Source organism: Schistocerca nitens, chromosome 4, assembly GCF_023898315.1.
Source record: "Schistocerca nitens isolate TAMUIC-IGC-003100 chromosome 4, iqSchNite1.1, whole genome shotgun sequence".
In the NCBI taxonomy this organism is placed as follows: Eukaryota; Metazoa; Arthropoda; class Insecta; order Orthoptera; family Acrididae; genus Schistocerca; species Schistocerca nitens.
This window is the reverse complement of record NC_064617.1, coordinates 454,702,301-454,846,479: the sequence shown is the minus strand read 5'-3', so window position 1 is coordinate 454,846,479 and position 144,179 is coordinate 454,702,301.

The window sequence follows — 144,179 nt, the reverse complement described above, 5'->3', positions numbered from 1 at the left end:
AGCTTGCCTGTCACATTCGGAGTTCTGACATTCCTCGGTGCTACCCATAGGATGTTACTCTTTCGTTGGTTTTTCAAACTCTTCCTCACAGTCTCCTCCCTTGGAGATCCGAATGGGAACCAAACTGGAGTCTTTTATTGTTTATTTATATTTAATTATTTATTGATTTTTGTTGTACTTAAACTGATGAACTTGCTTGTGCTAAATATGTGTCTTTATCGTTTCAGAATGAACAGTTTGAAGTGCTTGTAAACTCATAAAATGATTAGCAAATTGAGTCCCTCTCAAAATATTAACTACAGCCTTAAACTATTGTAGCTTTTAAAGGTGGTGAATATTGTCAAATTTTGACGGTTACGTTGGAGCTTGGTGCACTATTAAAGCATTTCAAGCCACCTGACGTCCCTGTTAGAGCATGTCAGTGTTAATGACCCTTCAACGTCCGATATACCCTGATGCACGAGAACGTTATGATCACTGCCCACTGTGACACTGTTTGCCCGTTGGTGGCGTTGCGGATACACTGGTCTGCAAAAGTTAAGGACGAAAGTAACTTTCGCATGATGTCTCACTGCCAAGGAACATAGCTCGGTAAAACTTGGACTGTAAATACGCAGAAAGAAGTGCTACAGTATTGTACAGTAGGCAATGGGAAGAAATACGCAATAAGAAGAACAAAAATGACACTTTTATTCAGAGACAGTAATTGCGCTGTTTACGGAGGTCTTTTGGGCATCGCAAAAATGCGGGACTTGGTTCTTAAAAGTGTGTGTGATCGCCACGGAGAGCAGTGAATACTCTGCAGCGCGCCCACAAGGTTCGTAATACGTTCTTGTGGTAGGGCTCTCCATTCCTCCACCATTCCGGTTGACAACTGCTAGATGGTAGTTGGTGCATGTGATGCGCTGCAACACATCTTCACAACGCATCCCACAAAGTCGGGGTAACGGGCAGGACAGTCCATTCGCTAGCCTCGCGTAGTCGCCGTGCGGTTTGAGGCGCCATGCACGGATTGCGCGGCCCCTCCCTCCGGATGTTCGAGTCCTCCCTCGGGCATGGATGTGTGTGTTGTTGTTAGCATAAGTTGGTTTAAGTAGTGTGTAAGTCTAGGGACCGATGACCTCAGCATTTTTGGTCCCTTAGGAATTCACACACATTTGAACATTTCCATTCGCTAAAAATCATCTAGTTCCAACATCACCTCCCCATGCGGTTTCGATGTGGTTGCTCGAGGTCATCTACAAAAATGAAATTAGAGTCGAATGTACCCCTGAAAAGGCGCACTGTGTCACAATAACGTTGACGCTGAGTCCACAATATTCGAAGATTTCGTAGTCAGTATCCCAACGCAACTTTATGTCTCCCCACACCATGACACCTGGACCACCAAAACATTTTGACAATGAAACTTCCTGGCAGATTAAAACTGTGTGCCCGACCGAGACTCGAACTCGGGACCTTTGCCTTTCGCGGGCAAGTGGTCTACCAACTGAGCCACCGAAGCACGACTCACGCCCGGTACTCACAGCTTTACTTCTGCCAGTAGAGCACTTGCCCGCGAAAGGGAAAGGTCCCGAGTTCGAGTCTCGGTCGGGCACACAGTTTTAATCTGCCAGGAAGTTTCATATCAGCGCACACTCCGCTGCAGAGTGAAAATCTCATTCTGGAAACATTTTGACAATGTTCCTGGTTGCATTACTTGCTCCCACCTCTCGTCACATAAGGGTACGTCCACATTCTCCAATATGATCATTTTGGTGGTCCAGATGTTATGGTGTGGCGAGGCGTAACGTTGTGTGGATGCACTGACCTCCAAATCTTTGGAAACGGCGCTTTTACTAATCACTGTTATTATGACACTGTACTCCTTCTCGATGTGCATATTTTAAGGTGCATTCAGCCGTAATTTCTTTTTTTATTGATGACAAAGCGCGACCGCATCGAATAACGCAGTTGAAGCAGCTCTTGGAACGAGATAATATTCGGCGAATGAGCTGCCCTATACTTTCCACCGACCTACATACCATCGAACACATGTGGGATGGTTTGGGGAGATGTATTGCAGCACGTCTCACATGTAACAACCACTATCCAGTGGTTTTCAACCACGCTAATGGGGCGATGGAACGCAGTACCACAAGAACTCCTTACCAGTCTTGTGACCAGCGTGACCACTGCTGTTCTTGGTGGTCAGACAGCCCAATAAGAAAGATATCCCGCCGTTTGCAGTGGCCAACGGAACATCATGAGTCGTGGTGACTTCAGTGTAATTATTGTCTTTGAATAAAAGTGTCACTTCTAATCATCTCATTGTGTCTTTCAGTTACCTGATGTACTATATGTAGCAGTTCTTTCTATTTATGGTAAAAGTTTCTTCGAGCTGCATTACTTGACAGTGAGACTTAAAGCGAAAGTTACTTTCGTCCTTACGTTTTGTACACCAGTGTATGTAAGCTGAGAGACGTATAGGTAATCCTCCCAGCCACGATATGGGTCGAAACTGGAGAAATCCACCGATAAACGTGACTTTGACAGAAGGCAGCTTGTTGTAGCCTTGCACCTGGGAAACAGGAAAAAGGAAAATTAGTGCTTAATATCCCGTCGACAATGACGTCTTCAGAGAATGAGCACAAGCTCGGATTAAGGAAACATGGAAATAGGCGTGCCCTTGCGGCGGGGCGGGTTTTTGAAGTTTGCTCGTTCGTCGTACTGTTCACTGCAAAAGTTCCACCTACTCCGGCATATCACCAGCCCGTTTCTCTGCATACGTAACAGCAGCATTGAAGAAAACGCCGTCAATACCTACGTTGCAAGGCCTGCGTAAAGTCTGGTAGCAAGTTACCCTGTAAATTCTTATAATACTTTTCGGGTGGAAGGTGGTTGCTTCGTTCTCTCAGTAAAATGTCAAAATTCTGAAACGAGTCTTTTACTCCATTTCAGTTTAAAAAAAATACCTGCCATCAGCGCACATGTAATTAGCGAACAACATCACTCTCCTCAGTTCACAGTTCATGCAGCCCAGTACACACGCAAGGCAGCCAGAAATGTACAACCTGAAAAATTACCCGATTTCACAGTCAATACTCCGCTACTATATCTGAGTTTCACATTCAGTCCTTTTCAGTCGATTTCTATTAAAGAAATTGCTCACCATATATTCCATATACGGATACAAAATATGCCACGCGGAATTTTACAAAGGCCGACAGTTCACGCGCGTTTATCTTTCCAACAATACAATTCTAGAACTTTCAAACTTCACAAAACTGTCCGTAAATGAAACTGCTTCTACTGCAACACAATCTGGACGCGAAATTCCAATAACTTCTTCATTTTACGCATTATGCAGACGGATACGTTCAACATGACCTGCACGTTCAATAGCTACCCAGTGACTATTCAGTGCTGCTCCTTCCACAGCCTATAACTACCTGGCAGAGCACGGGAACTGCTAAACTCTGATTGGTTGATCAAAATGACCAGCCAATCAGAATAATCGTTCGAGATCATTCTCGAGCCAAAACTGTCCTACGCCAATCACTATTCACAGTTGCATTCACATAATTTCAATATGCAAATATTAATATAATGTTTAACAAAACCAAACGGAAGGAAAACTAATCTGGGAATTTATTTAGAAAACTATTACTCTGAAAACGGCTATTCCGGCTGTCTTCGTACAAAAGCAAATACACTTAGACATACGTCATCAGCGAAGTGGGCACAAACCTCTTTCCCACGCTATGAATACGTAATGTATTACAAATTAATCTTGAAATTTAACGTATGTCCCACATACACACACACACTCACTCTCATTTACTCCCACAACAATATTAGACACAAATAATAATTTTGTCTGATTTTTATATTACGAAAATGTAAAGTAGTTAAAGTTTTTTAATTAGTCAGTTTTTGACTTTTTAAGTAATTTTCTCTAACTCCAAAACTATCATAGTAACAACATTGAATTTTTATACAATCTTCTCCTGAATAACAAAAACTAGTGTACCGATTTTGAAAGTGATTGAATAATATTTAATATAGTTTATTTAGATTCATAGGTTTCATGAGAATATGCTCCTGTTAAGTGACACGCTGCCGCGTTCACACGCTGCAGTAGCAACAGGTGCACATGACTCATTGCTAGGACACAGCTTGCTGTCTCCTTCATAGTCTCCGGCTCCAATACCGCAGGTTGTACTGCAATGAAGCTTACTGCAATAACTGTTATCATACATTAACTCGCAACGTCACACTCTTTCAAAGGGACCATCCCGGTTTTTTCCGTCGCCTGGAAAAGAGCGTCAAGGAAATGATGAAGCTGGTCCGCTACTGTCGTGAGCATCTATGGAAAATAATTGAACAGCGGTGAACGACGGGTAGGCGGGAAGGTGTAGGACGTCTACGTCTCATTACAGAATATAGAGGACGCAGACTTGTCTAATCTACGAGACATAATAGACGGCAGTCTATGGCAGTCTGACGACAGAGTGCAATGCTGGATAATGTACAAGTGTTTCGGAGAACAGCGTTCAGCGAACGTTGTTGAATATTGTGCTCCGCAGGAGACGACCCATAGGTGTTCCCATGTTGACCCAACTACACAATCAGTTACAATTTTCGGGGGCACAATTTCAATGGGAACGTGTCCATTGATCGCATGAATCACGTTTCCTGTAACACAACGTCGATGGTAGTGTCAAGATATGCCGTCATCCAGACGAACGACTACTCGAATCGTGAATTACACTGCGGACTGAGGCCAGTGGCGACAGTACTATGCTATGATGGGACATGTGTTAGTAATCGAAAGCACGGTGACAGCCGTGTACTATGTGAACATTACTGAAGACGACCTACATCCATTCATGTCCGATACCTGGCGGTATAGCATCTTCCATCAGGATAACTGCCCATTTCACAAGGCCAGAACGCACAATTGTGAACTCACGTTCACGTCTTGGTAATCAGATTCGCCTAAACTTAACCGGATGGAAAACGTCTCCGGATCTGTCCCCCATTTAGCATGTTTGGGACTGGATGAAGCGTCGTCTCACGCGGTCTGCACGTCCAGCACGAACGCTGGTCCAACTGAGGCGCCAGGTGGAAATGGCATGGCAAGCCGTTCCACAGGACTACATCCAGCATCTCTACGATCGTCTCCATGGGAGAATAGCAGCCTGCATTGCTGCGAAAGGTGGATATACACTGTACTAGTGCCGACATTGTGCATGCTCTGTTGCCTGTGTCTATGTGCCTGTGGTTCTGTCAGTGTGATCATGTGATGTATCTGACCCCAGGAATGTGTCAATAAAGTTTCCCCTTCCTGGGACAATGAATTCACGGTGTTCTTATTTCAATTTCCAGGAGTGTATTCGAGCTCCGACGCCGGAAGCAGAAGGAGGACTTGACTTATCCATGCCATGCAGAATCACTGTTGTATTTTGCCTTACAAAGGCCAGCAAAGTAACAATGATCTGTTGCGCGCGTCGGAGCTCGAATACACTCCTGGAAATTGAAATAAGAACACCGTGAATTCATTGTCCCAGGAAGGGGAAACTTTATTGACACATTCCTGGGGTCAGATACATCACATGATCACACTGACAGAACCACAGGCACATAGACACAGGCAACAGAGCATGCACAATGTCGGCACTAGTACAGTGTATATCCACCTTTCGCAGCAATGCAGGCTGCTATTCTCCCATGGAGACGATCGTAGAGATGCTGGATGTAGTCCTGTGGAACGGCTTGCCATGCCATTTCCACCTGGCGCCTCAGTTGGACCAGCGTTCGTGCTGGACGTGCAGACCGCGTGAGACGACGCTTCATCCAGTCCCAAACATGCTCATTGGGGGACAGATCCGGAGATCTTGCTGGCCAGGGTAGTTGACTTACACCTTCTAGAGCACGTTGGGTGGCACGGGATACATGCGGACGTGTATTGTCCTGTTGGAACAGCAAGTTCCCTTGCCGGTCTAGGAATGGTAGAACGATGGGTTCGATGACGGTTTGGATGTACCGTGCACTATTCAGTATCCCCTCGACGATCACCAGTGGTGTACGGCCAGTGTAGGAGATCGCTCCCCACACAATGATGCCGGGTGTTGGCCCTGTGTGCCTCGGTCGTATGCAGTCCTGATTGTGGCGCTCACCTGCACGGCGCCAAACACGCATACGACCATCATTGGCACCAAGGCAGAAGCGACTCTCATCGCTGACGACGACACGTCTCCATTCGTCCCTCCATTCACGCCTGTCGCGACGCCACTGGAGGCGGGCTGCACGATGTTGGGGCGTGAGCGGATGACGGCCTAACGGTGTGCGGGACTGTAGCCCAGCTTCATGGAGACGGTTGCGAATGGTCCTCGCCGATACCCCAGGAGCAACAGTGTCCCTAATTTGCTGGGAAGTGGCGGTGCGGTCCCCTACGGCACTGCGTAGGATCCTACGGTCTTGGCGTGCATCCGTGCGTCGCTGCGGTCCGGTCCCAGGTCGACGGGCACGTGCACCTTCCGCCGACCACTGGCGACAACATCGATGTACTGTGGAGACCTCACGCCCCACGTGTTGAGCAATTCGGCGGTACGTCCACCCGGCCTCCCGCATGCCCACTATACGCCCTCACTCAAAGTCCGTCAACTGCACATACGGTTCACGTCCACGCTGTCGCGGCATGCTACCAGTGTTAAAGACTGCGATGGAGCTCCGTATGCCACGGCAAACTGGCTGACACTGACGGCGGCGGTGCACAAATGCTGCGCAGCTAGCGCCATTCGACGGCCAACACCGCGGTTCCTGGTGTGTCCGCTGTGCCGTGCGTGTAATCATTGCTTGTACAGCCCTCTCGCAGTGTCCGGAGCAAGTATGGTGGGTCTGACACACCGGTGTCAATGTGTTCTTTTTTCCATTTCCAGGAGTGTATATAGCAGCTGGAACAATGGGAAAAAAAAAACAACATAAAATTCTGCCAGAAATTATGCAAAACCACTACCGAAAAGTTTCAAATGATGAATCAATTTTACGATGATGGTGTAATGAATCGCGTAGTTGAGCTTAGATAGCACCAATTTTTTCGCAAGAGAGATACAGTTCGGAGGATGATGTGCGTACCGGTTGGCCACAAACGGTTCGAACTGAACACAAGACTGAAGAGGTTGCAATGTTGGTGCCTACAAATCGCTCCCAGATGGTAAACGATCAGCCCTGACAAGTGCATCAAAATTCTGACTGATGACCTGAACATGTCAAGCTGGCCGGAGTGACCAAGCGGTTCTAGGAGCTACAGTCTGGAACCGCGCGACCGCTACGGTCACAGGTTTGAATCCTGCCTCGGGCATGGATGTGTGTGATGTCCTTAGTTACGTTTAAGTAGTTCTAAATTCTAGGGGACTGATGACCTCAGAAGTTAAGTCCAATAGTGGTCAGAGCCATTTGATCCATTTTTTTCATCTCTCATTAGCACTGTTCCAAAATTTTCCTTGTATGTCGGCTGCCACTTACCCCTAGCTTGCCATTACCATTGAGGGGAAATTTATAAACAGAACACTAATTTTCAGCGTCGAGCATCATCTCAAGAGGTGACACAGCTATCGTTTCCACTGCGTGTGTAAAGTCTAATGGTCATACTCTTTTCTCTCTCTCTCTCTCTCTCTCTCTCTCTCTCTCTCTCTCTCAAACAAAAATGGTCTAGTGGCAAAGCGCGCGTTTCGTGATCCAGAGAGCACAGGATCAAACCCCATTCAGACAACAACTTTTTCACTATGATTTTTAACCAAGCAGTCACTTCTCACAGATGTTGGAGTAGCCATGAAAGATATGTGGTTCGGATCCACGTTAAACTGCAGGTCTCCATTTTCTGATTAAGTTACTGGGGAAGGTTAGGGACACGTAAGTAACTGCAGTGGCGTCCAGTTGAAAGATATGCAAGAGGCCTACCGGTACACCAGATAGAATTCTCTTTTGCTAGTGCTTGTTAGCTTGTTTGCTCCGGTGAAAACCCTGCTTAAACTACACAAACGTCTTTTTGAATAACTTCATATCGACAGTTCAGTTCTTGCACATGTAATTCCGATAAAAGTGGCTAGCAGAGAAAATAAAATCATGGCAGTGTTTGATGTCACGGACGACTTGCGTCAACGATGAGTTGTAATTTGTTGAAATGAAATGTGTCTTGCAGTACTACATTTTATAACGATTTCTATAGGCTATTCCTTATAATAATGTTTGAATTCTGTACATTTGACTATCAGTGAAACAATTCTTTGTTTATTCCCTGTAGTCGCTACAAAAATGCGAAGTGTCTATTGAATGACAAAAACAAGCATTATTCTTACATCAGGCACATTGGACAAAGGAAACATTAATGCAGTCAGGCACTTCGCAGTAACCACTTGTTTTATTTAGACAGAACTGAGATGGAGTCAGAAATGGTCCTGGCCGTTGTTCTGCTTATTGCGCTGCATACCAGGCATACTTGATCAAATTTGTTAATCGCGTCGAAGAAAACGGATAATTCACAAATGACTGGAGCTTAAGAATACTGTTGATAAACCTGAAATAAACCTGAAATGAGAGAGAGGTATTGGAAATTACGTTGTTTGTTAATTTCCTGAAAAATGCTTTCCATCGTCGAAAAAATTCTTTATCGAGAGGTTGGATCGCACTAGTAGTTCCAGGCGGAATCCACGTTTTATCCACAGATTTTTCGTTGTCCTTCACAAAAACAGAGGCGTCTTTACGTCCAGACCACGAATCCAACAAAAACAATGAATCAGTTTTGCAGCTGGTAGGAAAACGTTTCGAACGAAATGTTGAAAATTATTCTTTCCCATTTTTCCATATTTAGATGCGTCGATTACAGGATTTTTGCCAATAAACAGTCCATCTTTTTATTTTTGGTCCTAATTTGCCTTGCGGTTCTTGAAGACAGATATACAGCTGCGGAAACCGTAAACCACTCTTACTTATCACTGGCATTATCGTATGTGAATGTGTCATTGAATTCATTGATTGGGCAACCGACTCCGTCTTTTTTTCACCCCGAAATAATAAAGTGCGGTGTGCATGACGTTCTTTCACGAAACCTTACTGATCAATTTATAAACAGCAGTTGCGGGGATAACGGCAAGTTTCGTCTTCACGTCAGTTATGAATTTCTCTATAGCATTGTGTATCACTGGCAGCTGCTCTACGTTTACATGACGCAAACTTGGTAATTTGGCGACTTCCTATTTTGTACGATTTCTTGAACCTGCGTAGCCAGTTCGACGAAGCCTGGAAATTAGCAATGTTCATGTCAGATGCAATTCGGAGGGCCCACTCTCGTAAATCTCCGTCGGTAACGCTGCAAATCCTCTCACCAGCAGTTCTAAATCTTTTCAATTGTTTTTCATTCAAACAGTTTCGGGTTTCCGTTTTGCGCATATTTCTTACTTCATGTAATTCAGTCTTCCATTTGTTCAGTTCAAGCTCCGATTTTACGAAACGAAAACGCCTTTGCACTCTGCGTAACTTTAAACGTTTAACAAATATTTCACTGCCTTTTTTTTGTTCCTGAAAGCCGTTGCAGTAGGTGTTTTTTTAATTTTTTTTTAATGCTTGGAAGGTAATCTTCTTCAGAACTGTTACTGACACAACTGACGTCGTCCGAACCACAATTCATGGAATTGTCACAGTTATTTCCTGTTCCTTCTAACGTATCTACAATTTCAAGCGAAATGTCAATATCATTCGAATTAATGGCAAGGAAATCAACTAAGAAATGACACATATGTACGTCACCAGGGGAAGTAGTTGATTTCGGGCGGAAACCACCTTCTTCATATTTCATCATTGCGAAATTGAGAACGTTACTTGGCTTCCACATTAGTGTGAAACTTGAAGAAAAGAAAAATTAGTATTGTAACCTCCCAGCAAAGAATGTTAAATAAAAATGAAAATGGAGCCAAGTGTAACCTCGCCACAAAAAATAATAATTAAATGAAGTTTTTAATATTGTAACATCTGAACAAAATTGGCTCCCATTTATAGTCTGTGAGCAGAAATGCATTCATATTTAATGTTACCACAAAAATTCTATTCTCATTTAATGTCAAATTCGAAACAGAAAAATTCCTAAACACCAAAATAATAAAAAATTTTGTAACCTGATTAATTTTATGAGGACAGCAGCGCTGCCCTTCGGCCCTGTATTCTGAATAAAAAAGGCAAAAATTCTTACCTCAATAAAACTGCAATTACATCTGCTCTTAATTAGTCATTTTTCGACACAGCTTCGTGCAATGCAGGCCTATATATATATATATATATATATATATATATATATATATTATTCTTGGAAGCAATGATAATGCATTGGAAATTGAAATGAATGCTTTTCTTTAGAAGAGTTACTTTATATTATAAAAATTATTATTTGGGCATTTTTCTGAACAAATTAAATTACAATTACCATACATTATTAAATATGCGCAAGGCTGCTTCTTTACCTTCTAAAACAATACTCAGCCTCCAGAGTCCTGACCAGAGTCGCGAGCAGAGCACACAGCCGACGCATGCCGACTCATGCAGACTACACCAGACTACTACTGTCCACTCGCGCAGACAGGCGCAGACTAGCGACAAGCAACAACTAACGACAAACTACTCTCTGGTCAGAGATTCTGTCATTCCTCGCCCATCGCAGGCAAAGCATACGTCTTACAGTATTAGCGGGCATGCCTTACGAAAGTACAATAAATATTAACTCAGCTAGCAACTGATAATTTCTAATATATGTTACTTGAGTGGCTAATTCGAGAGAATAGTAATAGTGTACTGTAGTGTCAGAGAACCTGTCAACGAACGATAACCTGAAACGTCCCTCACAGATTACGATCGGGTTGTGTCATGTTTCCTGTTTACAAATGTACCGCCGAAATAGGCTGCTTGAGTGCCTCGTTGCACATGCAATTTTCAGCTTTTTTTTTTACCTACTTGCACTTCCTCTTAGGAGCTAAAATTTTGACAGTGCATTCCTTTCGTTGTCTCCAAAAAAAAAAAAAAAAAAAATGGTTCAAATGGCTCTGACCACTATGGGACTTAACTTCTGAGGTCATCAGTCCTCTAGAACTTAGAACTACTTTCGATATGTCTTATTGCACCATTCCCTTGTGAGTCAGTCCTTCCGACAATCATTTCTTTTCCATGTATTCTCATTTTTCATATAGCCACTTCAGCTCAGCTTCCCTGCGTTTCCTATTTATTTCATTCCTAAATCAGTTGTATTTATGAACGACACTGAAATGGAGGGGTGTTAGGGAGGTGATATGAGCGACGGAGGTTCTGGATTGGACCCTTGTGAAGTTTTGAGGACGCCCAAACGGAAGACGAAATAAACAAACAAGCGAGACAAACTTGGATACAAGGAAGCTGAAGTTGGTAATACGTGCCGGCCGAAGTGGCCGTGCGGTTAAAGGCGCTGCAGTCTGGAACCGCAAGACCGCTACGGTCGCAGGTTCGAATCCTGCCTCGGGCATGGTTGTTTTTGATGTCCTTAGGTTAGTTAGGTTTAACTAGTTCTAAGTTCTAGGGGACTAATGACCTCAGCAGTTGAGTCCCATAGTGCTCAGAGCCATTTTTTTGGTAATACGTGGAGAAGTGTGCCGGCATTTTATGATAAATGGTTGGTGACTTTTTCAAAAGATGCAGCGTAAACGGCACGTAATCAGCTCTGTGTCGTCAAGGGCAGTTAACGCAGGTATTGCTGTAGTTAACTGTATTGAACAGGCCCCACATCCGTAGGAGCCGGCGGCCGCAGCACGTATGAATTATGTGGGAGCCGCGGACGGCGCGGCCCGCCGCTGGTAGCTTGCCAACACGCCGCTGACAGCCATTAGGGACAAACAGTTGGCGAGCGCTCCGGACTTGTTGCGTCTCTCCGACCGCACAACCTGTGTCGCTGACCCCGCAGCCGTCTAGTAATCTGCGCTAAGCGCGTGTACACAAACACTCATTGCGATCGTCAAACTGTTCCGTTACTCCTGCACCCCCTGACTTAAAGAATACATGTTGCTATGTATAAAAGCAAAAATTAGCACATTTATATGCTTACTGAGCTACTACTCTTCTTCTAGTGCTGCGAGTTGTGCTACTATGCGTACTCGCCGCTTCTCACCAGATAGTAGAGTAACGGTTTTTCTTTTCGTCTCGTTGTTACGGAACCGGTGATCCACACTTCATTTTCATGTGCTTTGTGGGAAATCTCTTTATTGTCAGACTTCCTCGGAGTGACTAATGGTGTTCTTCCGTGTGTTCTGGCGAGTTACTGCTTCTATTGTTCGCAAAGTGTTTCGACGATCGACCCAGCCTTCTTCTTCAGGTGCTGCGACTTTCACTGTCATGCGTATGCGCTGCCTCGAGTGCAAACGAGAACCTAGTCTGCATCAAAGGGCTTATTGGGTGCGATGGGCGTCGAAAGTCTAACTACACTGTAAATAGCGGAGCGAGACCAATATTAAACTGAGGTAACAAAACTCATGGTATACCTCCTAATATTACGTCGGACCTCCGTTTTCCCGGCGTACTACGGCAGCTCGCGTAGCATGAACTCAAAAAGTCATCGGAGCTTTCGTGCAGAAATATTGAGCCATGCTGCCTCTATAGAGGTCCATAAATACGAAAGTGTTGCGGCGTAGGATGCTGTGCACGAACTGACTCTCCATTATGCCCATAAATGTTCGATGGGCTTCACATCTCTCCAATTGTCCAGAATGTTCTTCAAACTATTAGCGAACAACCGTGGTCCATGACATAGCGCGTTGTCATCCATAAAAATTCCATTTGGTAACATGAAGCCCATTAATGGCTACAGGTGGCTACCATTTTCAGTCAATGATCGGTTCATTTGGTCCAAAGGACCCAGTCTGCTCTATGTAAACACAGCCCTACCATTATGGAGCCACCACCAGTTTGTACAGTGCCTTGTGGACATCTTGGGTCCATGGCTTCGTAGCGTCTGCGCCACACTCGAAACCTAGCATCACCTTTTACCAATTGAAATCTGGACTCATCTGATCAGGCCACTGTTTTCCAGTCGTCTAGGATCCAACTGATATGGTCACGAGCCCAAGAGATGCACTGCGTCAAAGGCACATGCGTCGATCGTTTCGTGCCATAGCCCATTGACGCCAAGTTTAGCCGCGCTATCCTGATAGGTACCCTTCGTCGTACGTCCCACATTAATTTCTGCGGTCGTTTTATTCAGTGTTGCTTGTCTGTTAGCACTGACAATACGCAAACGCCCCTGCTCTCGGTCGTTAAGTGAAGGCCACTAACTTGTCCATGGTGGGAGGTAATACCTGAAATTTGATACTCTCAGCATACTGTGGATCTCGGAATATTGAATTCCCTAATGGTTTCCGAAATGTAATGTCCCATGCATCCAGCTCCAACTACTATTCCGTGCTCAAAGTCTGTTAATTCCCGTCGAGCGACCATAATCACGTCGGATACCTTTTCACGTGAATTACCTCAGTACAGATGACAGCTCCGAAAATGCATTGCACTTTCATATCTTCTGTAAGCGATACTACCACCGTTTGTATATCTACATATCGCTATACCATGATTTTTGTAGTTCACATTCTGGTTACAGTCCAGGTAGCGAGTACACAACAGCGAAACTCGAAGCACCTGAAGAAGACTTTTAGGTCGATCGTTGAAATATTGTGTATGCAACACAAACACTAACTCAGTAGGACATCTGCAAGCACATTATTTACCTATTTATTGTTACACTTTACAGACAGACGTGGAGAGCCTTGGAGTTCCGTAAATCCCTCTGTGCGTGTTGTTCAACCTTTTTCATTATTGTTGAAAACGTGGGATCTCGGAAAGGAATCTGGCCTATTGTTTCTGCCGAGTAGTCAAATCGTTGAATGCCTCTTCGTTCGTCTGCGGTTGTCGATGTCGGTTTTCTTTCCATCTCATATGTTCGTGGCGTCCTGTATTGTATACCGTTCGCAGTAGTATAGCTGATGGCTTTTTGTTGCTCTGCGTCTTGTAGGGTCGCGAATACCACAACCAGCACTATTATTTTTGTCAGTCTGGCCAATGCTGCCCACGTCTTCTACTTTTCGACCATTTTGTTCCTTATGTTCACGTTTTATTGCTATGTCAAAATTATTGTAAATTCTGATATTGCTCCTTCTCTCACCTTTCCCATTACTGTATTTCTCAAAGTTTTCTGTTACCTGCTCTGTTATCCGATAGGACCGAAACGAAATACCTCTTTCCCTGTGTTGTCATTCGGCCTGGTCGGACGTTGGTTGTAGGTTGAGACTGATTATTGCTTTTGGAAGTCCCTCATTGCGACTGTACTCTCAAGTTTTCCTGTCGTGACTTCGGTTCTATGTGACCACCTCTTCTCTTAGTTATTGTCTGCAGGTGATCTAAAGTTTTTATTGCTTTTTGGAACTAACTACCTCCCTTCCAATATACCGAATGTTTTTGTTCACAATCTACGTATTTTGCTGGAGAGACCCTTGGTAGCTGTCATTTTGAAGTTTGCTGCACGTCACCACATTTCAGCCAACGTTCGGAAATGAAACGTGCGTATGACATTTTTGGCCGGGAATCCCCTTCCAGGGAGTTCCGCCGCCTGTTGCAAGTCGTTTTATTGGACGCTCCTTCGGCGACCTGCGCATCGATAATGATGAAATGATGATGAGGACAACACACACCTAGCCCCAAGCTGTGAAAATCCCCGACCCGGCCGACAGTCTATGCTGGGTCCGCATGATCGAGAGTCAGCAATGCTAGCCACAAGGCCAAGAGATGCTGACGAGCCAATGTGCTGTTGTCAGTCGGCAGTGTCCCTTTTTCTGAGCTCCTCCGTTGAAATTGACGGCTCTCTCTGCGCTTTGATCTCTCTATGTTAGATCTCCGTTACTGTTTTCTACAAGAACAGCAGGTGATACTTATTTGATGATAACCGATCCATCCCTTATCTATGCATTCTAGGATGTATGTACTGATATCTGCTGGTCGTGGCAGCGTCTGAACTCTTTGTGCTAGCCATTCATTGAATGTGCGTAATATTTGATGATTTCTCCGGTGTAGGCTGCTCGTAGGCTATCTGAGATCACGCTTTTCAACTCAGTGTACGGCATGACGTGGTTGGTTCAGCGATAAACAACTATTGATAGGATATTGGCTTCAGTTTTACTGGTTTCACGGCGAGTTAGACATCCATCACCATCTACACCCTTTCATGTTCAGTTATTTTTCAGACCCCATACTGTTATTACGTGAATCGCACATTCTCTCAGCATTTCCCAGCTCAGATTGATTTGATGACCAGCGAGATCTTAATGAATGGAGTGTCAAACCCCAAAACCTGTTTATATTCAAACTTCCGTTACAGCTATTATGTGTTACAAGAATCTATTACTCTCGTTCCAACCCTGTCTGATTAGATTCCTTTGGTCAGTTTTTGTCAATACCTTTATTGGCTGAAGTGATGTGATACCCAAGGTTCGCTCAGCGTACTTGGTTGATTGTAATTCGGCAAATTGTTTTATATCCTCAGTCTCGACTTCCCTTTACAATTTTTTCATCTAAGGTAACTCACACTACCAAGGAAGTAATTTTATAATATGTTAGCTTATATAATATCCTGTTACTTTATCTAGCTAGTACGTTTCATGTATTCCTTTCCTTCTCGATTCGGCAAAAAACTTCATTTCTTCAGTCCACATGGTTTTCAACTTTGTTCTGTTACACCACATTTTGACTTTCCTGTTTACAACATCAGTTCGTATAATTATCAGTTTCGGTCAGGAGCAGGCAACATTAAAATTTTTAATCCCTCAGGTTACATGTGATACCTCACTAACGGCCTAAACATTTTCGCTCAAGCCGGCAGTAAGAACTACAGCTACACGTTACAGCTCTGTAGATAGCTGCACTTTGCCTAAACTAGAATTCACCTGACAAACAGTGATTTACTAGGAGACATCTAATAAATTTGATTGCGTGTGACAGAGTTTGCATCCCAGCTGATTCCATTTTTGCAACATGGCTGCAGCCAAAGGTAGTAACTACCGTTCGCAACACCTACGAAACATCGTTTTCACATAAACCTATGCATATCCCAACTGAATTCACGTCTCATCAAGAATCACACTAAATTTACTTTGTAGACTGTCAGTGACGTTCGTCAGTCAACGTCAAAGCAGGAAACAGTGTCTCTGTCGATCAGAAATTAGTTTATGAACCAACCTACCCAACCCCAATTCCCTTTGGTGCCGAACAAATGATACTGATTTCTGTGATCTTTAATCATACCTCTACTTTCGTGCGGCCGCTGGATACAAATATCAATCTGATTAGATGATCCAGTATGTGATAGTAGGATAACGATGCACGGAAATGCATAATATCATGCAAAACGCATTGCAGCATAGCACACACAATTCCTTGCTTGTGATTTATAGAATTCTGAGATGAACTACGGCAACAAGTATTACTGTTATTCGTTGCGACAGTGATACGTGATATATAGATTAGGGTCTGAATCCTGACGTGGTCTCAGATCCCCAAAGACTGCAAGAACTGCCCAGAACCACAGCCACCAAGGCCTCTTGCTGGGCCACCTGTTCTACGGATTCTCCTCAGCATCAGCAGCAAACATTCTGTTGAGGGCATCAGAACCCTCTGACCTCAAACTTAAACGCTGATACCCTGACGGAACTCGTAGGTGGAATATCTGGCGTCAGCACTAGTAGCGCCACATGATGCATAAGCCACAGGACGTGTCTGACCGTCCTGCTCTTGCAGCAACGCGGCTGCAACCCCAGAGTTCGATGCGTCAGTTTGAAGGATGAAAAATGTTCAAATGTGTGTGAAATCGTATGGGACTTAACTGCTAAGGTCATCAGTCCCTAAGCGTACACAATACTTAACCTTAATTATCCTAAGGACAAACACACACACCCATGCCCGAGTGAGGACTCGAACCTCCGCCGGGACCAGCCACACAGTTCATGACTACAGCACCCTAGACCGCTCGGCTAATCCTGGGCGCTTTTGAAGGACGAAGAGAAAGTCAAAATTAGGGACCGCTAAAACCGGAGCGTTGCTCAAGGCAAGCTTAAGGGAGTCAAAGGCCGCCTTTTGGGTATCAGTCCACGTAAATTCCTGATTTTTCCTAAGCAGCGCGTGCAGAGTGGCCGCTATGTCGGAAAATTTGGAAGTACATTTCCCAAGAAAGTTAATCATTCCCACAAACCGGACTATCGCCTTCTGAATCTTTGGAGGTCGGAAATTCAAAATGGCTTGCGTGCGGAAGTGATCTATTCGTACCCTGTCTTCTTCTTCTTCTTTCGATTTCGGCCATCTTTGGACCACGTTCAACAATTCACTTGCCCGGCTTTTTGATCTTTTTTCTCTCTTCCCAATATTTCCTCATCATTTTCGAATGGTTCCTCCTCCGCTCTTCCGACCATTTCCTGTTATTATTCTTTAGTTTCGTTTCTTCTGGAAAACACTTAATTTCGTTCACTATTTGTCTAAACTTTTTCCTGTCCCTGATTGACTCACGGGTGACATTAAAATAGGCCAAATCCTTTTTCACCATCTGTATCCATTTATTGTTGGTTTTTTCGTTCCTGTTACTATGTTCAAACACTTTTCTTGTTAGTCTGTTTCCATCCATCCTCGACAGGTGACCATAAAACGTTAGTCTGCGTTTACGCATTGCATCACTCACTTTCTCAATAGTTTTGTATATTTCCTTATTACTCTTTAGCTTGTACTCTTCTCCAATCTTTCTCGGTCCTAATATTTTTCTCAAAATTTTCCTTTCTTTCCTTTCCATGTTTTCTATTTCCCCCTTTTTGTTAAGAGTTAGGCACTCCGATGCATACAGGCATTCTGGTCTAATGACAGTTTTATAATGTCTTAATTTAGCTTGAATCGAAATGTTTTTTTTGTTATATATGTCTTTGGTTTTTTGAAAAGCAAATTCCATTTTCCTTGCTCTCGCCTGGTTTGCACTCTTGTCTAAACCATTCACTTGAATTATTTCACCTAAATACTTAAATTTTTCTACTCTCTTAATATTGCCGTATTTAGTAATAAGATTTTTCTTGTTATTTCTATGATTAGACATATACACGGTTTTTTCAAATGAAATCTGCAGTCCAGCTCTGGCCGAAACTTCTAGTAGTTTCTCCAAGTAATTCTGAGCTATTTCTTCGTTTTCTGTAATTATTGCCAGATCGTCTGCAAAAGCTAAACAGTCCACTTCTATTTTTTCTTTTTTTGTTCCAATTCTGATGTCATTCTTGGTGCCTTTGAGTTCTTCTTTCCATATTCTCAATATCTTTTCCAGTACGCAGTTGAAGAGGATTGGGGATAAACCATCACCTTGTCTAACACCTGTTTTAATTCCGAACTTCCTTGAAATTTCACCCATAAATTTAACTTTGGCCTTACTGTTTGTTAGCGTCTGTTTGATAATTTGAATTGTTTTCTTATCGACCCCAAATTCTTCCAATACTTTCAGTAATGTTTCTCTATCTACCGAGTCGTATGCTTTTTTGAAATCTACAAATACTATTGCAAATCTCTGGCCTCTTGAGATTCTGTAACGAATTAGTGTTTTCAGGTTAAATATTTGTTCAACACAGGATCTACCTTGTCTAAAACCTGCTTGATATTCACCTATTTTTTTATCCAGAACTGGCTCCACGATTTGAAGTAATTTCCTTGACAAAATTTTGTATCCTACTGGTAGTAGCGAGATCCCTCTATAATTATTAACATTCATCTTATCCCCCTTTTTGTGTAGTGGGTGTATCAGGGCACACTGCCAGTCTTCAGGAATTCTTTCTTCGTCCCAGATCTTCTTAAACATATGTTCCAAAACTTGTGGGAGGTTGGTATCCATTATTTTTAGGATTTCTGGTACTATGGAGTCTTCACCTGGGGCTTTATTGTTTTTTAGACTGTGTATTATGTGTTTTATTTCTTCAGCGTCTGGAGGTTTTGACTCGGTATTAGTATACTGATACTGATACTGATACAAAATGTAATTTTTGAGAACATATCTCTCTGGAGTACAGCGGTTTATTTATTACTTAAAAATGAATATGAACAGTCACAACTGCAATAAACTTTTTTATGTAAGCGTTCGTGGAGGTGTAGCGCCGGCTCCTTTCACCATCATGGTGTAGGTCTAACAGACCGAAACCGGTAACCTTACATAAAAAATCTTGTTGCGGTTGTGACCATTTCATTTTTTGATATCTGTACAGACCAAATCGACCTTGGATGGCTTCATGGTTAAACGTGCCTGCTCCAACCCTGCCAAAACCTGACCCAGGTGATCCAGATGTCAGGTGGTCGGAGAAAGTCTTGCTGTATACGTCGACATCATCTAAATAACTGTATACGAACTGGAATTTTATGTCACCCAGGAAGGAATTTGTGGTATCTATAGTTCCGATGCCGAAGCGTACGTACACGCTCGTAGGTTAGCACTACGAGAGCGGACGAACTACGCCGACCAGAGCGCCCTCTAGCCGACGCTGTGGAGCCCAACGAGCGCCGCTCTGCTTTCTGCCCATTTTCATAAAGAGCAGACGGCCTAGAAACATCGCTTCAACTTCAGAGTGTGTTGGCTTGCTATTGACACTTCGTACTACTTACGACGGGAATACGGCTTCGCACCTACGTGCCCATCATCGCAAACTTACGTAACCATTTATTAACTTGTTTCTGCCTATAGTAAACATCTTTAAATTTACACGCAGTACCGAAGTGCCTTACCTCACCTGCTTCTACTCGCTTCTTTCATTCGGCCTATTTTGCAGATCACAGGACCAGACCCACGCACCGCCTTCCAGGCGGGATACATATGAATCCAACGGCTGCGAAAGGACTGCAGCTCCCACTGATAAACCGAAAGGTACCCAGTTGAATCAGTACAAATCTCATTCCGTATAAAAGGCCATAACAGCCTTAGAAGACTTCATCAGTGGTATCTGATAATAAGCTCATAGAGGTCCAGGACCGTGAAGTACCTCGCACCGGCGAATCAAGTAAAACAAAGGTGGAGGTGTGGCAAAGGAACAGATTCTAACACCACCTTCTTATTAAACAAACGGTAATCCACCACATTTCTGGTCCCTGATCCATTACGTCTCTTAACTAAAAATACTGGAGACGCATAGGGCGAGGTGAACGACCTGATAATACCATCGCTCAACTTCTTTTCAGTCTCGGCACGCAAGGCCCTCATTTACAGAGAGAGGGGGGGGGGGGGGGATACGACTGTCTGACAGGAATATCATTGCCAAGTTGAATATGGCATTCCACCTTATTAGTCATCCCAAGTTTATTAGTCAGCACGTAAGAAAATTGTTTTAAATTGTTTTAGTACCCGCACATCTGTTGTGCCGGTGTCCGGACAGTTGCCACGCCGGACATTTGCCACGATTTTACCTGCTCCGAAGGGTCGCGTCCCTTGTCTACCCCCTCCCCCCACCTCTTCCTCCTCCTGCTCACCCGCCCGCCCAGTTTGCTTTCGAAGCTCCTAACGTGACCATCAGTATGGAAGTTATTACAACGAACAAGGGCAGGCCTCCTGCTGACTACAAAGGTTACGCGTATATTAAACAGCGGGAATCTAAAGAAGGTGTTGTTACATGGATGTGCTTACGCCGAAAAGCGGATAATTGCAAGGGAAAGCTGCTTTCGAGGAACGGAGAAGTGTTGAACGTATTTGAACATCTCTGTGGACCACCTGACGATGCGGCTCTGAAAGTGAGAAAGCAAGTGGAAAGGGCGAAGAGAAGGTCCCGAGAAGAAACTACACAGTTATCGGAGATGTACACGGATGAAATGGGAAATCTACATAACAAAGTTTATAACTTTGTTACAGTGATGCCTAATTCTGAATCTATTAAGAGAACCATGCGTCGTCGATGGAGCCAAGAGCGGGGGAACCAACAAGAGCCTCTTATGAAATTGATCTTCATGAAGATCTATTAAATATGGGAGATGGCAGAAGTTTTCTTCTGGAAGACGATAGATTAGAGGTGAGAATAATGATTTTTAGTGGAAACAAAGGAAAATAAAGCTTAAAAACATGTTCCCATGATGCAGCAAGCAGTTTGCACAGATCTACACCATACACGTAGGCTTAAGAGGCCCGATTACAGAAAGAACATTCATCCTACTGTATTTGCACTGTTCCCTAACAAGATGAAAGACACATATGTTCGTCTGTTTAGTTTGATAAAAAAAGGCAGTCTCTGAGTGGTGTCCTAAACAAGTAAAGGTGGACTTCGAGGCAGCTGCGATATCGGCCATTCGTCAAATTTTTCCCACAACTGAAATAAATGGATTCTATTTCCATATGAACAAGAGTTTATGGAGAAGAATTCGAATTCTCGGTCTAACTGAGGAGTACCGCTACAACGAGGATTTAAGACTTCACGTCAGCATGTGTGCAGCGCTGGCAGTTGTAAAACCGGTGGACGTATCCAATAGATGGACTGAGATTCATGTAGAAGCTCCTGATAACGGAAGGTTCTCTCAATTTTTTGACTGTTTTGTGGATAACTGGCTAGAGAATGAGGATATCGCAATAGAAATGTGGGACTGTTACGGAAAAAGGCACCGAACGACGAATGCTGTTAAAGGGTAGCACAACAAAATACACTCCTGGAAATTGAAATAAGAACACCGTGAATTCATTGTCCCAGGAAGGGGAAACTTTATTGACACATTCCTGGGGTCAGATACATCACATGATCACACTGACAGAACCACAGGCACATAGACACAGGCAACAGAGCATGCACAATGTCGGCACTAGTACAGTGTATATCCACCTTTCGCAGCAATGCAGGCTGCTATTCTCCCATGGAGACGATCGTAGAGATGCTGGATGTAGTCCTGTGGAACGGCTTGCCATGCCATTTCCACCTGGCGCCTCAGTTGGACCAGCGTTCGTGCAGACCGCGTGAGACGACGCTTCATCCAGTCCCAAACATGCTCAATGGGGGACAGATCCGGAGATCTTGCTGGCCAGGGTAGTTGACTTACACCTTCTAGAGCACGTTGGGTGGCACGGGATACATGCGGACGTGCATTGTCCTGTTGGAACAGCAAGTTCCCTTGCCGGTCTAGGAATGGTAGAACGATGGGTTCGATGACGGTTTGGATGCACCGTGCACTATTCAGTGTCCTCTCGACGATCACCAGTGGTGTATGGCCAGTGTAGGAGATCGCTCCCCACACCATGATGCCGGGTGTTGGCCCTGTGTGCCTCGGTCGTATGCAGTCCTGAATGTGGCGCTCACCTGCACGGCGCCAAACACGCATACGACCATCATTGGCACCAAGGCAGAAGCGACTCTCATCGCTGACGACGACACGTCTCCATTCGTCCCTCCATTCACGCCTGTCGCGACACCACTGGAGGCGGGCTGCACGATGTTGGGGCGTGAGCGGAAGACGGCCTAACGGTGTGCGGGACTGTAGCCCAGCTTCATGGAGACGGTTGCGAATGGTCCTCGCCGATACCCCAGGAGCAACAGTGTCCCTAATTTGCTGGGAAGTGGCGGTGCGGTCCCCTACGGCACTGCGTAGGATCCTACGGTCTTGGCGTGCATCCGTGCGTCGCTGCGGTCCGGTCCCAGGTCGACGCAGAAAACCAGAGTATGTACACTCCTGGAAATGGAAAAAAGAACACATTGACACCGGTGTGTCAGACCCACCATACTTGCTCCGGACACTGCGAGAGGGCTGTACAAGCAATGATCACACGCACGGCACAGCGGACACACCAGGAACCGCGGTGTTGGCCGTCGAATGGCGCTAGCTGCGCAGCATTTGTGCACCGCCGCCGTCAGTGTCAGCCAGTTTGCCGTGGCATACGGAGCTCCATCGCAGTCTTTAACACTGGTAGCATGCCGCGACAGCGTGGACGTGAACCGTATGTGCAGTTGACGGACTTTGAGCGAGGGCGTATAGTGGGCATGCGGGAGGCCGGGTGGACGTACCGCCGAATTGCTCAACACGTGGGGCGTGAGGTCTCCACAGTACATCGATGTTGTCGCCAGTGGTCGGCGGAAGGTGCACGTGCCCGTCGACCTGGGACCGGACCGCAGCGACGCACGGATGCACGCCAAGACCGTAGGATCCTACGCAGTGCCGTAGGGCACCGCACCGCCACTTCCCAGCAAATTAGGGACACTGTTGCTCCTGGGGTATCGGCGAGGACCATTCGCAACCGTCTCCATGAAGCTGGGCTACGGTCCCGCACACCGTTAGGCCGTCTTCCGCTCACGCCCCAACATCGTGCAGCCCGCCTCCAGTGGTGTCGCGACAGGCGTGAATGGAGGGACGAATGGAGACGTGTCGTCTTCAGCGATGAGAGTCGCTTCTGCCTCGGTGCCAATGATGGTCGTATGCGTGTTTGGCGCCGTGCAGGTGAGAGCCACAATCAGGACTGCATACGACCGAGGCACACAGGGCCAACACCCGGCATCATGGTGTGGGGAGCGATCTCCTACACTGGCCGTACACCACTGGTGATCGTCGAGGGGACACTGAACAGTGCACGGTACATCCAAACCGTCATCGAACCCATCGTTCTACCATTCCTAGACCGGCAAGGGAACTTGCTGTTCCAACAGGAAAATGCACGTCCGCATGTATCCCGTGCCACCCAACGTGCTCTAGAAGGTGTAAGTCAACTACCCTGGCCAGCAAGATCTCCGGATCTGTCCCCCATTGAGCATGTTTGGGACTGGATGAAGCGTCGTCTCACGCGGTCTGCACGTCCAGCACGAACGCTGGTCCAACTGAGGCGCCAGGTGGAAATGGCATGGCAAGCCGTTCCACAGGACTACATCCAGCATCTCTACGATCGTCTCCATGGGAGAATAGCAGCCTGCATTGCTGCGAAAGGTGGATATACACTGTACTAGTGCCGACATTGTGCATGCTCTGTTGCCTGTGTCTATGTGCCTGTGGTTCTGTCAGTGTGATCATGTGATGTATCTGACCCCAGGAATGTGTCAATAAAGTTTCCCCTTCCTGGGACAATGAATTCACGGTGTTCTTATTTCAATTTCCAGGAGTGGTTCAAATGGCTCTGAACGCTATGGGATTTAACTTCTGAGGTCATCAGTCCCCTAGAACTTAGAACTAATTAAACCTAACTAACCTAAGGACATCACACACACATCCATGCCCGAGGCAGGATTCGAACCTGCGACCGTAGCGGTCGCGCGGTTCCAGACTGTAGCGCCTTGAACCGCTCGGCCACACCGGCCGGCTTTCCAGGAGTGTATCTCTCAGAAACACGTCAGTCCCTCAACAGATACTCCACTTCAACAACCATGGAGAATGCATATATGCATCTCTGTTATTTCAAAGAATAAATGCACTAGAAAATACTTTGGCGTCGACGAGCTGTCGCCGCATATATCACGAGAAAATCAGATCAGGTAACTTTTCCAAAGTGAATGAATGTGGATGGTTTGGTTGAAAATGATTAATTGGTGCGTGGTAGAGGGTATTTGCTGTGGGGACATTACAAACCATTTGGTGGAGTGCTTGAAAAAGGAAGCAGAGCTCACAAACTGCATGCACATGAAATTGGAAATGAATCTTGAAGGTAAGAAGAGGAAGAAGAAGTACCTGAAGCTGGACGACAGGATAGAGAGAATCGTAAAGAATTATGAAGAGACACGCAACATTAGGCCTTGATTGAAAGCCATTGCCCATATTCAGAAACTGGACTAAAATACGTTAAAAATAATGTATTAAAAATTATGAAGACCACTGAGTCCTCGCAGATTACTGAGATAAAAGTATCAAAACATTGAAGCAGCTTTATCGGAGCCAATATTAAGTTGTAATTGTAAATAGAGTGTACATCAGTTCAGCATGTTTAGGCTGATTTTACACACGCAAGAATGGTAAATCGTCATTTATCATTTTGACGGTCCAAAGCCTGTGCAAAGTGTGATGCCAATCAGCCCTTAATGTAAAAATTAAAAAGTGTTTCAAGCCTCACAAAAGTATCATTGTTGTCACGTTAAGATAACTGTTTTCTACCTTCCAATATTATGGCCATACTATTAAATAATTGTGAGTTCTAAAATAATTTTCTGAAGCTTCAGAATCGCAACTATCACCTAAAATATCATGGTTTGTTAAACTGATAGTATACGCTTTTGTAAAAGAAAATGGGAACTGAACCTTTGAATTGCACCTAAAATTGACATCCCAAAACTGATCTGATCCTAAGGTTGATAATTTTGGCACCTCAAATTCTTTTTTAAGTTTAGCTGCAAACAATTATAGTAGATGTAAATCTACTTAAGTACTATTACGGTATATTGGTAACTTTTACTTATGGACCGTCTGACAGCAACTGAATAAAACACAATTTTAGTGCCATACGCGTTTCGCCTTTATTTTCTGCAAGGTATTATCAGTGGCAGGTTGCGTGGACAGTTTCTTACATATTACGCTCCTGTTGCATTTTTGGTGTTGTTGTTCTTGTTATGAACGCCAATTTGCGGTTTTTTCCACATTCCACATTTCATAACAAGAACAACAACACCAAAAATGCATCAGGAGCGTAATATGTAAGAAACTGTCCACGCAACCTGCCACTGATGATGCCTTGCAGAAAATAAAGGCGAAACGCGTATGGCACTAAAATTGTGTTTTATTCAGTTGCTGTCAGACGGTCCATAAGTAAAAGTTATCAATATACCGTAATATTACACGCAACTGAGGAAGACAGGACTACAAAAGGTGAAGATGTCTACTTAAGTACATTTAGATATAGTCCTTCAAAAATTAAAATTTCTTGCTAAATTGTTGATTATCTTTAAACAGGTCAGTAAAAGCGAGGGGCTTACTACTGAAAATTAATTGTTACTAAAGAACATCAGAATCAAATTATTAGACCTACTTTTCTTATACATTAGAGACTTTTTGAAAAGATATTTGATCATTTCCTCTGTCACTGACAGTGTAATTTCAGTTGCTTTGCAACACCAGGGATATCTACTCCTAAATTATGTTTGCAGCTGTTCTCATTTCGAATTCTGGAATATTTACTTCGTCTTCTTTGGTGAAGGAATTTCGGAAAATTCATTTACTACCTCCACTTTAGTGGCATTGTCATCAGTAACATTACCGTCGCTGTAGCGCAGTAAAGGTACTTACTGAACCTTTCCACTGGTTTACTTAACATGGGACCAGTATCTCTTTGGATTTTCCGCCACATTTCTAGAGCGAGTTTCGTTGTGGAAACTATTAAATGCATCTCGCATTGAAATCCGGACCAAATTTCTAGCCTCAGTAAAACTTCACTAATATTGGAGATTTTGCGTTCGTCTAAATTATACGTGCCTTTTGCGGTGCTCCTGCAACAGCTTTCTGTCGTGTTTTGTGTACCGAATACCTCGAGTGCTGTTGATACTATTTCTTTGAACTTAAGCCACATATGGTCTTCATTTATATAGTTTGGAAGTATTGGAGACTATCTCTTAGAAAGACGTCACCCGAATTTTTAGCTGCTTTTATAAATAGATATATTTCGCGTTTAGTTTTGGTGAATTTCTTTGTTACGGTATAGAGCGTCGCTACGACTGCGTGCTCACTAATCCCTGTATCCGTCGTGATGATCAGGATTATTTGTGGCCAAGAGGTCAAGTGTGTTTTCGTAACCATTTGCAATTTGAATGGCCTCGTCAACTAATTGTAAAAAATAATTTAAAAAAAAGCATATAGAACAATTACGGAAGTTGTTTTCTATTTACAATAGGGTACATGAAAATGTATTTTTGTCAACATGCGGAAGGTAGATTGAAGTAACTGCCAACTATAATTGTATGAGTAGGGTACCTATTTGCGATGAGACTCAAGTTTTCTTAGAACTGTTCAGCAACTGTTTCATCTGAGACAGGGGGTCGGTAAAAGGAGCCAGTTATTAATTCATTCCGGTTGTCAAATATAGCCTCTGCCCATACTAAGTCACAGGAACTATCTGCTTCAAAGTCGATTGTAAACTTACATTATTTTTCCTTAAGTTGTCCTTCTTGTTTCTGTTGTAGTGCAGATAATTACAAGTACGGATTTTCCCTCCAGAACCTAAGATGCTTTCTCTGTGACCCTGTAAATACCAGAGCTAAACAATGTAGTACAACAACGTACGTTACAAGCGTAGCACTCTGTATTACTTCATTTCCTTTTTTCTAACATTTTAAAATTGTAAGTCCACTTTAGACGACCTGTCAGTCATAGATGTTCTTATCTCTATTTAGTGAAGGTGTTTTCAGTTATGTTTTGAACATTGCCCCGCTACACTTTATTAACTAATGTTTTTAGAGAGTAAATTAATATGAAGTATGTCGTTCTTCTTTTCAAACATTCACATACCCTTTATTCTTTCCCTATTATCTTTTGGGTATGCAGTTGCAGTAATTAAAGTAGGCACAAATGCAGTGGTCAAAAAGAAATGATTAGCGTACATTCGCATTCTCGTTACATCATTCCTTTCTTGTTGCTCCCATGCAAATGGACTGTTTCTATCGCAATCAGTATGCGTGAAAGGAAGCTACTGTACAGACAGAGGAATCTATATTTACACTTGGAAGAACTAATTACATACTGACATAATCGTCGGTATTGCTTTCGTTTCCCAAAAGTTTTAAATATTTCGATTTCGGAAAAGAAGCTCTGTATTTGGTCAAGATGTCGAACAAGAAGGTCCCTTACGTACTGGTTGTATCGAGTAAGATGTGGAGACGGCGGTTTGAAAGCGGACAGAGGTAGTACGGGGAAGGGCGTCCCTTACCTGAGGGATCGCTACTCAAGCTACCTGGCGAAGGGGAAAGTGTCGCAAATGTCCGGCGTGGCAAATGTCCGGCGTGGCAAATGTCCGGCGTGGCAAATGTCCGGCGTGGCAAATGTCCGGCGTGGCAAATGTCCGGCGTGGCAAATGTCCGGCGTGGCAAATGTCCGGCGTGGCAAATGTCCGGCGTGGCAAATGTCCGGCGTGGCAAATGTCCGGCATGGCAAATGTCCGGCGTGGCAAATGTCCGGCGTGGCAAATGTCCGGCATTCGTTGTGCCTCCGCCTCGATTGCACATTATACTGCCCACAAATAGCGACCGCCAAATGTACCTCTCAGTCACCCCTTCAATGTCAAAAGACCAACTCAGCTGAGGGCTTGAACTTGAAATAAAACAACCTTTACCAGTAATCCAATAATAATCCAGTTTTACCCATAAAGACACAGCCCGAAATTAATACAAGGCTCAAATCCTTAATCACGATGATCCAAAGTGGCCAAGAAAATTTCCCAGTACCGCAATTGACTCGCAAGGCAACGGCAGTAACTAGTTGCTGACCATTGGCGGCGCGATACATTACAGTCCTCAGTTGCAACTGCCTGAACTTACAAATATGTTGATGTCTGGTATACCAGTCGTAACTGAGTAGTGACGCGGAGCTTCCCGAATCCACTAACCCGCATACGGGTTCACTATTAATATGGGTGCAGGAAAACGGCAAGATTCGATTACTAGCCGCACAGAGGTGATTACAACCACACGGCATCTTATTTCGGCCATTCTGTCCTGACTCTACTCCGGCATCAGCTGTTCGTCGCCGCGCTCGACAGGCGATTGCACTGCCGGGAAAAGTGCCCGGCCAGCCCACAACGAAAATATCTGGTGGATTGATTAGCAACACTGGCACTGGATTCTGAATTAATTCCACGTTCAGTTTGCTTATCATCACCACTACACGTAAGTGTATGGGACGAACATCTCAATAACGAATCGACAGGGCGCCGATCCAGTAACAATGTCCCGCAATAAATCAAAATTTGATAAATCTTTTTGGCTATTGCGGGCACCAGGTCCAGTTTCCAGTACTCAGGGGATGGAAGCCTAGTCCAACATGTAGATGTTGGGCCAGTCTTTACAAAATCTATCTTAGTTCTTGTTAGGATCTACTGTGCTGCCATAAGAGCTAGTGAACTTCTGATGATGTCAGATATTTACCTAGCACATTTCGTAAATAAACCTTTTAAAAGTGGTGGTATGAAGCAGCACTTGCCAGCTGAGAGTTGTTAGTGTGACCAGGAAATAATGAAATCGCCTGCATTCTGCTGAATCTGACTAGCTGAAAGGGCAGAGTGTCAAGACAATTTACACAGAGTAGTTTTCAGTACACAAAATTATTTAATCGGATGGCAATCCTCGGTTCTGTACGAACCATGGACCTTGTGGGGTGGAGTGTTAGTGTTTTACGAATGAAGTAGAAAGTATGTGGCACTCTCTTATCGATAAAGTCATTTAGCTGATTATAAAGTTGATTCCACGCTACAACACTAGGAGTCTCTTATGTGAGACTTCGCGCCGTACTTCTCAAAGACACAAATTACGTGCAGTTCTGTAACACAAATTATTTATGTGTTGATATGTAGCTAAAGTGTAGCACAAGGGTCATATCACACCGCATATATATCTTGGTGTACCAACTTTATCAAAATTTATTGTATACAAAATGATTCAACGACCCTGTACTCCTCAGATATTTCCGAAACCGTTCAAGATACCGTAATTCTTTTCCACGCAGACTATTTGTGAGGACATCCTCGCTAAACGACGTATAACCTCTTTTCATACACTACTGGCCATTAAAATTGCTACACCACGAAGACGACGTGCTACAGACGCGAAATTTAACCGACAGGAAGAAGATGCTGTAATATGCAAATGATTATCTTTTCAGAGCATTCACACAAGGTTGGCGCCGGTGGCGACACCTACAACGTGCTGACATGAGGAAAGTTTCCAAAAGATTTCTTATACACAAACAGCAGTTGACCGGCGTTGCCTGGTGAAACGTTGTTGTGATGCCTCGTGTAAGGAGGAGAAATGCGTACCACCACGTTTCCGACTCTGATAAAGGTCGGATTGTAGCCTATCGCGATTCCAGTTTATCGTATCGCGACATTGCTGCTCGCGTTGGTCGAGATCCAATGACTGTTAGCAGAATATGGAGTCGGTGGGTTCAGGAGGGTAATACGGAACGCCGTGCTGGATCCCAACGGCCTCGTATCACCAGCAGTCGAGATGACAGGCATCTTATCCGCATGGCTGTAACGGATCGTGCAGCCACGTCTCGATCCCTGAGTCAATAGATAGGGACGTTTGCAAGACAACAACCATCTGCACGAACAGTTCGACGACGTTTGCAGCAGCATGGACTATCAGCTCGGAGACCATGGCTATGGTTACCCTTAGCGCTGCATCACAGACAGGAGCGCCTGCGATGGTGTACTCAACGACGAACCTGGCTGCACGAATGGCAAAACGTCATTTTTTCGGATGAATCCAGGTTCTGTTTATAGCATCATGATCGTATCCGTGTTTGGCGACATCGCGGTGAACGCACATTGGAAGCGTGTATTCGTAATCGCCATACTGGCGTCTCATCCGGAGTGATGGTATTACACGTCTCGGTCATCTCTTGTTCGCATTGACGGCACTTTGAACAGTGGATGTTACATTTCAGATGTGTTACGAACCGTGGCTCTACCCTTCATTCGATCCCTCCGAAACCCTACATTTCATCAGGATAATGCACGACCGCATGTTGCAGGTCCTGTACGGACCTTTCTGGATACAGAAAATATTCGACTGCTGCCCTGGCCAGCACATTCTCCAGGTCCCTCACCAATTGAAAACGTCTGGTCTGGCCGAGCAACTGGCTCGTCACAATACGCCAGTCACTACTCTTGATGAACTGTGGTATCGTGTTGAAGCTGCATGGGCAGCTGTACCTGTACACGCCATCCAAGCTCTGTTTGACTCAATGCCCAGGCGTATCAAGGTCGTTGTTATAGCCAGAGGTGGTTGTTCTGGGTACTGATTTCTCAGAATCTATGCATCCAAATTGCGTGAAAATGTAATCACATGTCAGTTCTAGTATAATATATTTGTCCAATGAATACCCGTTTATCATCTGCATTTCTTCTTGGTGTAGCAATTTTAATGGCCAGTAGTGTATATATGTCAGTTAGAGACGTCGATGTCAACTTCGCTTTTTCAAATATAACATTAGTAATCTCTGCGCTAGTAACTTAGTCCTAGATGAAATAAGTTCAACGACGTTTCATTCTTCAGCTTCAGATTACTAGTTTCGGAGTAATTACAGTATGTAGAACTTCAGATTTTCCTGATCTGAACATTAACCTGATTGCTATCTTATGGGTAAGTTCGTTTTTTATAGCCAAAAAAGGAAACATTTCACGCCAAATAAGGAGGAAACAGAAGTTGCACCGCCGCGACAGCGGTACAAAAGTGCACAGATGAGATGTAGCTTCCATTCCGTCTGTGTCGTTCAGGTGTGTGGAGTTTTGTTTAGCCTTAAATAAATTGACAACGCTCGAGTAGAACTCGCGCTCCGATGGTTCCGTACAAACTTGGTTATGTATGTAGCCGGTTCATCCATCCCGGGAATCGAGAAGATCGACGATGTTTGCCTGTTGTCGACATTGATGCTGGGAAGATATCGATCCCAGGAATTCGAAGACTTTTGAGAATATTTTAAGTTTGTAATCGTATAACAAATGACAAAAGAAATATTTGTCATGTGATGCAAATGCAAATAAACAATTTTAGGATTTTTCCTTTAGTTTTACTGCAAAACGTTGCTTCTTACCAAATTTCACGATTCCAAGTCAACGTACGTACCCCAAAGGTTTTGATGAGTGAGGTTGCGACATGTGACACAAACGGTCGTATCTTTTGATTTCATTGACTTAGAAGCTTCAATTTTTTACATTACCACGGGACAGTAGACCTTAGTATGTGCGTAAATCTCATCTTGACACTTTTACCCGTTTCTGGGAAAAACCGTTTTTAACGGTCAGACTGACATATAGAGGAACAATAAAATGATTGTTGCCGATTGAGGTACGGGGCCCTTAAAATTAGGTATTTTTCAAACTAAGAGAAACTAGACGTGCTATTTCTTTACTGACAACGCATGAAGAAAACATTTAAGTTTAAGGCACAAAAGCATTCCGACAGACGGTCTCCAACAAGAATGCCTATTGTTATTGGAAGGACGTTGGAAAACGAAGCAGAGGATAAAGGATATTCTTGCAAAGAGTCGAGGGAACGAAATAGATATTCTGGCAGCTGTTGCTCATAATTCACCTGTTAAGCTCAGAGCAACTGGGAGTGATTCGGAAATAAGTCAGTCCAGCGTTGTACGCAGTTTGCACGCAAACAGCTTCTGTCCGCACTATCTGTCTTTTCATAAGTAGATTAACCACCAGGATGGTTGAAGATGCGTGGAACTCCGTTGCTCGTTTGTGATGCGGCCACACGACGATGGATTCTTTCTTCAAGGAATTCTTTTTTATCCTTGAGGCTACCTGTACAAATCATGGAAAACTGAACGTAGGAAATATGCATTACCGAACCGCTCACACCCCGCACTGGATGAGGCAGTTTGAACATGAGAAGCAACGGTGTTTGAATGTTTGGTGTGGGTACCGGAGGCCCCGTGATTGAGCCTTAGTACTTTGAAGAAACCTTAACGGGTAAAAGATACGCACAATTGCTTACCGAAGTGGTACCCGATCTATAGAGGTAGTAAAACTTGAAATACGTACTGCAGTACTGTGCATGCCCGGTTCATTGCTCTCTTCTCTCTTGTGGCTAGGAAAGCATCACCTTGCTCTTGCCTGATGAATGGACAGAACGTCAAGGCTTTTTTGTTGGCTTGCACGTTCGCCTGATTTGGTTGGCTCCGCTGAGCTTTTTTCTCTCAATCAGTGTCACACTCAAAAATAAAGTTTATGCAAAAGTACCGTCGACATCACATTGTTGCGCCATGGTCTTTTCGAACACTTGAAACGTCCCCTTAGAAAACTTAATGAATTACCGTGCTGATAAACTTCTTACATTACTTGATTTTCAAACAGCTGAGCAAAACTGAACGTACTCAGACATTTCGTTCTTTACCTATTCTGATCAACACTAAACTGACACACAATATTTTTAGCGCAACGCAATCTGAATTTCAATAATCCCTACAAAAGAATGGCCCTGACTAACATTAACCTATACCTTTCACAAATCACTTATCTCACAAAAATCTTCGTTACTCGTACTGCAATACAGCGAGCGCCACTATTGCCAGCTAAATAAAGGATTCAAACTACTGAAGGCACTAACTATTGATAGGCATAGTTACCAAATGAAAGATTTTGATAGAGAACAAACAATGTATTTACCTTAATAGTGTTCAAAAGTCATAATATATATAGCAGTTCATGACATCCAGTCTTACAAATTACTGTCTCTGATGGACACACGTCCAGATCATCCGCTCTCAAAACTCTGCCATTTCTCTCCCCACATCCACCACTGCTGGCGGCTCACCTCCAACTGCGTAACGCTACGGGCTCTTAACAGCCAACTGCCCAACACTACAATAGCCAACAACAATGCAAACCAGCCTTAGACTGCACACAGCACAGCCAGTGATTTTCATACAGAGAGCTACGTGGCGTTACCAATGGAAAAAAACCTATACAGCCTACTTACATAGCCCCCATGCTCCCCACAAAAATTTGACAAATAGTTTCGGGCAGTGGCCAATACAGATTTGAAAAAATTTTTCATAATTACAATAACAAAGAAATCAAATACACACACTTATTGATACAATGTTGGTCAAAAGCTAAAATTTCCTCACAGTCCAGAAAGACAGTACTGATCATTCATCACAGTAAAATTGCAGTGTTTTTCTCAATGTCTGAGCAGTAGAAGAAAATGCACATGGAAGTAGGGGATTTCCATGCAGTCTTGAAGAAGTAGTGTTGTCCTTCCAACGGAAAGACAGTGCTGACTCTTGACATGCAGACAGGTAATGGGCTACAACAGAGCAAACCCACAGCAGAGTCAGTCGCAGTTTTGATGAATATTGGTAGGTAGGTCATCACAGAGCACACCCACTGTAGTCCTGGTAGAGATTATGTTATTAGTGGGCCACCAGAGGTGCAGACCAACTGTAGTCCTTGTAGAGACGGCTAGCAGCCATCTGTTGCGACTGTGCCGGTGCACAATCACCATCAAAGAGTCTTGCGGACAATATAACAAGTCCATAAACCACCACTTGTGCACTCACAAAGTTTTTGAAATTGTCCTTAGAACCAGCAATGCTGTTAACCAGTCCCTTGCTGAATTATTAACACACGTGCAAACACAAACAGTCCCAACTTCTCATCTATTGTGCATATACTATGACCAACAGAAACGTGTGCAGTGAAATGTAACTTAATTTGAAGCATTGGTGTCTATACAATTATAAATTTACAACATAAGAATACAATTACAAAGCTACAAAATACATCATTAAAGAACATAACAATACAGATAACATTTGTAGTAATACAGGATTTAAAAAAGAATAGAAATAACATATACATCAGTGTTACAGGAATTATGACGTAAGTAAATACATAAAAGGTCAGAATAACTTGCGAAACATCAACTTCACATGTGAGCATAAAAACAAAACAGAACAAATAATGTCTAAACATCTTTACAAAGTAAATAACATATTATTAATGCAAATTATATTTGAGGATAACAGTATTCCTCACCATAGTGAATGTAGCTGAGTATTAGAAAAATTCTACAACATAAGTCTTATCTGATAAACATATAAAGACAGGAAGAATACAAATACACAAGGGTACACAAACACATAGCGGAATAATGCAAAAGGAAAGGACAGGGTTTGTTTTACTGCAGTATTTTGTAAACAAAACTTTCTTTACTTCTTGGAGATCTCCCATTATCCATGATTATTCCCAAAAGGTCCTATCTATACCTCCTTTCTGTATTCTATTCATATTTCTTTCAAAATAATTATTTCTCATTGTACAATACTCATTTTGGCCCAAATCTTTTTCGTATAACTTCTCAATGCATTCTTTCCCTATTCTCCATAGTCAGTTTCTTATATAGTCTACCCCCTCTTCAGCTAACTTAAATCTACTGAGCTCAGGTATATATACTAAGGCACGAGGCAATGCAGCAGTACAAAACAATTAACACAAACAGCAATGACACAAAATGCAAATTGGCAAAGCAAGCAGCAGTATATCTAAATTAGCAAAGCACATGCAACATTACAACTAATATAAGGCACTGTGCAGCAAACAAGAAAATAAATCATTAGTAAAACTGGCTTAACAGAGTAATACAAAGTGAAATTCAGTAGCACTATGCCTGGCAAACAGCAGCAGCAAATGCTATAATTTATATCTAAACATGACAAAGCTCAAGCAGAACAAATATTACAGCAAAGATAGGAAATGTCTAATAACTATGTCACATCTTAACACTAGAGTGATGCATCACCTTGACTTACTCTACGAAACAAGTTACCCAGTCATTGACAAAAATTATGTATGCAATTCCTGTGAAGGGAAATGTCTATTTGTGCTCTCTTTTCTAAGAAAGTACATCATAAAATTATTCTTTACTGGGTCTGTACACATAAAATATCTATATTAGTACATCTATTAAATTTTATTTTAACCAATGCTGCAGTACAGCTAGAAACTAGGTATTAAACAAAATAGGCAAATATATACAAAGGAAAGCATGAAACATCATTCACTAGCCATATGGCATTTCATAAGGCAGTAAACAAATCTCTCAACTAGAAAGACAGTAGTCATTATCAGGTGTACAGACATAAAATATTTCTCGTCATTTCATTAGGCATTTCAGTAAATATAAATTAAGAGCTCCACAGTGTAATCATATGTTTCCAAGTAATAGCATGTCATTTTTGCGATGCTTTCTAGAAAGGAATGTCAATAGCGAGGTTAATGGCCTCTTTTTTTTTCACCTAATGGCTTTTTCTCCAGGCAGGTGGGACAGCCGGACCCCCAGGACGCATTACGTGAAGGTCACTTAACTTTCTTACCGAAATATTTACGACAGCAGTGACAGTCTCATACAAAAAAAATTCACAGGTCGAAAAGTTACAGAAGAAATATGTAGAAACGAAATCTCAGGAATAGCTTTGTTGTGATACATTCACACATGGACAAACAACTCATAACTCTTAAAGTACGATTCTTGGTTTCCAACATCCTTTTTCACAAACCTGAGTCTCTATCTTCTATTCATTATTCATATATATATAAACACGTAATCACGTTCCTCATATATGGTAGCATCATCTTATTGATCGTAAACATACCTCAACAGCATAATACACATCGTCATCGTAATAATAACATCATAACAGATCAATCACATCTCAAAATCGTCGCTTTCAATAATTTCAAGACCTTCAATAAAGTCATCTACCTCAAACATACTTCAAAAATCATGATCCCTTACCAAATACGACATTCAAAGCTCTTATAGTATCACAATGGTTTCGAAAAAATATGAACAGTTCACAAAGTACAGACAAAATACAATTTCATAAGTGTGAAGTTATCCAACTGTGTAATTACGTAAACATGTGTCACTGATGTAGTAAAAAAGAAATGTTTGTCTCTCTCAGTTAAATGATCAGATAGCTGTGTAATTTATTTGTTAGAGAAACATGGTACCGATGTGTTAAGTTGTATAAGCAAATACCATATTAGTTAGGGCTCCTTGTGCTTGCCGAACACATGGTACACAAAGTCGGCGTGTACCCCCCCTGAGGATTAATGTATTTATACCCTCAGGTGTTACAGATTACAGCAATGGAATGAAATGTATCACGGAAAACTTTCTTTGTAATTCAAAAATCTTTAAAAATACATGTTTTAAGGACAAATTAATAACTCAAATACGTGTACTGTAGCGCTAAACTGTGCGTCTTGTTGTAAGACAATCTCTGTCATTACTTAAGGGTAAAATTGTGCCAAGTGTCGTAATTATCGTCGTCCATAAGCAAAGTTCTGTGGAAGTCAATATACTTACGTCTTAATAAACAAAAGCGAAATGCTTTGCGTATAGATATCGTAGTTATTACGCTAATTACCGTGATGAAATAAGTACCTAGTATGCAGAGTTTCAACTTCAAAGCAATTATCATGTTGTATACGTCGGTAAGGAATGCTAAAATTTTTCTGAAGGTTAGCGTCTATGTTATGTTTCTCTGAGCCAGCCGGCGCACGTGGCTGCCTGCAGTGCGAGTCATTGTCTGTCTCTTTGTTGGCGCGCGTCGTTATTGGGATTTGGAGGTCTAACTTCTATAAATTCACCTTGTCGAGAGGGCCCTGCCCTGTTTGAATCCCGACAGTTCTGATGAAATTCAGGTCTGTCGTTACGATTATATCGTCTGTCTTCATGTCGGTAGATTGTATAGTTTCTTTCTTGTCAGTCACGTGGTGGAGAATTTCTCTCTCAATCGTAACTACGCACTGAACTGTTGCGTCTGAAGTTATTCTGTCTGCCTTGATAATAATTGTTTTGGTTCCCATATTGTCTGTTTCTATGGTTATCTCTGTCATATTCATTACTATGGAAATGCGTTCTCTCTGTGATTATTATTACTCTGCCAGTGGTTGTCATATGGGTGGTGTCTGTTTTGGTCACGATTTGTGTTGTAAGAATAGCCTTGTCGTGTCCAGTTATTATTTCTTTCATCGCAGAATTGTGACGAATGTGACCTGTAATTGTTGTGTTCCTGTTTTCGCTTCCCGCGATTGTCCAATTCTTGTAACAGTCCCTGAAAAGCTTCAATGTCGTCTTTGCAACGTCCTGCCAAAATAATATGTCGTAAATGTTCAGGCAATTTGATTAAGCAAATGCGGATGAGTTCTGAGGGGCTGTATGGGTTTGAAAGATACTGATTCTTATGCAACATGTCTTCAAAATATTTCACAAGACTGGAAAATTCAGATTGTTCGAAATGTTTCATCATTATGATGCTATGTTTTACTCGGTCTTGTGTAGCTTGAGACCAATATGCTGAGAGGAAGGCATGATAAAATTCTCCTTCACTGGGACAATCGTGAATGACCAATCGCATTCTTACAGCTGGTTCATTCTCTAAGTAGCCACACATAAATTCTAATCTGTGCTCTAATGACCAGTTGGGAGGAAAACAATGAGAGAATTGATGAAGCCACGCTTGAGGATGAATGCCGTTGCCGGAATTCTTAAATGTTTTGAATTTACGTGTAGTAATAAACAGCTTATAGTCAAAATCATCATGTCGGCGAGTCGCATGTCGGTCATTGTTACGTCGTTTCGGCGGTTCCATCTCAAAATTCGGTGTACCTTGTCAATTTCTTTCACAATTTCCGAAGTGTCCTGTGTTATTATTTTGTGGCTGTTCCGCATTTCTATGTCTCTCTTCCCGTATTGGAGCGCGAGTGTCCTCTGAAATATGTATTTCTTGTATTACCTGTGTCAACCGATCTTGTACTTCCCGTATTTCTCTTTGGTGTTGCGTATTAATTTGATTCTGATTTTGTTTGAATTTCCTAATTTGTTCGTACTCTTCTGTGACACTAAGGACTACCGGTCTTGGGTAATTCAGATTATGATCTACCTTCGTAGATAAATTATTTAGCTGATCCGAAAGTTCGACTACTTTCTGTGATAATCAACTAATTTCCTCCATGTGTCTTTCTGAACCAATTTTCAGGGTATATACTGTGTCCTTTAAGTTTTCCTGAGTTTTTGCAAGTTGCGTAACCGAATCGGTAGATGCAACTGAGTCAATTTTAGCTTGCAAGGTGTCGTGATTTTCATGAACAATAGTTTGTAGTTCTTTTATGGCTGCTTCGTGATTCTGTAATGCATTTTCATGACGCGAAAAAATAGCTTGAAAATGCTCACAAATTCGTGTTTTTACGTCATTACAGACTTTTCGACATTTATATTCGATTTTAAGTAACTCTGCAGTTAAATATTCACGTGTTTGTTCAAGCGTTTGTTCCATTGAGTCTAACTTTTGAAGATTTTGCTGTGTTTGTCTCTGATTTTGTTCCATTGTGTCTAACTTTTGAAGCTTTTGTCTCATTTGTTGTATTAATTGTAATAACAATGCACTGCTGTCTGAAACATGTTCCTCAGTGCTTTTCGGCAGTGAATTTGCACCGGCAACATTCACATTTTGACAAGCAGAAAATGTGTGTTGACTTATTTTAGAAAACGGTGAGGACCCAAAACCTAAATCTGCAGTATTTGCAAGATTGTGTCCTGTCTTTCCCGATTCCTGAGGCGAGCTGTTGCCGACCGATCGATCGAGAATGTTTCCCTGTTTACTAATTGTTTCGCTGTCTACACCATTGTTTGCCACCCGCTCCAGTTCCGTATGCACAATTACCAAATTACCACTTTGAAACCGAGCGAGGTGGCGCAGTGGTAGCACACTGGACTCGCATTCGGGAGGACGACGGTTCAATCCCGCGTCCGGCCATCCTGGTTTAGGTTTTCCGTGATTTCCCTAAATCTCTCAAGGCAAATGCTGGGATGGTTCCTTTGAAAGGGCTGCCGACTTCCTTCCCCATACTTCCCTAATCCGATGAGACCGATGACCTCGCTGTTTGGTCTCTTCCCACAACCAACCAGCCAACCACTTTGAATGTCTGTTAATTCATTACACAGTGGTGCTAATAAGCTACGCTCGTCGTCACTATTATTTCTCAGTTTACTTTGGAGCCTAGTGTTACGTTTTTCACACGCCATTAATGTCACAATATTTCACACGATAACACAGAAAAGCACAATTTGAAAAGAAAAATAAGAAAACACATTAACATAGCATTGAAAAAAATATCTCGTTAATTGCAAGCGCAGCTGCGAAATACATTGTGCAAATCTACATGCATGCCGCAAATGTTTTACTGTACAACAATGAAAAACTACAACTACAAAGGAAATTCTCTCTATAATTACGCGCTAGCAATAAACAATAGCTACACTAATTACACAAACAACAAGAAAAATCAGAAGATTCCAGTGAGGTATCCTAGGCTAAGGGTCGACATATGATACGTCCCCTTAGAAAACTTAATGAATTACTGTGCTTATAAACCTCTTACATTATTTGATTTTCAAACAGCTGAGCAAAACTGAACGTACTCAGACATTTCGTTCTTTACCTATTCTGATCAACACTAAACTGACACACAATATTTTTAGCGCAACGCAATCTGACTTTCAATAATCCCTACAAAAGAATGGCCCTGACTGACATTAACCTATACCTTTCACAAATCACTTACCTCACAAAAATCTTCGTTACTCGAACTACTGCAATACAGCGAGCTCCACTAATGCCAGCTAAATAAAAAATTCAAACTACTGAATTCACTAATTACTGATAGGCATAGTTAGCAAATGAAAGATTTTGATAGAGAACAAACAATGTATTTACCTTAATAATGTTCAAAGGTCATAATATATATAGCAGTTCATGACATCCAGTCTTACAAATTTACTGTCTCTGATGGACACACGTCCAGATCATCCGCTCTCAAAACTCCGCCATTTCTCTCCCCACATCCACCACTGCTGGCGGCTCACCTCCAACTGCGCAACGTTACGTGCTGTTAACAGCCAACTGCCCAGCACTACAATAGCTAACAACAATGCAAACCAGCCACAGACTGCACACAGCACAGCCAGTGTTTTTCATACAGAGCGCTACGTGGCGTTACCAATAAAAAAACCTATACAGCCTACTTACACACTTCGTTTCATAAACGCTATTTTATATTAGTGTTTGTAGCCTCACGCTTATGTTTCCATCTTTTCGTTGCTTCTGATGACGCAATTTCGTAAAGTAAATGTGCATCCTGACAGTAAGCTCTTGAAGCTTTTTCTATTTTTGACACGCATCTTTCCTTGTAGGTTCTCTCAGAAACAAGAGCAGAACTGCTGCCGTATTTGTGGGGCATCCTTGGATGCCACGTCTTCTGCTCTGCAGTTGGTGTGTCGCCCCAGCCACATGATGTAACAACATTTGATTAAATGAATGCCTGTTAAACGTTCTTTCGGACAAGCCCGAAAGAACAGAGACCATGTATTCACATAAATGATTCATCTCGGTGGACAATGAATTCACAACCTTCAGTATGGATGCACATTCACATTCGACCTCCAGCGGTAATCTAAAATTAGCGGATATGGAGCACATGGGCGTGGATTGCGGGTAAGTGGCACTAGGTGGAAACGTGATTCGGTCGGGGAACGTGCTGAGGTACGCTGCGCACGTGCCATAAACACTGTCTGCGTGGCTCAGCGGTTAACGCAGCTGTCTAGGATATAGAGTATCCTTGGTTTGAGTCCAGATGAGGCACAACTTTTCACTTGTCGCAGGTGATACCACACAAAGTCCCGGTGCAGCTCATGTTAGTTTCCTCCCTTTCCTTTCCTTTCTCCCTTCCTTGCCCTTCAAGTTACATGTAATGTGATTAGTTTCAACTTCAGATTGATCTTTCCTCCACTATTTCGCTTCTATAAACTGACAAGCTGGAGTGCCCTGTCAGCCTGAAGCGTATAATAACACGAACTTTCGCATAAGAAACCAATCTGTTGTGCATTCGCAACTGTTAAATCCCAACTCCTACATATCGTAATTTATCCGAAACTACCAATGTAATTTTGAAGAACGAAACGCCTCTTTTACAACTATGAGACTAGCATCAGAAAGTACACTACTGGCCATTAAAATTGCTACACCACGAATATGACGTGCTACAGACGCGAAATTTAACCGACAGGAAGAAGATGCTGTGATATGCAAATGATTAGCTTTTCAGAGCATTCACACAAGGTTGGCGCCTGTGGCGACACCTACAACGTACTGACATGAGGAAAGTTTCCAACCGATTTCTCATACACAAACAGCAGTTGACCGGCGTTGCCTGGTGAAACGTTGTTGTGATGCCTCGTGTAAGGGGGAGAAATGCGTACCACCACGTTTCCGACTTTGATAAAGGTCGGATTGTAGCCTATCGCGATTCCAGTTTATCGTATCGCGACATTGCTGCTCGCGTTGATCTATATCCAATGACTGTTAGCGGAATATGGAATCGGTGGGTTCAGGAAGGTAACACGGAACGCCGTGCTGGACCCCAACGGCCTCGTATCACTAGCAGTCGAGATGACAGGCATCTTATCCGCATGACTGTAACGGATCGTGCAGCCACGTCTCGATCCCTGAGTCAATAGATGGGGACGTTTGCAAGACAACAACCATCTGCACGAACAGTTCGACGACGTTTGCAGCTGCATAGACTATCAGCTCGGAGACCATGGCTGCGGTTACCCTTGACGCTGCATCACAGACAGGAGCGCCTGCGATGGTGTACTCAACGACGAACCTGGGTGCACGAATGGCAAAACGTCATTTTTTCGGATGGATCCAGGTTCTGTTTCGAGCATCATGATGGTCGCATCCGTGTTTGGCGACATCGCGGTTAACGCACATTGGAAGCGTGTATTCGTCTTCGTCATACTGGCGTATCTCCCGGCGTGATGGTATGGGGTGCCATTGGTTACACGTCTCGGTCACCTCTTGTTCGCATTGACGACACTTTGAACAGTGGACGTTACATTTCAGATGTGTTACGAACCCTGGCTCTACCCTTCATTCGATCCCTGCGAAACCCTACATTTAAGCAGGATAATGCACGACCACGTGTTGCAGGTCCTGTACGGGCCTTTCTGGGTACAGAAAATGTTCGACTGCTGCCCTGGCCAGCACATTCTCCAGGTCCCTCACCAATTGAAAACGTCTGGTCTATGGTGGCCGAGCAACTGGCTCGTCACAATACGCCAGTCACTACTCTTGATGAACTGTGGTATCGTGTTGAAGCTGCATAGGCAGCTGTACCTGTACACGCCACCCAAGCTCTGTTTGACTCAATGCCCAGGAGTATCAAGGCCGTTATTACGGCCAGAGGTGGATGTTCTGGGTATTGATTTCTCAGGATCTATGCACCCGAATTGCGTGAAAATGGAATCACATGTCAATTCCAGTATAATATATTTGTCCAATGAATACCCGTTTATCATCTGCATTTCTTCTTGGTGTAGCAATTGTAATGGCCAGTAGTGTACTATCGTTCTATTTGAAATTAGGTGACACCGATATCTCTGTAGTTTATACAGGTATCTAAAGAGGCTGTATGTTATATAATGGGCTTTTTCATGTTTATTTTGGTGAAAAAATTATGGAATCTTAAACACTTCGTGAAATATCTGAGGTGTATAGTTTAGCTGACACACCCTGTATGCTAAAGCGTTAGACTGGATGAGATGGCTAACTCTGACCACCTCAGTTATGTCCAGAACGAGTGATCAGATTCAGCTGAGGTTTTTACTAAGCTACAGCGCACGTTCAGTGACTTTGAGCGGGTACTAGTCACTGCATGTTACCTTACTAACAAATCCACCAGGAAGATTCCAAACCTTCTAAAGCTGCCCAAATAGACTGCTGGTTGTGGGACTGTGACGTGGAAACGCGAAGCTACAACCACAGCTGCATCAAGACCAGGGAGACCTCACGAACTGGCAGACAGGGACCGTGAGCATTACGAAGGCTGGCTGTAAAAAGTGGCGTTTAAGCAGCGACAGAAAGCACTCGTGAGTCCCAATGTACTACCAGTGGTCCACCCAGCCAGCACAATGACTGTGTGTAGCGAGGCAAAATAATGGGGTACAGTGTTCGAAGGACTTCTCACAAGCAACGCATTTCTGCAGTCAGTGACAAGCGACACATTAGGTTGAGTAAATAACGACGGCACTAGACAGTGATTGACTCAAAACGAGTGATTTGGAGCGATGAATCACGCTATAGCCTGTGTCAATCCGTTGTAGGTTCTTGGGTTTGGCGAGTGCCTGGGGATAGTTACCTGCCATTGTCTGTAATGCCAATAGTGAAGCACAGAGGAGGTGGTGTACGACATGCGGGTGTTTTACGTTGCTAGGGAGTGGTCCGTTACTGCTCTGAAGAAAACGCGAAATGCAAAGGATATGAACATATTGTACAGGAATGTGTAGAGTTTGCAGTAGGGGAACAGTTCGGCGATGATGAGTGTATCAGCATGACAATGCACCCTGTCATAAAGCAGCATCTGTGAGGCCATCGTCTGTGGTCAGCAACATCCCTAAGATGCACTGGCCGGCCCAGTCTCGAGCCGAACCCAATGGGACACCTTTGTGACGAGTTAGAACGTCAACCACCCTCCAGACCCCAACGTCCTACTTCACTAACTTCTCTGGTTTTTGCTCTTGAAGACGAATGGGCTGCCATTCCTCCAATACGGAAACGTCGCCAAAGTGTTAGAATAGCCGTGTGGTTGTGTTGTGAATGGCCTCATGAGCGTTTCGAGTCGTCAAGATCTGCTCAAAAAATTTCAAGAAATTGAAAATGTGAAGAATAAAGTACACCAACGAAAAATCACCGCAGCTATTGATAAAACTGGAATCAACATTTTAGACTGGGTAATTCATAATCTGCACCTTACTACGAGATAAACTGAATTTGCTAACAGGCTCACTAAAACCAGTGTTCTGCGAATACTACATTCCAATGCATTTCATGCTTCACACATTTCGCTCCACCAGCAGCTTCTTGACAACGACTTTCAGAATCCGTTGCACTTCTCCAAATAGTTACGAAAGCTACAAACTAATGAGACTTTTCTTTGCAAGTTTTTTTTTTTTCACGTCAACCATCGTTTACAAACCATGGCCAAATCTATCTCCACAATATGTAGTGCTGATGAGCTGAAAATCCGCGGTGACTAATAATAAACGTCAGTGTCTCGTGCGGGCTTTTTAAGCATCTCATCTTTGTTCTCTGTTTCATTGATACGACTCTAAATAGCCAAAAGTATCTACAGTTTCTGGAAATGCTGCTACAGTTATTGGATATACAGCAATCCTTGTGGTATCCTCAGAGTCTTTCGCAGCGCTATGTGTGAATAGAAGTCATCTGTTTTCAAACCGCCCAGTTCGAATAAAATTCTCGAGCTTCCTATGGCCATCTCAGCCATCGACGTCAGGAGTAAAAGCCACTGCCGGGACTCGCACGATGACCCAGTGACGTCAAGTGGCGCGAGAGGCCGCTCCCGCCTCCCTACAAGCTCAAGTAACCGTTTTCGTTCTTTGCGATATCCAAAGCCCGCCCCCACTCCTAAGTAGCAAAGACGGATGGTTGATGCTTGTAGGGAGGCGGGAGCGGCAGTTTCAAACGCGGCGGGGGCTTCTCGGGCAACTTGACGTCACTCGGTCACCGTGCCAGCCCCGGCCGTCAGTGCTTTTTACTTCTTACGACGATGGCGGAGATGTCCATCGGAAGCTAGAGGACTTTATTCGAACTGACGCTGCTTGAAAGCCGAGAAGATTTTATTCAGTCCTTGTGGTGTTAACACAGCGTTTGTCCCGTCCATTTCGCACAGAGAATTGAAGATCTTCTTAACATAATGTTTGTAGATCGTTGAACGCGTCGTTAGGGTAACACAAAATTAACTACACAGTCACAAAACTTAACACACCTCAACTTTTACTTGTGCAGAAACATCGACGACTCCCGAAGACATGAATACCTTATGTCATGGCCTTTGCTGCGACAAGTCCAGAACAAATCTAATGTGCAGTATTTTCTGCGAGATTCGCTTTATAGCGTCTATCGGTGCTCAAAGACAACATTTAGAATATTTGATGTGACAGTTGTAATAATAAACGCACGAACAGTACCTGAGTTACGTTTTGCTTATGTTAGGTATAGCAGGGCGGACGTTTGTCGGACCTCTTCTCCTGGTCAAAAGACGGTGGTTTGCGGCGGTGTTAAACTACTATTCAATCCATCTCCACACATGATACATCGCTGAACTCATCTTCAAAACATCTTTCCAACGACACAAAAAGTATGTAGCTCCTTTTTTTAAATTTGGTGTTGCAATTCAATAGCTATAAAGCGCCCAAAAATTACTTTCGTGCATAAATGAATTTGTCACATTCTCAGCTATAACTCAGCGAACCGCCGAAAAAGACCATGTTTATTCTTTATGACTGCACGTTGGGTGGTCTGTCGTGGGCGTCTCATCCTGTACGTAGGCTAGCTTACGGAACAAATTACTTGAACGGAATGCTTTTTTAAACTATTGTAATTTACTTTTCTTTTGTTTCGTGAACTTGATTATATAACTAGCTACTCTTGTTTTTTATCGATACACCATTGTCAGGAGAGTAGTTCGTTTTTCATTTATACGCAGTCTCACATCTATATATGCTCATTTCCTTTTTGATTTTATCTCCTCATTTCTATACTGTGGCGAAACATCTAACACTCGCACCACACATCTAATACTCGCACCCATAGCCTACGTGGCAGCCACGCGGAATGGCTGTCACGCAGACTGTCGAAAGCTTACTGAGAGAAACTGAATAATCAGGGAGGAATACTACATGGTCGTGATCTTTGACAGTCACAATTTTGTTAGGAACGCGCTTTAAAGCAGAATGTTCACCTTTACACAATAACAGATTGATTTTTTTTCTGTGTTTCGGTGAATAAATGGTACCAACTATTTTGAAAAGTGTATTCCAATCAGATCCGGTGCGAGAGTATATTTATTGCAACACTAGTAGAACTTTATGCAAAGACGAGCTGCAGACTCGTCGTCCAATACCACAGAAATTTTGTGCTGAAAGCGTTCTCTGTAACTCTGTTGACCCAGAAAAACCGTGTAACATCAACCGAACTGTTTCTAGTGTATTATTCCCATTAAGGATGGACACCATTCTAACTTAACAAAACAGATCGTTTCAAGAACAATATCGGTCGTACACACTATTAATTTATGTGCTACAATAAAAGACAACTCGTAGTTATTTATATAATTAACCTTTCCCCTTAAACTTTTTTTCTTACGAAATGAAGATACCCTTCAGTACATCTGAGCTATGTTTTCCTTCTCTTACCTTGACACATATTCATAAATCTATTAGCATCAAGTATTCCTTTTTTTCTCAGCAACAAAACAGATATAATTGCATCACATTCCACGCCTTCCTAGCTCCAAAGCCCGCCACTTGGCACTAAAGTTTTGAGAAGTTTTTGTAGTTATTCATTAAGTAAAAGTCTTGAGAAGATTTTGTATCTTTTCATTGTTGTTGTTGTGGTCTTCAGTCCTGAGACTGGTTTGATGCAGCTCTCCATGCTACTCTATCCTGTGCAAGCTTCTTCATCTCGCAGTACCTACTGCAACCTACATCCTTCTGAATCTGCTTAGTGTATTCATCTCCTGGTCTCCCCCTACGATTTTTACCCTCCACGCTGCCCTCCAATACTAAATTGGTGATCCCTTGATGCCTCAGAACGTGTCCTACCAACCGATCCCTTCTTCTGGTCAAGTTGTGCCACAAACTCCTCTTCTCCCCAATCCTATTCAGTACCTCCTCATTAGTTATGTGATCTACCCATCTAATCTTCAGCATTCTTCTGTAGCACCACATTTCGAAAGCTTCTATTCTCTTCTTGTCCAAACTATTTACCGTCCATGTTTCACTTCCATACATGGCTACACTCCATACAAATACTTTCAGAAATGACTTCCTGACACTTAAATCTATATTCGATGTTAACAAATTTCTCTTCTTCAGAAACGATTTCCTTGCAATTGCCAGTCTACATTTTATATCCTCTCTACTTCGACCATCATCAGTTATTTTGCTCCCCAAATAGCAAAACTCCTTTACTACTTTAAGTGTCTCATTTCCTAATCTAATACCCTCAACATCACCCGACGTAATTCGACTACATTCCATTATCCTCGTTTTGCTTTTGTTGATGTTCATCTTATGTCCTCCCTTTAAGACACCATCCATTCCGTTCAACTGCTCTTCCAAGTCCTTTGCTGTCTCTGACAGAATTGCAATGTCATCGGCGAACCTCAAGGTTTTTATTTCTTCTCTCTGGATTTTAATACCTATTCCGAATTTTTCTTTTGTTTCCTTTACTGCTTGCTCAATATACAGATTGAATAACATCGGGGAGAGGCTACAACCCTGTCTCACTCCTTTCCCAACCACTGCTTCCCTTTCATGTCCCTCGACTCTTATAACTGCCATCTGGTTTCTGTACAAATTGTAAATAGCCTTTCGCTCCCTGTATTTTACTCCTGCCACCTTTAGAATTTGAAAGAGAGTATTCCAGTCAACATTGTCAAAAGCTTTCTCTAAGTCTACAAATGCTAGAAACGTAGGTTTGCCTTTCCTTAATCTTTCTTCTAAGATAAGTCGTAAGGTCAGTATTGCCTCACGTGTTCCAGTATTTCTACGGAATCCAAACTGATCTTCCCCGAGGTCGGCTTCTGCTAGTTTTTCCATTCGTCTGTAAAGAATTCGTGTTAGTATTTTGCAGCTGAGGCTTATTAAACTGATTGTTCGGTAATTTTCACGTCTGTCAACACCTGCTTTCTTTGGGATTGGAATTATTATATTCTTTTTGAAGTCTGAGGGTATTTCGCCTGTTTCATACATCTTGCTCACCAGATGGTAGAGTTTTGTCAGGACTGGCTCTCCCAAGGCCGTCAGTATTTCCAATGGAATGTTGTCTACTCCGGGGGCCTTGTTTCGACTCAGGTCTTTCAGTGCTCTGTCAAACTCTTCACGCAGTATCGTATCTCCCATTTCATCTTCATCTACATCCTCTTCCATTTCCATAATATTGTCCTCAAGTGCATCGCCCTTGTATAGACCCTCTGTATACTCCTTCCACCTTTCTGCTTTCCCTTCTTTTCATTAACTGTAAGTAAAAATTGAAAAGTCTCGCTCAATCGTTGCTTTCTCGACTTGTTTGAATCCAACAACTATTCATTAGAATACGGCCAGTATATAAAATAAAGGACTTATATAGGCTCATATTGAAGGGAAATCAGTTTTCAGTTTGCTCGTTTCACCTCTATTCTCATGTAGAGATAGCTTAATACCTAATACCTGTCGCAATTTTAAGTATAATTTTTCTTCCAGACCGACACAGATCATCCCATAGTCAACACGAAGTTTTCGGAAAACATGAAGGGTTGTTCTGATCTTCAAGCAATTTAATTCAACCTCATCGAAATATATGGAGAAAAGCTACGTGCCTCGCAGCTGCAAAACTTAATGAGCACGCACTCACAGACGGAAGTCCCAGAGGAAATTACCGAAGAAAACTGTACTCTGTCTGTACGACTGGGAACAGTTTCATCGAGATTTATAGATCACCTTGCGCCAGACCCAGCGGAGCATTTCAGGCAAAGCTTTCAAAGATCAGAGGTAAAAAAGAAAAAATATGACGCATTTAAATGTGTATGATGTAACCTACGTCTATAATTTTAAGTCGTGATATTATATTGTGTCGACAACTTACTCGAAAAAATGCTGATGCTTGTGTTTGGTGTCATAACATTTCGCAAGGACGTGAATAATTTTCACTGTTTTCTTTGCTTTAAACGTAAGTAGCCATTCACAATATAACAAAAATTCTCTCTTAGTAATTTTGCATAGAAGAGGACGACTTGGGGTGAAGTATTTGCAAAACATGACTTGTAGACCTTATGTCAAGCAAATAAATATAGGTTATCGTAAGTGTGAAATAAGTGTAGGTATTATGAAATTATTCATTAATAAAATGTCAATTTGAACAGAAATTGGTGTTTTTTTCGTTACTTGTACTATAAGGCATGTCTATCTACGCCTATACGCCGCAAGCCACCGTTCAGTGCGTGATAGAGCGTATATCGTATCAGTACTAGCAATTTTTTGTTCTGTTCCGCTGAGAGTGGGCGAAATGTATTTCTTCAGGATGTGAAACATGAACCTGTGCAGTCAGTCGTTCAAAGCCAGAACCAACTACGAATGCTTTTGTGTGTTACATCTGCAAAATACAGGGGCTGGACCAAAAATGCTTACTTGAACATAAATGCTGATGCTACCCAATCCTACAGGTTGCGCTGCTGTATTTGACCAGCAACGTCACATGTGCAGTGCCCTCAATACGTTATAAATGTCAGTCGTGGTTAGAACAGTGTTCTGTGTAATCATGACTACATTATATCGGAGCTAAGTGGATTCGAAGGTGAGAAAATTGTTGGTGCTCTTATGATGCGTGCTTCCGTTCAAGGTAACTGAACCTGATGTTAGAAGGGACAACAGAGCGAATATTTATACAGGGAAAGGTGAGAAAGAATCATCCCCCAACTCACAATGCCGACGAAAGTGTGTGGCACTCGTCCCATTCTTACAGAATTTCTTGTCAATTTCGACATCTGGGATTGGATTGGATTGTTTGGGGGAGGAGACCAAACAACGAGGTCATCGGTCTCATCGGATTAGGGAAGGACGGGGAAGGAAGCCGGCCGTGCCCTTTCACAGGAACCATCCCGGCATTTGCCTGGAGCGATTTAGGGAAATCACGGGAAACCTAAATCAGGATGGCCGGACGTGGGATTGAACCGTCGTCCTCCCGAATGCGAGTCCAGTGTGCTAGCCACTGCGCCACCTCGCTTGGTTTCGACATCTAGCTGGGATATTAAAGCAAATTACTACCTCTTTGTAGCTTCATCGTAGTATTATCCTAAGTATTCACGTTCTTAGCTGTACTGTTTCAAGAGTCATTTCGTTAAACACAGTACCTCAATATAGTTTTAGTCCTAATTTTCGTAGATTACTACTCACCCCAGGAGAGAGTTATTAAAGTAACACTACATCCGACTTCTCATCTCATGAATTTGAGATTGTACTCGAATGACATAAAACAGGTTGAGCAAGAAGGAATATTGTATGTGCATCTACAAATTCAGACATTTCGAAATTCACTCAGAGTTGATAGCACCCTAGGAAGAAAATTTACATCATTCTCAGTCGGATTAATTTTGTGGCTTTTTTCCGCATTCTCTTGCTAATTTATAGGAGTTATCCTGTTAAATTTAGTTATTCTCTAATTCTAGCATTTCATTACGCTGTGTGTGATATTGTAAATTATTATACGAGTTCGTTCTGAGGCATGGTTTAAAGCAAGCTGAACGTGCGCCATTGCCATAGTTTATCTGTGAGCACTATGCTTCTCACTAGTCGAAAACCTTTACACACACATAAAGAATAATGAATAACATTAGTAGAACATCAAAATTTTAAAATTTGAGTTTCTCTTTCATAATGAGCAAGCAGTGTTGAAAACCTATATGGAGTAAAGGAGAGTCCTCCATTGTTCACTCATTGGAAGCGATCCCATTAATTACTGAGAGTCATCAAAGCCAAGACTTTTATTAGTTGTTCTGTGGCAGATACGAGTTTATTGCTCTAGGCTTGAGTTATGTAGTCGAATTATCTCAAGAATTTAGTTCATCAAACAAATTCCACTGAAGGGGCTGATACACCACTGAGGCGGTCGGTGGTCAGACTTAAATAACTTTGGAGTGCAGGGAGGCAGTATGAGAGAGCAGCAGCCAGCCGAAGCCGCGGCTGCTGGCATCCAGAAGGCCGGGGGCGCCCGACGAGAGATATTGGCTCGGATTTTCGCACACAGTCGTCTGGAGTTGCGATTTACCACAGAAGATAATCACTTTCGAGAGAAGTTAGTTTGGTCGTCTCGCCGGCTTGAAAACGAACTAGTAACCCTCTTTTTTACGTTGCTATTTGTATCCATCGTGACACTGCCGCCCTTTGTCTGTCTCTAGGCATGTCTCTGTGCCTAATGTTTCGTCTCGTGCGGAGAAATACATAATAATTAGAGGCTGCCAGCGCGCAGTTAAGTTTCAAACATTTACTTGTTTAAAAAAAGGAAGATTGGGTTTAACGTCTTGTCGACATAGAACTTATTAGAGACGGACCAGAAGCTCGGATTGTGTAAAGGATGGGGAAGGAAATCAGCCTTGTCCTTCCAAAGGAACTATCCCGGCACTTGCCTGGAGTGATTTAGGGAAATTACGAAAAACCTAAATCTGGATGGTCGGACGCAGGTTTGAATCGTCGTCCTACTGAACGCGAATCGAGTGAGCTAACCACTGCACCATCTCACTCGGTTTCACTTTCTCAGTCTCCTAAACCAGGCATGGGCGACCTTTTCTGATGAACGGGCTTGATTCACAAATTTACGTAAGCTCGCGGAGACCCTCATCACGTGACGCGACAGCAGCGCTCCTAACGCATGAAGTATAAAACTGTAGCGTCCGTGACATTAAAGGAGTAACGGCAAGATATGAGTGCCACCCCTGTTCTGACATGCCACGTCAACAACTTATGCCTCGAAAACTTACGTTTTTGAAAGTACATTCATTTTATTTTCATCCCAGCTTCAGATGTTTCCGTTTATTTATGCATCGTGAACACTTTGTCTGCTTACGACGCTTTGCAACAGCTGTCTTAAAAACTTCCGTTGCAAAGTTCTGCAGCTCCCTCCCTCCTCCCTCCCCCCCCCCCCCTCTCTCTCTCTCTCTCTCTCTCTCTCTCTCTCTCTCTCTCTCTCTCTCTCCCTCTCCCTCGCCCCCCCCCCCGCCCCCCTAGGTTGTTATTTAGTTGGCTTCCGTATTTAAAACAAGTGGCAAATAAATTCTTAAGTCGAATCGACACTCTTTCTAGGCAACTATAGGTTTGCTTCAGAACTGCAAATAGAGCGTTGAGTAATCTGTGGGTGCTTTTGTTAATCTGTGCGTGAATGGGATCTCACGGCAAAATATATCTCTTATTGAGGTTAAAATTTTGTAATAGACTTTTGCCTGTTCTGTTCACATTTGTTCTCAATCAATAATTTGTCAAAAAAGTTTGTCTAAAAGCTATGGCTGAAGTACTGATTATATTCGAATTACGCAAAGTCTGTCGGTCTCACCTACATCACTTCTTCTTAGTAATCCCGTCTATCATTCAAGTACACATCTTGTCCCTTTTAAAGCACTTCACATGCCTGTATGCTTTGCTTTTTCATTTAATTATTAAGGTCTGAAACTGACTACATTTAGAACCAGTCTGGCACGTATTGCTGCAGGATAGAACTGAAGTGTTCATTGCATGTCCCATCACATTTATAAAGGATCAAATATTGTTCGATCCATTCTTCTTTATTCTTTCTGATTGGTCAAATAGCAGTAACATCGATTTCTTTCACCTTTAACAATTTCGACATGTGTGTGTGTGTGTGTGTTGAGTGGGCTTGTGAGAAAGTACACGTTAACAGTCAGATACTACTATTCCACTGGGTACCTGTTGAGAAATGCGTAAATTTAAATTCTTTTTCATTTCACGTGTGGGCTAATTAGCGATTACAAGCAACGAAGCACGAGTGGTAACTGCCAACGTATCGCCCAGTAATGCCACTAAGCTGCTAACCTTGCACTGTGGACATACGTCCCATATTAGCGTTTGCTTTCGAGGCGTTCTCCACACCGTCAGCCGCCGCGACTCCCGTTCGATTCCCAGGGCGCCCCGGGCGCGCGGCGCTACACTGCTGTGTGTGACGCGTTGCGGGTAGCCTAATACGTGTCCGGACGGCGCACGGCGAGCCGTGCTGACTGCGGCCACGCAATTACCCATTCGCCAGGCGGCATCAATCATTCATGCAGCCAATCGGCGAGCTGCCAGCCGCTGCCACAACATTTACACAGCCGGCGACCGTCGCAGGTCCGCCGCGGCACCAGCTGGCGCCACATGGACCGCCGCGACACGACGTGGGACAATGCGAGAGCGCGTGCGGCTCGTCCTCACTCCTCGTTCTCGCGACAGCAGACTGTCGCCAACACATTTGTTACTGCCCACTTAGCCTCTTCATCCTGATTTACATCATCCAAATGCTTTTGAAGTATTTTAGTTAACCCATTCTAATTTTTCTGTACAGTTCGGGTTTTTTCCAAAATTTTAATCTTTCATTGAGCCATGCAGTTACGTTTCTCGTGTGGGTTAACTTCCATGAAGTAAGTACAGAGCACTCATAACTTTTATTTTACGAATTCAAAAAAAAAAAAAAAAAAATGGGCAAATGAATAACGGTTATTCATAAATTAATCCCCGACTGGTTATTAAAAATTAGAAAATGCTCGTAACTCTAAGGCACTTGCTTGATTGGGAAAGGAGACTGAGGGTCACATTGAGATAGTCACCTCTCTGCTGCGTTCGTTAGTGTGTAAGCAGCAAAGGATTGCAATGGACATTGTTATTGCGTCTCCCGCCAGTTGGGTTACACTGGAAGTAGACAAAAATATGGAAAGACCAGAAACACATGCACTACTGTACCTAGTGCGGTGTAAGAAAACCGTTGACATTAAAAACAAAATCCAGTCCTCTCTGAACAGATAAACAAAGATCCTGTGTGGCTTTCAAGAGAATCTTATACCATTCTTCCTGAAAGAACTACTTAAACCTAACTAACCTAAGGACATCACACACATCCATGCCCGAGGCAGGATTCGAACCTGCGACAGTATCAGTCGCGCTGTTCCGGACTGAAGTGCCTAAAATCGCTCGGCCACCGCGGCCGGCTGCCCACTTTCGAATGCGCTGAGCTTCGACGTAGCGCACTCAAAGCTTCACAGAACACTGACACCTGCAACGTATTGAGGACACTGCACAGATGTCGGTCGAGGTCAGGTAATACAGTGCAATCTACAGGCTTGGCTAGCATCTGCATTTATATTCAAGCATTAGTTTCTCATTGTTTTTCCACGTCTTTTCCACTGCCCCCTACGTTCTGTCCTTCCCTTCCTGCAAGCAGAAGGATTCTCTGCTGCCGAGATTCATAACTTATTGTGCCGTGTGTATGGGGATGGAATTCTCAGTGACGTTGCTGTGGGGGAGTGGTGCAGAAAATTGTGATGGCTATGGTTCAAATGGCTCTGAGCACTATGGGACTTAACATCTGTGGTCATCAGTCCCCTAGAACTTAGAACTACTTAAACCCTGCTACGGTCGCAGGTTCGAATCCTGCTTCGGGCATGGATGTGTGTGATGTCCTTAGGTTAGTTAGGTTTAAGTAGTTCTAAGTTCTAGGGGACTGATAACCACAGCAGTTGAGTCCCATAGTGCTCAGAGCCATTTGAACCACTACTTAAACCTAACTAACCTAAGGACATCACACACATCCATGCCCGAGGCAGGATTCGAACCTGCGACCGTAGCAGTCGCGCGGTTCCGGACTGAGCGCCTATGTGATGGCTATGGTCTAAGAACGCATTCTGATGTGAATGATAAACTTTTGCACCACGCTGACGCAATTATGCGTGCGAAACGTCGGGTCATAATTTCCGTGTTAAGTTACCATAAGTTTCGTGCACAGAGTGTACAATAATATCTAACCGTCATTCACAAAACTGAATGAATTCGGCTTTCACATTCCTTCATAGGTGCTATGGAGATGAGGAGGAGCTTCTGAATACCATGGAAAAACGACAGTCCAAATAGAGGATACACACTCATCTCCCAGTGAGCCCAAAACGTAAACAGACGCTGCCGAACAGCAATATGAGAGAACGCGTGTTAATTCTGTGACATTTCGGGTCCATTGTAATATTCTTACGAAACTTCAAAGATGACTAACGAAAAATCATTCTGCTACAAGACAGTGTAGAGAAGTAATGTCACCATGTAAGTACAAAATGGATACAAAAATTTACGTACTTCTTGTTTTTTTAATAGACGTTTAATTTATAGCCCTCTTTATTTCAAAAACGATACTCCTCTGTATGGGCGCTATTAGCTCCGCAAACTGCAACAATTACAGTATTCGATTTCTCCATTTCCACTGTAGGAGATCGTCATCAATGGGTGCAATGGCACCAGTCATCCTCTAATTCATATTAATAATGTCCCTTACTTCTGTCCGCGGATCTGCCACCGTAGGCGCGGTCTCTAACACACTCCTTTGCGGCAGCGCTTGATGCGGACGTAAACCAGTTCGAGTCTTGGTCGTGGAAAACTCCCACTGCCATTATTTTGCCAGCATGGGAGGACAAGTGGTTGCGTGAAGTTCCTAGTCACCGGCTTTTGCACCAAAGTACTGGATTAAATTCCAAACCTCTCTGTAGTGTCTCATGATCTGAGGGCATGTGACACTGTTAATTGTGATCCGCCCGCCGGCGGCCCCGTTGGTACTTTTCGAGAGCTGTTGGATACGCACTGGCACCAGGTTTCACGGTCTCTCTTTCCTTCACCCATAACAACACGAACCCAACACTACAATCTAGAACTCATCACGGTTATCCAAAGGACAGAGATGCACACTTGAGACTTCATAACAGATCTCAAAAAAGGCAACGGCAAACCCCACCACTAGAACTTTGCCAAGAGCGGTGGTGGAGGATTCCTACATCTGCTACCTTACGCTCACTCCCTGACTGTGAGACTATTTTGACTTTCCCTGAATACGTCACAACCCTATTGAAAGAAATGACTTCTGGTGAATTTGATGGTCATGAAATTGGCCAGCCTTTCCAATCCATCGATCCGAAAATGTTTGATATAGGAACTTATGAACATGCAATTCCCATCATGAATGTGTATCATATAGCTCGAAAATGAAGCCTAGTTGAAAGCTAGGTAGTTCTGATGCCATGTGTAATGGAAAAAAGCTCTAGGTAAACCATCGCAATTATTGACGCCTCACTAAAAACTACCGAACTTATTTTTTGACAAAACAAGATCTCCCTCAACACATTCGCCTTTTGACAATCTCCCTCAAGTTCTTTAGTCACATTGGAGTTCTCTAATCACCAAATTCTCAAATTATGATTATTCAGTTTCCTTGAAATGTAAAAAAAAAATCACTGAAAAAATTCGTGTTTCATCTGAAAAACGCTTTCCGTTCACCATTTCGCTCCAACGACTGTAAAATTTGCATTCTGAAACCTCACAAACGCAAATTAGGATTTAGGACTGTGTGCACTGTTGTATGTAGCAACTGAAACTGTACAGAAGCAGTACGGATAGACTTTCTGGCAGAAGAATCGCTACCTTGTCTCACGTTATCGATCTAATTCTATTACGTATTTGTTGCAAATCGTTCAGCAGTGAGCTGGGGTTAGCGCCTTTGACCAATAATCTAAAAATCCTGCTTCCCGGGTTCGAAACCCCGCCACTGTTTCGGTTTTGAATGAAAATCATCTACAATAGCGGTCGAAGACATTCGGCATAGTAAGTCTCTCTCGTTCTGCCAAAAGCCTTGTCGAAGAGTGCGGTTGTTGTTGGTTGTTTTTGGGGAAGGAGACCAGACAGCGTGGTCATCGGTCTCATCGAATTAGGGAAGGATGGGGAAGGAAGTCGGCCGTGCCCTTTCAGAGGAACCATCCCGGCATTTGCCTGGACTGATTTAGGGAAATCACGGAAAACCTAAATTAGGATGGCCGGACGCGGGATTGAACCGTCGTCCTCCCGAATGCGAGTCCAGTGTCTAACCACTGCGCCACCTCGCTCGGTACTGAAGAGTGCGGTGGAGTGGATACAGGTTCAGGGCAGTCTCTTGCCCCTGGAGTGATAAAGTGCCACTAAAAAACGGAATATTTAATAATAATCAACAGCATGAGGATGCAGAATGCAATGGAAACCACTGAATTAAAGGCAAGACATGTGGCCTGTCACTGAAAAAAGTGTCATGATGATCTCTCCATTGACAAAAGATTCCGGGTTAGTCCCCTTTTCAGATCTGCGGAGGGGTACTACCAAAGGGAGGTGACCATGAGAAAAAGATTCAGTAATCAACGACGGCATAACGTTCTACTAATCGGAGAATGTAGTTTTAGAAGTTTGAACGTAGTGGGTAAGTAGAAAATCTCAACAGGGAAAGAAAATGCTCAGACTATGAATAGTGGGGGTCAGTGAAGTGGAATGGAAAGAATAAAACTATATCTGGTCGGAAGAGAATAGGGTAATACCAACAGTATCAGAAAATGTTACACCAGGAGTAGGATCCGTTATGAATATGAAAGTAGGGGAGAGAATGAGCTACGGTAAACAGTTTAATGGTAGGGTTGCTCTCATCAGGATCGACAGAAAGCCACCATTGGCAACAATAGTTCAACTATACATGCCGACATCGCAAGCAGAGGATGAATAGATAGAGAAAGTAACGAGGATATTGAACGGGCAATTCATAAAGCAAAGAGAAATGAAAATCCATGGTAGTCTGGAACTTAGCTGTAGGGAAAGGAATAGAAGAAAGAGTTACAAGAGGAGAAGGTATACTTGGAAAAGACCCGGAGACACGGAAGATTCCAGCTGTATTATGTCATGCCCAGACAGAGATTCAGTACTTACACTTTGAACTATAAGACAGGCCAACGTTTATCTTTAGACTTAGACCACAATCTTCGTAATGAGGAGGTGTGGATCGAAGGTTAAAAGAAGCTTCCGGAGAAAACTGGTAGGAAGTGAGATACCTAAGTACTTAAGAATGATGAGACGCGTTTAAAGTTCGGTAAGGATGTGGATACTAAGATAAGGAATATCACAGTAGGCGGTTCAGTTGCAGAGGAGTGGACATCTCTAGAATGGCCAATCACAGGTGTCTGATCGACAAACACAGGCACGAGGATGTTTACTGCTAAGATACCACGGGCAACTGATTAAATTCTTCAACCGATGGACGAAAGAATGGAGTACAAAAATACTCAGAGAAAGATAAGAATACAGCAAGATACAACCCTTAGGAATTACATAAACAGGACGTGCATGGTAGTTAAGGCGAAATGGCTGCAGGAAAGATGTGAAGAAATCGAAAAAGAAATCATTGTCGGAACGACAGTCTCCACATGCATAAAAGCCAAAACAACCTTTGATGAAATTAAACGCGAAGGTAGTAAGATTAAGAGTGCAATGAGAATTTCACTGCCAAACGCAGAGAAGAGAGAGGATCAATGCAAATAGTACATTGAAGGCGTCTATGATGGGGGGACTTGTCTGATGACGTAATAGAAGAAGAAACTGGAGTCGATCTCAAAAACATACGGATCCAGTACTAGAGTCAGAATTTAAAAGATCTCTGGAGGGCTTTAGACCAAATAAGGCATTAGGGATAGGTAACATTCCAACGGAATTTCCGAAATCGTTGGGGGAAGTGGCACACCAAACGCCCATTCCAGATGGTGTACAGAATCTATGAGACTGGTGACGTACCATCAATCTTTTGAAAAAATAAATCCATACAATTTCGAAGATGGCATGGCCAGATAAGTGCAAGAACTATCGTACAATCAGCTTGGCAGCTCATGCATCCGAGCTACTGGCAAGAATAATGTACAGAAGAATGGAAGAAAAAGTTATGGATCTGTTAAATGATCATCAGTTCGGCTTTGCGAAAGGTAAAGGCACCAGAAAGGCAGTTCCGACTTAGAACTTGATCATGGATACAAGACTTAAGAAAAATCAGGACACGTTCATGTGACCTGTCAACCTCGAAGAAGAGGTCGAGAATGTAAAATGGAGCAAGATGTTCGAATTTCTGAGAAAAACAAATTTAAGCTGTAGGGAATATGTACAAGAACCAAGAGGGAACTCTAAGTGTGGAAGACCAAGAGCGAAGAGATCGGATTGAAAAGCATGCAAGACGGGGAAGCAAACTTTCGCCTGTATTGTTCCATCTATACATTAAACAGACAAAGTAGGAAATGAAAGAAAGTTTCAAGAATGGGATTAAAATTCAGAGTGAAAGGATACTAACAATAAGATGCGCTTATGAGGTTGCTATCCTCAGTGGAAGCGAAATGGAATTACGAGATCTGATGCATGAAATAAACAGTCCAACGAGTACAGAATATGGATAGAAAATAAACAATAAAAGACAAGGCTAATGAGAAGTATCAGAAGTGAAAATATCGAAAACCTTAACATCAAAATTGTTGGTGCCGAAGTAGATGACATTAAGGAATACTACTGAGTTGGAGCCGGCCGGGGTGGCCGAGCGGTTCTAGGCGCTGCAGTCTGGAACCGCGCGACCGCTACGGTCGCAGGTTCGAATCCTGCCTCGGGCATGGATGTGTGTGATGTCCTTAGGTTAGTTAGGTTTACGTAGTTCTAAGTTCTAGGGGACTGATGACCTCAGAAGTTAAGTCCCATCGTGCTCAGAGCCATTTGAACCATTTGAACTACATTGGAAGCAAAATAATCCATGATAGACGATGTAAAAAGGACATAAATAGCCGACTAGCGCAGTCGAAGAGCGCATTCCTGACTAAGAGATGTCTACTGATATCCAACATAGGCCTTAGTTTGCCGGCCGAAGTGGCCGTGCGGTTAAAGGCGCTGCAGTCTGGAACCGCGCGACCGCTACGGTCGCAGGTTCGAATCCTGCCTCGGGCATGGATGTTTGTTATGTCCTTAGGTTAGTTAGGTTTAACTAGTTCTAAGTTCTAGGGGACTAATGACCTCGGCAGTTGAGTTCCATAGTGCTCAGAGCCATTTGAACCATTTGAACCTTAGTTTCAGGAAGAAATTTCTGAGAAGTACTTTTGGAGCGCTGCACTGTATGGTAGATAATTATGGGCAGTGAGAAAACCGGAGAAGATAATCGAAGTGTTTGAGACGTGATGCTACAGAATAATATTGAAAATCAGGTGAACTGATAATATGAGCAATGAGGAGGTTCTTCGCAGAATAGGCGAAGAAAGGAAAATGTCGAAAAGACTGACAAGAAGAAGGTGGGACTTGTAGTAATACATCGGGCAAGAACCTTCATGGTACCCCAGGGATCCATAGAGGATAGAAACTGTGGAGGAAGGCAGATTTGCAGTGCATACAACAAATAATTGAGAATATAGGTTGCAAGTTAGTTATTTAGTTACATGTATAATGGAGCACTTGCACGATAAATTGTAATGTTATGGAACGAGTCATTTTACACACAGATCGCAACTTCATTTTAAATATAACTTCATGCTGAACATTTATAAAGCGCATTTATTTAATTTCTACAGACGTTAGTCCCACTCATTCTTTTAATATCTACAGATGTGAGTGCCACTCTGAGGTGAAGAAGTTAGCGCAGGAGAGGAAATCGTGGCGGGCCGCATCGAAGCAGTCAGAAGACTGAAGATTAAAAATAAAAAAATATATATAATGTTTATTCAGTTCGAATGCCCTTTCACTGGAACAAAAGTACCAAATGAGAACTGATTTATTTCGACCCTGACGACCTGTCTGAACTATAATCTACCGCCCTCAGTTTGCCTGTGGTAGTGGGTGTAGCAGAAATGTAAGATTTTTTGTTACTATTTTTATGTGCATTTAACATCCTTGGATTTCTTGCAGCGTCAAATCTGGGTAAAATCCAAAATTTTTACGATTACCACCATTGTCTTTCTCAGGAGCTCCACATTAGATAGTTAAACGTCCAGTCACAAATCAAGACATTTCAGTGGCTCTCCGGACTACGAAGATGTTGGTAACCGTCGAAAGACTTGGGTTTTACGGAGATTTGATGTGCAATGTATACGAGAATGTTTACCGAGACACTTCGTTCTACTCTTATCGTATACTTGCTCAAATTGCTACTGTTTTAACGGTTTTGCCCATTCTTCTGAAGCTAGGGAGCAGTATTAACTGAAAGTGCTAATAGCCCCTTAATGAGCTATAACACTCTGCATGTTAGAAGATTAATTTAAAAAGACTGGTTTACATGCTATCAGAAGCAGTTTGATGCAGGATATTTTATCTTTACTGAATGATAAAAAGCTGCACTGATATTAAAAGTAGACACACAACTGTGGAAGTAGTTTCTGAAACCATGTGTCAGGATTTTAGCGTTATTGAAGACGGTAACGAAGCTCTGCAAAACCTCTGGGAAGAAATTATAGCTTTTGTAACGTGATGCTCCAGCGGTGTATAAAGTTGAGTGGAATCATGAACTAGGACATCAAGAGGCTCTCAAGTAAGTAAGGGTATGGAGAACTCTTGGGGTACGAAGAGCGAGATAACTTGTAAAGTGTCCAGAAACATGGTAGTAGAAGGGACAGGGGACTGGAAACATTGCGGGGATAGAAAAAAATCATAGTATATACACAGAGCTGAACAGATATACACAGAACAAGCAAAGTTGCAAAACAGTATAACACCATTTGAATGACTGAATGATTTTGAAATTAATCGAAAAATTCGTCGTCAATGTGCTGGTCTGTAGTTAGAAGCGAACCAAGTCGCATTCGGGAGGGCGACGGTTCAATCCCGTCTCCAGCCATCCTGATTTAGGTTTTCCGTGATTTCCCTAAATCGTTTCAGGCAAATGCCGGGATGGTTCCTTTGAAAGGGCACGGCCGATTTCCTTCCACATCCTTCCCTAACCCGAGCTTGCGCTCCGTCTCTAATGACCTCGTTGTCGACGGGACGTTAAACAACACTAACCTAACGAACCAAGTCATGTAGATTCTTGTCGTCAAAATCAATGACAAAGATTATGTCTGCTTCTAAGTCTATCCCCTCCCCGACTCATCAGACCAGTTACTGATGGAATATGGTGGAAGATTTAAAGGTCATCTAAATTACTTAACAATTAGTGAGATAAAACTTTACCGATAGACGAGGTAGCTAATGTTTTCTTGCTCTTCAGCCAGTTCCTGGTGTTGACGAGCACCTGATGACTATAAACAAATGTTGGGTGTTCCGTTATAACCCCGAGACCAAAACCGGAACAACAAAGCATACTAAATATTGTTATTACACAGATGCCATACACTGTTGAAGTTTTCCGGATGGTTCGGTGCAACAACCAGATCTTCAAGGCGTATTATCACCACATTCTCCTGACGAGAACGCTGCGCAACAACTGTCTGCACAACTTCACAGAACACAGTGGGGCACGCAGCTATTCCGGATTATGAAATTTTGCCACCCATTTCCTGGTCACCCGACCTGACACGCGCTATCTTCCTACTCTCCCCTCGTGAGTTCCTGGATCTAAATCTGTAAGTAGGCTGTTTATGTTTTCTTATTGGCAACGTTACGTAGCGTTCTGTATGAAAATCACTGGCTGTGCTGTGTGCAGTCTGTGGCTAGTTTGCATTGTTGTCTGCCATTGTAGTGTTGGGCAGCGGCAGCTGGATGTTAACAGCGCGTAGCGTTGTGCAGTAGGAGGTGAGCCGCCAGCAGTGGTGGATGTGGGGAGAGAAATGGCGGAGTTTTGATATTTGTAAGAATGGATGTTATGAACTCTTACATATATTATGACTTTTGATGACTATTAAGGTAAATACATTGTTTGATCTCTATCAAAATCTTTCATTTGCTAACTATGCCTATCAGTAGTTAGTGCCTTCAGTAGTTTGAATCTTTTATTTAGCTGGCAGTAGTGGCGCTCGCTGTATTGCAGTAGTTCGAGTAACGAAGATTTTTGGTGAGTAAGTGATTTGTGAAAGGTATAGGTTAATGTTAGTCAGGGCCATTCTTTTGCAGGAATTTTTGAAAGTCAGATTGCGTTGCGCTAAAAATATTGTGTGTCAGTTTAAGCATAATCTTGTATAATTTTTCTAAGGGTACGTTTCAAATCTAAAAGATGGGGAATGTGAAACAGTTTTTCAGTATCCAAAGTGAGAATAGGCCCTCCACCACATTATCCTCTGGTGAGAGAAATGTCACTTTCTTTGCTGAATGTGTGGAGAAGGACTAACTCCGACACTAAAACCCTTGAGCACAAGTGTTTCTTTTCTCCATAGTAAGAACTTCATGGCTACCAACAGTATTGAGACCTGTTACCAAGGAAGGCAGGATTGGATTACAATTGTGGACGGGGCCGTAATCAATTGCTGTTGATTAGTTTATTTTTCAGTCAGGTACACTTTATTTGGAAACAACAACAAATAAAAGGTGACAATAAACTAAGAAGTGTTCCACGGCTGAAGGCCTTAATGACAAATTCAAAACTATTTCTCCGCTGAAGACCACAATTGTGATAATTTAAAACTGTTTCGCTGCTGAAGGCCTGAATAGCAATCTTAAGAACCAGTTAAACTACTTCAACCTGCAATTACAGTTATTAAAATGTTTTTAAAAGAACGATCATCAAAATGTCTGCTAGAATACAATTGTCTAATTAAAGTTTTTTAGACAAATAACACCCACGGCTGAAGACCTTAATGACAAAAAATTCATCTATTTCTCGGCTGAAGGCCCCAGAAGTAATAATTTAAAGACTGTTTCACGGCTGAAGGCCTGACTATCAATCCTTTAAGAACCAGTTAAACATCTTCAAATTTGAAATTACAGTCATTAAATTAAAAAGAATTATCAAATCTGACCAAACCAAGGAGAGGGAAAAGGGGGGGGGGGGGGGGAGGCGCAGACGTTTCTCCAAGGATCGGCTTGGGAAAGTCCCTCAAAACTTCGCAAGGCAGCCAAGAGTTGCATTCACTTCACGAGATGGTAACTAAGACTAGTGACAGTTTAAATGGATGACCATTAATCATTTAACGAATCTACCTAACGTCCGATGACCAATGCAACAATGGAATAACACACCCAAGCCAGAACCAATGCTCAGCACTACATCTGGTTTTTAGAGCATCTGGAGGCAGAAAGGGACCATTACCGGAGTAGGGGGGAAAAAAACACCACCTGGCCCACAAATCAAGGAAGCTGTCGAACTACACCCCTTACTGGACTGCAACGGCAAGGCGAGGAAAAGTACACTGCAGTAACATACACTAAGATCCAGGACAGGTAACTGGGGCGTTAGCTGCCACTAGGCAGGAAAAATACCACTGGTTGAACTTCACAAATAATAACATATAGAATGCAATAATTAATAATAAGAAGTGGAGGAAGGCTAATTAGGTTCGCCTTCCCCAACCGCTCCACTCGCTGTTCTTCGTCTTGTCGACACTGTGAGCGGCAACACGCAAACAAATGGCAGATCTCAGAATGGTGGAGGTTTCACTACTTGAATTAAGGCTCACTCAAACTTCCTGGGTCCGGTTGACAACGAGGTTGTACCCCTCGTGACTACAGCCCTTCCATCCGGCAGTGCATGCGTGCTGCCAGCGCTCCCGGCGTGTTCTGGCGCCGCGTGGACCTGGCTACTCGTCAGTCCCCAACCGAACTGCCGACTCACACCACCCGGAAGCACCACAACGTTGCCCCAAAGATAGTACCACCGTTACTAAATATCGATAACCACCGCTGTTGCCGCTAGCGGACAGACAACGCTTACAAACAGTGGCGCCAATGAACACAAGAAGAAGAAGACGACAACTGTAACCATACCAAGTAAACAATGTCAACCTAGCAACGGCACCAAAGCGAGCCGCAGCACGGCTCAAGTATATACACATCTGCATCGTTAATTAAACGCTTTCGTCTGCCTTATGTGTGTCCATATCATTCATCTCTATTGATTCTTCCGCCTTTAGAGTTTGCTACACGAGCTGCTTAAATTCTGTATCTGCCTCTTCACTCTCCTTTGAAGAGGCTGTGCCCAAAATAGATAACATTTCCTGTTACAGAATGTTTCGGTAGCCAACGCACCGACCTTTATTTTAAGACTAACCCACAACTACGATAGAATACTAAACACTTACAGTGTAAGTATCAGACCACAATTATTTGATAGCCGAATTTCAGTAGCATAGAACAGTATCAGTGATTTAACTGTCTAAGGAACACTTTATAGCGGCGTAGGATCTATCAATTTAATAAATGGAAGACAAACTGAAATAAACAGACATACACTGAGCTGACAAAAGTCATAGAGTAGCGATATACACATATACAGATGGTGGTAGTATCGCCTATACAACGTATAAAAGGGCAGTGCATTGGCGGAGCCGTCATTTGTATTCAGGTGACTGATGTCAAAAGCTTGCCATCGTGATTATGCCCGCACGACGGGAATTAACAGGCTTTGAACGCGGAAGGGAGCTAGATACATGGGACATTCGATTTCAGAAATTGTTAGGAATTTCAATATCCCGAAATGCACAGTATCAAGAGTGTGCCGAGAATAACAAATTTCAGATATCTCCTCTCACCACGGACAACGCAGTGGCCGACGCTCTTCACTTAACGATTGCGGGCAGCGGCGTTTGCGTAGAGTTGTTAATCCTTACAAACAAGCAACACTGCGTGAAATAACAGCCGAAATTAATGTAGGACGCACGACGAACGTATTCGTTAGGACAGTGGCTTTAATGGGCTATGACAGCAGACGACCAATGCGAATGTCTTTGCTATGGTAGACTTTTGCTGGTGGTAGGGTTCGAGTCTAGGGCTGACCTAACAAAGCCATGGACCCAAGTCGTCAACTAGGGAATGTAAAAGCTTGTGGTGGCTCCATAATGGTGTGAGCTGTGTTTGCATGGAACTGAACCGATAATTGACTGTAAATGATTATATTCAGCTACTTGGAGATCATTTGCTGCTATTCACTGTCTTTATGTTCCCAAATAACTACGAAATGTTTATGGATGACAGTGTACCATACTGTGGACGAGCGATTCTAGGCGCTTCAGTCCGGAACCGCGCTGCTGCTACGGTCGCAGGTTTGAATCGTGCCTCGGGCATGGATGTGTGTGATGTCCTTAGGTTAGTTAGGTTTAAGTAGTTCTAAGTCTAGGGGACTGATGGCCTCAGATGTTAAGTCCCATAGTGCTTAGAGACATTTGAACCATTTGACGTGTGCCATATCACTGGACCACCATTGTTCGCGATGGGTGTGAAGAACATTCAGGACCATTCGAGCGAATGATTTGGTCAGCCAGATCGCCCGACACAAATCCCATCGAACATATACGAGACATAATCGAGAGATCAGTTCATGCACATAATCCTGCACCGGCAACACTTTCGCAATTATGGACGGCAATAGAAGCAGGTTGGCCCAATATTTCTGCAGGGGACTTCTTGAGTCCATGCTATGTTGTGTCGCTGCACTACGCCCGGCAAAAGAAGGTCCTACAGGAATTAGGAGGTATCCCATGTTTTTTGTCACCGCAGTATAAGAATTTCCACGTATGTTGAATGAGAGGAGAGCAAGACAGATGGTCAGCTACGGCATTGTTGAAGAAGCCATCCCGGTATTTGCCTGGAATAATTTACGAAAATCAGAATGGCCGGACAGACCCGAATCAGAGGGCAGTGCTTTAACAAATGCACTACCTCAGTCAGTTACAACCAACGCACTTTGAACAAGTTATCATAGTAACTTAAGAAATAATTATGTATTGTCGTTTTATCTTAAAAACATGAAAGATAATAATGCACTCTACAGAATCCCGTATATTTGCCACTGGCTTTAGAACCACGAATTCCTCTGTTACATCTTCATGTCTTCCTTTTTGCCTGTCTGAAAAACTGAGTCAGCATTCTCTCATGACGAATGAGACGTTTGATTCAGAAAAATAATGAGGCATCAGCGTTATTCACGAGTAACCACCCATGATCTGAATTCTTAAAGTAATCTACTGAGTCATACGCAATAAAAGGTAGATAAAGTTCCGCCTTCTGGCCCTAGACGAGACAGTCGGGCCCGTCTGACCGCCATGTCATCCTCTGCCATGCCTTCATTGGATGCAATATGGAGGGTTTGTGTTCAGCACACGCTCTCCGGCCGTTGTCAGGCTTTCTGTTCATGGAACCACTACTAATCAGCCGTCTAGTTTCTCAGCTGGCCTCGCGGGACTGACAATGAGTGCACCCTGTACCAGACCTCACATAAAAAAAGGCAATATCAGGATTCTAACACGGGTCCTCAGCATGGCAGTCAGCCGAGCTGACCATTCAGCTTAGGACACAGACGTACTATTGAATATTTAGGACTTACTTTTTGAGTTCCATTTTAAATAATCTTATTTTTCTTATCTCTTCTCCCTATGTGCAGATTATTACATAATTTCAGTCCGTGATGGAAAATTCTGTATCACTTTCTTAGGAGAAGAAAGACTTCTTAGCCAGGATTGCAATAAAACACTGTATTGTGGATGACCAATTTCGATAAACTATATTACCATTATCAGATCTTCGTACAGGTTACTGAACAAATCTTGTGCCATATGCACACAAAATCTTTCCATTAAGTCTCGAGATGCACAACGTATGACATAATGATGTGTTGCCACGTCAAAAGTAAAAGTTAAAGTTAAAATTACTTTGTACACAAATCGCCATAACATTGCATCCATATGATCACACGTCATGCCTACTAGGGCGCCACAAGACTGAATGTCAACAGCCAATGCATGAGATGAAGGTAGTTTACCAAAACCGGTCATTCATTTATTGCGATCTTGGCTAAGAAGTTTTTCTTCTCCTAAGAAAGTAAATAAGATCGCCCCTCCATACTCAGTAGGAGTAAACTAATGTTATGTAAGTCTGCAGGGTTAAAATAAAATCTTCTGGGTTATAAGGCCGCATCATATTTCTTCTAAAATGATCGACGTTTCGACCCCTCTGCTGGGATCTTCCTCAGGATCTTCCGGTGTCCACTACTGCTAGAACATAGTGTTCTGTATCATTATATCAGAGGATTTCTCCCAATTTATCTGGAAAGTCACGATCTATACTGAAGATCGAAAGAAACTGGTACCCATAAATCCATAAGAGTACGAGAGAGTGGGGATCTCTTCTGAACAGCATGTCTCAAGGCAACCCGGATAAGCTCAATAAAGTTCATGTCTGGGGAGTTTCGTGGCCAGTGGAAGTGTTTAAACTCAGAAGAGTGTTCCTGGAGCCATTCTGTAGCACTTCTGGACGTGTTCTGCTGGAATTCCCCAAGTCCGTCGAAATGCACAATGGACATGAATGGATGCAGGTGATCAGAAAGGATGCTTACGTACGTGTCACCTATCAGAGTCATATCTAGACGTATCAGGTGTCTCATATCACTCCAACTGTACACTCCCCATGTCATTACAGAGCCTCGCAAGCTTGAACAGTTCCCTGCTGACATGCCGGGTCCATGGATTCATGATGTTGTCTCCATTCCCGTACACGTCCATCCGCTCGATACAATTTGAAGCGAGACTCGTCCGACCATGCAACATGTTTCCAGTTATAAACAGTACAATGTCGGTGTTGACGGGCCCATGCGAGGCGTAAAGCTTTGTGTCGTGCAGTCATCAAGGGTACGTGAGTGGGCCTTCGGCTCCGAAAGCCCATATCGATGATGTTTGGTTGTTTGGTTCGCACTCTCACACTTGTTGATGGCCCAGCATTGTAACTGGCAGCAGTTTGCGGAAGGGTTGCACTTCTGTCACGTTCATCGATTCTCTTCAGTCGTCTTTGGTCCCGTTCTTGCCGGATCTTTTTCGAAAGACAGCGATGTCGGAGATTTTATGTTTTACCGGATTCCTGATATTCACGGTACTCTCATGAAATGTTCGTACGGGAAAATGCCCACTCCATCGCTACCTCGGAGATGCTGTGTCTCATCGCTCGTGCACCAACTATAACACCATGTTCAAATCACTTAAATCTTGATAACCTGCCATTGTAGCAGCAGTAACCGATCTATCGACTGCGCCAGACACTTATTGTCTTACACAGGCGTTGCCGACCGCAGCGCCGGATTCTACCTGCTTACATAACTGTGTATTTTAATACGCATGGCTATACCAGTTTCTTTGACGCTTCAGTGTACATTAAGAACAGAATTTCTTGTAGTACACTCCTCTAAGTAACATCTATGTTTATATGTTTTGGATGTGGACATGGTTCCACAAAAAAACGACAGTCTGAAGTGTGGGCTATCTGAATGTTTTGCACGCTTTTTTCCATGTATGAATGGAACAACTCTTTAGTTGTTCCTCTTACACCTGGAGCGTTACTTTGTTTGGTTATACCTTACCGGCAAATGTGTCAATATCGTTGTACATATACAGAAATACACCGTCCGTCCAAAGTGTTCTGAGACTGTTTTTATTCCTGCGGTACAAGCGACGTTAGAGTAGTAATGAAGACGGCAGAATGAAATTACAACTGTAAACAACACGTGTATATTCGACAAGTCAATATCGTACGCGGGGTCAGGGATTTTCTCTGCCTCGTGATGACTGGGTGTTGTGTGATGTCCTTAGGTTAGTTAGGTTTAAGTAGTTCTAAGTTCTAGGGGACTGATGACCATAGATGTTAAGTCCCATAGTGCTCAGAGCCATTTGAATATCGTACAGGCAGTGGTAAGTAGTGGACGTACGGTCGTAGTGTGTCAACGTTGTTGTCACAAATCATAGTGGGGCAACATCCCTAAGTTAAGTGTTCAAGACATTTTGCAGAATGCTTTGAAGAAGAGAAAAGTGTGTGCACGTTTGTACTGCACACCGTGACTCCAGAATAAAAACGGTACGTGGACGGTTGACGCGACTTCATTCGGATGCAGAACACGGAAAAAATCATCACAAGTGACGAGATTTGGTATTATAAATACGAAGCTTCCACAAAACGACAAAGCACAGAAATTTACGAGAAGGGTCAACGCTTTGACGGCATAACCGAAAATCTAGCCAATATGTCGAGCGAATTGAATAATATCTCAAAGAAGGTTTTTGACAGTACAGGGTTGTACGAACGTTCTGTGCGTTGTACTGAAGTAGGGGAGACTATTTACAACACCTGAAGCATTAAAACTTCCGAGTTAATTTTTCCCTGTTTATTATCAACTCGACAGTGACTGATGGGGTGTGCCTGTAACACAGTCAAGAGCCTCAGGCCTCTTATTACCTTGGGCGTTCCTCTTCTCAAGCAGATGAACTATTGCCTATAGGTGAAGTTAGCAAAAATTAATCAGCAAGTAGTTCTAACACAAGTTTTGTGATAATGGCTATGTACTTTGCAAAAAAAAAATGGAAGAATTAAAATTACAGCATCACTGAGAGTCTGCAGAAGCGGTGAAACGAGCTATTCTGCGCGACCACAGTCTCGAATTTGTGTGTCTTTCATGGTTGATTCAGTCATTTTTGAGAATGATCAGAGAAGGAAAACTGGCCTATTGTTTTCAATATTTCCCTCATTACCGTGTGTGCTTTAGATGATCTTGTAAGATACCTGAACTGAAACACTTGTTTGCTGTCGATGTGTGCCTTCAGAACAAAGACTGCCACCTCCTCTAGAGCTGCGGAATTCTATTTTTTTTAGTTATTGTAGTACCATATTGACTTCTTGATATGTCGTAGAATACATCATTGCGCCCGTTGCAGAATTCATCCGAGTGCTACTCTTGTCTCAGAGAAATTTTTTTGCATGTTTTCTCCATTACCTGAAAAACTCATTTACAAACGTCGCTAGTTCTCGTGTATTCTCTATTAACCTACTCTCGTCTGTAACTTGGATGTCAGTGTATTTGTCTGCCTTTTGCTGTTTCTTGTTTCATGACGCTCAAAGCTATTTTACTTCTTTTGCATTATAGGTGTTTGTTATTAAATGACCCTTGCAGCAAGCAATACTCTATTGTATAGCTTATAACTGTATAACATATTAGACACTCTGTATTTGTACACGGTTTTCGCAACTAACTGAGATATTCCCTTATCTGCTGCTGTTGCTGGTGAAGCGGCCACTTTTGGAAATGTTTCCTCAAATTTGTTTGAACACCTTCCAGAATTTTGCAACTATATTGTTTCCTCTGAACACTTCACCCCAGGTTTCGTTTGCCAATGCACTTGAAAAAATATGCATTTCGGTTTAGAGAAATTGTTCTTACACATCTTCAGCTTTTTCTTACGACCATAATGGTCTGAAACAGCAAGCTCTTTTATATTTACACCGCAACTGCACAGCACTTATATCTGTAAGTATATAATATAAGACTGATTCAAAATTTTTGGTTATCCTCGTAGTAGTATTTACCATTTGTGCCATGCCAAAAGTATTCAAAGTGTTCGGGAATAAAGGTAAGCGATTCCCGCTAGAATTTGTTAAACATTTCAACTTACTGACCTATCCACTTTGTCATACATGTGTATTGTAGAAATATGCCATTCATACGAAAACATCAGTATATAATTAACTTGATTCACAAGCTACTTAGCATCTTTCATGCTTTGTCTGTGGATTTTAGTGTTTATCTTGGCCAATGGATATCTGTTCTGTACTTCTAATTACGTCAGTAATTTTATTTCACGTTCACTACATAGAAATTATTGACGTTATTTTGACAGTTGACAGTGTTCTAAAAGGTCTCTCGTTGCCTTGGGCGTTCCTCTTCTCAAGTGGATGGAACCATAACTATTGTCTATAGCTGAAGTTGGCAAAAATTAATCAGCAAGTAGTACTAACACAAGTTTTATAATAATGACGATGTACTTTACAAAAAAAACAATGGAAGAATTAAAATTACAGTACCACTGAATGTCTGCAGAAGCGGTGAAAGGAGCTATTCTGCGCGACCAAAGTCTGGAATTAAGCCTGGGGGAGCGTAGCTCATTAACTGTAAAGAAAGCAACCTGTCCAGAGGAATCGGTCGCGATGAAACTTTGGCCGCGCAGACGGAAGGCGAGCAGACAGATCTGGCTGCCGGGGGTGGAGAGAGCGTTTCGACTATTTTGGTAAGGAACTCACGGCGAGAGAGAATGCTGAAACGAAATACAAATGTTTCGAAAACGAGTTAACGCAGACGTCTAATGCAAAATTTGTTTCTTGTAATGTAGGTCACAAATGTTTGGCACATCTTTTCACTGAACTTTTGTATTATAGTAACAACGCTCTACAGAAACGAACAACCCGATGATGGTTAACACTTGGGTAGTGAAGTACTCTATTTCTGCTAGAAGCAATGGACCTTTACCATCTAATCCAGTACCAGTTACGATATTTGTTTCAGGTAACGCACCATGGATGGTTACTGTCACGCCCTAAAACGCCAACACGCAGTAAAAGAATTCCGTTACAAACTCGAGATTTCAGAAACATCGACACACACACACACACACACACAATAAGCTGTTACCAGGCCACATTGAACCGCAGCAGTATCTTTTATATCCTTAAATCCTCTCTAATACTCTTCTTCGAGATTTTATGACTTTTATGCTTGTTTCACCATCGCCGATATGTTAAGCTGGCTAAGCTGTATGTACGACTGAATGGATATTTACATGGCACCACGTGTGGTTAACGTAGGCCATTCTACATTCACAGTCAAGCTCGAATACACCTGTCAAATTATCGATGGCGTCCTTAGAGTAATGTAAGAAACACGCGATTTTGGTGCTGCCTCCCCACTCTTTTTCCGTAGAACATTCAATGCTCCTCAGTTACAGGAACCTTGCATATATGGTAAGTAGGCTATTTGTTGTTGCTTTTCCTCTGTTGTTTTATTGCTCTGTATTGTACTCTCATACACCGATGAAAAAGCGATGTGCTACACCATTCGCACCTTGAGCGATCGTTACTCATTTCATATTCCAACAGCTCCTTGCCTGGTAAATATGCCGATTAACATTTGATCGTTACGCAAGCTCATGTCAGTATAGTAAAAAGACATTCCTACAGATAGTAATGTTCTACGTAATAGGGATGGCGGTTATCGCTGAAACAACTGGTTTTCAGTCACACCGGTTCTTTTCGTCTCCAGTTTAGCCTGACTCTTAAAGCCATTCAAAACGACCGGTCTCTGAAATAACAGAATTTTACTACCATTACTTTCAGTAACAAAAGTGGTCGTCTTCGAAAACTTCTAATGAAGGTGAAGGACTAAAATATCACGGTCGATATGGGATTGAGGCTGCTGGAGACAGTCTCACTGTATCGAGCAAAGATTGCAAATATGAAGGTGGGCGCGGCGACAGCGAGGCGGAAGGTCACAAGCTGAAGACTTCCCTGCTTCGTCACTTTTGGATGGCATCAATTTTTCACCCTGAAGCAACCATACAATTAAGAGTTCTGTTATTATCTCAAGTTATAGCACGTCAATAAAATTACTGGGACATCAATCGAATTTACTTTCCTTACCAGGCCATATTGTGGATGTTTCCACCTAACATGTCACGTGTCTATCGGGCCTCATCCCGTTTTTAAAGTTTCAAAGAAAATGGAAAAGTTGAGCCTTGCACTTCATTGCTACCGCTCTTCGTAATACACTTCCAAACTACGGGCGGTACCATTCTTTAAAACAACTGATGTCCGAGGACGACAGCGAGAAACTACAGATAGACCAGGTGAGGCCCAGCCTTGCACACGCCACGTACACACGCACCACATAATAGGTGACGGCACACGATACATTACTGAGTCTGAAAATGTTGTACCGATTCTTATGTCATGTTTTCGTTGTTAGCTTCTAACTATAGGAGTTGTTTTTAAAATAGTGCTAATTCCTTTTCCAGTTGCTATAGTAATCCAATATTTCAAAGCAATGGAAACTTTACAAATAAACATTACTTGTTTCCAAAAAAAACGTCTCATTTAAAAAACAAAAATTTTAGCGCTGCTGCAATGGCGAATTTATATGTCCACTTCTTCATTCGGTTATTAGTAAAAAATCTGTTATAACTCAGGCCACACAAATACCGAAAACTACCTTCTATTCAAAACTAAAATACCGGCATCGGTTGTAAGCAGTAGTTTTTCCCATTTCTAGTACGTATGCGATGGCCACTGGGTATGCCTAACGTTCATGGACTTTTAGGTGGAGACGGTAACACAATTTGTGTCCAGAGGACGACTATGTTCAGTTTATCATCAGTCGCGCTTTGGAAGAGGTAGGCTCGTTGGCGTGAGATACATGGGAGCATCATACGGACAGATGACACCGTTTGCTGTAATGCAGCGTCTACGAAAAGAGAAGTGACGGGATGTGACGAGATGGTGTCAATCAACTGCGTAATAAAATAAATAGGCACTGGTCTTTTCAGCAGGACTAATCACGAGGGCATCTTAGGATTGTTCGACTGGGTCTTTCGAACAGACAGCTGATAAAACCAGAAATCCAGATACGATTTACAGGCAGAGAGTCACCACGAGCGTCGGGAACAGATTACTGGAAGCTGTGTTGAGTTTCCATGTGTCTTTTACTGCTGACACCCTATCACAGACAACAGAAACTTTCATAGTGAAGAGCAAAGTCATCCGAGGCATCGGGTGGCATTCCGTGGCGTTCACCGATGAGCCTAGCTTCTGTTTGTGGTGATCAAATAGACCCGGGCGTGTCCGTAGACGGTTTGCTGAAAGTTCACAGCATGCAGCAAGTCTTGAAAAAAAACGGCTCTGAGCACCATGGGACTTAACATCTGAGGTCATCAGTCTGTTGAACTTAAAACTACTTAAACCTAACTAACCTAAGGACATAACACACATCCACGCCCGAGGCAGGATTCGAACCTGCGACCGTAGCGGTCGCGCAGTTCCAGACTGAAGGGCCTAGAACCACTCGGCAGCAAATCTTGAGACTCATATCTTATAAAATCATAAAATCATTGGTGGGGAGCTATTGGTTATGACAAAAGGATGATCCGGTATGCGTTGAAGGAAAACACAATGAAAAATTTTCACCTCAGTTGTTTATTAAAAATTCGCACCATTGGCCAATTTCGGGTTACATGGCATTCTGAAGAGCAGTCTACAAAAAGCAGAACAAAGATACAGCAATTTTATCTTTGTCTTACTGGCGTAGAAAAAATGTTGTACAATGGACCACTTAAGAAGTGTTACACTTAGAGGTGCCAACATGTTGTAATAATATCCTGTTATTAAACAGCGGACATAAGTGTTTAGAGGGTGAATACATGAAGTGCCGGCGTCAAAACTAAAAACAGAATGTTTGATGGATGTATAATCCTCGGAAGTAACGCTACGTTGTAAGTCGCTATATGTGCTCTCTTTCGTTGTTCAACTGTCAGTGCTGTCCACGCAGGAAACAGATACAGCAAAGATACAAGAATTTAAATTGATGTTTTCATAGACTGATAGATGGGGGCCGAACCGCACAATAACCCTGGGTTCGGTGTGGGGCGGCGGGGGATGAGTGGACTGCTGTAGCCTGTTGCGGGGTTGTGAACCACTGAGGGCTACGGCGGGCACGAAGCCTCTCCGTCGTTTCTAGGTCCCCAGTTCAATACAATACAAATGCCCCCTTCCCTCTTATTACCATTCTGATTATCTGATGTACAAGCCGCTTATGTTGAACATTACTATAAACCTAGGTTGCTTTTTACTATTCAGTCTATCCCAGTTTTTAAGGAGCGTTGACACTTAGCCTGGTTTTCAGAGATACATCATGCTGTGTATTCGTCTTAGCGTTTGGAACTATGTATTTTAAAAATAGTCCAATTATAACCAGCTGAATACCCTACCTGTACAGGGTGAGTAACTAACTATTGCCACCAAGAATAATTCCGGAAGTATGATAGGAGCTGAATAGTTTGTGGGCGAAAGTTGCATGGGACAACGGGGACCATAATATGACATTTGTTTTTTGTTGTTAGGTGGGGTCGCGTCAGAGATATGAAGGTCAACTTTGTTTGTTTTTTTTTTTTGTTTCTTTTTTTTTAATGGTTCAAATGGCTCTGAACACTATGGGACTTATTATCGGAGGTCATCAGTCCCCTAGAGCTTAGAACTACTTAAACCTAACCAACCTAAGGACATGACACACATCCATGCCCGAGGCAGGATTCGAATCTACGACCGTAGCGGTCGCGCGGTTCCACACTGAAGAGCCCAGAACCGCACGGCCACTCCGGCCGGCTGTTTTTTTATGGAATGCTACAGTTTGGTACTTATTTTCTGATAGCGGCTATCGAGACGAATCCAATGCCGGCCGAAGTGGCCGTGCGGTTAAAGGCGCTGCAGTCTGGAACCGCAAGACCGCTACGGTCGCAGGTTCGAATCCTGCCTCGGGCATGGATGTTTGTGATGTCCTTAGGTTAGTTAGGTTTAATTAGTTCTAAGTTCTAGGGGACTAATGACCTCAGCAGTTGAGTCCCATAGTGCTCAGAGCCATTTGAACCATTTTGAACGAATCCAATGATATGTTACAGTAAGGTCTTTGAAGGTCAGCGCAGGTCACAAAAGCGGCATGAATGTCCATTTACAGAAGGTATTCGAAGTGATGACCATTGGTGTCAATGCAGTGCTGCAATTTAATTATTTGCAAATTAAAAAGAATGCGTTCGCTGGGTTCCACAGCTATTGACGGTTGAGATTATGAAAATCGGAAATATCACTTTGTGTGATGATCTGCTGCAAGTTGCTATTTTTCTATGGAGTTAGGGCGTGTGATGAATCTTCGCCGTTTACTTTGGTTCCCGGAACGAAAGTCAGCCGATGTAAGGCATCTATTAAATAGAATCGTATAAAGCAACGACCTATGAGCTCACGCAGCAAATAGTGTAGACATCATTTTGGGACCACGCGCTATTTTCATACACTTTTTCGAACATGAAAAGCTTAATGAATAAAAAATACTCATACTTTTTTGCTCTTGAACTGAGTATCATGCGAACCAAGATATCACAGCAACCTCCAAGAAACATCACGATTTCGTAAAAGCACGAACTGTATTCATTATTGCATAGAAGATTAGCTAATTTACATGCGAAATTTTAACACAATCCCCGTACTGTTCTTACTTAGCGTCTTCTAACTTGTACCTTCTCACGCAATTAAGAGCTCTTGTACGTCGACAGTAGTTTCGAAATGACGAATATGATGCCTGTGTGAAGATGTGCTACGAGTACCAACCTGCACAGTTTTACGAAAGTGCGTTAATATCATGGAGACATAATTTTGCGCAGTGCAGTGAATCAAACGGGTCATATGTTTGGTGACATTTCCGATCTAGTGCCCTATCACGATGAAAGGAGAAACTATAGTGTGAATTACGGTTAGTTAAACAATTTCCTTACTCTACGGCACATTCTGATCCTGACAATAGACAGCATTCACTCATATAAATTCTTCCTCTGGTTCAAATGGCTCTGAGCACTATGGGACTTAACATCTATGGTCATCAGTCCCCTAGAACTTAGAACTACTTAAACCTAACTAACCTAAGGACATCACACACATCCATGCCCGATGCAGGATTCGAACCTGCGACCGCAGCAGTCGCGCGGTTCCGGACTGAGCGCCTTAACCGCGAGACCACCGCGGCCGGCAATTCTTCCTCTGTTCATGCCACTTAAACAGAATATCGCTCCCGAGATCTACAAGCAGGAAATGTACGGCAGGGTGAGGTAGCGGTTGGGTTCGTTAATTCAACATATATTTGAGTGTCTTTTTTAGGCGAACTGAGGTAAAGGGTGAAAGGTTCTCTGCATGAAAACTGAATCGATAAACGAAATTGTAAATACTCTTTGGTGGAACTGTTATGAGTCCTGTCGATTCCTATACATTGTGTATAATTCAGTTCAACTTATTTATTAACAACTGCATAGTTTATGTACTTTCCCGTATAACAATTCTTTCGGTGGTCGCCTTGTCAACGTTACAATCTCAGAAAATGTAGTAATTCAGAAGGGAAATACAGCATAATCGTCTATAATCACTGTAACAAGCGTTTTACACTACGGCTAAAGGAAAATTTAAACAGTTCTCATGTATAATTCTATAATTACTACCGAAGCAATGCTCTTTCAGCGGCGTTAATTTGCCCTTCTCTTCCCTGACTTCTTGAGAACAACATTGCAGTGGTATAAAGCACGTTAATGTTACAGCGAAACGTTGCGCCAAAGGAGCAGAAACACGTTTGAAATGAGGTTGTTCAGACACCGACCCTAGTCCCGTTACGCGGCGAAATGAGGACAATACTACGCTGCAGTCTCCTCCCTCACTTTAATTTAATTTCCCTGCTATTTTCACAAAACATATCACTGTAAATGTTCTGAGTCGATCCCAGCGCAAAATTTTCACGATAATGTTGCAGCATCTCGTTCTGAATCATCCGATCCACAGACAACTTGCTCAACCTGCTCAAAATAAAAATAAAAATAAAAACAGAAAGAAAACTTCCTGGAAGATTAAAACTGTGAGCCGGACCGAGACTCGAACTCGGGACTGCAGGAGAGCTTCTTTGAAGTTTGGAAGATAGGAGACAAGGTACTGGAGTAAGTAAAACTTTGAGAACGGGTCCTGAGTCGTGCTTGGGTAGCTCAGTTGCTAGAGCAATTGCCCACGAAAGGCAAAGGTCCCTAGTTCAAGTCTCGGTCCGGCACACAGTTTTAATCTGCCAAGAAGTTTCGTACCACTGCACACTCCGCCGCTGAGTGAAAATTTCATTCTAAAAAGAAAAAGAGCTTGAGTGAAGGCGTAGGACTGGTGGACTGGGAGAAGAAGCGTTCGAAGAAGTGATATCCCATTCTCGGTGAGTCTTTGTAGTCAGCTCTAAAACATCATAGAAATGCTGAATAAAAGTCATTTCGAAATGGTCAGGGTGTGCCATATACATGGTGGTCATTAAAACTTCAGTACCACATAGTATACCAGTTAACTATGTTTTATTTACTTTGCATACACAGTGTAGTAGTGTGGGTACATTATTAAATTCGTAGGCGTGAAATGCCTGGTTGAAAAGTAGGCCGAACTAAGCTTCTACGACAGATACGGATAAGTCATTAATTTTAAGTAAAATTATACTCGGTGTTTGGCCGGCGTGAAGAGAACCACAAAAATAGGTCGAAATGTCGGCAGTTTAATTACTTTAGTATATTCTTATGACGCGCCTAATAACCAAAATTATTTTATCCGAAATGACACCAACCGTGGAATCCTATGAACTCATTCCATACATGCTGCCTTTTTTGTTTTGAGACCTCTTTCCGGAGGGCAGTGGTACAAGGTATAAAATTCATACAGTCTTCTGCGACTGTGATAAGTCTAATTTAGATCATCGTGTTTCCTCTCATTTTAAAGCATCTTCAGGGGTCACTGTAACAGTACGGTTTTTCTTACAGTTCTGTTTGCCGGCATCGTCAACAGTTCTTATGCTTAATAAATTAATCTTGTTTATTAGTAACAAGTTAATCATTATTCAACGAGTTTTCCTACTTCATTCTTAACGTTGTTCTTGCGCATATACCGATTCCGTGATGATGGAGAAGGAAAAATGTATCAAATTTGGGTCAAAGACCATCGTTCAGAGACGACAGAGTTCAAAGAAGTGAAAATCGTTATGATACGCTGTCAGTGGAATACATGTACCGGTTCTGTTAAGATTATGGGGTAGGCAGTCCCGACGAGCACTTAGGTGGAGAGATTGGGATAATAACTAGACTAATCCAACGCAGACTAGGTACTGTGTGCTGTCATGAACAACCCTGGTGTACAATGTACGTACTGTAGTACACTATAGTCTGTGTTCACAAGTTGAAGTACCAACGTTGATCACCCATAAGCAAATAGAGTGGTAGCCGGTGACGGAATTTGCAGACATGATTTTCGTATATGGGCAAGCATATGGAAGCAGCAGAGAAGATAAAAGATTGTACAGAACCAATTATCCGCCTAGAAGACATTTAGCTCACACCATGTTTTGAAGTCTGTTCCAATGATTAAGTGAAGCAGGACAATTAATATTACAGTATAACGACTAATGTGGACGAAGAACTACACTGACTCCCGACTTGGAAGATGAATTACTTGCTCTTGCGCATGAGGCGTCTGCAATCAGCACTCGAAATTAATGTTTCTCAGAGTACTGCGAGGCGAGTATTACGGAAACTGCAGTTACATGCCTACCATCCACTGTGAGTGCATACTTTGACTCCTGCAGACATCGGACTCCGTGTTCAGCCAATAATTCTTGTGTGCTTCACGGGCGATCCTCACTTCCCTGCGTATGTTTCTTTCACGGATGAAGCCTCTTTCACCACAGAAAGAATACTAAACAGTAGCAATAGTCATAGCTGGGCCAATGAGAATAGTCTTAGAATAGTCTTAGAGTTATTGATCTTTCTGACATCAAATTCAGTGCCTTGTTACTAGTCCATCAAAAAGGGAAATTATCTGATGATACTGGGGAGTATTCAGCGAGAATTCTGCACGTCATAATCGGGGGTCGGAAGTTCTACATCTACAAGTTCATGATTACTCTGAAGTTCACAATTAAGTGTCTGGCAGAGGGTTCAACGAACCACCTTCAAGCTACACTACATGATCAAAAATATCCGGACACCCCCAGAAACATACGATTTTCATATTAGGTGCATTGTGCTGCAATCTACTGTCAGGCATTCCATATCAACTACCTCAGTAGTCATTGGACATCGTGGGAGAGCAGAATGGGGCGCTCCGCGGAACTCATGGATTTTGAACGTGGTCAAGTGATTGGGTGTCACTTGTTTCATACGTCGGTAAGCGAGATTTCCACATTCCTAAAAATCCCTAGGTCCACTGTTTCCGATGTGACAGTGAAGTGGAAACGTGAAGGGACACGTACAGCACAAAAACGTACAGGCCGACTTCGTCTGTTGACTGACAGACACCACCGACAGTTGAAAAGGGTCGTAATGTGTAATAGTCAGCAGACATCTATCCAGACCATCACACAGGAATTCTAAACTACATCAGGATCCACTGCAAGTACTATGACAGTTTGGAGGAAGGTGAGAAAACTTGGGTTTCATGGTCGAGCGGCTGCTCATAGGCCACACATCACGCCTGTAAATGCCAAACTACGCCTCGCTTGGTGTAAAGAGTGTAAATATTGGACGATTGAGCAGTGGAAAAACGTTGTGTGGAGTGACGAATCACCATTTCCAATGTGGCGATTCGATGGCAGGGTGTGGGTATGGCGAATGCCCGGTGAACGTCATCTACCAGCGTGTGTAGTGCCAACAGTAAAATTCGGAGGCGGTGGTGTTATGGTGTGGTCGTGTTTTTCATGGATGGGGCTTCTTTTGCGTGGCACTATCACACCACAGGCCTACACTGATGTTTTAAGCACCCTCTTGCTTCCCACTGTTGAAGAGCAACTCGGAGATGGCGACTGCTTCTTTCAACACGATCGAGCACCTGTTCATAATGCACGGTCTGTGGCGTAGTGGTTACACGACGATAACATGGACTGGCCTACACAGAGTCCTGACCTGAGACCTATAGAATACCTTTGGGATGTTTTGGAACCCCGACTTCATGCCAGACCTCAACGACCGACATCGATGTCTCTCCTCAGTGCGCACTCCGTGAAGAATGGACTACCAGGAACCTTCCATCACCTGATTGAACGTATGCCTGCGACAGTGGAAGCTTTCATCAAGCCTATGGGTGGGCCAACAATTCCAGCATTACCCATGGAGGGCGGCACGAACTTGTAAGTCATTTTCAGCCAGGTGTCCGGATACTTTTGATCACATAGTGTATTTCTTTAGCGCTGAGCTCTAGAACTGCACGCTGGGAAAACGAGCACTTAAATCTTCCTGTGCAAGCTCTAATTTCTCTTATTTTATCATGATAATCATTTCCTTCTATGTAGGTGGGTGCTAACAGAATATTTTCACAGTTGGAGGAGAAAGTAGGTGATTCAAATTTCACGAGAAGATCCTGCGGTAACAAAAAACGCCTTTGTTTTAATGATTCACGCCCCAGTTCAGGTTTCATGTCCGTGGCACTGTTTGCCCTATTTCGCGATAATACAAAACGAGGTGCCCTTCTTTGAAGTTTCTCGACGTCCTCCGTCAGTCCCATCTGATGCTGATACCAGACCACACAGCAATGTTCCAGAAGAGAGAGGACAAGCGTAGTGTAAGCAGTCTCTCTAATAGAGCTGTTGCACTTTAACTGTTCGGCCAATAAATTGCAATCTTTGGTTTGCTTTGCTCAAATTATCTATGTGATCTTTCCAATATAAATTATTCCTAATTGTAATCCCTAAGAACTTAATTGAATTTGCAGCCTTTAGATTTGTGTGATTTATGGTGTAACGGAAATTTAGCGGATTTATTTTAATACTAATGTGGATGACCTCACACTTTTCATTATTTAGAGTCAATTGCTACTTTTCGCGCCATTCAGATATCTTTTCTGTATCTTTTACAATTAGTTTTGATCATCTGATGACTTAATACGTTTGTAAAGGACAGCATTATCTGTAGACAATCTAAGATAGCTCAGATTTTCTACTGTGTCGTTTATGTGGATCAGGAACAACAGAAAGCCTATAACACTTCCTTGGGCAATGCCAGGTATCCGATCTGTATGTCTTTTGGGCGCTACTCGAATGGGCCCGTTGAAATCCTGCATGGTGTTGATTGTGACGCAACGGAATCCATCTATTCCGTTTTTGCACGACAGTAGTGAGATACCGATCAAGGCAAGCTGTAATACAGGGTGATTCAAAAAGAATACCACAACTTTAAAAATGTGTATTTAATGAAAGAAACATAATATAACCCTCTGTTATACATCATTACAAAGAGTATTTAAAAAGGTTTTTTTTCACCCAAAAACAAGTTCAGAGATGTTCAATATGGCCCCCTCCAGACACACGAGCAATATCAACCCGATACTCCAACTCGTTCCACACTCTCTGTAGCATATCAGGCGTAACAGTTTGGATAGCTGCTGTTATTTCTCGTTTCAAATCATCAATGGTGGCTGGGAGAGGTGGCCGAAACACCATATCCTTAACATACCCCCATAAGAAAAAATCGCAGGGGGTAAGATCAGGGCTTCTTGGAGGCCAATGATGAAGTGCTCTGTCACGGGCTGCCTGGCGGCCGATCCATCGCCTCGGGTAGTTGACGTTCAGGTAGTTACGGACAGATAAGTGCCAATGTGGTGGCGCTCCATCCTGCTGAAATATGAATTGCTGTGCTTCTTGTTCGAGCTGAGGGAACAGCCAATTCTCTAACATCTCCAGATACTGTAGTCCAGTTACAGTAGCACCTTCGAAGAAAAAGGGACCAAAAACTTTATTGGCTGAAATGGCACAGAAAACGTTCACCTTAGGCGAGTCACGTTCATACTGAGTTGTTTCCCGCGGATTCTCAGTGCCCCATATACAGACATTGTGACGGTTGACTTTCCCGTTAGTGTGGAAAGTTGCTTCATCACTAAACACAATCTTTGAAACGAAAGATTCATCTGTTTCCATTTGAGCAAGGATAAAATCACAGAAATCGATTCTTTTAATCTTATCAGCTGCAGACAGTGCTTGAACCAATTTCAGACGATAAGGTTTCATAACTAACCTTTTTCGTAGGACTCTCCATACAGTTGATTGTGGAATTTGCAGCTCTCTGATAGCTCTGCGAGTCGATTTCCCTGGGCTGCGAACAAATGCTTGCTGGATGCGTGCTACATTTTCATCACTCGTTCTCGGCCGTCCAGAACTTTTCCCTTTGCACAAACACCCATTCTCTGTAAACTGTTTATACCAACGTTTAATACACCACCTATCAGGAGGTTTAACACCATTGTTGTTGTTGTTGTGGTCTTCAGTCCTGAGACTGGTTTGATGCAGCTCTCCATGCTACTCTATCCCGTGCAAGCTTCTTCATCTCCCAGTACCTACTGCAACCTACATCCTTCTGAATCTGCTTAGTGTATTGATCTCTTGGTCTCCCTCTACGATTTTTACCCTCCACGCTGCCCTCCAATGCTAAATTTGTGATCCCTTGATGCCTCAAAACATGTCCTACCAACCGATCCCTTCTTCTAGTCAAGTTGTGCCACAAACTTCTCTTCTCCCCAATCCTATTCAATACCTCCTCATTAGTTACGTGATCTACCCACCTTATCTTCAGCATTCTTCTGTAGCACCACATTTCGAAAGCTTCTATTCTCTTCTTATCCAAACTGGTTATCGTCCATGTTTCACTTCCATACATGGCTACACTCCATACAAATACTTTCAGAAACGACTTCCTGACACTTAAATCTATACTCGATGTTAACAAATTTCTCTTCTTCAGAAACGATTTCCTTGCCATTGCCAGTCTACATTTTATATCCTCTCTACTTCGACCATCATCAGTTATTTTACTCCCCAAATAGCATAACACCATACTTCGTTCGAAATGCACGCTGAACAACTGTCGTCGATTCACTTCTGCCGTACTCAATAACACAAAAAGCTTTCTGTTGAGCGGTCGCCATCTTAGCATCAACTGACGCTGACGCCTAGTCAACAGCGCCTCAAGCGAACAATTGTACAACTAAATGAAACTTTATAGCTCCCTTAATTCGCCGACAGATAGTGCTTAGCTCTGCCTTTTGTCGTTGCAGAGTTTTAAATTCCTAAAGTTGTGGTATTCTTTTTGAATCACCCTTTTACTTCTTGGTAAGCCACGACCCTGTAGTATTGTAATACGGTACGTGTAGGCAGACGTGTCTATACGAGGCAAACCAGGACCTCCTCAGAAACTAATGACATTCAAACGCAATTTATGAATGAGAAATCGGCTTGCATAATCTTTCCCTACACATATAATGAATTGGCACCAGTCACAGTTATGTGACCACCACCTATGTTCGATGTCGACGTCCATCAACCACTCACGGACGGTAGGAGACACCACTTGCACTGGAGGGTATACGAAGTGTGTCGGGAGGACGCGGAAACCAGTGCAGTCGTTCTCACAATGCGGAAAAAGAGCGACTTTTCTGACGTCCAAAAGGAAATAATCATCGGCTCTCGGGGCAAGGGTGGAAGCATTTCCGAAACGGCTAAGTCTGAAAACTGTTCGCGAGCCGTCGATGGCAAACTGGCGCTATTCAATACGGGCACCGAGGCAACATTGGTGCACCACAGGCTATTGATGACAGGGGTGGACGACGGCTGCGGAAATGTGTACGGGAGAATAGAAGTGCAACTGTTGAGCAACTGACGGCACAGATTATCAAGGGGCTACAAAGATCATCTCCCTAACGACCGTTCAGCGAACGTTGGGCCTCAGCAACAGATGCCTGGTTCATGCAGCCATGCTGATTACTGTTCATGGGCGACAAAGGCTGGAATTTGCACGCCAGTACCGTAACTGTAGGTCCACCGAGTGACGACAAGTGGCCTTTTAAGATGAATCACGTTTTGTGCTCAATCGGACAGATGGTCTTTGGCGTTTACGGCCGTGCAACAATCTTAAGTTTCCAGGTTGTAGGAAGGAGTGATAAGGTCTGGCGAATGTTTTTGTGGCATTCCCTGAGTGATATCGAGGCACAATAGATCAACACATCCTTGGAAACCATGTCCACCCCTACATGCAGCCCGCATCTCGTGGTCGTGCGGTAGCGTTCTCGCTTCCCACGCCCGGGTTCCCGGGTTCGATTCCCGGCGGGGTCAGGGATTTTCTCTGCCTCGTGATGGCTGGGTGTTGTGTGCTGTCCTTAGGTTAGTTAGGTTTAAGTAGTTCTAAGTTCTAGGGGACTGATGACCATAGATGTTAAGTCCCATAGTGCTCAGAGCCCTTTGAACCATTTTTTTGAACTCTACATGCAGTTTCTTTTTTCTCGGAAAGATGACCATATACCAGCAGAACAAAGCAAAGTGCCACACAGCTCGCAGCGTACGTTCGTGGTTCGAATATTGCCAGGATGAGTGTAACGTACTTTTCAGGCTACCGAACTTACCGGATTTAAACAGACTCGAGAATCTGTGGGCCCACCTCGATTGGGCTGAACGCGCTATAGATGCTGAACCGAGAAACATAGCGCAGCTGGACACAGCACTTGAATCGACGCGACTCCACACCCTTGCCGGTACCTTCCAGAACCCCAGTGGCACTCTTCCTGCACGTGTCGTGGCAGATCGCGTTGCAGAAGGTGGTTATTCAGGCTTTGGACTAATGGTCACATTAATTTGATTCGACAGAGTAGATATTACTCCTGTAAACCTTGAGCAGTTGTGCTAATATACTAGGGAAACGTGTAGTACACATCACGCCAATTTGAGGTTTGCTGCATGCTGTATTCACAACGCTGCAGTTTTAATGGCCAGTTACCGGGGCCAAACTCTTTGGCAGTCTGGCAGACGGTCGTTGTTCATTCTAACGTTGACACTGTGAAGTTTTCATCCGAGTGTGCGCGCGTTTTTATAGTCAGAGGGTCATTGGATTCTCGTAGTACACACAGAATTTAGAGCGGTGTTAGGGAGACTGTAAATGGATATGAAATACGAGAAAAATAATGACTACGAACAAAGTAAGAGAAATGCAATCAGAGAAAGAATATTAATTAGTAATACACATGAAAAGACGTCTCGCCCCTTTAGCCGAGAGCGTTATAACGGTGATACCGGGATTCGGGCAGGTGCGCCGGCCCCAAATCGATTCCGTACGGCGGATTAATAGCGACAGCCGGCGTGGCAGCGAGCCTGGATATGGTTTTAAGGTGGTCTCGCACATCTGACTAGGTGAATACCGGGCTGGTACCCATGTTCAGCCTCAATTTTTCGATCTGCAAACATTTCCCATCGCAATCTCTCAAATCAGCTATCACTAGACGCAGACAGTTGGGGTACACAAATTACGTTTGAAGGAAGGATTGGGAGAAGGGTGGTTTGTGTGGGGGTCGAGGGGGGCCGCCATGAAATGTCATCGCCCTCTAGCAGTAACATTTTATCGCGTGTGAACTGTAAGAAACAGTAAATGTCATATACGACATTTCATCTACATCTTCGTGATTTTCGCAGCGAAAAATCCAGAATGACGCGGACGTTAGTGAGAATAGCATGGTAACAGTGACCAATGCGTGGGCGAACTGAAATTGTTAGAATTGGAATGCTTGTCAAATAAGCAATGACTGAATAAATGTATTCTGCCCTTTCTGGATTACTGAATATAAACCATGTAGACATCGTTATCTACTTGAGCTGAAATGAGTAATAATTAAGCTGAAACTTCCTGACAGATTAAAACTGTGTGCCGAACCCGCATTTGAAACGGAGCTTCCGCGAGAGAGATCTCTTCCCGTTGAACTATCCGAGCGCAACTCACGAACTGCCCCCTCAGCTTTACTTTCTCCAATACTTTCTCTCCTACCTTCCAAACTACAGGAGAACTTCTGTGAAGTTTGGAAGGTAGGACAGAAGGTACTGGCGAAACTAAAGCTGCGGAGGCCGCTCGTGAATCGTGCTTGGATATCTCAGCCAGTAGAGCCCTTGCCCAGACAAGAACCCCAGTTCGACACAGAGGTATAAGCTGCCAGTAAGGTTTATGATAGTGCACATTCCACTGTTATACGAAAGTACACTCTAGAAACAATGAAGCTGTATTAATATCGAAACAGGGCCATAGGGATATTACGGGGCGCATGGACGCAGCTCTTAACCCCATGTGTTTACCCGTATCTGAGTTATACCCCACAAATGAGGAGATCCCGGTTGCTTTCAATAAAATTAACGACCCCTGGTATCCTTGAAACATAACAAGGAATGGGAGTGGAAGCTTATGTTATTTAGATCTATGTTTACCCCAGTGTCTTACACTACTGGCCATTAAAATTGCTACACAACGAAGATGACGTGCTACAGACGCGAAATTTAACCTACACCAAGAAGATGCTGTGATATGCAAATGATTAGCTTTTCAGAGCCTTCACACAAGGTTGGCGCCGGTGGCGAAACCTACAACGTGCCGACATGAGGAAAGTTCCCAACCAATTACTCATACAGAAACAGCAGTTGAACGGCGTTGCCTGGTCAAACGTTGTTGTGATACCTCGTGTAAGGAGGAGAAATGCATACCATCACGTTTCCGACTTTGATAAAGGTCGGACTGTAGCCTATCGCGATTGCGGTTTATCGAATCGCGACATTGCTGCTCGTGTTGGTCGAGATCCAATGACTGTTAGCAGAATATGGAATCGGTGGGTTCAGGAGGGTAATACGGAACGCCGTGCTGGATCCCAACGGCCTCGTATTACTAGCTGTCGAGATGAAAGGCATCTTATCCGCATGGCTGTAACGGATCGTGCAGCCACGTCTCGATCCCTGAGTCAACAGATGGGGACGTTTGCAAGACAACAACCATCTGCACGAACAGTTCGACGACATTTGCAGCAGCATGCACTATCAGCTCGGAGACCATGGCTGCGGTTACCCTTGACGCTGCATCACAGACAGGAGCGCCTGCGATGGTGCACTCAACGACGAACCTGGGTGCACGAATGGCAAAACGTCATTTTTTCGGATGAATCCAGGTTCTGTTTACAGCATCATGATGGTCGCATCCGTGTTTGGCGACATCGCGGTTAACGCACATTGGAAGCGTGTATTCGTCATCGCCATACTGGCGTATCACCCGGTGTGATGGTATGGGGTGCCATTGGTTACACGTCTCGGTTACCTCTTGTTCGCATTGACGACACTTTGAACAGTGGACGCTACACTTCAGATGTGTTACGACCCGTGGCTCTACCCTTCATTTGATCCCTGCGAAACCCTACATTTCAGCAGGATAATGCACGACCACATGTTGCAGGTCCTGTACGGACCTTTCTGGACACAGAAAATGTTCTACTGCTGCCCTGGCCTGCACATTCTCCAGATCTCTCACCAACTGAAAACTTCTGGTCAGTGGTGGCCGAGCAACTAGTTCGTCACAATACGTCAGTCACTACTCTTGATGAACTGTGGTATCGTGTTGAAGCTGCATGAGTAGCTGTACCTGTACACGCAATCCAAGCTCTGTTTGATTCAAAGCCCAGGCGTATCAATGCCGTTATTACGGCCAGAGGTGGTTGTTCTGGGTACTGATTTCTCAGGATCTATGCACCCAAATTGCGTGAAAATGTATTCACATGTCAGTGCTAGTGTCCAATGTACAGGGAGTGTGCTCCCTGCCGCCGTTGGATAAGCAGCTGCAGCAGCAAGTCGTATACTCCTAGCTCACTCATTTGTTACATAGTTTAATTCTTAATTTCTTTGCGTGTTTTTGGTACTTGCATTGTTTAATTCATAAATTTCTATAGTATTTGAGACTTGTAGCATCGCGTTTTAGTACGTGAATAGTGTAAATTGGCGTAGTCGTTTGTCTTCTGTTTTTGTTTTGAACGGCCAGTGTCGGTTGGTCACAGTCAGTGTGCTCCCTGCCGCCGTTGGATAAGCAGCTGCAGCAGCAAGTCGTATACTCCTAGCTCACTCATTTGTTACATAGTTTAATTCTTAATTTCTTTGCGTGTTTTTGGTACTTGCATTGTTTACTTCATAAATTTCGGGCGTATTATAGTATTTGAGAGTTGTAGCATCGCGTTTTAGTACCTGAATAGTGTAAAATCGCGTAGTCTCCTTCCGCCGCCGAGCAGTGTGTCAGCAGTGCGCAAGTAGCAGCATTACTGCATTTACTAGGCAATCTTGTATTTTAATAACCGTTTAAATTTTGTCGATTTGTTTGCGCTCTCTGTAGATTAGTTCAGACGTTCTTTGCACAACAGTTTTTAGCATGGATAGGGACTGCAACTGCTGTGTTCGGATGCAGGCTGAGTTGGCATCCCTTCGCTCCCAGCTTCAGGCAGTGTTGGCTTCGGTCACACAGCTTGAGGCTGTTGCCAATGGGCATCACTGTGGGGGTCCGGATGGGGGTTTGTCGGGGACGGCCAGCTCGTCCCACGCATCCCCCGATCGGACTACGACTGTGGTTGCCCGGGATACTGCCCGCATTGAGGCTGATCCCTCACCTGTGGTAGAGTGGGAGGTCGTCTCAAGGTGTGGCAGGGGGCGAAAGACATTCCGGAGGGCTGAACGGAAGGCCTCTCCAGTTTGTCTGACGAACCGGTTTCAGGCTCTGTCTCAGGCTGATTCTGATCTTCGGCCTGACATGGCTGCTTGTCCTGTTCCAGAGGTTCCCCCTCAGTCTGTAAGATCCGGGCGGTCGCAGAGGGTGGGCTTACTGGTAGTTGGGAGCTCCAACGTCAGGCGCGTAATGGGGCCCCTTAGGGAAATGGCAGCAAGAGAGGGGAAGAAAACCAATGTGCACTCCGTGTGCATACCGGGGGGAGTCATTCCATATGTGGAAAGGGTCCTTCCGGATGCCATGAAGGGTACAGGGTGCACCCATCTGCAGGTGGTCGCTCATGTCGGCACCAATGATTTGTGTCGCTATGGATCGGAGGAAATCCTCTCTGGCTTCCGGCGGCTATCTGATTTGGTGAAGACTGCCAGTCTTGCTAGCGGGATGAAAGCAGAGCTCACCATCTGCTGCATCGTCGATAGGACTGACTGCGGACCTTTGGTACAGAGCCGAGTGGAGGGTCTGAATCAGAGGCTGAGACGGTTCTGCGACCATGTGGGCTGCAGATTCCTCGACTTGCGCCATAGGGTGGTGGGGTTTCGGGTTCCGCTGGATAGGTCAGGAGTCCACTACACGCAACAAGCGGCTACACGGGTAGCAGGGGTTGTGTGGCTTGGGCTGGGCGGTTTTTTAGGTTAGATGGCCTTGGGCAAGTACAGAAAGGGCAACAGCGTCAACGGGTGCGGGGCAAAGTCAGGACATGCGGGGATCAAGCAGCAATCGGTATTGTAATTGTCAACTGTCGAAGCTGCGTTGGTAAAGTACCGGATCTTCAAGCGCTGATAGAAAGCACCGAAGCTGAAATCGTTATAGGTACAGAAAGCTGGCTGAAGCCAGAGATAAATTCTGCCGAAATTTTTACAAAGGTACAAACGGTGTTTAGAAAGGATAGATTGCATGCAACCGGTGGTGGAGTGTTCGTCGCTGTTAGTAGTAGTTTATCCTGTAGTGAAGTACAAGTGGATAGTTCCTGTGAATTATTATGGGTGGAGGTTACACTCAACAACCGAGCTAGGTTAATAATTGGCTCCTTTTACCGACCTCACGACTCAGCAGCATTAGTGGCAGAACAACTGAGAGAAAATTTGGAATACATTTCACATAAATTTTCTCAGCATGTTATAGTCTTAGGCGGAGATTTCAATTTACCAGATATAGACTGGGACACTCAGATGTTTAGGACGGGTGGTAGGGACAGATCATCGAGTGACATTATACTGAGTGCAGTATCCGAAAATTACCTCGAGCAATTAAACAGAAGCCGGCCGAAGTGGCCGTGCGGTTAAAGGCGCTGCAGTTTGGAACCGCAAGACCGCTACGGTCGCAGGTTCGAATCCTGCCTCGGGCATGGATGTTTGTGATGTCCTTAGGTTAGTTAGGTTTAACTAGTTCTAAGTTCTAGGGGACTAATGTCCTCAGCAGTTGAGTCGCATAGTGCTCAGAGCCATTTGAATCAATTAAACAGAGAACCGACTCGTGGAGATAACATCTTGGACCTACTGATAACAAACAGACCCGAACTTATCGACTCTGTATGTGCAGAACAGGGAATCAGTGATCATAAGGCCGTTGCAGCATCCCTGAATATGGAAGTTAATAGGAATACAAAAAAAGGGAGGAAGGTTTATCTGTTTAGCAAGAGTAATAGAAGGCAGATTTCAGACTACCTAACAGATCAAAACGAAAATTTCTGTTCCGACACTGACAATGTTGAGTGTTTATGGAAAAAGTTCAAGTCAATCGTAAAATGCGTTTTAGACAGGTACGTGCCGAGTAAAACTGTGAGGGACGGGAAAAACCCACCGTGGTACAACAACAAAGTTAGGAAACTACTGCGAAAGCAAAGAGAGCTTCACTCCAAGTTTAAACGCAGCCAAAACCTCTCAGACAAACAGAAGCTAAACGATGTCAAAGTTAGCGTAAGGAGGGCTATGCGTGAAGCGTTCAGTGAATTCGAAAGTAAAATTCTATGTACCGACTTGACAGAAAATCCTAGGAAGTTCTGGTCTTACGTTAAATCAGTAAGTGGCTCGAAACAGCATATCCAGACACTCCGGGATGATGATGGCATTGAAACAGAGGATGACACGCGTAAAGCTGAAATACTAAAAATCTTTTTCCAAAGCTGTTTCACAGAGGAAGACCGCACTGCAGTTCCTTCTCTAAATCCTCGTACAAACGAAAAAATGGCTGACATCGCAATAAGTGTCCAAGGAATAGAAAAGCAACTGGAATCACTCAACAGAGGAAAGTCCACTGGACCTGACGGGATACCAATTCGATTCTACACAGAGTACGCGAAAGAACTTGCCCCCCTTCTAACAGCCGTGTACCGCAAGTCTCTAGAGGAACGGAGGGTTCCAAATGATTGGAAAAGAGCACAGGTAGTCCCAGTGTTCAAGAAGGGTCGTCGAGCTGATGCGCAAAACTATAGACCTATATCTCTGACGTCGATCTGTTGTAGAATTTTAGAACATGTTTTTTGCTCGAGTATCATGTCGTTTTTGGAAACCCAGAATCTACTATGTAGGAATCAACATGGATTCCGGAAACAGCGATCGTGTGAGACCCAACTCGCTTTATTTGTTTATGAGACCCAGAAAATATTAGATACAGGCTCCCAGGTAGATGCTATTTTTCTTGACTTCCGGAAGGCGTTCGAAACAGTTCCGCACTGTCGCCTGATAAACAAAGTAAGAGCCTACGGATTATCAGACCAGCTGTATGGCTGGATTGAAGAGTTTTTAGCAAACAGAACACAGCATGTTGTTATCAATGGAGAGACGTCTACAGACGTTACAGTAACCTCTGGCGTGCCACAGGGGAGTGTTATGGGACCATTGCTTTTCACAATATATATAAATGACCTAGTAGATAATGTCGGAAGTTCCATGCGGCTTTTCGCGGATGATGCTGTAGTATACAGAGAAGTTGCAGCATTAGAAAATTGTAGCGAAATGCAGGAAGATCTGCAGCGGATAGGCACTTGGTGCAGGGAGTGGCAACTGTCCCTTAACATAGACAAATGTAATGTATTGCGAATACATAGATAGAAGGATCCTGTATTGTATGATTATATGATAGCGGAACAAACACTGGTAGCAGTTACTTCTGTAAAATATCTGGGAGTATGCGTGCGGAACGATTTGAAGTGGAATGATCATATAAAATTAATTGTTGGTAAGGCGGGTACCAGGTTGAGATTCATTGGGAGAGTGCTTAGAAAATGTAGTCCATCAACAAAGGAGGTGGCTTACAAAACACTCGTTCGACCTATACTTGAGTATTGCTCATCAGTGTGGGATCCGTACCAGATCGGGTTGACGGAGGAGATAGAGAAGATCCAAAGAAGAGCAGCGCGTTTCGTCACAGGGTTATTTGGTAACCGTGACAGCGTTACGGAGATGTTTAATAAACTCAAGTGGCAGACTCTGCAAGAGAGGCGCTCTGCATCGCGGTGATGCTTGCTCGCCAGGTTTCGAGAGGGTGCGTTTCTGGATGAGGTATCGAATATATTGCTTCCCCCTACTTATACCTCCCGAGGAGATCACGAATGTAAAATTAGAGAGATTAGAGCGCGCACGGAGGCTTTCAGGCAGTCGTTCTTCCCGCGATCCATACGCGACTGGAACAGGAAAGGGAGGTAATGACAGTGGCACGTAAAGTGCCCTCCGCCACACACCGTTGGGTGGCTTGCGGAGTATAAATGTAGATGTAGATCTGCATTTTTTCTTGGTGTAGCAATTTTAATGGCCAGTGGTGTATGTAGATGAAATATTGGATACGTAAGATCTACGAAATATAAACACCGATGTCAATACAACATAGAATAGAACTAGAGTAACCGAAAAAGGAACATGTAAAGTACAAACGCTTTTCACAAGACATCACTGAGCTATCATGTTTTCACTCTGGTCACAATAGTGAGTTGCCAACAACATACAGTACGTGGCCCATTCAGAGATGTACTCAAACTAAAAGGCCATCTCGCGCACAAAGAAAGGCTAAGAGTCTATAAGCTGCGTGTAAGTGAACATAGTAGCACAAATACGACAATATAACATAAGTACTACAATGCGATAAGCGAAGAAAGTGTAAAAGAATTAGGTAAAAACAAACATGTACCTAACATCATAAAACCATAAAAAAGTTACGAACAATATGCAAGAATGTAAGCACGTAACTTAAATACGTGAAACGTGTTTCAGGGTCCGTATGACACAAAAAAAACTAGAAGGAAGGAAAAGTTATAGAACAATTACTTAAAAAGAATACACGAAAATATGGCTACAAAATAATTACAAAAGCTATGTTCTGTTGGTAGCATGAAAAAATTTATTGTATACATTGTTTAATTAATTCTTTAATATTTTCTTCACTTTTCATATTTCTAGGTGTTGCACAATCTAATCTTCTACCTACAGGTTATGTGCCATTATTTTATTTGTGTTTGCGACATTACTGTGAGAAGACGTTGTGGATTTGTCTTATGTTATGAAGGGGCACTATACATGTTCGGTATGTAATTGACCATTGTTAATTGTATCAAAATGTTAATTCGTTTTAGGCCTTCTCTTATTGAAAGTTTTTGTCGTCATTTCCCACCAGAAGATGGCTGGATAATCAGCTGCAACTAGTAATCATTTAAACTTAAGTAATTTTGATCTTAACTATTAAAAGATTTTATTTACGTTTATAAAAACTTTTTCTATGTAAGACTACGGAGAACGTCTTGAGCTTAGACTACCTCTTAAGATGTAACAAAATATTTTTCTCGGTATCCCCAGACTTTCGAGCCGCGAAAATACCGCATACGACAGAAGTAAGTATATAGATGAAAACTGAATAACCGGAAATATGCTGTTAACAACTCAATGTATTTTTAAAAGATTGAACATAAACACATTATATTTTCAGTGGTTTTTGTGATTGTTGATGTTGTTGTGGCCTTCAGTCTGGAAACTGGTTTGGTGCAACTCTGCACACTAGGCCATCCTGTGCAAGTCTCACCGTCCCTGAATAACTATAGCAATCCTAATCCATTTTAAACTGCTCGCTGTAGTCAAACTTACAGTTTTTATTCCCACACTTCCGTCTATTCCAGACTAACAGTACCTTGATGCCTCAGGACGTGTCTTACAAATAGATTCCTTCTTTCAGCCAATTGTGACTAAAATTTCATTTCACCTTTTCATTATTTTTCCGACCTACTCACCTAATCTTCAAATTCTCCTGCAGGATCATATTTTTTGCTTGTGAACTGATTATCTTCGTTTCGGTTCCGAACTAGGATACTCTCCAGACAAATACTAAGCATTTAGTTTTGTATTAGACTTTTTTATTTCTTCAGAAAGACTACAAATCAGCACTTTATGTCCTCTACTGCAGCCATCGTCAGTTGTTTTGCTGCCATAAAAGCAAAACATATCTACTACTTTCGATGTCCCATTTCCTAACTTAATTCGCTCAGGTTCACCTGACTTGATGCAACTGCATTCCATTACGTTCAGATTTAAATGGCTCCAAGCACTATGTTGTCATCAGTGCCCCATTACGTATCTTCCAAGTCGTTTACCATATCTGACAAAATTAGAGAGCCATTGCCAAACCACGATATTTTTCTCCCTGAACTTTAATTCCCCTCATGGACTGTGCGGCTGGTCCCGGAGGAGGTTCGAGTCCTCCCTCGGGCATGGATGTGTGTGTTTGTCCATAGGATAATTTAGGTTAAGTAGTGTGTAAGTTTAGGGACTGATGACCTTAGGAGTTAAGTCCCATAAGATTTCACACACATTTGATTTTTTTTAATTCGTTTTCCAAATTTGTCCTGGAGTTCCCTAATCTATTGCTCGGTATACATACTGAATAACATCTGGATACGTAACTACCCTGACTCACTCTCTTCTCAACTCCTGCTTCACCTCCATTTCCTTCTACTTTTGTAACTGCTGTCTGATTTTTATTTCAGTTGTAAATGAACTTTCGCTCCTTCTTCGTTTCTCCTGCTACCTTCACAAGTTCAATCAGTGGATTCTAGACAACATTGTCGAAAACTTGATTTGTTACATCAATGAAAATAAATTTGCAATAACAGCTACTTTTTCCAAGTAGCTGCTGCCCATTGACAATTAAAACATTTTCTGGCTGGAACTAGACGAAATTTGTGCGAAATGGATGATAAACGTGTTTCTGGAGGATGTAACTCCCTCACCATTAACTGTTAACAATTATCGGTAAAATATGTAACTTAAATGCCAATTTTGGGTTTCATCATTATAAAACACACATGTCGCTTTACATTCAGCTGAAATTTTCACCATGCAGAAGGCAACATTTTTTTTTTATTTGTGTAACTTTTAGATGTCACAGACTTTTTCCTTAGACTCTAACGTCATTTCGTACAATAATAACACATCATTCAACCCTGTTTACCTCCGAATTAGTTACTTGAACTGTTTCAGTCCCACATGTTTTTCATGAACTACAATGTGAGAAAGCGTTGAGAATTACGAAACTGCCCACTTTTTTAAAGAAAATTTGGAGTACCTCTACTTGTGGTTCGTTGACCATCTTTAGCATACCATTATTAGCAGTTAGTACACTGTCATGTATCAAAGTGCTCTACTATTTAGTTGCAGAAGATAGAAACTTACGCATGAAACTGAAACTGGTATGATTTGCATTTAGCAAACCAATATCGGTAGATATATCTGGCAAGACCTACTAAATCAGGAATATTTCAAAACTGGTCAGTGAAGGCATACAGTGGTAATATGAGAAGTTGTTGAGTTTATTACCAGTATGGCCCAGTACGCGTTGAATATTCGCGTATGACAAGGAACTCATATGTACATAATATGCTACCTCAAAGTTCTGTACGATCTTGTGAGGATTTCATTCCTCTTAGGGGTCCAGTGTCTTCAATATGATGGAGCTTTTAACGTAACATTATGCATGTAGCAAGAAAATACGTTCTGCCACATCAAGCAAACAAGATGCCATTTTAAATTATAGTCTCCACAGATAAAATATGCAGTTATCCTGACAGTGACAGTTCCTGATACGAAGCCGTCTCAAACAATCATCCTCCGGCAGTTTTTGGAATAACACGAGATAGCTGCAAATAAACTTTCTTGATGATGTAAAGCAATTTTTATTTGCTCACTAACTGAATTTCGTCTTCGTAAACTATAACCAGATGACAATTGGCTATGGCAATCACAGACATAAACATTATAGGACAGACTAATTCGTAAGGCGAGATAAAAGTCACAACTTTCAACATCCTGAAGTGGATCTTAAATACAATTTTATGTAAAAAAATTGTTACATTTAACAAATATTTGCATTGTTAGTCTAATTTTCATGTTTGATATCTCACTCGTATATGTATAAATGTTAAGAGAGGGGGGTGGGGGGGGAGAAGAAACCGTTTATTCATTTAAAATACGCTAATATTCCGCCTCATGTGCTCACATATTTCCAGTAGTCCCAGTATTGTGAGCTTTGTTTTCTTCTTAGATACTGAAGAACAAAAATTGCATCATGTGTTCAGTTTTCCACAGGACTAGGTCCACGTGCAGTCTCTAGTTTCTCCAATGTTCGAATAGTTTAATTACAACAGTGTTCCCTCAATTACTGACACACAAGTTTCCACGGTTCTTGCTAGTGATCATTTGCACGTGATGCTGTTATTATCATAAGGGTTAGATCTGTATTTCTATGGCCTTAAAGTTTTTACAGGCATTCTATATGATCTACAATATTTTAACTTCTGTGTCATACAATGTTAGAAGGATTCACACACCATCATTTTCTGCAGTCAAATGTCCGAGATAATTCTCCATGAAGCCAGACACTGTTCATTTAATAAATGAAAGTTATTGCACAATAATAAGAAAATGGTTCTTTTCGTTATCAGAAACTACATTATTACACCAAAGAGTATAACACATTGTTTTCTTCTGCCAAGGGAGTGCATTAGTCTCAGTACGTCCCAGTTTTTCTTGCTGTAATAACATTGTCTTTAGAACAGCACATCGCCATGTCAACATTTTGCCCTACTTTACGACTGTGTCGAGAGGGTGAAGTGTGCATGCATCTGTGTGTGTATTTTCATGTCTGCCCGTGCGTGTAATTCAGCAAGAGAGATTTCACGCAGTACAATTAATAATTCCAGCAGCAAGGAAACAACGTTACATGTCGTCGGTAAACGTCCACAATCGATGTGTTTCCTTTAATAGTTTTAATTTTTGTCTTGATTAAATTTATTCTCGTACTATGACCTGAAAACCATTTCATTCCTAGAATTACTAAAATTTAATTAGTGCGTCTTACGTGTATGTAGCTTATGTGAAGGAGATCTGTTTCTAATATTTATTTGCTCCATTATAAATGGTGCTAGGTTAGGTTGATTCAACGGATATATAGTTTCAGTTGTAGCTCCGTTTCCTCTGCCGTCTCCGTCAAAACAAAATGTCGTAGGGTATAGTTTCTGCGGGTTTCAAAATTTCTCTTTGTCCGCACGAACGTGCTTTAACAAATTTTTGCATCGCGTCCTCTTGGAAGTTTTCCCGAGTCCTGCAAATCTCATCTCCCTTCTCCTGCTCATATGAGATAGACACTACTTTTCTGTACGCAGAAGCATTGTCATCGAACAGTCTTAAGGTGCTGCTCATCCTGATAAATCGTCTATGTCTGTTGAAACATGAGAAGTTTTGTGGCACTGTAATGGCTAACACTCAGTGTTACATTCGTTTCTGTGGAACATCCGCCGTCTAGTCTAGCGTACGATGTTCTGTCACTGAAATATTCCTTGACCCTTAAACATTTCTGTAAAGATGCACTGTGTGATCATACCTCAGTTAGTAGTGAATTGCGTGGTACACTGTCGGAAACCTTTCTTAAACATGGGAAGACGAAATTTACCTCTTCACGTGCATCTGTTGTTCGCAAGACGTTGTGTGTGAATGAAGCGAGTTTCACACGACTGGTTTTCCTTTCTGAATCACGTTGATTTTTCGACGAAAGCTTGAATTTTCTCTACGAACATACGTCATAGTGTTTTAGCGTAGGTAGTGCAGCAGATAGACGTTAGCTTTTTCTGCGGGCAGGGGGGGGGGGGGGCGGGTGGGGGGGGTGGTGGTGTTCTGGTAGCTATACCACTACGATATCTGTTGGCGGACGGCGCTGAAATTGTTATCAGTACATTTTCACACCAGGTGGCACATGCAACCATCGGATCAAAATCTACGTCGTCTTTCCAGGTTTACTAATTCTTTTTTCGGTAGAATACTTCTCTTTGGACCCAATTGAAAACTCTAGATTTTTCTTAAACCTCATTTTAAGGTATCCGATTCAGTTTTATGCAGAATATCTAAGATCATAATTCTGAACCTGTATCGGGCCGTTGCAATCTGCCTTCGGCCAGTGACATTCAGCGGCGGCGCCTCCTCATCTTTTTGCACCGCTGTTGTTAAGCACAGTATACCAAGTATACCAGAAATGACTTGACATTTTGTGTCATGTTCGTTTACCATTTCGTCATGATTTTACTCTGTGTGACGATGCCATTTATGGTTATATATTTTATTGTCTTACTCCGTTTTCTAATCGCTCAGACTATCTGTATCACTATACTGATTGTAATAGTTTGAGGAGAAATAAGCGCTGTATCATTATAAGAAGTACAGAGGCAAGCGAGTGTGCTGGGGGTTGCCCCCAGTTCAGCGCGAAGTCATCACAACGCGGCTGTGCTTAACGTGCAAAGAACTGCGCTATAATATAAGAGTGAAATTAAAGTAACTTTACCAAACTTTGTGAGCATATGCTTAAGTATATTAATGTTAGCATTGTTAAGACTCAGAATGATCAGAGAAATGTTCTGCACAAAATCGATCTTTTTACGAAAAACTGAAGGCCTAAAGATTAGACTCAGATAGATGAAAATTCTTATGTAGCCTCATTTTCGTTTAAAATCCTTGACACCAATAAGCTGCCTCTATTACTTTTCAAGCTGTTTACTAAAAGCCAAATTTGAAACGAAACATCCTTGGAAGTTTAAATGCAGGTGGGCTAAAACTTTTTTCAGTAAGTGAAGCGAACTTAACTTTATTTATATAAACATTAAGAAGACTGTAAAGTGTTAAACGACGGAACTATTAATTAATACGTGTCCGACAAAGGGGCCATTCAGATTTTCCAGCCTGTTCCTGGGGCGGCTGATAGCAGATGTTCCGTTTGGTGGTCCGCTGCTCCCTTAAATAAATACGGTCACAGAGACAGCAGAGGCACTCCGCGCCGTGATATCAATCTGTCCGCGTCATTCAAACACCTGCGTGCGCTGTGCCTCGGATGACGTCACAGATGGGCAGCTACCAAAAGCGTTTTCGGTAAAGGTAGGAAGTGAACTCGCTATGACTGTACACCGACCTGTATCGCTTAGATTTCACGGCAGTAACTGTTTGTGTGCCGCCCGTAATGTCTACAAAACCGCGCGGCAAATGGCGAGATTATTTTCCACTTTGTAGCCGAGCAATCAACTTTTGGTGATTAGAAGTCAGGGCGATAGACTATTTTACTTGGAACTTCCCGTGAAAATCGCTTCTGAACTATTAATAATGTTGTTCCCGATAGGTAGCGTAGTAAGACTTATATTTTGTGCGTGTGAACTTTTACTGAATAGTTCAGTCACTTAAAACTCAAAACTTTTATTTGCAGTCATAGGTCCTGATGCCGCTGAGTAAATAGCAAGTAGGAACATTTTCTTTCAGTGAACACAAAGAGTATTGTGGACTTGCAGACTGGAAATTATGGTCAGCATGTTCTTCATTGCTTTCTGGTTAACCGCAAAACTAGTTATCGGGCTCTTGGAAACGGTGAAGGTAGGTGTAAAGGACGCACAGACAATTTAAGTTTCTTTTCACAAGCTAAATAACGAAGTAACGACTATTTTTATGACTAACCGTCGCCTCACAAGTTGATAGCCTATTATCACGAACATTTTCTTCGAAAATATCCACATTTTCTGTCTTTAGATCAATCTGAAGATCAAATGAAACTACCTATTTCCAGAGACCCTTTGAAGTGTCAAACAACTATGGTGCACATATTCAGTCTGAAGCCAAGAAAGAAAATTTTTACCAAGACCGGCATTCGAATACGGATCTCCTGCTCACTGGGTAGATGCGCTAACCACTGTGCCTGGCATAGTGGCTTTGCACAACCTTACGGGCTACCTTAGCACGCCTCCCTCCTCAATACAAATTCCCATTCACGCCTCAGCCCATTTGGTATTCCCCCTAAACTCGAACAGCATTGCAAAGTGTCTCCAACTGTATTGGAATAGCATCTCGGAGTCTAACTAAAAGAGAGATGCTGCCTGAAAAGTCATAAGTGCTTAAATCAAATGAAACTGTATGCTTTCAGAGGCCTTTGAAAGTCTAAAACATCTGTGATACATATATACATAATGAGGAGGACTGATAAGGGAGGCGTGCTAGGGCAGTCCAAGCACGTGTAAGAAACCATGTGCCACGCACCTGTATCGTGAGAAGGGGACCTTGGTTCGAATCCTGGCTTTGGTATAAATTTTCATTCGTCGCTTCAGTCTGCATATATAAAATCTGAAGATCATCATGACTGAAAGCAGTGATGGAAGAAACATACACTACTGGCCATTAAAATTGCTACACCACGAAGATGACGTGCTACAGACGCGAAATTTAACCGACAGGGAGACGATGCTGTGATATGCAAATGATTAGCTTTTCAGAGCATTCACACAAGGTTGGCGCTGGTGGCGACACATACTACGTGCTAACATGAGGAAAGTTTCCAACCGATTTCTCATACACAAACAGCAGTTGACCGGCGTTGACTAGTGAAACGTTGATGTGATGCCTCGTGTAAGGAGTAGAAATGCGTACCATCACGTTTCCGACTTTGATAAAGGTCGGATTGTAGCCTATCGCAATTGCAGTTTATCGCATTGTGACATTGCTGCTCGCGTTGGTCGAGCTCCAATGACTGTTAGCAGAATATGGAATCGGTGGGTTCAGGAGGGTAATACCGAACACCGTGCTGGATCCCAACGGCCTCGTAGCACTAGCAGTCGAGATGACACGCATCTTATCCGCATGGCCGTAACGGATCGTGCAGCTACGTCTCGATCCCTGAGCAACAGATCTGCACGAACAGTTCGACGACGTTTGCAGCAACATGGACTATCAGCTCGGAGACCATGGCTGCGATTACCCTTGACGCTGCATCACAGATAGGAGCGCCTACGATTATGTACTCAACGACGGACCTGGGTGCACGAATGGCAAAACGTCATTTTTTCGGATGAATCCAGGTTCTGTTTATAGCATCATGATCGTATCCGTGTTTGGCGACATCGCGGTGAACGCACATTGGAAGCGTGTATTCGTAATCGCCATACTGGCGTCTCATCCGGAGTGATGGTATTACACGTCTCGGTCACCTCTTGTTCGCATTGACCGCACTTTGAACAGTGGACGTTACATTTCAGATGTGTTACTAACCGTGGCTCTACCCTTCATTCGATCCCTGCGAAACCCTACATTTCATCAGGATAATGCACGACCGCATTTTGCAGGTCCGGTACGGACCTTTCTGGATACAGAAAATATTCGACTGCTGCCCTGGCCAGCACATTCTCCAGATCTCTCACCAATTGAAAACGTCTGGTCAACGGTGGCCGAGCAACTGGCTCGTCATAATACGCCAGTCACTACTCTTGATGAACTGCTAGTATAATATATTTGTCCAATGAATACCCATTTATCATCTGCATTTCTTCTTGGCGTAGCAATTTTAATGGCCAGTAGTGTATTTTTGCTATCAGAGACTGTTCTGGTATTTACAGTAATTCCCCACCGCTCGTATTGCCCTTAGCTTCTAGGACACACGTAGCTCGAGCACCTTGCACGGTAGTGTAAAGTAGCTACTCGAGTTCACAAAGTTGCACACAGAAGGCTCGTTCGCGTAGAGTCGCTGCTCCGCTTGGCGCTTAAGTGCTCGCAGGCGCTGTCAGCCATACGGTAGGCGGTGCGGCCTTACCTGCGACGCGCCGCCAGTCCGCCCGAAGAGCCAACAAGAGAGGCCGCATCAAATTTTAAAAGCTCTCTCCGGCTGGCCGGAAGTGCCGCGCGCGCACTAAATTCCGGTAAAGTAATTAGCGGCCGCCATTAGGGGGAAGGGGAGATTCATTAGTTTTGCGTAAGAAGCTTAGGGCGCGGTAAATCAGGATCCCGGCGCGCCGTATCCAAGGCCCGGCGTCTCACGGAGGCGCGGTGCGGGCTTCGACGGACCCTCAGACAACGGCGCGCGGGTCCCGGACCGCGCGGGGCGCCTGGCAGCCAGCGCGGTCGCATAAATCACCGCCGAGTTTTAATTAGGTGCGCTAGTGGTGAACCCGAGCCGCTGTTCGCTCGCTTCTGCTACCTGCTCGGCGAGCGCCTCCGAAAACCGTGACAGCGCCGAATATTGGCATCGGACTAAAATTGTCTTGTCGGACTGGGAAGGAAGGAAAGTTGAGGCTGGTCGGGCTTCGCCTGCCACTGACGTAATGAATGTGCTTTTCCAACTCGAGCAGCAGTGCTTACGCGGCCGCGAATTCGGAAGCTGTTTCCGGTTATAGGCGGAAGATTACTGGCCAGAATCGTGTGCTTGATACTGGAACCAAGACTTAAGAGCAATCAAGACACGATCATACCCTGAGATGCCAAAGAAACTGGTATAGGCACGAGTATTCAAATACAGAGATATGTAAACAGGCAAAATACGGCGCTGTGGTTGGCAAAGTCGCTATAAGACAAGTGACTGGCGCAGTTGTTAGACAGGTTACTGCCGCTGCAATGGCAGGTTATCAAGATTTAAGTGAGTTTGGACGTGGTGTTTGTGTCGGCGCGCTAGCGATGGGACACAGCATCTCCGAGGTAGCGATGGAGCGGTGATTTTCCCGTACGACTATTTCACGAGTGTACCGTGAATATCAGGAATCCCGTAAAACATCAAATCTCCGACATCGCTGCCGCTGTAAAAAGATTCATCAAGAACTGGATCTACGACGGCTGAAGAACTGCAATCCTTCCACAAATTGCTGCAGATCAGGGTGCGAACCATTCAACAAAATATCATCGATATGGGCTTTCGGAGCCGAAGGCCCATTCGTGTATCCTTGATGACCGCACGACACAAACGTTTACGCCTTGCCTGGGTCCGTTTTTTTTTTTTTTTTTTTTTTTTTTTGTGGTTTTCGGGCGCACAACTTCAATGGTCATTAGCGCCCTGACTACTCTAAGAATGCACCGCGAGGCACAAGTTGACAACAACAACTAAAAGGGAAAACACAATAAAAGACAGACTGACAGGCATAGGATTAAAAAACATCATCAAATGTCCTTAGCGAGGTTTGTCAAATTGATAAAACAAAGAACACGAGCAGCTGCTCGTGGGTCATCCGCTAAAATGGCATCTAAAGTAGTAGGCAGGTTAAGATCGAGGCGCAGTGTTTTAAGATCGGGACAGGACATTAAAATGTGACGAACTGTCAGCAAGTGCCCACATGGGCAGAACGGCGCCGGCGCAGCCGTCAGCAGATGGCGATGGCTGAACCGGCAGTGTCCAATTCTTAACCTTGCTAAAACGACCTCCTCCCGCCGAGAAGGGCGTGAGGAGGACGTCCAAGCCACGGGAAGAGGTTTTAAGGCCCGAAGCTTGTTGTCGGTAAGTGCAGCCCAATCGGCATGCCACAGCGACACAACGCGCCGACAAATGACCCTGCTAAAATCGGACGAAGGGACACAACAAGAAGCTGTCCGAGGCTGGAGGACCACAGCCTTGGCCGCGGCATCTGCAGCTTCGTTCCCAGGGATACCGACATGGCCAGGAACCCACATAAAGCTAACCGGCGTACCGACGTCCACCAGCTGCTGAAGAGAGCGTTGGATCCGGTGTACGAAAGGGTGAACCGGGTACGGATCACTGAGGCTCTGGATGGCGCTCAGGGAATCTGAGCAGATGACATAAGCAGAATGTCGGTGGCGGCAGATGTACAGAACAGCCTGGTAGAGGGCAAAGAGCTCAGCTGTGAAGACCGAACAATGGCCATGGAGCCGGTATTGGAAACTTTGTGCCCCGACAATAAAGGAACACCCGACCCCGTCATTGGTCTTAGAGCCATCTGTATAAATGAAAGTCATGTTGTTGAACTGCGAACGAAGTTCCAAAAAACGGGAGTGGTAGACCGAACCGTGGGTGACCTCTTTTGGGAGCGAGCTGAGGTCGAGGTGAACGCGGACCTGAGCCTGGAGCCAAGGTGGCGTGCGGCTCTCGCCCACTCGGAAGGTTGCAGGGAGTGAAAAATCAAGGTGTTGAAGGAGGCGACGAAAGCGAACTCCAGGGGGTAGCAAGGCAGAGACATACAACCCGTATTGAAGGTCAAGAGAGTCGTCAAAAAAGGAACGATAAGAAGGATGGTCGGGCATTGACAGTAGCCGACAGGCATACCGGCAAAGCAGTATATCGCGCCGGTAGGTGAGTGGCAATTCGCCAGCGTCAGCATGCTCTCTACGGGACTGGTATAAAATGCTCCGATCGCAAGTCGTAAACCCCGATGTTGTATGGAGTTGAGGCGGCGTAAGATGGATGGCCGTGCAGAGGAGTATACGAAGCTCCCATAATCCAGCTTGGAGCGGACGATCGACCGATATAGGCGAAGGAGGACGGTTCGATCCGCGCCCCACGACATACCACTGAGAACACGGAGGACATTTAAAGAACGGGTACAACGGGCGGCCAAATATGACACATGTGGAGACCAGCTAAGTTTCCTGTCAAAGGTAAGGCCTAAAAATTTGATTGTCTCCACGAGTGGGAGAGCAACGGGACCGAGTCGTAAGGACGGTGGGAGAAACTCTTTGTAGCGCCAGAAGTTAATACAGACCGTCTTCTCGGCAGAAAAACGGAAGCCATTGGCGACACTCCAGGAGTAAAGACGGTCAAGAGAACGCTGAAGACAGCGCTCCAAGACACGTGGACACTGCGCGCTGCAATAGATGGTAAAATCGTCCACGAAAAGGGAGCCTGATACATCAGCTGGGAGGCAATCCATTATTGGATTGATCGCGATGGCGAAGAGAGCGACGCTCAAAACTGAGCCCTGTGGCACCCCATTCTCCTGGCGAAAGGTGTCGGACAGGACAGAACCCACACGTACCCGAAACTGTCGATCCATTAAAAAGGAACGAATAAAAAGAGGGAGGCGACCGCGAAAGCCCCATGTATGCATGGTGCGGAGAATGCCCGCCCTCCAACAGGTGTCGTAAGCCTTCTCCAAATCAAAGAACACAGCCGCGGTCGGGCGCTTCCGCAAGAAGTTATTCATGATGAAGGTCGACAAGGTAACCAGATGGTCGACAGCAGAGCGGCGCCTTCGAAATCCACATTGTACATTGGTAAGTAGGCGTCGAGACTCGAGCAGCCAAACCAATCGAGAGTTAACCATTCGCTCCATCACTTTACAGACACAGCTGGTAAGCGAGATAGGTCGATAACTGGAAGGCAAGTGCTTGTCCTTCCCCGGCTTAGGAATCGGGACAACAATAGACTCGCGCCAGCATGCGGGAACATGTCCCTCAATCCAGATGCGATTGTAAGTACGAAGAAGAAAACCTTTACCCGCAGGAGAAAGGTTCTTCAGCATCTGGATATGAATAGAATCAGGCCCTGGAGCGGAGGACCGTGATCGGCCAAGTGCGTTTTCCAGTTCCCGCATGGTGAATGGGGCATTATAACCTTCACGATTCGAGGAGCGGAAGTTAGGTGGCCTCGCCTCCTCTGCCTGTTTGCGGGGGAGGAAGGCAGGGTGGTAATGAGCGGAGCTCGAAACCTCGGCGAAAAAGCGGCCGAAGGCATTGGAGACAGCCTCAGGGGCCACAAGGACTTCATTCGCGACCTTCAAGCCAGAAACTGGGGAGTGGACCTTAGTGCCAGATAGCCGGCGCAGGCTACCCCAGACAACAGAAGAAGGAGTAGAACTGTTGAAGGTGCTGGTGAAAGCAGCCCAGCTGGCTTTCTTGCTTTCTTTAATAATACGACGACACTGAGCACGTAATCGTTTATAATTAATGCAATTCGCCACTGTAGGGTGGCGTTTAAAGGTGCGTAAAGCACGTCGACGAGCACGTAAAGCGTCCCTACATGCTGCGGTCCACCAGGGGACCGGTACGCGACGTGGAGAAGAAGTAGGGTGAGGGATGGAATATTCAGCAGCAGCGAGAATGACTTCCGTGAGGTGTGCGACCTGACGATCGCAGCTTGTGAAGGGTTGATCCTGAAAGGTCGCCCCGGAAGAGAAGAGCCCCCAGTCTGCCTTGGAGATGGTCCAACGAGAGGAGCACGGAGAGGGAGTATGCTGCAGGAGATGGATAACACACGGGAAGTGGTCGCTCGAATATGCATCAGCAAGTGCATACCACTCAAACCGGCGTGCAAGTTGGGGAGTACATATAGAGAGGTCTAAATGGGAATAGGTATGAGATGTGTCCGAAAGAAAAGTAGGGGCGCCAGTATTGAGGCAGACAAGATTGAGCTGGTTGAAAAGGTCTGCTAACAAGGAGCCCCTCGGGCAGGATGCTGGAGAGCCCCAAAGAGGATGGTGGGCATTGAAGTCTCCAGTTAACAAAAATGGTGCAGGTAGCTGAGTAATAAGTTGCGTCATGTCTGCCCTGGTAACGGCAGATGACGATGGAGCGTAAACGGTACAAAAGGAAAACGTGAAAGTGGGGAGAGTAATGCGGATGGCTACTGCCTGCAGGCCGGTGTGCAACGTGATGGGATCGTAGTAAATATCATCCCGGACCAGCAACATAACCCCTCCATGAGCTGGGATACCTACCACAGGGGGTAGGTCAAAACGCACAGAGGTGTAGTGTGCCAAGGCAATTTGATCGCATGGGCGTAGCTTCGTTTCCTGGAGGGCTACGACGAGCGGACGATGCGAGCGGAGCAGCAACTTCAAGTCCTCTCGGTTGGAGCGAATGCTGCGAATATTCCAGTTAATAAGTGCCATCGTAAGAAAAGGAAGATGAGAGAAGGGGTCACCTCGAAGGCCGCTTAGGGCCTGGCTTCGAGCGAGCACTGCCGCCGCTAGCAGGAGGCGGACAGTCATCGTCCATGGGGTCTATAGGGTCATCGGCCATCTCAGGAGGATGGCCGGGAGGGGGAGCTTCCTCCGCCGGTGAACGGCCAGATGTTCGGCTACCAGCGGTGCGGCCAGGCGAAACGGATGACGGCCTGGGGCGGCAACCGCTGGGTGGCGCAGGAGAAGAAAGGCGCCGCGGCGGAGAAGGAGAACTGTGCTTCCTATGCGCCTTTTTAGAAGGACGTTTGGTGGAAGTACCGGTCGAAGGCTGGGAGGTCGAGGAACGGAGGAAGTCTGCACGGGATGGTTCCTTCTTGAAGGCCCGTGCATCTGACTTCGGGGTCTTCGACTGAGCAGAAGCTGAGGAAGTGGCTGGTGTCTGTGGGGTGATGGGAGGAAGAGGAGACGTCGACCGCGCGATCTTAGCACTGGCCGAACGGACGACCGTGGTGCTGAAGGTCAGATCGCATGTCTGGGTTGCTACCTCCCGGGTAGTCCGAGGAGAGGCGAGGACAGTGCTGTATTTCCCCGCTGGGAGCAGCGTGGGCTTCCTACTAGCCAATAGCTTGCGAGCAGCCGAGGTGGACACTTTCTCTTTGACTCGAATTTCCTGGATACAGCGTTCTTCCTTATAGACAGGACAGTCGCGGGAGGATGCGGCATGGTCACCCTGACAGTTCACACAACGAGGAGACGGAGGTGGACAGTCACCCTCATGGGCATCCCTGCCACAAGTGACACATTTAGCCGCATTGGAACAAGACTGTCGAGTGTGATTGAAACGCTGACACTGGTAGCAGCGCGTAGGTGTCGGGACATAGGGGCGAACTGAAATGACCTCGTAGCCCGCCTTGATGCGCGATGGCAGCTTAACACTATCGAAGGTTAAGAAAAGTGTCCGGGTCGGTACAAGGTCATTGTTGACCTTTTTCATGACCCTATGGACAGCCGTCACGCCCTGCTCAGCGAGGAAAGATTGAATCTCCTCGTCAGTCAAGCCGTCGAGGGATCTAGTATAGACCACACCACGAGACGAATTCAAAGTTCGGTGAGCCTCCACCCGGACAGGGAATGTGTAAAGGAGTGTGGCCCGAAGCAGTTTTTGTGCCTGAAAGGCGCTCTCAGTTTCGAGTAATAGGGTACCGTTACGCAATCTGGTACAAGATTTGACAGATCCAGCTATGGCATCGACGCCCTTCTGGATAACGAAAGGGTTGACAGAGGAAAAATCCTTTCCTTCCTCAGATCGAGAAACGACGAGGAACTGTGGGGCAGGCGGTAGTATTTTTGTCACTGTTGGCTGGTCACGTTTCCGTTTGTGGGTCGAAGTCGAAAGCGATGGAGTAGAATCCATTGCGGAGGAATCCCCCATGATTGCCAGCGTCTCCGATGGCGCGCTCCTTCCTTGTGGGGACCCTCTCAGAGGGCACTCCCGCCTTAGGTGAATGTTTACACCTCAGGTCACACCTCCCGAGAAACAGACGGAGGGACCAATCGGCATGGTCAGAAGGTATCAGCTCAGGCAATCACCCCTCCCCGGGCCTGGCCTTTACCAGGGGGTACGCGCGTGCCTTACATGTCTACCCAGGGCGGGGACTTACGCGTTACCCCGTCACCGGCTACGCGTGCGAACGCGTGGGTCGGCCTTCAGACACGCACAGGGAGGAAGGAAGAAGAGGAAAAAGAAGAGAGAGGGAGAAAGAGGACAGACTGTCTCAAACGCCGAGGCGGAGACCAGAGAAGGCAAGGAGAAGAAGGCAATGAGAAAGCAAGGAGAAGGAGGCAAGGAGAAGGCAAGGAGAAGAAGGCAATGAGAAGGCAAGGAGAAAAAGGCAATGAGAAGGCAAGGAGAAAAAGGCAATGAGAAGGCAAGGAGAAGTCAAGGGAAAGAGTAAGGAAGACAGTGAAGTGGAGAAGAGCAAAAAAAGGAACCAACAAAAGGAATGAAGAAACGAGAAGTGAAAAACCAAAAAGACCACGATTATAGGTCGGGAAACCGTCCGTCTCCGGACGCAGGCGCTAACTACCCCCGTGAGGGGGATGGTCTCCTTTTAGTCGCCTCTTACGACAGGCAGGAATACCTCGGGCCTATTCTAATCCCCGGACCCGCAGGGGGGGCCTGGGTCCGTCAGTACTAGCATTGGACTGTTGATGACTGGAAACATGTTGCCTGGTCGAATGATTCTCGTTCCAAATTTTATCGAGCGGATGGAGACAACCTCATGAAGCCATGGACCCTGCATGTCAGCAGGGGGCTGTTCAAGCTGGTGGAGGCTCTGTAATTGTATGGGGCGTGTTCAGTTGGAGTGATATGGGGCATCTTGATACGTCTAGATATGACTCTAACTGCCGGCCGTTGTGCCCGAGCGGTTCTAGGCACTACTGTCTGGAACCGCGCGACCGCTACGGTCGCAGGTTCGAATCCTGCCTCGGGCATGGATTTGTGTGATGTCCTTAGGTTAGTTAGGTTTAAGTAGTCCTACGTTCTAGGAGACTGACGACCTCAGATGTTAAGTCCCAGAGCCATTTGAACCATTTTGACTCTGACTTGTGAAACGGACGTAAGCATCCTTTCTGATCACCTGCATCCATTCATGTCCATGGTGCATTTCGACGGACTTGGGCAATTCCGGCAGAACAACGTGGCACCCCACTCGTCCAGAAGTCCTACAAAATGGCTTCGGGAACACTCCTCTGAGTTTAAACACGTCCGCTGGCCATAAAACTCCCCAGATATGAACATTATTGAGCATGTGTGGTATGCCTTGCGATGTACTGTTCAGAAGAGATCTACATCTACATCTACATGGATACTCTGCAAATCACATTTAAGTGCCTGGCAGAGGGTTCATCGAACCACCTTCACAATTCTCTATTATTCCAAACTTGTATAGCACGTGGGAAGAATGAACAACTATATCTTTCCGCACGAGCTCTAATTTCCCTTATTTTATCTTGGTGATCGTTCCTCCCTATGTAAGTCGGTGTCAAAAAAATATTTTCGCATTCGGAAGAGAAAAAAAATGTGTGTGAAATCTTATGGAACTTAACTGCTAAGGTCATCAGTCCCTAAGCTCACACACTATTTAACCTAAATTAGCCTAAGGACTAACACACACACACACACCCATGCCCCAGGGAGGACTCGAACCTCCGCCGGGACCATGAGTGCAGCCCCATCAGACCGCTCAGCTAATCGCGCGCGGCTCGGAGGAGAAAGTTGGTGATCGGAATTTCGAGAGAAGATTCCGTCGCAAAGAAAAACGCCTTTCTTTTAATGATGTCCATCCCAAATCCTGTATCATTTCTGTGACACTCTCTCCCATATTTCGTGTTAATACAAAACGTGCTGCCTTTCTTTGAACTTTTTCGATGTACCCCGTCAGTTCTATCTGGTAAGGATCCCACACCGCGCAACAGTATTCTAAAAGAGTACGGACAAGCGTAGTGTAGGCAGTCTCCTTAGTAGGTCTGTTACATTTTCTAAGTGTCTTGCCAATAAAACGCAGTCTTTGGTTAGCCGTCCCCACAACATTTTCTATATGTTCCATCCAATTTAAATTGTTATTATTTGTAATACTTAGGTATTTAGCTAAATTTACGGCTTTTAGATTAGACTGATTTATCGTGTAACTGAAGTTTAACGCGTTCCTTTTAGCACTCATGTGGATAACCTCACACTTTTCGTTTTTTAAGGTCAACTGCCACTTTTCGCACCACTCCGATATTTTTTCTAAATCGTTTTGCTGTTTGTTTTGATCTTCTGATTACTTTATTAGTCGATAAACGACAGCGTCATCTGCGAACAACCTAAGACGGCTGCTCAGAGCCGGCCGGAGTGGACGAGCGGTTAAAGGCGCTACAGTCTGGAACCGCACGACCACTACGGTCGCAGGTTCGAATCCTGCCTCGGGCATGGATGTGTGTGATGTCCTTAGGTTAGTTAGGTTTAAGTAGTTCTAAGTTCTAGGGGACTTATGACCACAGCAGTTGAGTCCCATAGTGCTCAGAGCCATTTGAACCATTTTTTTTTTTTTTTTTTTTTTTTTTTTGGCTGCTCAGATTGTCTCCCAAATCGATAATGAACAGCAAAGGGCCTGTAACACTACCTTGGGGAACGCCAGAAATCACTTTTGTTTTACTCGTTGACTTTCCGTCAGTTACAACGAACTGTGACCTCTCTGACAGGAAATCACAGATCCAGTCACATAGCTGAGACTGTATTCCATAAGCACGCAATTTCACTACGAGCCGCTTATGTGGCACAGTGTCAAAAGCCTTCCGGAAATCCAGAAATACGGAATCGATCTGAAATCCCTTGTCAATAGTACTCAGCCCTTCATGTGAATAAATAGCTAGTTGTGTTTCACATGAACGATGTTTTCTAAACCCATGTTGACTGTGTGTCAATTGACCGTTTTCTTCGAGGTAATTCATTATCATCGAGATCTCCACCCACTCGTACTCTTAAGGATTTGTGGACAGGCCTGCAGGATTCATGGTGTCATTTCCCTCCAGCACTACTGCAGACATTAGTCAATTCCATGAAACGTCGTGTTAACGCACTTCTGCGTGCTCGCGGGGGGCCTATACGATATTAGGCAGGCGTACCAGTTTCTTTGGCTCTTCAGTGTAGGATTTCTTTACCTAGAAAAAACATTCAAGAATGTAAAACGGTGCAAGATCTTCGAAATTCTCGGGAAAAATATATGTAATCTAAAGTAAATGGAGAGTAGTATACAATTTGTACAAGAACCTACAAGGAACAGTAAGAATGGAAGACTAAGAAATAAGTGCTCTGATTAAAAAAGGGTCTAAAAGAGGGCTGCAGTCTTTTCCCCGTACTGTTTAATCTGCCAATCGAAGAACTAATGACGGAAATAGAAAAGTTCTGGGAAGGAATTAAAATTCAGTTTGAAAGTATATTAATTATAAGATTCGCTGATGATATCGCTATCCTCAAGGAAGTGAGGAAAAATTACAGGACATAATGAAAAGAATGAACAGTCTACTCAGTACAGAATATGGCTCTAGCGTAAACCGAAAAAGATGAAAATGGGGATGTACTACAATCAATAAAATGACGTGCAAAGGCCAGGCCGCTTTAATTAACATCATTTACCCTTTTGACGACAAACATATTTTTCACAGTAACAACAGGTCTCTTTTACGAAACACAGGTAGGAAAATCCCAAGTTAATTTGCCGTGTTAAATTCAGACACTTGAATTCGTTAAAATGGTGAATGACACAGTTACCCTTTCGATGACCTTAAATAAGATGCAAGAAGACTTTATCAATATTTCCATTAAAAAATTTAAATTATAAAAGTTGAAATGAATCAGCAAGCAATTAGAACGGGGCTCTAAATTTCCAGAAGCGAGCTCAAAACCCCCAATAGATAAATATTAACCAGTTAACAAAACATAACAGTTCGTCTTCACGGCTTACCCAAAAGGTTTACACCAAATAATTTAAAATAAAATGTAGAACACGATAACGATATTTATTCAACTGAACAATGACATTAAAGGGCATATTCCCTGTGCGAACCCAATTAATTAGACAAAGACCTCTTGACCAACACCAAAATTTCATTTACAGTGCAAGTCAGTTAACATAAGGTCCTCAGCTTGAGCACGGACAGTGAGAACACAGGACTGCAAACAAATAGCAAGCCCAACTAGGAAATGCTCGAGAGACATCCACACGCCTGCAAGCAAATATGGCCCACGCGACAAGCTGCCGCCGACACAGAACGCTCTCCCGGTAACTTAGTTGGTGCTGTCAACAAACACAGAACACAAATGTCTCACTGAATTACATTACAACTGAAAGTATTGTTCAACCACGGTTGCTCTTATAGAACCATTCCAGTACGCCCGAGGAGATAAGTCTCACTAAAAATGCAAGGTGTAAAAGATAACTAACCAAAGGTCGCTGTAAATTCTTCCAGGAAGGAATATAAATAATAACTCGCTAAGAACTTACCATTAGCTGGAGATGATAACACACAAAAGTTAACGGACAGGATAATAGTAATAGCAGAGGGCACACCAGTTTCTAAAATCATAGTGAAAACAAATATTAAAATCCAGAAACAATTGGTTCTCTCACATAAAGAAATTTTAAAACAAACATCAAATTTAAAAAAAAAACTCGTTAATTCATAGGCCCCTCATACAGTTATCCATGAAAGCTGGGCGCGTTACAAAAATCCTTTTAACAGTATAAATCATGCCAAGTTTCGAGAGAGGACCCTGGGCAGCAGATTAACACAAGTCGCTTCAAAAAACACACAGAGCAGACAGGGCAATACATTTGTACCAGAATCACAGTCAAATAACATAGGCGCGCATGACGACTCAATGAATATAAAAATACACATCTGCTTAAGCAGCTCGCGTAGCTGGAAGTCGGTGCAAAGAGCTGAACAACCAGATACTCATGGTACAGGCTAACAAACCTTTTGCCTTCTACCCCGTGCTGGCGAAGAAGAGTGAAATACGACTTGGAAAAGACGTCGTGTCGACCCGCACCGCGTGTTCACTGCTCCAAGCTCTGCCGCTGGCCCCGAAGACTACACATCTGCTCCCTGCACTGCGCTGTGCCAACCTATCTGCCACTTTTGAAGCCTAGCGAAGGTGGCGATGACCGCTCGAGGGAGTAATGCGCGCCTCCTGGTGGCACGTCACCTAGAAGCTTTCGATAGTGCGAAGGTGAAATGAGCAGCCACAGCTCAGCCTCCCTAGTTTTTTGTTTGGCTCACATGTACCTTCAAGGTTTTCCCAGTTACAAAGTTGTGCACCAGCAGATTAATAGGACTTAAGATCTTAACAGTTGCACTGTTTCACACAAACCTAGGAGAAATCTTCCCTGATTACCATCCATGTTAAAATTCTGAACAAGAACTTTATCCCCAAATTGGTCACAAAAGAATCTTTTTCCTGATTATACCGTCTGTCTTGACGGCGATGGACTAGTTCGACGTTTTTCTTAGCTCTATCCCAGTTTCCTTTAATCAGACAAGGGGTAATCCACTCAGGCAACAGATCATTAAAATTAGCCAGGGGAGAATTAAGGTTCAAAAAAATGGTTCAAATGGCTCTGAGCACTATGGGACTTAACATCTTACGTCATCAGTCCCCTAGAACTTAGAACTACTTAAACCTAACTAACTTAAGGACATCACACACATCCATGCCCGAAGCAGGATTCGAACCTACGACCGTAGCAGTCCCGCGGTTACGGACTGCAGCGCCTAGAACCGCACGGCCACCGCGGCCGGCCCGAGAATTAAGGAGATAAGAAAACATCAAAGCAGCAGGAAATGCTTTAGAAGTCTCATGCTGTGCTGAAATGAAGGCAATATCAATCCAAGAAAGCAAGTATCCCATTTGGTCTGATTCTTAGCATGATAAACAATTAAGGCGGCCTTAAGTTTACGATTAACACTCTGAGAAAAGGAACATTGAGGATAATAGGGGGTGCTTAATGGCACTACCATGAGATCAGAAGTACTGTTTGATCGATTCTGATTCCATCTCTAGAAACCAGATATCCCAAAAATGAAATTTGCTGCTTGACGAGAGTGACCTTAGAAGGTTTGACAGTCGAAACAGGAGATCGAAGCCTCAATAAGATCTGTTGAAGATGCGAAAGATGTTCAGCAAAGGACAACAGCAACAAGATAATTATCAGCACAGTTGAACCTTAAATCCCCCAAAACATGATCTAAAAATCGTGAAAGCACAGCAGCTCCAGTGGCTAGGCCGAAGGGTACGCAGCTGAATTCATACGAATTCCAGTCTGTACAGAACGCTGTAAGGACTTGGAATCCTCATTCAGAGGTATTTGATAACAAGCCTGATTTAAATCAAGCACAGAAAAATGAGAGGCATTTGCAAACCAAGTAAAGCAGTTATGGAGATCTAGAAGGGGAACTGATTCTAATACAACCTTTTCATTGTGAACCCTATAATCAATAACAGGTCTAAAGTCCTTGTCCTGTCCCTTAGGCAAGAAAAATATAAGTCAGGCATATGGAGAAGGTGAAGGTCTAATTACTCCATCGCAAAGAGTGATCTTAATCTTTTCCCTTAAAATCTTCATTTTAGGTGGTGAGAGATGATAAGGAGCCTGGCTGACGGGAATCTCGTCCACTAGACGGATTTTCTATTGAATCTTGTCTGTCACACCGAAACAATCAGTTAGTACATCTGGGAACTCTCTCATAAGATCCCTTAACTGAAGAGCCTGAGGCTCCCTAAGATGACCAAGATCTTCTTCTGTCCGCTCAGTCTGCAGGGTATTAATATTAACACTACTAGCGGGACAGGAACAGAAGGCTATCTTGTCTGACGGACGAAACCTAAAGAAGAATGGATCAGTGCCAAAACAGAGGACTAATGCAGTACGCTGGATAAATCACATCCAAGCAGTAAGGTGACAGACAATTTCTTTGAAGCTAGCAATTTAACCGACCAGAAAAAACCAAGAATCGACAGTCTCACTCACACTTGACCATTGGTGGCAGCACGAGATCTCTGGGGGAGGGGTTGGTGGGGGGAGGGGAGAAGGGGGGTGTCGAGAAGGTCTAAGTGAGGCTAACTTACAAAAATGTCGAAACTCAGTGTACCAGTCACAATCGAATAAAGAAACAGCACTTCCGGAATTAAGCTGTCCGTAAATTGGTTCTCCATTAATTTGGGCCCATACATAAGAAAAAACTGTTTATTACGAGCACGAACACGCCCACAAAACCTGGCGGATCTTTAAACTTGAGCGATTACTCGCTTACGATGGTGTCAGCAGTTGGGCCTATGTCTGCGCTCAACGGAACGCTCCCGCAGAAAGTAACTCCGGGAATCACATCGAAAACAGGATTTACTACATGATAATTTAACAGCTGACCAGTGATAGTTGTCTCTATAATAGAAAGGAACAGGTGGCTCACCCTCACTTCGTTTACGCTGCTCATCAGCAAATGTAAAGACTTCCATAGAGGTTACTAAATCATTGAGTTGAACAATGTGGCCAGCTTCCGAGCGAAAAAGATGGTACAAATGGCTCTAAACACTATAGAACTTAACATCTGAGGCCATCAGTCCCCTAGACTTAGAACTACGTAAACCTAACTAATCTAAGGACATCACACACATCCATGCCCGAGGCAGGACCGTAGCAGCCGCGTGGTTCCGGACTGAAGCGCCTAGAACCGTTTGGCCACAGCGGCCGGCAGCGAACTCTCTAAGATTTTAGAAATACAGTACTGTTCAGTGACATTCATACTCAAAGTCGAGACAGTAATAGGGACATGCTCAATGTATTGAAACAAGGTTTCATCAGAAGCCTATGTCTGCCAATAATACAAGCGAAGAAGATTGTTCCTAATACGTGCTGGCAACTTTCTTCCAACTATACGGACTGTAAGCTGCCACAGATTTCTCTGCTCTCTGAGCACACCTGACTCGCTTAACTCGCTTAACAAACCCTTAGACAAAGGATGAAGAAGTGAAAGAATGACTAAATGTGAGATCTGCAAGGCATGTATTTCAAACCGCACCATCAGCCCTAACACTCCTCGAACTTGGTTCAGTTGGTCAACCGCTAATTCAGTGATACTGTTTAATAAATATAAAATAGGACTCGGCAATTTAGCGAAAGAATCGCGTCGGCGATCCTAACTGATCAACTAAAACACCCTCTTCCCCACTCGGCCTTCCACTCTCTAAAGCTAAGGCGTCCGCCCTAATCTGTAACTCTTTAACCCTCGAGCCTAGCTGTTTTACAACGGCCTTCTGCTGATCTCTGGGTTAAGAGTGTGCTAGATCGGCAAGTCGATTATTGAAATGGGACAACTGGGCTCGAACCCTACAAACTTGCTTACACTTAGGCTGTTTACCCCTTAAGAATTTAATGTTTTGAAATAATTCATCCAAAGCTAAATAAATGGGGGAAATAGCGGTACATATTTCACCGATCATTTCGGATGAAATGTGGAGAGGCTCGTCCAGTGCCGCACGCAACCCTGCTGCAGGTCTGAAACACCACCCTTGGTTGCGCGACCAATCCGCAATTCATACTGAAGATGTTCGCGTTTGAGATAGCCTGTGCCTACACAACTCCTTGCCTCAACACTCACCATGGTTCCCTGAAACAAATCGAAATCTGTTACAAATACTACAGCTTATATGGACAAATGATCTTAACGGCGGTAGACAATTCCCCCCCCCTCACCCCTTCCCCTCCTCCACCCCCCCCCCCACCCCGGATTAGCCAAAGGAACGTAACTGCGCTACGTGGCTACCATTCAAATCGCTATACACCAGGATCAGGAAAACTAACATCTTTTATCCTTGTGACAACAAACATTTATTTTTCAAAGGTACAACAGGCCCTCTTTAAGAAAAACAGGTAGGAAAATTCCAAGTTAATTTGCCATGTTGAATTTGCATACTTGAAAGGCGTTGATAACGGTGTATAAAATTCACTGATTTACAATAATAATGACCTTAAACACGATGCAAGAAGATAAGAAGATTGGCACTTAAAAAAATTAAAAATTTAAATAAACCTGCAAACAATTGAAACTGGGCTCTAAATAAAGTTCTGCAAGCGAGCTCAAAACCAACACATTAGGTAGATCCCCAAAAGAAATTGATGAGAAACTAACATCAGTCGTGCTGACCACGAGATAGGCGAAGTGAAAGATATTACTTTACAAGCAAGATAACGTCTGACGGACGAAGGAAGGAGGGTGTAAAAAGCGCTTTAGCACGGACAAAGGGGACATTTCAAGGCAAAAGCTGCCCACCACCAACAAACATTGGCTTTAATTTGAGGAAGAAATACTGACAAGGAACCCCTTGAGTGCGACGTTGCAAAAGGTCAATGGTGTTCACAGCAGTGGGTTGATACAAAGCAGAGCCATGACAACGATAAGCAAACCAAACATTGCATTATATCTTCAACAACAGTTGCCGAAGTCGACATTTCGTCAAAAAGGAACCCAGCGAATTTTGCAGAGTAAAAAGAAAGAGGCAGATGAAATATTATCGTTTCTGTGAAATGAGACGGTAGAACCTGTGGTGTCCCATTACGCTCGACTGTGCGGACAATGTACGTGAGGAGTACAATGATAACGATACATGCTTAACAAGTGAAAGTGATATTGAAACAGGTGTCGAGCCATGTAGTTCAAAACTGTTGTCGGACATGGAGCCACAAATCCTGTCTCCAGTGAAACACACTAAAGGACAATCGTTGTCCAAGGGGCGGGTACAAAACGTTAGTACTTAAGTGGAAGATCGTCTGCAGCATAGTAAAAAATAAAAATAAATAAAAATAAAAAAAAGATGTTATGAACAGATTTAACAGATTTTGAGTACGTCCGCAACAACATGACCGTGTAGTGCATGAGAATAACTACGATTATTCAAGGGAGGACAAGACAAGGTGCAGTTGTTACGAACACTGGTGTTTGCGCGTTTCAAGGATGCTCGATGCAATTTGCTGGGCATTCGTGGTGGTGACCTGTTACGTTACGCACATAAAATTGCGTGCGTCAAAGATAAGAGTGATTTCAAAGGAAGCAGTGGATGGTTGTATAACTTCAAACAATGCTCCATAACTGGGAGACTTAAGATAACGAAATTTCCAATAAAGCGTCAGTTTGATGATGCACAACAAACAACGGAATCGACCAGAAAATTTCTAGATGAGATAAGCAAACTTACCCCATAGTTCAATAAGAAATTTGTTTTCAACTCCGACCAATCGGGATTTGAAGAGGAAAGCATATGAAAAGATCGCTGGAAATTATAGGTACCAAGAGAATTGTATCAAGATCAACTAACATCAATGTCGCAATGCACTCGAATACAATTATGCCGTTGTGGATGACAAATTGGCTGGAAAGTAATTTGTTGTGCTTAACAAGTGAAAGTGATATTGAAATAGGTTCAAAAACGGCTCTGAGCACTATGGGACTTAACATCTGAGGTCATCAGTCCCCTAGAACTTAGAACTACTTAAACCTAACTAACCTAAGGACATCACACACATTCATGCCCGAGGCAGGATTCGAACCTGCGACCATAGCAGCAGCGCGGTTCCAAACTGAAGCGGCTAGAACCGCTCGGCCACAGATGCCGGCATATAATCGCACTATCTTCAGCTACGCCTTAAGGGATAGCCAGTTTCACGATAATTTACACGACGGACTCTTTCGCATTCGGTTGCATACTATCACATTCCATCAGTTCATATCACCTTGTTACAACAAGAGTGGATACCTAGCTGAACGACCATCACGGTTTGAAACCTCCAAAGAATTCGCTTTCGATCTTGATGGTGTGAACCTTTAGGACCTCTGTGGAGTGTCATTTTTCATTCGGTTTCATGGTGCAATTTAATGGTTTGTTTTGAACATTTCTTGAATGTCGACGACGTCCATTTTATGAAATATGAAACACACATCCCACAGAAGATTGACCTCTGCATCTCCCAGACCCTCATTTTCTGTCGCCCACCTGATGCACATGGTGAATCATCAGCTTTTCCTGACAATTGTTAAAGCAACACCTTCAATTGAGCCTTACTTAAGTTTGAATTTGCGACCTCGCACTCAAGGCGTTCCTCGTGAAAATGTACGTCTCCAGTACAGCTGTCTACGCAACTGAATCGTGGCTTGTGGGGAACCGGTAAAAAAGAACTCAAAGCTTTTGAGATGAGGCTCTCTAGAAGGATGACGGAAATCGGGTGAACTGGTAGGGTATAGAAATGAGGTTTTCAACAGAAAGTAATGTATGTCAAACACTGACTCCCCAAGAACGGAAAGAATATGGACCATGTGTTAAGCATGAGGGTATAACACCCAGGGTACTAGAGGGAGCCGTAGAGGATAAAAATTGTAAGTGAAGACTACCTGATGATCAGAACACAAGTGTAATCTTTTATCCCATTCACTCAAACTCGCAAACTATCTGATGTACAAAGATGGAACTGGTAGCAGTTTCTTCTGGAAGAATTGCACTGCGTTGCAGCAAAAAAAATTATAACTCAATATGCGGGAAGTCTACAAAAATGCATTTCCAGACGACGTGAGCGTATTTTCGACATATGACAACTCTTTGAATGTCGGCTTTAAGTGAACACATTATGCAACAGAAATTCAAGAATACAACACATTTTCATCTGTTACAAACCGGAATTCTGTCGGAGGCCTCTAGCACGAGATAATTTGAGTCTAATGTGACTCGATAAAGCGCTCGCGCATCGAAACCTCGTCGGTTAACCGTTTGCTTTCGTTGAGAGAAACATAATTAATCTTTTCTTACATTATAAGATCAGACTTTGTACTTATTTGTAACATAATAAAAATGTGGCTATTAATCGAAGTGCCGAAACATACCAGTTAGGAAAAAAAATTATAGTGATAAAAAAAACATACTACCTCACCATCGCAACATTTATATTGCAAACAGTCAGAGAGATTTCTTTTTTGTGACTGAGTTCCAGATATGACAGCCTTCTTATTAAAAGTAAAAAATTACGTAAATATAATTTCTCCATGCAGGTACATTAACCGCAAACACCATTCCGCCAAGCATTTTCTGTGATGTTCTGCGTATGGTCGACGGCTTTCTTCCAGAATTCAGAGAGGTGACTTCCGTAGAAATTTCCTTCCTAAGTGCCTTGACTGTAGACAGCATATTTTTAGAGTTAGTGCCTCAATTGCAAAAACGGAACCCTTATAGGATCACTTTGTATCCGTCTGTTTGTTCGTCTCTTAAGATCCCTTTTTCTCAAGAAACGCAGGCATATAGAGTTGAAATTTATGTCAAATGCTAAGGTCTATAGTCCCTTGGCTATGTGAAAAATGTAAGACCCTTTTTTCTCAGGAACAGTTGGAGGTATCTAGTTGAAAATTACGTGAAATACTAAAGGTTTTTATTTGTGGGGATCCACAGCCTCCAGATGCTTAATAAACGTACACATGGTCCGTAGTAGGCTGTAATGCATTGTTTATATAATCATGCGATTAGCTAACTTCGATTAAGCGTCATTGTCAAACAAATTTGTAACATCTATATTTCATTTCATTTTCAAATCACTCTTAATTCTTTTTACTTGTTCTTAAGAGTGGTTTGAAAATGACATGAAGTACAGATGTTACAAGTTTGCTTAACAATGACGCTTAGTCTAAATTAGCTAATCGCACGATTAAATAACATCTCATTACAGACTACTATGGACCATGTATACGTTTATTAAATACTGAAGCCTATGGTCCCTAGACAATGTAAAATATTTAAGCTTTTAAGTCAGTGCTGTCAAAAGATGCAGACAATTTTTCACATATTTTGATACTCATAAACTCATTCATCAAAATCTACAGATCTATATACGTAATTAAGTTTTTGAGGAAACCTCACAGAGCGAACCCTACTCGCAGTCGTCCAGTTTTTCAATTGTTTTCATCTATGTAACCTTTAATTTTGGGCCAGATCAATTTTATTGGGTAAATAAGGTAGTGACAAGATGGCAGCCTACTGACTGCATGTCTGTACATTTTTTCCATGTCACTGGGACTGGTGTTCTTGATTTTTGTTATATATATTATGCACAGTGTAAGTGTGTATGTCGGATGTCTCCTACCAAACCCCTGGATCAACTTGCAACTTGTCACAGAAATAGCTGCGGTGGCCGAGCGGTTCTGGGCGCTGAGTCCGGAACCGCGCTACTGCTACGGTCGAAGGTACGAATCCTGCCGCGGGCATGGATGTGTGTGATCTCCTTAGGTTAGTTAGATTTAAGTAGTTCCCAAGTTCTAGGTGACTGATGACCTCAGATGTTAAGTCCCATAGTGCTCAGAGCCATTTTCTTGAAGCTGCCCTCACTAGTATTAGCGCTGTAGGATTTATAACCTCCTATCTCCAATATGAGTGGGAATGTGAGCAAAAACGAGTCTTTCCAGCCTTTTGTATAAAAGCTACCCTGTATGACAGGCTTGTTGTGCGGGAACAGCGTGGCGTGGGCTTCCAAAATCAGCCTACATATTAGTGAAATAAATGGTTTTCTGGGCCCCAACATGTAGCCTACCCTGGATGACAAACATGATGTGTTGGAGTAGTATCAGCCTGTTTCATCACCCTGCTTTACATGGTGGCCTGTATGACAGGGGGATAGCCTCTGACGTGTACCCTCCCTTGTATGATGGGTGTGTTGTGGGAGTAGTACTGGGCTGCTTTACTGAAGTGTATTGCTGGGGCTACACATGCTGATGTGTATTGATGCAGACAAGTTGAGATTGAGGAGGAGGGGATGGGCAGAGTGATGGGGAGGAGGAAGTGGACAGAGTGAGTGGAGGAGGTGGAGATGCCTGAGGCAGGTCGAAGGTGTAGAAGGGTAGATAGAAGGAGAAAAGGAAAGGAGGATATGGTCAGGGAGTGGGAGGAGGAAGATATGGTCAGAGAGAGCAGGTAGAGAAAATGAACAATGAGAGGAGGACGAGGAGATGAAGAGACAGAGAAAGTGGGAGGAGTAGATACACAGGTAGAGGTGTGAGGGATGGTGGCTAGACAGGTGGTTCAAAAATGGTTCAAATGGCTCTGAGCACTATGGGAGGTCATCAGTCCCCTAGATCTTAGAACTACTTAAACCTAACTAACCTAAGGACATCACACACATCCATGCCCGAGGCAGGATTCGAACCTGCGACCGTAGCAGTCGCGCGGTTCCGGACTGAGCGCCTAGAACCGCCAGACCACCGCGGCCGGCGCTAGACAGGTGGAGGGGCAGGTGGGCACAGAGAGGGGGAGAAGGAAGTGTGTTCAACATATGTGCTGAAGGTGTATGTGGGTGAAGCTGAAGGGAAAACGCTAGTATTTCATAAACTCCACATTTTTTTATACACCAGGTGATCATTCCAAGCATGTGTGTCAATTTGTACCTCTCTATCTACATATTCTATGATTTACTCAGTTTTCAAATTTATACTGACTTTTTGATCACCCAGTATTTCTTATTTCGACCTTTGAAATATGAAGCCAATCATCTCCTTTCGTTTTGCCATAGTAAGCATCAATAACAAGAACAGTTGTTGATAGTTTAGACACGTAAAGTGAAAACCATTTTTCTCGACTGATCTACGACAATCCCCTTGAAATAATAATAACTGAATAACATTTGACGAAATTACTTCTGGCATCATTCATTATCACAAAACATACAACAAACAATAGTAATAACAACTATAATATTAAGCTTGCAACTGTAAGAGATGACATAAAAATCCCAGCCCACAATGAATAATCCCATAGGACTGTAAACCACCTGTAACTGCATAGAGCGAGCGGGAAGTGTTTCAGGGTGGGGATGAAGCTGGTTGCTCTGACTGCAGGTCTCATGAACCGGATGAATACGTTGTACCGTCTCTGGTAGGTATGGAGGGAGTTACTGCCTATTATTGGTTACACATCAAACAGGAAATTATATTCACCTGTTTAACTTCTGTGCCTCAACAATGAAAGCCTCGTGATTCTTCTCTTTATAGGTTTTATAGGTGATATGTCGCCTAATTGATGGTTTCATTTTTTTAAAAAAAGGAGACAGAGGGAAAATTACATATCAGTGATATTGTTTGAGTGTGATTTCAAACACTTACCTGACTCATACGATAATAGTTGGTGGTGACTTTAATTTACCCTCGATATGTTGGCGAAAATACATGTTTAATTCCGGAGGTACGCATAAAATATCATCGGAAATTGTGCTACACGCATTCTCTAAAAATCATTTCGAGCAGTTAGTTCATGAGCCCACGCGAATAGTACACGGCTGTGAAAACGTGCTTGACCTCTTAGCAACCAATAATCCTAAGTTAGTTACGAGCATCAAAGCCGATACAGGGATTAATGAACACAGGGTTGTCGTAGTGATATTGAATATTGTAATCCCCAAATCCACCAAAAATAAGCGAAAAATATACCTATTCAAAAAAGCACATAAAAATTCACTTGACGGATTCCTGAGAGACAATCTCCACTCATTCCAAATTAATAATGTAAGTGCAAACCAGATGTGGCTTGAATTCAAAGAAATAGTATCGGTAGCATTTGAGAATTTGTGACAAATAAATTAAAAAACGACGGAGCTGATCCATCTTCGTACACAAAACGGGTTAGAACACTGTTGCAGAAACAACGAAACAAACATGCCAAATTTAAACAGATGCAAAATCCCCAAGATTGGCGGTCTTTTACAGAAGCTCGAAATTTAGCGCAGACGTCAATGCGAGATGTTTATAACAGTTTCCACAACGAAACTTTGTCTCGAAACCTGGCAGAAAATCCAAAGAGATTCTGGTCGTATGTGAAATATGTTAGCGGCAAGAAACAATCAATGCCTTCTCCACGCGATAGCAATGGAGATACTATCGATGACAATGCTGCCAAAGCAGAGTTACTTCACAAAGCCTTCCGCAATGCCTTCAAAAAAGAAGACGAAGTAAATTCGAATAGAGAACAGCTGCCAATATGCTTAACGTAGAAGTAAATGTCCTTGGAGTAGTGAAGCAACTTAAATCACTTAATAAAAGCAAGTCTTCTGGTCCAGACTGTATACCAGTTAGCTTCTTTTCAGAGTGTGCTGATGCATTTGCTCCATACTTAACAATCACATACAACCGTTCGCTCGTCGAAAGATCCGTACCCAAGGACTGGAAAGCTTCACAGGTCACACTAATATTCAAGAAAGGTAGTAGGAGTAATCCACTAAATTACAGGCCTTTATCGTTAACGTCGATATGCAGCAGGATTTTGAATAAATGCTGTGTTCAAACATTATGAAATACCTCGAAGAAAACTGTCTATTAACACACAGTCAACATGGGTTTAGAAAACATCGTTCCTGTGAAACACAACTATCTCTTTATTCTCATGAAGTGTTGAGTGCTATTGATAAGGGATTTCAGATCAATTCCGTATTTCTGGATTTCCGGCAGGTTTTTAACACTGCGCAACACAAGCGGCTTGTAGTGAAATTGCGTGCTTATGGAATATCGTCTCAGTTATGTGACTAGATTTGTGATTTCCTGTTAGAGAGGCCACAGTTCGTAGTAATTGACAGCAAGTCATCGAGTAACACATAAGTGATTCCTGGCGTTCCCCAATGTAGTGTTATAGGTCCTTTGCTGTTCCTTATCTATATAAACGATTTGGGAGACAATCTGAGCGGCCGTCTTCGGTTGTTTGCAGATGTCGCTGTCGTTTATCGACTAATAAAGTCGTCAGAAGATCAAAATAAATTGCAAAACGATATAGAAAAGATATGTGAGTGGTGCGAAAATTGGCAGTTGACCCTAAATAACGAAAAGTGTGAGGTCATCCATATTAGTGCTAAAAGGAATCCGTTAAACTTAGGTTACACGATAAATCAGTCAAATCTAAAGGTCGTAAATTCAACTAAATACCTAGGAATTGTGATTACGAAGAACTTAAATTGGGAAGAACACATAGAAAATGTTGTGGGGAAGGCTAAACAAAGACTGCGTTTTATTGGCAGGACACAGAAAATGTAACAGATCTACTCTACTAAGGAGACTGCTTACACAACGTTTCTCCGCTTTCTTTTAGAATACTGCTGCACGCTGTGGGATCCTTATCAGATAGGACTGACGAAGTACATCGGAAAAGGTCAAAGACGGGCAGCACGTTTCGTATTATCGCGAAATATGAGAGAGAGTTTCACAGAAATGATACAGGATTTGGGCTGAACATCATTAAAAGAAAGGCGTATTTCGTTGCGACAGAATCTTCTCACGAAATTCCAATCACCAACTTTCTCCTCCGAATGCGAAAATATTTTGTTGACACCGACATACAAAGGGAGAAACGATCACCACGATAAAATGAGGGAAATAAGAGCTCATACGGAAACACATAGGTGTTCGTTCTTTCCGCGCGCTATACGAGATTGGAATAATAGAGAATTATGAAGGTGGTTCGATGAACCCTCTGCCAGGCACATAAATGTGATTTGCGGAGTAACCATGTAGATGTAGATGTAGATAGTCAATGAATGCGATTGACTTTGAATATATTGCATAAAAAACACAAATATGAGGTAGCCCAGTCGAAATGTTTTAAAGCGCGCACACACAATTCTGAGTGACTTCACTAGTAGCTACCTTGCCGTAAGACTAGAAATAAAATATAAAGCACGTCAAAACACAATGGAAACTAAACGAGAATGTGATCATCCAATAGAGAGAGCGAGGTTTGTTCAAGCGAGTTGAATTACGAAGATGAAAAATGCTGTTTATGAGTTCCGTATTATTATCGTAGAGGCAGGGGCTGAACGACAGAACACGTAATAGTCAGTAGCGTCGCAATGCCAGATGTCCGCCGTGCAAACGGAATAATTGTATGGTAATAGGCAACGTGGCTGCTGCAAGCTTCCATAACGAATCTTGTCGGCCAAACCGTGTGGTCTTAACGCTAAGCTGCTCCTAAGGTGATGGTATACAAAGCTTGAGTATCAAAATATAGGTAACTTCCACTCTGCTACTATCTGCGAAGTGAACGATCGGAATCAGGAGCCGAACTGGGTGGAGATTGCCCAGCAAGGCGAAATTCATTAATTTATCTCAAGTTTTAAACGTCGTGGTGTATTTTATTTGTTGAGCCAACCCACGCCAGCTTGCTGTGCTAAATGGTAGATTCGGTGCACTATCCTCGTAGCGTATAACATAATTTGGCTATGTGGGGGTATACAAAGCCCTTCAGCAAATCTCCGATTTGCTTCACTTTCCAACAATGAAAGCTGGCGCAATTAGAATTCACCACGCGCGCACCCTTTCCTATAGTTTTTACGTGTTCATGTACGAATACTATGTTGCATGCTGCTACGTTGAGCGAAACTGAAATTAATCCATGCCCCTAACCTATAGTGTGACTGAAGTTCCTTTTCTAAGAAGGATATCAAATAAGGTAAAATTCTTAACTTCTGTCATTAACTGAAACGTGTTTACCATACCAAGAATCAATGTTATATACACTGACGTGGTAAAAGTCATGAGACGTAGGTATGCACATATACAGATGGCTGTAGTATCTCGTACTGTGTAGTTCATTGGCGCAGCAGTCATTTGTACTCAGATGATTCATGTGAAGAGGTGTTCGATATGATTATGGCCGCACTACGAGAGTTAACACACTTTGAACGCGATACTGGGGGTAGACGGATGGGACATTCCATTTCCGAAATCGTTAGGGAATTCAATATTCCGAGATCCACATAGTCAAGAGCGTTCCGAGCATACCAAATTTCAGGCGTTACCTCTCACCACGGACAACACAATGCCCGACGGCCTTCATTTAACGACCGAGAGCAGCGGCGTTTGCGTAAAATTTTCGGTGTTAACGGATAAGCAACGTAGCCTGAAATAACCGCATAAATAAATGTAGGATGTACGACGAACCTATCCGTTAGCACAGTGGGGCGAATTTGGTGTTAATGGGCTATTGCTGAGTCGAATGCCTTTGCTAACAGCACGACGTCGCCTGCAGAGCCTCTTCTTGGCTCATGCCCATATCGGTTGGACCCTAGACGACTGGAAAACCGTGGCCTGGTTAGACGATTTCTATTTCATTTGGTAAGAGCTGATGGTAGGATTCGAGTGTGGTGCAGACCCCACTAAGCCACGGACCTAAATCGTCAACAAGACACTGTGTAAGCTGGTGGTGGGTCCACAATTGTGTGCTGTGTTTACATGGAATGGACTGTGTCCTCCGGCCCAAGTGAACCGATCATTGGCCGAAAATAGTTTGCGGCCATTCATGGACTTCATGTCCCCAAACAGTGATGGAACTTTTATGGATGAGAATGGGCCACGTCACTGGGCCACAATTTCTTCGTGATTCATTTGAATAATAATCTGGACAATTCGAGTGAATGATTTGGCCAACCAGCTTGCCCAAAATGAATCCCGTCGAATGTTTATGGGACATAACCGAGAGGTCAGTTCGCACCGGCAACATTTTCGCAATTATGGAGGGCTATAGAGGCAGTATGGTTCAGTATTTTTGCAGGGGACTTCGAACGGGTTCTCGAGTTCATGACATGTCTATCTACTGCACTATCCTAGAAAAAAAGGAGGTCCGACACGATATTAGGAGGTATCTGATGACTTGTGTCACGTCACAATTGAAAACAGAGTTCTACAACAATAAATGTAGGTAATTATGAAGAACCTCACTTTGAGATCGATGTAATCATACCACCACTTCCTTTTCTTACTTAATGGAGATTGTATTGGACCCACCGCAAGGAATGATTTGAAATATGATGCGAAAGATTGTAGGAACAGTGAATAAAACTTTAAAGGAACAGCAGTCAAAAATAGTGTAATTATGGTCATGATAAATCAAACAGCTATTGCCCCTTGTACTCAACGTGTTGGCCGGCCGGAGTGGCCGTGCGGTTCTAGGCGCTACAGTCTGGAACCGGGAGACCGCTACGGTCGCAGGTTCGAATCCTGCCTCGGGCATGGATGTGTGTGATGTCCTTAGGTTAGCTAGGTTTAATTAGTTCTAAGTTCTAGGTGACTGATGACCTCAGAAGTTAAGTCGCATAGTGCTCAGAGCCATTTTTCAATGTGTTGTTTCGATGTACAGCTAGGCAGAGGAAGCCTACCCGTCTCCAATAACACCAAGGGGGCCGGCGAGCTTAACATCCCCATCCTACGGACTGATCACCACCAATAGTGTTGCATGTACTGACTCCACCAGACACTGCGGATAAATCTGGAATTTAATCCAGGACATAGGCGCAAATTCTGGTGAACGGGAACTTTACGCTACCAGCTCTCCTCCCTTTTGCCGTAAAAGCAAAGGGAAAGCGGCTAACAACACGTGGCGTACACAGGTGGTTACCCAAGTACAGACCACGCCCGCCTTTACTTAACATCTGTGATATGACGAGAGTCGCTGTAATCAACGAAACAAGGTCGTTGGCAACATGAAAGCTAGTGTTTTAGCTAGAACACCTGAAAGAGCCCAAATTTGACTCGATATGTTGTGCACCAAAGTTTTCTGGTAACTTAAATCAACAAATATTGTGTGCTGTCATCAACAGAAAGACGTGTCCTACCAAGGATCATCTCGTTTTACCATTTAACAATCAATTCTGGGAATTTTTTCGAAGTGAATGTCTTCTGATATTTAGAAAGAAACCAGAGAAGTAGAGACGAGTGAGAGTGAGAACTAAGAGCAATGAGAAGCAGTATCTCTACGTGTGATTGCTGTCTGCAAGCCGCTAATTTCATCTTCTGTTTGCGTAAATCAACGAAGCAAGTACACGGCTTGCTGTTCTCGGTTAACGTCCACCAATGTTCTGTTACGTAGTTGTGGTTGAAAATTGTATCTACTAACATTCGGGTTCGGTTAATAGTCCCTTGCATGTGTTGCGGAACTGGGTCTCTTTTCTTGGTGATTGAAAACCACACCCGAGCTGACGGGAAACGTCACATGGGCGACGCAGGAAGTATCAGAAAAGTGAGGCTGCTGGTCGGAACCGATAAGGTGTTCTTCCGCAAGAAATGACACGCCGGCTGCGCTTACGCATCAAGAATCAATGCCGGACCATACAGAAGCGTAAATTTCTGAACATTCAAGTCTCGAGGTCGCAGCCAGGGCTGTAATATAGCAGATCAGCGAAAATAAGGGGTCCAGATAGTAGCAGTGATGACCTGATTACCATACGACCATGCTCCGCGCCGCAGCTCTGCTGTGGCCTATGTGATGCAGAATGACATCCTGTCGAAACAGTGGTTAGACTGTAAACACTGGCCATTTCAGCTATGCAGTGTGTGTCTCCAGCTGCAGCCATCTGCGAGACATCGGCCTCAAGTGGGCCATCCAATCCGCTATACTAGACGCCACTTCCACTAGATGCGCAACTACGAGCTGCACCTGAGTCCGGATGCTACCGATAGCTGAACTGGTGGCTTCCAGCTGGTCACCCACCTGCTGGATGTCTTCTGTCTATTGCAGGACGCCTACTTGTTGTCCATGGTGCCTACCTGAGTCTAGTAATTGCCGAGCGTCCGCTTGCGTTGTGCGGACACTCTCTATCACTGCAAGCCACTGTGGCTGCCACCTACACTAGTGTCCTTGGTTCATCAAGTTGCGCTGGTGTTCCCTGCACTGAGCGACGCTTCCGCGCCAGTAAAACCGGCCGACTTCTAAACAGCTGCCTGCTGCCGAGCCGAGGTAGTGAGGTAGTGCTTCTTCGGCCGTCAGAGCGCGTGGCTCGGCCCCGCTGCATCCTGCTCACCGCTTTGAACTAGCCGCGTCACTGACGACGACTTGCATTCAGCACCCTCTCCGCACTCCAGGGCCAGTGCCCGGTGTGCATCAACGTAACCACTGTAGCTGGCGAAATAAATAATCATTGTTTCTTCCACACTTGATCATCAGACATCCACTTGGCTCCACGAAACCGCCGCCCTGCTAATCAACTCGCACCATCAGCACAACCTGTGGCGGAGTTCCTGATTACACCAGCCATCCTGACGCCCTTTACTTGTATAATAGCCACTCTCCACAGTTGGAGGCGTCTCTCGTCACGTCGGCGTCAGTGTTCAGGTTGTGCGGAGCGCAGCTTACATCAGCAGCAGTTGACACACCACCAGCCACCATGGACGTCGGATCTGGCAACAGAGGAGGCATGGTGAAACAGTCTGGACTCTTCTCACAGTGAATCATATCCTCACATTTATGCCTAACTATAGTCAGCCATGAACAAGAGAAATGTGGAAAGTGGACAGAATTATCGGTGAATTACTGGTAACGCATCTGAAGAGGGTGGGATAAAATTCGGTATAACAAGAGCACAGATAGAAGACTTTTTCTTGGAAATAACATTTATAGATTATGAAGTACAACCAGTTCCGCGTTCTGGCCCTCAAAGGCTAATCGGGCCAAACGGACCGTCGTTTCGTCCTCTGCCAATGGTGTCCGCGGATGCGCTATTGGGGGCATGTGGTCAGCACACCGCTATGCCAGTTGTTGTCGGGTTTCTTCAAGTTGGAACCGCTACTGACCAGTCCAGCAACCCCTCAGTTGGCGTCACGAGGGCGAGAGCACCAAGTACCAGTCCCATCACTAAGGAAAAAATCCCCGGCATTAGCGGGAATCGAACACGTGTCCCCCAAGCATGGCAGTCAGCCGAGCTAACCACTTTTCTTTTCCCTCGTTGGTCTATTTTGTTCGTTATCGTTCTCTTCATTTGGTCTAGGCGGACGTCACATGACACCCCTTCCAGATGATTGTTGAATATTTCACTCACGGTTTATTTTATTACATTTTATTATTTTTCAAATATAGAGGCCATCCAGCCCCCTGATTGAACACGCTGAACTACCGTGTCAGCTACGACTCAGCTATGGAGGCGGTACAAGGAAAGTACAAGAAAATCTGAACTCAAGAGTAAATTAGCGTTATGGGCAAACTGAACACGGTAACTTAACGGAACGAGTCGAAAAGTGAGAAGAAAAGAGAATGTGAGGCTCAGACAAGGAACATGAGAACTAGATAAGGTAAGTTATTACTTCGGGGAGGAAAACATTAAGAATTATGTTAAGCCATATGCAAATGTGCCAGACTCAACTGCACATCTGCAAAAGGTCACCACAAAGATTGTCAACTTAAGGTAAACAACGGTCCACTTGGTTTATTCGTCCGAGGAACAACAGTAAACTGGAAAACTCTATGAAGTGACTGACGTAACAAATCGATCCAAAAAGAGAAGAAGAAAATTACCTTCAAACAGACAACAATGTTTTAACTGCAGAGAAAGAATCAGTAGCTGCTAATAAAAAGCTTCTAGATAATACCAAGTTAAAACCAAATAGTTCGATGCGAGTCAGCAAGAGCCGGCTGCGGTTCTAGGCGCTTCAGTCCGGAACCGGGCCACTGCTACGGTCGCAGGTTCGAATCCTGCCTCGGGCATGGATGTGTGTGATGTCCTTAGGTTAGTTAGGTTTAAGTAGTTCTAAGGGACTGATGACCTCAGATGTTAAGTCCCATAGTCCTCAGAGCCATTTGAACCATTCGAGTCAGCAAGAAAAAGAAAGCCCTTGGTAATGGTATACAATGTACTATCAGACACGACAGATGAACTAATTGAAGCCTTTGTGAGCAACATATCGAAATACTTGTAAAAGTAAATAACGAAGTTAAACTTTATTTCAAGACTGTGACAGAAGGAAGGAAAACTGCACGTTTTGTAATGGAACTTAACCCTAAAACAAGAACAGAACTAATGAGACACAAAAAGATATATTTAGTTATTATTTGACGAGCGCAAAGGACAAAGTAGTGATTTCGGAGTGCCACAAAGTAGTGATTTCGGAGTGCCACAAATGCCGTAATCATACATTACGGATACTGTAAAGTTCTCTAAAGTGGTTCGAGTGCACTGCGCTTGCTCTGTGTCAAGGACTACCTCGAAAAGAAAGACTGCGATAAGCTTAAACAGTAAATTATCTATGTTGCAAAAAGGTGGAACCAATAGGGCAAGCACTAACCAACTCAGCTGTTATATGGGCGACAAACTCAAAGAACTGACTGTGAGTAGAACGAATTCAGGTGCTGATGATACGAAATAAATAAATTAAAATATCATGCATATAAAACAGCGGGAACAGCACAGTAAGCTAAATATTAGCATCTAAGAAAACAGTGATTACACCAAAGGCAATAACGAATTCAAAACAACCTGGCTCACCTGCAGAAAGCACGCGCCATCTTCAAGGAAGCGATGCTGCTAGGCAACAGTAAAAATCACTAACACCAAGGAGATGTCCTTGAAAAAAAAATAGAATTATTGAAGAAAAATAGAATGATTGTAGACTTTGCCGATGACTTAAGAGCACTAGGAAAAAAGGAAAAAATCAACGAAAAGAAGCAAGAAGTAATCAAAATTTTTGCAATGGTTGTAGAAACATGCCAAGTATTTCATGAGCTAGAAACGAAAGACATGCTGATAAAACCAACAAAGAAGTGGAAGTTGAACCACAATCATAACAGAAGACAGACAAGAAATGACCACTAGATGTACGAGATGCGGATCTGCCTGTATAAAAGGAGGCGGGGAGTATGGTATTGTCGGTAGACAAGCAGTAATACCAGAATGGGTCGGTCAGGCGAGCTCAGGGATTTCGAACGTGGACAAGTCACTGGATGGCACCTGAGCAATAAATCCATCACTAATATTTGAACCCTACTAAAGATGCCTAGGCTGACTGTTGATGATGTGATTTTGAAGTGGAAACTCGAAGGAGCGACCAAAGTTAAACCAACACCAGATAGACTTCAGTCAGGAACCATCGAGCGATCGTGAGGCGAGTTGTAAAAAAATCACGTGAAGTCATCAAAAGGAGTCACTTGTGAGCTCCAAAGAGCTACCAGCTGTTTAGCTAGCACAATAGCATTGACTAAGGAGTTAAAAAGAATAGGGTACAATAATCTAGCAGCTTCACATAAGCCGCACATATCTGTAGTCATTGCTAAGCAATGATGAGACCAGTAAAGAGCGGCGGCATTGGACAGTGGATGCTTGGAAACTAGAGACCTGGAGTGTACGCTGTACCCCGGGACAATCCGATGTAAATGTTTGGGAGTGGTGAATGACTAGAGAATGTTACCTCCAACTGTGAAGTATGGAAGAAGTGATTTGACGGTAAGGGGGTGTTTTTAGATGTGGAACGATATATTACATTTTACACCATTGTGTGCTGTAAGGAGTGTGCCAGAACTCTCCATTACATTGAAAACAATATATCCAACTTAACACTATTCTTTGCATTGTGTAAGCACTCAGATATGGGTAGTAACAATCTGAGGGCGAAACATGGGAGCGCGATTCTAAGCATTGTAGTGAGACGAGGTCTGTCTGCGAGAGTGGAAGTAGTAGTGTCGGTCGAGAGCTCGGAGACAAAAGACGTGTCACGCTGCCCTCACGTCGGTGATGGCAGATCTTACCACACTCAATGCCTGATTTCATTTCTATAGCCAGGAGCGATTTTGATGGCTTAACTACGCTTGAAGATGGAATTCAAGGTAAAATTCGCAAGCATAGCGCGAAAGCAATTGCTGGTTTAGGCTCCTGATTGTTAGTCCGAGTTTGCAATAATCCCATGTTTTGCTTGTCAGTTAAAGAAGCCTTTTTATCCTCCAGATAATAATAATTATTCTCCACATCTAAATAACATCCTGTGGTTATTAAATTTTAATGTAACTTTGAAATTGAAATAATTTGTTAATCTGGCGCTCAGCCTTTATTGATACCTATGTCATTTTCATTGTCATTATCTATAATTGGTCATAATGATTCTGCAGTTTTAAAAAGACTTAATTTATAAAATCGCTTGTCACGAGTTATTTAGTAGTTAACAGGACCCAAACAAACGCCTTTTTATTCAATTCATTCTTAGTAACAATAAGCTTTAGCCGCTGCTACTGAAAGCTGCTGCGAATTGCTGTAAACCACATGGAAAAAGGCATTCATCGAAAAAGGTGAGTGCAAAACGTACTGCCCAAACAGAGACACTGGCACAACATGTCATGTACTCTAATCCAGTAAATTCAGTTGCATGGGCCAGATTCTGTATCACTTGAAAATTGTTGTTCAAAAACCCAGTCGGATAGCTTATCCAAATGTTACTTTTAAGTTGTTCACGTAACGATCTGTTGAGGGCTTAAATGACTGTGAAACTGACACTCATACGACACGCGCAGTGTTATGCAGGTTACATTCCGTTTACTGATAGCTCAGGTTGCTTATCGAGTCCATTTTCACAGACGAACATAGGCAATATTAGCTGTAGCTACGTTACATATTGATTGCACATACGTTACAGTACTGTGTTAAGCAGAAGAACAGTTCGGAACAATGACCGTTTGTATCAGCATGCACCCAGTCATAAAGCAGTGTCAGTGAAGCAGTTGTTTGTGGGAAAAAACATATCTGAAATGAACTGACCTGCCCACGGTCCCAACATGAACCTGATGGAACACCTTCTGGATAGCAGAAAGTCGACTTCGCCCCACCATCTAACATCATTACCTTCTATGTTCTCAGCTGTTAACGAAGAGTAGGCTCCCATTCCTCCACAAATATTCAGACAACTCATTAAAATAGTCCGCAGCAGACGTCAAACTGTCGTAAAGGTGAAGGTTGGACATATATTAACGTCCACTAATAGGTGTCAGGACACTTTTGGCCAGGTAGTGTTTGCATCGTGTGACAGCAGTGAATCTACAGATAATTTTCAATTTAAATTTTATTAATTTTATGAGCACACCATTAGACTTGCGAGACTAGAGGAAATGCAATTATTGGCTATGGTAATACAACAACTGGTACGAAACGCACATCTAAAAGCAGATCAAACCATATTACCGGTTCCAGAAGTGTTGGATCGAAATCAAACGAAGGAGCATAATCTGCCAACATTCAATTGAAAATCTTGTTCGGCGAAGTATTCAAGATAAAATAAAAAACTTTTATCCATTCTGGATTTGGAACACTGCGGCTGTCTTGTTAAACGTTTCATCAATTACTGCAACCAATCTCCGTTTTTTCTTAAATTTTTATTTATTCATAAAAATGGAAGAAAAAATAGCGATTGGTTGCAGTAACTCCTGAAACCTTTAAAATAAAAAAACTTTCAATGATAAAGTTTGTGATGTAAGGTCGCATAGCATTTGATACTGGGTTCCTGTGGCTGCAATATTACATCAAAACACGGTTGGGGAACATGTGGCAGAATGGGATATTTAATTCTTCAATGGTCATTTTGCGATACAAGAAAGTTATAGTAAGGTGTTAAATTGGTTCAGTCCTCTTTATAACAATATTAACTTTCAAAGCATTATACCATATCAATATTTAATTACCTAATTTTGCATTTTATTGAAAAATTTGAGAAACGGTAATTTTCCCCGTTTGGCCCCATTAATGGTGCAAAATCGGGATTAGTACTCCATATTCAAAAATTAGGCGTAAATGAAAATACTAACGGCTTACATATGTTTCACAAACGACAATTAGTTATAAATGGCATATAAACTATAAAAGTTTTTGCTTCACATAGAGTCCATACAGAGATAACCTCGCCCTCACCGTCAACCACAGCACACGAATTGTGAGCCCAACTGAAGCAGACTGGTCAAGCCGGCAAAGGCATTCGTTGGCTTCTTCTAAGTAACCACTATCATTAAATGAATTCTGCTGCTATAGATTTGAAGATGTTTTGGAGCTTGGAACACTCTTATTATATATTTTCGATCCAACTATAGTTTTATGTTTTTTGGTTACACAAGACTTTTCCTGGACTTCCTCGGCTAGTTCAATGCGCCTTTTTCGCAGATTTAGGCGTATAGAGCTTGGTGTTCTTCCACATTTTTCTTCCTTAGCGCTAATTAGCTCCGTCTGATAAGGAGAAGTAATATTTCTATTTTTGAAATACTTTTATTTTTCTGTATACCTTTTGGAAAGGTAATATGCCCTCTGAACAGGAAACCTGGAAGCTACATTCTGGAGATACCATTACTCCACAAGAAGGTATATTCGATAATTCTAGTGCAGGATTTGTCTCCTGTGTTGAAGTTTCCAGTCTAGTTGTTGTGGACGAGTGTGGTGACCGTACTAACAGTCTCTTCGGAGTTTGCAACTCAATATCAGTGGTTGCACACGGTAGGAAATCTTCAGATCTAAAAACATTCCTGTCGAAGGGCCAAATTCCAGATATTCGGAAGTCATCAACAGCATGTATCATCGTTGAGAACTGCAAATGTGCGTTGCCAAAGAAGGCTGCAATAAGAAACAGTATGGTCAGTTTTCCAGGATTTGATCTCAGCCAGTTACGAATTTCATCCTTGTAGTACTTATAAAGGATTTCCACTTAGGCTACATCCATTGGTTGTAGCCTAAGAGAGATGTGTGGCGGCGAACACAAAAGCATAATCGCATTGCCTATTGCTAGAGTGATTAGTTCCAAACTTTTTGTGTATCGGATGTCCATCAAGAATCGGAAGAAGTAGGTTTTGTTTATTGACTCTTGTGAACGATACAAAGTGTTTGAACCATTCTACAAAGAGCCCATCAGTCATCCAAGCTGTTTCGTGAATCTTTGATATTGCAACAGCTGGGAGATCAGTCTGAAACTGCTGCCTCATCTTTCCATAGGGGAAAATTAACATTGAGGGGACGCACACAGCAGTTGTGGAAAACCAGATCTCCACTACCGCATATCACCTCTTTCAGTAGTTGTGAGAGTTGCCACTCGCCTTTGTCCTTTCGAAGCAAGTGTTTTTGAGTGGCCTTTAGGGTTTACTGATATTCCCCTTCTTATCACAATTAGAATATTCTATCTTCAATAAGCGTGCATTCATCGACAACACTACTGAGCAAGTCAAAAAACTTCTCTTATCCACTCTACTCCTGCTTTTCTATCATTTACAAATGGACGAGGGAACCTTTTACGATTCGCCAGTTCATACACTGCTTCTCGAAGTTCATTAGTTGTTAATCCAAATAGTTGAGCTTCCATTTTAGTCGGACATTCGACTATTTCGGCCTCTTGTTGTACGGTAAATACACAATTAAAACGACCCATTCGCTTTTTTAACACAATAGCCTTTGTATCCGCGTCTTTCCTTCAATTACTCTAATGTGGTATGAGGTATGTTGAACTGAGTTTCTATGTTCTTATAGCTCATTCTTCCAAGCTATTACGGCTTCTACAGCCTCCTGAGCTCATATAACAGACCGACTTTGCCTCTTAATTTTTCTTTCGTAGGCTCAAACCATTCTGTAAAGAAAACTGAAAATCATTCGTAGCCAAATTTCAAAAAACACAGAAATAATAAGCATGAGGCAGAACATGGTATTAATGGGGCAAAACGGGGCAGAGCCCATTTTCCTCTACCCATTCTGCAACACTTTCAGATTATGTAACATTCAGTGACCACCACAGGACATAATTAATATTTAAACTGCGTAAAAATGAAGCTGAAAATACGATCAAGAAAATGGTAACTACACTGGTGTCCAAAATTAAAGCAACAAATGGGAATTTTGCAAGGTTGCGCTATTTTGCCACAAAACAGTATAAACAGGTGACAGTAAAGTAGAAACAATGTAAAGAATACAGAACGTAATTAACTGCAACATGTATAACGGCCGGCCGATGTGGCCGAGCGGTTCTAGGCGCTACAGTCTGGAACCGCACGACCGCTGCGGTCGCAGGTTCGAATCCTGCCTCGGGCATGGATGTGTGTGATGTCCTTAGGTCAGTTAGATTTAAGTAGTTCTAAGTTCTAGGGGACTGATGACTTCAGAAGTTAAGTCCCATAGTGCTCAGAGCCATTTGAACCATGTATAACGTTAAACAAAAACGTTCTTCTATTTTTTCGGATTTTCACACACATTCTGACAGCTAGTTAACGTGCTCAGTGTGTGGTGTGACCATCTCTGGCACCAGTAAGGGCCTGACAACAACGGGACATGTTGTGAATGATGTCATCAGTCTCATCTTAAAGCAATAACGCCCATTCTTCCTGCAGAGCTGCTCACAGGTCTTGGAAAGTGTTTGGTGGATGCTGACGTGATGCAACACGTCTCCCTAGCGCATCCCAGACTCTGTGGGATTCAAATCGGGAGAGCAAGCAGGCCACGATATGAATGCAAAATGCCTTCCGCTTCCAAAAAAAAAAAACGTCAATCACCCGTGCTCCATGAGGTCGAGCATTATCGTCCATCAGTACGAAGTCTGGTCCCACAGCATCTCGCAGGAATCGCAGATGAGCTCCCGAGATCTCCTCACGGTAATTGACAGCATTTAAATCTTGCTGACTCACCCCTACAATTTCATGAATATAATCCCTGCCCACACGATTAGGGATCCTCCTTGATATCGGTATCTTTCCACAACGTTTGGGTCCCAAAATCGTGTTCCATGTGCCATCCAGATGCTAATCCGTCGGGAATCACTAACCAGACCAAATCGGAACTCACCTGTCAAAAGAGCATTGGCCCACCATTCGACCGCCCAGGTGGCACGTGACGCCTTCATTCTAGACGTTCAAATGGTTCAAATGGCTCTGAGCACTATGGGACTCAACTGCTGAGGTCATTAGTCCCCTAGAACTTAGAACTAGTTAAACCTAACTAACCTAAGGACATCACAAACATCCATGCCCGAGGCAGGATTCGAACCTGCGACCGTAGCGGTCACGCGGTTCCAGACTGCAGCGCCTTTAACCGCACGGCCACTTCGGCCGGCTAGACGTTCCCTTCTGTGAAGACACGCCAGAGGTAAACAGACAGCAGGTCTCCAACAAATAAAGGACACTCTGCTGAGGGCTTCTGTACACTGCTTGCCTCGATAGAACGGGTCCAGGGGATGCCAGTTGCAGTGCAGTATTAAGGCGATACCGTCATGCCCTTACAGCCAAGTAACGATCCACTCTTCCTAATGTCACATGTGGTCGGCCCTGTCCTAGGCTCTGAGATACAGTTACGGTCTCTGTAAACTGTCACAGCATCCGAGAAACCACAGAACGATTCTCATTAAGCCATCTGGCCACATCAGTTTGCGACTCCCTTGCTTCTATTTCTCCTATGGCCCTCCACAGCAGGGAGCCTGTAGGCGTCCTGTCTGTGCCATACTGCACCATCTGTGACTCGGTACATAGCGAGTACTCTGCAAACTCTTCGGCACTTAATAGGTGCCGTGACACCATTGCTGTCGTGGTTGTCCGTTGATCGGAATGCTATCTTCCATGCAGAGCACGATCGTAACGACATCTGTTGACAGTTTGTATGATTATATCGCGAACTAGACACAGGACGGGGAAATAGCAGTTGGTTGCTTTAAATTTGGACACCAGTGTATTTAGTTTAACAGTAACAAACATATTGTTTACTTGAGAGACATTAAGACCTGAACATTGCATAAATGTGTAGGAAAAACGCATCGATACAGAACAATCAAGAGCATGGTGTGTAATGGCACTGATGCATTGTTAGGTACTTCGCCCCCACCTCTCGACATAGTACTAACAGTATCCAAGAGATTGCAGCACATACAAGGCAAAAAACACGAGCACCCCATTAAGTGTCATTACCCCATTCTGCCACATGTCCCCCTACTCGTTGGTGTAAGGCAGACAGTAGCCTCAAATATATGTATAATCCTTCAGTATGCCAATATCCAAACTTAATTTAGCCTCATAATAGGTCAGCTAGGTGCTGTGTGCAGTGCTATTGTGTTACAGGAAGTGAGACAGCTTGCTGAAGAAATGGATGCATTCAGGAGCCTTAAAGTAAAGTAGTAAATTACCCTTTATGCCAGGTGCAGCATACAGTGGCTCTCATCGACCTAGATAAGAGAATCACAGTGGTAAAAATTGATCAACTTCGTATTGATCCTGCACTAACTGTAGAAATTTTAGACAAAGTGGACACATGTTACACTATCAGCATACCTAGTATACAGTAACTGCAGGATATTAACGATATACATCATGTAGCATGACAGTTTATGACGATACTGTCATGTTGCCAGTTTTCTTACTTAATATTCAAATCACAATAGTCAGTAAAATCAAATTTTTAACGCTGCATGAAAACTGCAAACAATATTCTCTACTGCCAATGACTGCACTGCTAATTATTCTTACAAGTCTTTTCCTCTTAGTACATTGAAAGCGACCTGTTATTTCTGCGGACTTAGAGGGCTTTTTGGCTGGCTCACAATGAGGACAGAAGTGTCATTTAGTTGTTTGGTGTTATAGCTTTTTGTGAAGAGGTATAGTGTAGGGAATCGTAGTCTGCCATGCATTCACAGCAGGAGTGTATAAGAGGCAGCCTACATACCACAAAAACTGCATTATACAACAAGTGAAAGTGAACTCTTTTCAGCTAGATAAGATCTGAAGATCAGGCGGAAACATGGAGCTTCAGGGTAAGGGATCAATCATTGATCACTGCCTTGCAGGCAGAAAGGTTTGTTCAAATCCTACTAACTGGTTCTGTGATTGGTTGACAGTAATTATTTCGGTAGAAGGGGTGATTTCCTGCACATGTCTATATGCAAAGTTTTCATTGCTCACGGCTGGAAGTCTGTCATGTAGTGGGAGAGATTTTCTGCCTTCTTCCTCTCACTGTAACTTATACGTTACCCTGACAAAATCTGTGAGAGCAGGAAATTGTTACACTCGTTAATAAAATTATTAATGGATGTAACTCACAAACTCTGCTGCAACTGGACGGCGAGATTCTGATGCTGGAAAAATCAGGTAAGTCCCACAGAGTAACGCGAGAGAATGCTCGCAATCATGGGGATCAAATACTCTGCCTTACGACGCCTCTGAGAATGCACAGCTGCAGAAGCTACCTGCCGATAGCTTTTAGAATACATTCAAAGGCCGAGCTGTAAGCATGTACTATCAATACATCCAAAGGGACGAGGGGGATGTGAATCTACTTAATCTGCATCGGGGTTTCATTTCACAGATCTAGTATTCACAGCCAGCTAGTTGCACCCGTCGTGCACTTTGGTAGAAGTGTTTGTTTTCATCCTTGCTTTTCCGGGTTTCTTTCTGTAAATCAGTAACATCAGTTCGCAATCATTGTGCACACTCGTGGCCTAGTTTCATATTGTCCTATCGTGTGTCCACCACGTTGTTCCAAGGCTATTATTTGTATTTTTAATATCTTGACCTCTTATTAAATGTTTATATACTTTATTCAGTGGGTAAATCTTTTGTTTGAATTCTTACGGCAATAAATCAAATTGTTATAGTGACACTAATTTCCTTTTCTAGTTTGATATGGATCCTGTGATTAATACACTGAAGCGCCAAAGAAACTGATATATGCATGCGTGTTCAAATACAGAAAATGGTTCAAATGGCTCTGAGCACTATGGGACTTAACATCTGTGGTCATCAGTCCCATAGAACTTAGAACTACTTAAACCTAACTAACCTAAGGACATCACACACATCCATGCCCGAGGCAGGATTCGAACCTGCGGCCGTAGCAGTCGCGCGGTTCCGGACTGAGTGCCTAGAACCGCTAGACCACCGCGGCCGGCTCAAATACAGAGGTATGTAAACAGGCAAAATACGGCGCTGCGGTCGCCAACGTTATTAGATTGGTTACTGCTGCCACAATGGCAGTTTATCAAGATTTAAGTGAGTTTGAACGTGGTATTACAGTCGGCGCACAAGCGATGGGACACGGCATCTCAGAGGTAGCTATGAAGCGGGGAATTTCCTTTACGACCATTTTA